The sequence below is a fragment of the Myotis myotis genome, unplaced genomic scaffold (assembly GCF_014108235.1).
Source record: "Myotis myotis isolate mMyoMyo1 unplaced genomic scaffold, mMyoMyo1.p scaffold_m19_p_6, whole genome shotgun sequence".
Lineage (NCBI taxonomy): Eukaryota > Metazoa > Chordata > Mammalia > Chiroptera > Vespertilionidae > Myotis > Myotis myotis.
In genome coordinates this window covers 90,505,748-90,649,018 of record NW_023416368.1, presented here as the reverse complement: position 1 = coordinate 90,649,018, position 143,271 = coordinate 90,505,748, and the positions used below count along the sequence as shown (strand labels likewise).

The window sequence follows — 143,271 nt, the reverse complement described above, 5'->3', positions numbered from 1 at the left end:
AAACAAGATTGGATTTATTTCATGGTGGGAGTGAAGGAAATGAGTCATTGGGAACCCAGGGATTTAATTTCATGAAAATAAAGATGACTCATCCTCTTGTTGGAATCTCAGGAAATTCCTTTCCTTCCGACATTACAAGAATTCTTCTTCCACTGATTGCAGATGGAGACACAAAGGGTATTTGAATGGATAAGAAAACATCACCTTGCCCTAGCTGGTTTGGCTGAGTGGATAGAGCATTGGCCCTCGGACTGAAAGATCCTGGGTTTGATTCTGGTCAAGAGTATATACCTTGGTTGCAGGCGTAACCCCCAGCTTTGGCCAGGGCATGTGTGGGAGGCAACCAATCAATATGGATGTTTCTCTTTCTCTGTTTTTCCTCCTCCCTTCCACTCTCTCTTAAAAAATAAAATAAAATAGCCGAAACCGGTTTGGCTCAGTGGATAGAGCGTCGGCTTGCGGACTGAAAGGTCCCAGGTTCGATTCCGGTCAAGGGCATGTACTTGGGCTGCGGGCACATCCCCAGTGGGGATGTGCAGGAGGCAGCTGATCGATGTTTCTCTCTCATCGATGTTTCTGGCTCTCTATCTCTCTCCCTTCCTCTCTGTAAAAAATCAATAAAATATATTTAAAAAAATAAAATAAAGAAAACATGACCCAAATATATGCTGCCTACATGAGACCCAGCTCAGAACAAAAGAGTCAAACAAGATGAAAGAGGGGAAGGAAAAAAAATTTCCATGCAAATACTTATATCTGACAAAATAGATTTCAAAGCAAAGGTTATAACAAGAGACAAAGAAGGCTAGTACATATTACTAAAGGGATCAATCCAACAAGAGGATATAACCCTGGTAAATATATATGCACCCAACATAGGAGCACCTAAATATATAACAATGCTCTTGGAGGACTTTAAGGGAGAGATTGATGGTAATACAGTCACAGTAGGAGACTTTAACACCCCACTGACATCACTGGATTGATCTTTTAGAAAAAACAAAAAAAACAAAAACTCAACAAGGAAACACCAACCTTAAATGACACACAAGATCATATAGATTTAATTGACATTTACAGAACATTTCACCCCAAAGCTGCAGAATATACATTCCTCTTAAGTGTACATCAGGCATTCTCAAAGATAGACCACATGTTGGGACGCAAAATAAGTTTCAACAAGTTCAAGAAGATTGAAATCATATCAAGTGTTTTCATGACCACAGTGGCATGAAACTAAAAATCAACTATAATAAAAACACTCAAAAATATTCAAACACATGGAGGTTAAATAGCATGTTATTAAACAACAAATGAGTTACAGTGAAATGAAGGAAGAACTAAAAAACTTCCTGGAAACAAACAAAAATGAACACACAAAAACCCAAAATCTATGGGACACAGAGAAAGAGGATCCAGGCCTACCACAAGAAACCAGAAAAATCTCTAATAAACTATCTAACCCTACAATTAAAAGAATTAGAAAGAGAACAACAAGAAAAGCCTAGAATAAGGAAGGAAATAATAAAGAGCAGAGCAGAAATTAATGACATAGAAACTAAAAAACAATACAAAAGATAAATGACACCATAAGCTGGTTCTTTGAAAGGATAAACAAGATTGATGAACCTTTAACCAGACTCACCAAGAAACAAAGAGAGAAGAACCAAATAAATAAAATGAGAAATGAAGGAGGTGAAGTGACAACTGACACCACAGAAATACAAAGAATTATAACAAACGGAACAACCTGGAAGACATGGAAAAATTCCTGGAAACATAGAATCTTCCAAAAGTTAATCAGAAATTAACTTGAACCAGAAAACATGAATAGACCGATAACAACTAAGTAAATAGAAGCAGTAATAAAAAAAAAAAAACAACAACAAAAAACCTCCCAGCAGCCCACCTGACATTGCTCAGTGTTTGAACATTGACCTATGAACCAGGAGGTCACAGTTAGATTCCCAGTCTGGGCACTTGCCTGAGTTGTGGGCTTCATCCCCAGTAGGGGGAGTGCATGAAGCAGCCAATCAATGATTCTTTCTCATCTGCCGGGAGCCGGTCCATGCTTGCTGTTTCAAGGGACCTGGCATATATGGCATACTGTTCTTAATATGTTTGCTCACCTTCTTGGCACTATGTGTTTTAACCAAGGTCTCTGAGAAAGGCTGTTTCCCCAGGTAGGGATTTTCCCCTGAAGTTAGGGAGGGAATAAAACCTCTTAACTAAGTGCCAGGCGGGTAATTAATCACTTTAACTACGAACAATCCTGCTTAAGCTACATAATCTTTATTCCCTGGAATGGAGATAAGAAACGCCCTAACCTTTGTAATAGAGATTGATAGGATTGAATCAACTGGTATAAATACAGATGTAACAAGACAGCAAGACACAGAACTTAGAACACAGAACTTAGAAGACAGAACCTACACAGACAGAAGAACTTCGCTGGAGAGAACATGGCAAAAGATCCTGGACTGAACCTGACTACAGAAATTGGCAAGAGAACCTGACTAGAACCTGCTGACTGAACCTGGCTGGAGAACCTGGACAGAACCTGGCTGAAGAACCTAGCGAGGGAACATGGCTACAGAACCTGGCTGGAGAATCTGGAGAACCTAGCAAGAGAACATGGACACAGAACCTGGCTGGAGATCCAAAGCAGAACCTCTCTGGAGATCCAGACCAGAACTTGGCTGGAGATCCTGGCTAGGCTGCTGATCAACTGAACACTGTCTCCGTGTTCTTCCTTCTTCGCCGACTCCATCTACGCCTTTGGGAACCCCTGGACCTGCTGGGGTTGGACCCCAGCACTCATCATTGATATTTCTCTCTCTCTTTCCCTCTCCCTTCCTCTCTGAAATCAATTAAAATATATTTTAAACACACACACACCCAGCAAATTAAAGTTTTGGGCTGGATGGCTTCACATGGGGAGTTTTAGCAAACATTCAAAGAAGAACTAACACCTATCCTCCTCAGACTATTCCAAGCAATTCAAGAGGAAAGGCTTCCAAGCTCTTGGTAAGAGGTCAGCATTATCCCAATTCCAAAACTAGATAAAGGCACTGCCAAGAAAGAAAATTACAGGCCAATATCCCTGATGAACACTGATGCTAAAGTTTTCAACAAAATATTAGCAAATCTGATCCAACAATACATTAAAAAGATCACACACCATAACCAAGTGGGATTTACCCCAGGGCTGCAAGGCTGGTGCAATGTTAGCAAATCAATAATGGTGTTATATTGTTATGCCCAGATTTCAAGATCCCCCAAAGGACATCACTAGGGAGCACCGAGTCCGATGCAAAAGCATAGAGTCTTTATTCAAGCCCGGGGCTTGGTCCTTCTGCCTCCCCTACCGACGCAGCAATAGGGTGTGAGATAGAGAGCCCCGAGTCCCAAGAGAACAAAGAATTTATAGGGCTTGGGGTCGGGGGGTGGGGGCACACTTGGACCACTGATTTGGCTAATTCTGGTTGGTTGAGTGAGGGCCGGGGGCTAGTGACGCAAGGGCAGGGTGCAGTTAGGGCCTGGTTACACAAAGACAGAGGGGTGTTCAGCATACTTTTGGCCTTGAGTTTGTTTTCCCTTGCATTCCCATTGGCCGAGATAAGGGCAGGCTGAGTAACTGATACATTCTGCAGCTTTTTTCTTGGAAGAGGGGTTAGGGACACAGCTACCAGTCCTGTTCTGTCCTTTCATTCCCCCCTTGTCTTGGAACTTCCAGCTCAATCATGAGACGGACTGAACTATCAACTGAACTACTTCTATACACTCCTTGACAAATTGGACTAGTCTGTTAATAATGCAAGGGCCGAAAGTCAACAGCTTTAGGAGGATTACAAGGGGTCCCGTGAAGTCCGCTGTCACAGAAGGAGCTGGGCTTGTGACCTGGCAGAGACAAACTATAACAAATGGTCTGGTGGAAGGGAAAGAAACCATTTTAGTTTTAACAACCTCTATTGAAATAGGATTTTTCTTCTTAAAAATTCCTCTATGGCTATCAAAAAGCCAAATCAAGACTGATTTATCTACTGTATTCAATTTGGCCTGGTGTTTGCATAAACACAACAAGAATGGTAACTACCTTTGCTGGAATTTTATGATTGAATCTTAATGTGCCCCGTAGGGCCAGGAAGCCAAGCCATCCAGCTGCCTTCAGGTCTGCCTGCAGTATCTGCTGAGTTAGGTGAATCCCTCACCTGTAACAACTCCACCTGAGCCCACGCTCTAGGCTTTAAGCCCATCTCAGTAGCCCTCCTACTCGTTGCGGCCCAGAGTGAGTGGGGGTTCCGCAGGGATGCAGAGGCATCCTTATTGCTCCCCTTCTACTCTGACCAACCGCGAGTGATGGTAGGGCATGGGCCTGACGCTCCAGCGCCAGCCATCTTCAGGGCTCCCAAGCAGGATACCAGGCTTTTCCTGTGGCACTCTTATTGGCTTCAAGTCTTCAGAGCTCAGACAGGTTTCTTTAAAACATGATATTCCAGTCAAAGTTTCCGGTTAATAAAATCACTATTGAAAACCGGTCTTAAGGATTTCATGCAAAGAAATGTATTGCCATGACTTATTAAGCATTGCCAGATTTCAGAGGAATTATATAAGGAGAACAACATACTGATTTGCTCTAAGATCTTCTGATTTTTCTTGTCAGTCCTTTTTCATGGATTTTTCAGAATTTTAACAAAATAGTAACTGTTGGATTTCTTTTATCAGTCCTCCCTAAGTACTTTGGCATAAATATTTACCCTCTGTTTAGGGAGGCAGAATGTAAATTATTTACTCTCTCTGGTTTACTGGCTTGTACCATTTGATTAATTTCCTTTCAACATTTCTCTTCTCCTTCTTATCACATACACAACCTTTATAAATTTTATACTTTCAAACCAGCCTTTAAACCTTCCCTCCATGTCCTTCAAAAAATGCACAACCATGCCTCAGACCTTCCATTCCAAATAGGCCTTTCCCAGCTCTCTACAGCCGAGGTTTGTACCACCCCTGACATGGGCATGGTCACGCAGGCCTGCAAGACAGTACACAGGCTGCCAACTGTCAACTGTCTCTCAATAGAGACCAAAACCTGATGGGTATGCTTCTTTGCCCAGTTGGGCACCTGCCTTCTCAGCAGCTACAGCTACATTCAAACCTGCAAGAGAATCAAAGGTTAATACAACATATTAATACAATATTGGCAGCATGGTCGCTTCAGGAACCAAATCTCATGCTACCAAACATGACGCATGGTAGGGTTATACAAATACCTTTGAGGGAGGGCAACTAAAGTTCACTGTTGACCTTTCCTACACAAAACAAAACTGTCTTTGACTCTCTGGAGCCATGTCCATGAGAAGAAGGCATCAGCCAAGTCCATCACGTAGGGCATTGCTCTAATGCCATACAGGGTGATCCATGCTCTTGGCTGCAACCAGCACCTGGGAATGTAGCAGGGGAGTCATCTTGCTCAGTTCTCTGCAAGCCACAGTTAGGGCTTGTGTGCGGTGGTCATTCTTCTCCTCTCTAGCCGCAAACACAGTCTGAACAATCTCCATAAAATGCATTCTGGCACAGGAGAAAGTTGTTTGCTGCACAGAGGCAGTTAACCTCTACACAACTGGGCTCGGACATCTGCTCAGCAAACTGTAGTCTACAAGTTCAACATGAAGCCTCCAATTCTCCTAACCCAATGAGGTTTTGGCCAGTCTCTGAGCCAGACTCCTCTTCTCTTGGAGAATTTCAAAGTCCTGATGGCTCCCAGGTCCAGGGAGAGTGCCTTTTTGTTAACCCTTAGGGCCCTGCTTTTTTTTTGCCTTTTTACCAGTTCCCTTTGTAGCAGAGCAGCAACCAGTCCTCTTTCAAGGGAGTGCACTAGAAGGGGATATCAGTCCCTCCTGTGAGCCAGCTGCTCTGCCTAGGGTCTCCCAGGGGCCCAGCCAGAGCGTCCCCCAGCAAATCCTGGAAGCCACTGCCCTTTTGCAGTGGTATGGACTCAAGCAGGGGGTTCACTGGATGTAGCCGGCAGCGAAGCGCTCGCTGGCTTCTGCCTGCAGCTGCTAGCGCCCGCAAGCCCTGCCCCGCAGCACACGCCGCACCGTCAGCTCCAGCACCTTGGCGTTCTGCAGCTTAGCCTGCACCTGCGCCGGCGGGGGCACCAGGTGGGGGAGGGAGGTGAGGCCAGGCAATGCCCTGACCCCTGTCCACCTGCTCAGCAACCCCTGGGCACCGGCCCGCCAGCCTCACCTCAGTGCCCACCAGCAGCTGCTGCAGCTCCTGTAGGCTCTCGTTGATCCGCGCGCGCCACTTCTTCTCCACCAGGGGCTTCCGGGCCTTGCAGTTCCCCCGCGCCTCCCAGCAGTCCTTATTCTCTCGGCTTGCACGGTCCCGTCGGGGCATCAGGGGTGACGCCATAACCAGCACCTCCCGAAGCGCAGCGGGCGCACCCAGCGCCCTTAGCTACACTGCTGGCAACAGCCCCTCCTTCTTTGACCTGGCTCTCAGGGGCTGAGTCTGCCTAGCAAAACAGTTCTAAATCACCAGGGCGGCTTCAGACTTCAGCTTTGTTCCTCCTCTGCTTTTCTCCTGGGAGTTTAGTTGTTTTTAAGATATTAGAATTTTTATTCTTAGAAACCTTAATCCTTTAATTATTACCAAAAGTGAACATTCAACAATTTTAGATTAATATTTATGAACACATTTTAAATGTACTTTTACTCTTAAGATATATCTAGACCTTTTGTGACAAAACTAAGAACAGGTATTGGTCTGATTCAGCATTGGAGGGGTTAAAAAGAATAAACCAGGGCAGAGAAAGACTGTGCTTACAGTTACTTTTTGTGACCTTGAAGTTCATTGATAAGACCTGTTAGGTTTGCAGCCAGTAGCATAACTGCCAACACCCCCGCCCCCCTTCTCTCAGCCCAGTTGTTTGTCTCCCTTTAAACAGTGGGAGTTTTGAAGGAAACCACAGACTGCTCCTATAGCAGCCCTCCCTCCTGGAGGCTGGGGTTCGACCTGTGGGGTAATATGACTCTTAGGCGGCCTGGAAAGATAACGGGTGCCTAGGAAGATTTCTTGCAGACAGAAAGCCTGGAGACCATCTGAAATCCAGTTACAGATGCTTTCAGAATCAGGATGAGGGAGGAAGGGAAAGACCAGGTTATGTCCTCTACGAGGATTCTAATAAATAATTGCTACCAAAGAGATAAGAAAACCATAAATAACAAGTTCTTTGAAATTTGCTACCTTGTTAATTTGCTAAGCAAACAGTTAACTTGAAAAGACTTTTCTCTTGCTTTTTATAAGCAATCTCAGAACTAAGCAATCTTGGAATTACAGCGATTTAAACCCAGGCAAGAGCAACTGATAGACAGAAATTTTTGTTAGTGAAGTAGGCTGATTCCTTCTGTAATGGCGAGCAAAAGACTCTGAGAACTGCTAGAGATTCTTGCAGCCCACCACGGTCTAGACCAAATGTTCAGCCAGATGAATTAACAGAAATGCAAAATAAATCAAAGTAGCTTTCACTTCACACAGACCAGTAATGAGCAGCTAAGGCGAACACCCTGTATTTACACTTTCTTAGATTAGCCCAGGCTGGAGCTGTATGTATCCAGTCCCCCTTCTCTGTAGTAAATTGGCTAGTCCCACACAAACAAACTTTGTCCTGACCCCATGATAATCGGTGACGAGAGACAGACAAGGGAGGGGGTGACCTGTTTTCACAGATCCCCACTCAGATGCCCGCCTAACCAAAGTGGAGCCACACAAAGGAGAGGAGAGGGCAGGTCCCCTCCCTCCACACTCACATACTTTCACCAAACATTCATTCAGCAAAGGCATTTAGCTACCACAACACACAGTTTTTCCCAATTCAATCTGAACCTTAAACTTCTAGCAAATATTCAGCATTTCTCAATCAGTAACATTTTTAAGAGTAAACTTCAAAAATGCAAGACATAAGGTTTTTTTTATCATTTGAATTCAGTAAGCTTCAAGGTCCCAAGTTCCCAGCAGTTCTGGAAAACCACACCTGAGGCTGGCAAGCAGGTTTGGCCCAGCCCTTGACTTTAAAATGACCATAATGCTTAAAGGAGTAGTTTGAGTCTGACCCATAACGTCCGTCCAGTAAGTCCACAGAAAACAGGAAAAAAACCCACAAACACAGACAAATACAGTCTTCCAACTCTATGGAAGCAAAACCAAAACAACCTTCCGACTCTGCGGAAGCAAAACTACAGATTAGACAATGGCCATGTGCCAACTGGCAGGAGTGACCCGCCTCATCTCAGATTGAGGGGTTTCTGCGCCCCTCCAGATGGAGGATTGGGGCGTCCCCCAACTCCTCCCGCCCGTGGTCTCCCAGTGCGTCCACCTAGACCGTTGTGGGCACTACAGATTTCAGAAGTGAGCTCACACAGGACAGAACACAACAGACAACACACAGACAATTACCGCGGTCAGTCAGACTCTCCGGATCGGGGTCCCTCGTGAGTCTTGGGGGTCCCACACGAGCCCCCAAATGTTATGCCCAGATTTCAAGATCCCCCAAAGGACATCACTAGGGAGCACCGAGTCTGATGCAAAAGCATAGAGTCTTTATTCAAGCCCGGGGCTTGGTCCCTGTGCCTCCCCTACTGATGCAGCAATAGGGTGTGAGAGAGAGAGAGCCCTGAGTCCCAAGAGAACAAAGAATTTATAGGGCTTGGGGTCGGGGGGTGGGGGCACACTTGGACCACTGATTTGGCTAATTCCGGTTGGTTGAGTGAGGGCCGGGGGCTAGTGACGCAAGGGCAGGGTGCAGTTAGGGCCTGGTTACACAAAGACAGAGGGGTGTTCAGCATACTTTCGGCCTTGAGTTTGTTTTCCCTTGCATTCCCATTGGCCGAGATAAGGGCAGGCTGAGTAACTGATACATTCTGCGGCTTTTTTCTGGAAGAGGGGTTAGGGACACAGCTATTAGTCCTGTTCTGTCCTTTCAATATCACATTAACAGAATGAAGGATAAAAATTACATGATCTTACCAATAGATGCAGAAAAAGCATTTGATGAAATACAGAACTCATTATTATTATTATTATTATTATTGTTATTATTATTATTTTTTTAGTAGAGAAGTCTTTTTTCTTTTTTTAAATATATTTTATTGATTTTTTACAGAGAGGAAGGGAGAGAGATAGAGAGTTAGAAACATCGATGAGAGAGAAACATCGATCAGCTGCCTCCTGCACATCTCCTACTGGGGATATGCCCGCAACCCAGGTACATGCCCTTGACCGGAATCTAACCTGGGACCTTTCAGTCCGCAGGCCGACGCTCTATCCACTGAGCCAAACCGGTTTCGGCAGAACTCATTATTGTATTTGTCTGGGCTTTGCAGGACTTCACAGAAACTGATTTGGTGATTGTTACGTGGCCTAGTTTGTGTAAATGTGTTGGTCTTTCTTCATGTTCATTTGGGGTTTTATTGTTTACAAACTTCTTTGTATTGATAAAAATAGCCAAAGCATCTTTGACAAAAGGTTCTGCACCAGGCAAAAAGTATCTGAAACATAAGCTTGGGAACACCTCTTCTTGAAGTGGTGGTCTTAAACCATCCTTTCTTTTGTTTTCTCTTTCCCTATTTCCTATTTTGGACCAGATCTTCTGTCCTTAAAAACTTGACTCCTACCCTCTTTTATCTGCACCCCAAAAAGCCCATATACCCAAACACATTTAATGTGTAGGGTATCACCCCATCTCTTAAATGATTTGTGCAAAAATCCTGAAGATGTTAAGAATACTCCATCCCTTCTTCCCAATATCCTGAGTGAAGACCATTCCTTGCTATGTGATTCATGCCATCCACTCAGATTGCTATGTTTTAACCTCTAATCCTAGGGTAGAAAGCAGCAATGAGGGGGCCTTTCATTTTGAAAGGGGTGGGAAACCAAGAAAGGGGGGATGAATGTATATCCAGGTACCTGTCTGTTCTTTCCCTGATTCCTTCCCTGATTCGTTTCTAAACTGCAGGGGACTGAGCGCCCGTGGGCTTTGGTGACCTCCATCACTGGGGACTGTTTATTTGATGGTTGATTTTGCTGTGCCGGGTACTTCCACTTGCTATCATTTTGTAAAGCACATGCTGACTTTTCCCCTTCCCCTCTTTTCCCTTGGAAAATAAAATGAATGAACAAAGACTCATTCCTTCTGAAAAAAAAAAGTATGCTGGGGCAAAACCAGAGTTCAGTTCTTTTTCACTTTGTTAAAAGGAGAAAGTTTTTACTATGTTTGTTCTACTCCAGATAAAATATTATGAAAAGTGTTCTTCCAAGAAAGCAAGGATTTTTTTTCTTAATTTAACCACATCCTTAATTACTTAAGAAAACAATTTTCTCAATCTTAAAAACTGAAGTTTTGCTAATCTGTATTTATGTTTGATACCTTTTATTGTCACTTAAGGTATAAGTAATTTCATGTTGTTTTATAATGAAATATGATCTTTTTGGTCAAGTATATTTGACAATTTTCCAAGGGTTCAAACTTTAAAATGATAATTTTTCTTAAGCTGAAAATGGGCCCCTGAAGTCCCTCAAAGACTTGTACTCTCTTTATAAAAGAGAAAGTTTAAACTAATTGGGCCTATTTGATATGCTTACATTGCATGGGAAGCTTTGTCAAATTAAGACATAATAATTATGTTGTATTTGTAGAAAAAACCAAGATGGCGGTATAGGTTAACGCCGGAGATTGCTGCCTCTAACAACCACTTCAGAGATATAACTAAAGGACAGAACAGGCATCATCCAGAGCCACAGGAAGGCTGGCTGAGTGGAAATTCTACAACTAGGAGGAAAGAGAATATCATACTCAGACTTAGAGGAGGCGCAGTGCTGAAGTGAAATACTCAGGTGCAGAGTGCGCGCGCGGAGCGGGCTGGCGGCGGAGGGCGCGGTTGTTGTTTTCAATCGGGAGGGAGTTTCAGACTCTGAGCTCCAGATCCGGGCGAGTCTCTAGAAACCCAGACTCAAACGGGAGAAGCGGGACTGTCTGGCTTCGGTCGGAACTCGAAGGCAGCTTTCTCTCCGAGGTTTGCAGCAGTTGTCGGGACTCTGAGAGGCAGAGCCCCTAGGGACGGAACTGAGAGCAGCCATAACTGCTCGCTCCGCCCACCCTGTAGATCCCCGGGGACCCGCCCCGCTCAAGCCCGGCGCAGAACCATTTGCCAGATAGCCTCAGGCAAAGGCTAGATTAGCACCGCCCTAGAGATCCAGCACAGAAGCTCTCCCACTGCAGACACAGCTGAGTCTCATAGCCAGTTAGCCTGGAGGTCAAATCACCCCTGGTATTACCGACAACAATCAAGGCTTAACTACAAGACTGCGCACAAAGACCACTAGGGGGTGCACCAAGAAAAGATAAAAAAATGCGGAGACAAAGAAACAGAACGCAAATGTCAGAAATGGAAGATATAGAGCTCAAAACCACACTTTTAAGGTCTCTCAAGAACTGTCTAGAAGCTGCCAATAAACTTAGTAAGGCCCTCGAAAAGACTGGTGAGACCGCCGATAAATGTAGTGAGATCCTCAAGAAATCTAATGAGACCCTCGATGTTGTGATAAAGAACCAACTAGAAATTAAGCATACACTGACTGAAATAAAGAATATTATACAGACACCCAACAGCAGACCAGAGGAGCGCAAGAATCAAGTCAAAGATTCAAAACGCGAAGAAGCAAAAAACACCCAACTGGAAAAGCAAAATGAAAAAAGAATCCGAAAATACGAAGATAGTGTAAGGAGCCTCTGGGACAGCTTCAAGCGTACCAACATCAGAATTATAGGGGTGCCAGAAGATGAGAGAGAGCAAGATATTGAAAACCTATTTGAAGAAATAATGGCAGAAAACTTCCCCCACCTGGTGAAAGAAATAGACTTACAGGTCCAGGAAGCGCAGAGAACCCCAAACAAAAGGAATCCAAAGAGGACCACACCAAGACACATCATAATTAAAATGCCAAGAGCAAAAGACAAAGAGAGAATCTTAAAAGCAGCAAGAGAAAGAAACCGAGTTACCTACAAGGGAATACCCATACGACTGTCAGCTGATTTCTCAACAGAAACTTTGCAGGCCAGAAGGGAATGGCAAGAAATATTCAAAGTGATGAATACCAAGAACCTACAACCAAGATTACTTTATCCAGCAAAGCTATCATTCAGAACGGAAGGTCAGATAAAGAGCTTCACAGATAAGGAAAAGCTAAAGTTCATCACCACCAAACCAGTATTATATGAAATGCTGAAAGGTATCCTTTAAGAAGAGGAAGAAGAAGAAAAAGGTAAAGATACAAATTATGAACAACAAATATGCATCTATCAACAAGTGAATCTAAGAATCAAGTGAATAAATAATCTGGTGATCATAATAGAATCAGGGACATAGAAAGGGAATGGACTGACTATTCTTGGGGGGGGGAAGGGGTGTGGGAGATGCGGAAAGAGACTGGACAAAAATCGTGCACCTATGGAAGAGGACGGTGGGGAGTGAGGACGTAGAGTGGGGTGGGAACTGGGAGGAGGGGAGTTAAGGGGGGGGAAAAAGAGGAACAAATGTAATAATCTGAACAATAAAGATTTAATTTAAAAAAAAAGAAAAAAAATAATTATGTTGTATTTGTATACATGTATTATTACTAAACAGGATGTTCTAGAGATTATATAAAAACTCTAAGAGTCAGCAAAGTTCTGATATATGTTTATTTGTAGTTCTAATTGTTAATTTAAAATGTTGTTACAGAAAAGGGCAAATTTTCTTGTCAATTTCATGATAATCAGATCTGTCTTTTTAAGCTTTGTCACTTACAAACAGTCATTATTTGACTCTGATACTTTTACAAATATGTTTTTGTCGTCAGAAAGATCCATGAAGAAAATGAAATTATCCTAAAATATAGGTTTCTGAGAATAAATTTTCAACCCAAACCTTTAAACTGGATGAGGATTTGCAGAACTTTAAGGAATAACAGGATTCATAGAAATGCTGGCAAATGCTTGAGATAAATAAGAATTGCCTGGCTGGCATGGCTCAGTGGTTGAGTGTCGACCTATGAACCAGGAGGTCACAGTTTGATTCCTGGTCAGGGCACATGCCTGGGTTGTGGGCTCATTCCTCAGTGTGGGGTGGCAGAAGGCAGCCAATTAATGATTCTCTCTCATCATTGTTTCTATCTCTCTCTCCCTCTCCCTTTCTCTCTGAAATAAATAAAAATATATTTAAAAAACAAAAATAAACAACAAAAAAATAGATAAACAAGAATTGATTATATGGGACTGAATGAACTGAGGGTGACTATCATTTTTACAAATTTTTGTTTGCAATATTACTGATTTTAAACTCGTTTTTTGTTTTTCAGATATAAGGAAACTTATTTTTTTAGAGCAATTTGATAAATTATACCTTTGTAATTAGTACTGAAACATTTACAATTTTCTACATAGCTGATCCCTCCAGATTTTAGAAACTCCTAATGAGTATCATTCTTTACATGACAATATGTTTGTTTGCATAAATTTAATAAGAATCTGTTCTTTTCATAACAAGACACAATTGGAAACTGGTTTTATTAACTAAGACTTTGACAGGAATGTCATGATTGAGCAACATATGCAAAGACTTAGATGTCACCAGAAAGCTTTAAAGAGTTAAGACGTAGTAGCAGCCTGAGTGCACCTGAACAGATGAAGCCTATTTCAGCCCTACTGTTCTTACTACCACCACCTCTATGGCCAATCTACAGAGAAATCCTGGGCCTGAGAACTCTCACAGCTGAGGGTGGACCCCCTGGCAGGCTGCAGCTATGCTAGTCAGGGTTGGAAACACACTTCCACCTGTACCCACAGCCCCAACTGGCATATGGCCACAGCCATCCCGAATAGGGCTCAGGCTGGGCCCTCTGGGCTGGCTGGGTTCTTAGTAATCCTTAGCCCGCCTGTCCCTCACAAGGAGGAAGCAACACTCCAGCTAATGTTTGTGAGAAGGCAGCTACCCTTTCCTACTCCTAGCCCAGCTTTTTGAGGGGCGGGAGGGCGGGGAGTCTTCTGGCCTGGCCTGCACCCGCCCCCTTCCGCATGTCTGAGGCCACCGGCAGTTGCTGTTCCTGCTCAGATTTGAAAGCCCCTGATTTATAACTTTTATACTTTGTCCAGACCCTGGCGCTTTTCTCATCCTCAGGTCTCACAGGGCAGGGGCTGTTTTTAACATGTCAGTTTGTATTGATGTATTGTTGGGCCCTAAGACCCCCGGAGAGTCCAGCAGAGGAGGCGGCGACCCCAAGTCAAACGCAGAGACCGAGGCTTGATGCAAGAGCAAGAGGATTTTTATTACAAGCGCAGCGCAGGGGCTCTCAGGCAGGCAGGCAACAACACAAAGGAAGTGCTGCTGACTGGAGCCCCGAGCAATTGCAGAACACGGGTTTATAAAGGCAAAAACCACACGCAGGTGGCCGGAAAACAGGGAACTGGGTTACCAGTTAACTCATATTTCATCTTTTACAGGGACAGGTCTTTGTTGTTAGTTGACTCATTTCCTAAGGGGCCAGGGTGGTCTGGTATGCGCAGGCCGATCCCGAGGAGTGATAAGATAACTATGCTATGACCAGATCAGGGCGCCAGAGCTTTACGGGAAAGGTCAGGAGGGGGAAGTTCTCTTTAATCTTTACATTAACCAGAGCTTACTGAAAAAGCTGGTCTAGGGGGAAGGGGGATTTTTCAGCGGCCTTACATTCCCCCCTTTTCTTGTGGGAAGTTCCAATCATGGAACTACAGGCTAACGTTTGAGGGTACAGGCTGATACCGCTGTTGGAGGACCATTACCTGAACTGCACTAATCCGGTCCTGGATGAAGGCGATTAAGCGGTTTACTATGCATGGCCCGAATGTCAAAAGGAGGAGTAAAATGATCAGGGGTCCCACGAGAGAGGATATCAGGGTTGTGAACCACGGTGAGCTGTTAAACCAACTTTCAAACCAGCCTTGCTTGGCCTCTCGCTCTCTTTTGCGAGTTTCTAATCTCTCCCTAAGTTTTGACATGGAATCCTTTATCACCCCTGAATGATCAGCGTAGAAACAGCATTGTTCCCTGAGAGCTGCACACAGCCCTCCCTCCTTTAAGAATAGGAGATCTAGTCCTCTCCTATTTTGTAGGACTACTTCAGACAGAGAGGTTAGAGACTCCTCAAGTTTAGTTATGGAGTGCTCTATATGTTTGAGGTCTTCATCTATAGCAGCTCTGAGCTCCTCAGTATAGGTGGGGCCTTTAATGAGGGCTGTTGTCCCTGTTCCTACTCCTGCCGCGACCCCTAGACCTAGGAGAGCAGCCAAGGTCAGTGAAACAAGTTCCCGTTTATCCCGATGGGAAGGAGAATAGGAGTCAAATTCTTTTTCAAATGCATTAGCTTGATAATACATGATCCTGGGGACTAGTTGGACAAGGATACAATAATCTTGAGAACGGTTAAAGGCCTGGGCTGCTAAACATGGAGTAAGTCCCGTACTACAGGCCCACCATCCCCCTGTTGGGGGCACTAAGTAATAGCTTGCAGAGGAGGGATATGCCAGGTTCTCCTTGCAGAGATGCTGGCGGTCCTTTGGCACTTGTCCTATACATGTGCCTTGCCCTGAGACCTCAGTAAGGGTCAACTTCCCCTGCTGTCCCCACGAACAGTGGTCATGGCTGGTGGTGTTGGTATAGTTTCCCTGGAAGGCTATGCCCTCATAGTAGGGGGGCCCTGTAGTTAGGCAGAGCCAGCAAGACTCAGTTAGGTTAGACTTGGACATGTTTAAAGAACTAAAGGCCCCCTCTACCAAGCCTAATAGCCTCTGACCTGAGTTTGTCTCTAGTTCTATGGGGTTGGCCTGTTCCTCCCTGGAGGCTGGGCTAGTTCCTGCCACGGTGGTGGTGGCAAGAGGCCTTTCTTTCGTGGGGAGCTGCCGGCTGGACAAGACGGTGTTGGGTCCTACTGCAACTGGTGGCCTGTAATCCTGTACATCTAATCTTATCTTAAAAAGGAGGCCATCATCATGTTGGTCCTTATACAGCCGGATCCCCCATGTCACTCCCCAGCGCCACTTGTTTAGGTCGTATGACCGCCCAGCTGAGGTGAAGGAGATATTCAGGGCGTTAACCCAACCCCTATGTCCGGAGGTTTGGCTCTCATTTCTCCGAACCTGGATGAGGTCCCACTCGGGGGGCCCTCTGATCCAATATCCAGTACCAGTTGTCTCACATCCCCATTCTGCACAGAAATACTCTCGTTCAGATCCACAATTCTTTCTATGTCCCTGCCTGTCTTTGGGGCATACATAGAATTGGGTCATCGTAAGACGCTCACGGGCCCCCAGATAACTACAGTGAACTCCAAATTGCAAATCTCTTCCTTTTCCTATGTAAGCTCGGGTCTCTATACCTGCTTTAGTCTCTTCTACTGTTCTCTCAGGGAGGTCCCATAGTCTGTATCCTGCTGCCATAGCGCAGAGGTCTGGCGTTAAGTCTGGCCACCATGTCCCTTTAGGTGCTATATTGGTGACCGACCAGGCCGTCTGTCCGGTGTGGGGGGACATTACCCTCCAAGTTAGTCTCTTTGGGGCATGGGGGTTGCTACTTATCAGCGGCAGGCTCAGCAGGAAGAGGGCGGCGGCAAATCCGTAGCTTGAGAGGGTTGTCTGTCTTCTCCACAGTCCATCCATGATCGGTGTCGTCTGATGGGGGTGCCCGCTTGACGTGGGAGGCGTGGATCCAAGCAGCTACACCGTCTACCTTGACCGCTGTTGGGGTTGTCAGCAATACCAGGTGGGGTCCCTTCCACCTCGGCTCGAGATTAGCGGCCCGATGGCGTCTGATGTACACAAAGTCTCCGACCTGGAACTGGTGGGGGACTTGCAGTTCTCCTGGTTGGTAGAGGGCGGCCAGGGGAGTCCACACCTCCTTCTGGACAGTCTCGAGGGCCTTCAGCCTGGCAAGCAGGGATTGAGGGGTGTGAGTGTCTGTGGGCACGGACCAAGGGTCAGCGGCTAGGGGCGGAGGGGCCCCAAACAAAACCTCGAAAGGTGTCACCCCCAAGGGGCCTGGGGTGTTTCGCGCGCGGAAAAGGGCAAAGGGAAGGAGGACCGTCCAGTCTGCCACGCCAGTCTCTAAGGACAATTTAGTCATAGCCTCTTTTAATGTTCTATTCATTCTTTCTACCTGACCTGAACTCTGGGGCCTGTAAGCACAATGCAATTTCCAATCCGCCCCTAGTATCTTGGCCATTCCCTGACTTACCTGGGCAACGAAAGCTGGACCGTTGTCTGATCCAATTACCTTAGGAATTCCAAACCGTGGAAAGATGTCTTCTAAGATCTTCTTGGCGACCACAGTTGCAGTTTCTCTTTTGGTAGGGAAGGCTTCTACCCAACCTGAGAAGGTATCTATGAAAACTAAAAGATATTTATAACCGTATCGAGCGGGCTTCACTTCTGTAAAATCCACCTCCCAGTAACTCCCGGGCCGGTCTCCCCTGAGTCTGTGTCCGGTCCCGACCTGGGATGAATGTACATTTACCAGCTGACACGCCTTGCATTGCTTAACTACTTCTTCTGAAAGGCGATCGAGTCCTTTGACATAGTGTCCCGTTGCCCGGCTGGTGGAGCTGAGGTGTTTGGCCCCCAGGTGGGTAAGGCGATGCAGTTGTTGGAGGTAGGCAGTGGCTGCCGCCCTTGGTACTACCATTTTTTCCCCTGCAGTTCTCCACACTCCTAGTTTGTCCTTATGGTATTTTTCTGGCCTTTTAAGCAGGTCTTTTTCCTCCTCTAGGGTGTAGTGGAGGGTCTCTGGCTGTGGTGCTGCGGGGCCAACAGCGAGGGCGAGTAGCCGGGGCCCTAGAGCGGCCTGCCTTGCCTCGGCATCCGCTTTCCTGTTTCCTATAGCTGTTTCCGAGGTCCCTTTCTGGTGGCCGGGACAATGGATGATAGCTACCTCCTGGGGGGCATGAATGGCTTCTAGGAGGTCGAGGATTTCCTTTTTATTTTTAATTTCCTTTCCTGCTGAGGTGAGGAGACCTCTCTGACGGTATATAGCCCCGTGCACATGAGCAGTGGCAAAAGCATAACGACTGTCAGTATAAATATTAGCCCGGCTGCTCTCTGCCAGCCTGAGAGCCTGTGTCAGAGCAATTAATTCAGCCTTCTGGGCCGAAGTCCCTTCGGGCAAGCTACTAGCCCAGATAGTCCGGTCCTTGCTGACCACAGCCGCTCCCGCCACCCTCTTACCTTCATAGAGGTAGCTGCTTCCATCCGTGTACCAGGTGAGTTGAGGCTCTGGCAAGGGGGAATCTTTGAGGTCTCTCCTCGGCCCTGTTTCCTCTGCCAGAATGTCACGGCATGAGTGTAGGACTTCTTTGCTCTCAGGATTTACTTCCGGTAGTAAGGTTGCTGGGTTGAGAGCTACCGGAGCCCCGAAGCGGATTCGATCTTCACTTAGCAGGAGACTCTGGTAGTGAGTCATCCGGGCGTTGGATAGCCACCGGTCCGGTGGCTGCCGGATAACACTCTCGAGAGTGTGTGGGGCCACCACAGTTAGTTTCTGCCCCAAGGTAAGTTTGTCCGCATCTCTTACAAGCAGGGCAGTAGCTGCAATTGCTCTTAGACAGCCTGGCCACCCCCTAGCCACTGGGTCTAGTCTCTTGGATAAATAGGCTACCGGCCTCTTCCAGGGGCCTAAGGTTTGAGTTAGGACCCCCCTGGCTACTCCCTTTCTTTCATCTATGAACAGAGTGAAGGGCTTGGCCACATCTGGTAAGGCCAATGCCGGCGCCGAGAGAAGAGCCTTTTTAATGTCGTCAAAGGCTTTCTGATGAGTCTCCCCCCACTCGAAGGGGTTCCCTTGTTTTGTCAGCGGGTATAGGGGCTCCGCTAGGGTTGCAAAACCTGGAATCCAGAGGCGGCAGAATCCAGCTGTTCCCAGGAACTCGCGTACCTGCCGGGGGGTCTGTGGTCTGGGAATCTGGGTGACTGTGCTTTTTCGGGCTTCAGTGAGCCACCTCTTTCCCCCTTCTAGTGCGTATCCTAAATAGGTCACTCTCCGCTGACATATCTGGGCCTTCTTGGCCGAGACCCGGTATCCTAGGCGGGAGAGCTCTAAAAGCAAGGCCCCGGTACCTGTTTCACAGTCCTCCTTAGTAGCTCCGGCGAGGAGAAGGTCATCCACGTACTGGAGAAGGGTGACTTGCGGGTGGTCAGCACGGAAAGCAGCCAGGTCTTGATGAAGAGCCTCATCGAAGATAGTGGGGGAATTTTTGAATCCTTGCGGAAGTCGGGTCCAAGTCAGCTGCCCCGTTATTCCCGAATCTGGGTCTCTCCACTCGAAGGCGAAAATATTCTGGCTGGCAGGATGCAGTCTCAAGCAGAAGAAGGCATCTTTTAAGTCTAGGACTGAATACCACACATGGGACGGAGGGATAGAGCTTAAGAGATTGTAAGGATTGGGGACCGTGGGATGAATATCCTGTACCCTCTTGTTGACTTCTCTTAAATCCTGCACCGGTCGGTAGTCATCAGTTCCGGGCTTTTTTACCGGGAGGAGTGGGGTGTTCCACGGGGAGTGGCACTTAACGAGGACTCCAAGGCGTAGGAGGCGTTGGACATGAACCTTGATCCCCCTCCAGGCTTCTTTTGCCATGGGGTACTGTCGTACTGCAATCGGGGTTGCAGTGGACTTAAGCTCTACTATCACGGGGGGCCGTTCGGTAGCTAAGCCCATCCCCGCGGTTTCAGCCCAAGCTTTGGGGTATTGCTGTAACCATCCCGCTATCCTCTCGTCCTTTCGGACATTACTCTCAAACAGCCGATGCTCGTCTTCGAGCTGGAGTGTCAAGAGAGTAATTGGCTCTCCATGTTGGGTCAGGGTCGGCCCCCGTGGGGTGAAAGTGATCTGAGCCCCCATTTTAGTTAGCAAGTCTCTTCCCAGAAGGGGGGCTGGACACTCGGGTATTACTAAGAAGGAATGAGTCACTCTTCCCGTGCCTAGATCAACTGTCCGGGTGGTGGTCCAGGAATATTGCTCATTTCCCGTTGCCCCTATCACCCAGGAGGTCTTCTGGGAGACTGGTCCTAGTGGTTTCTTAAGAACTGAATATTGGGCCCCTGTGTCTACCAGAAAGTTAACAGGCTTCCCCTCCACCTTAAGAGTTACCCTAGGCTCGGGGAGGGGATCCGAGCCCCGACTTCTTCAATCACTATCTTCCTGGAGTGCCAGCGCCTTCTTTGCTAGTCTCTTTGGGCACTCCCGCTTCCAATGTCCTTCTTCCTTGCAATAAGCACATTGATTCTTCCTTAACGGTGGCCTGTTGCCCAGGGCCCCTGCCTGTCTTCCTTTTCCTCTCTCCTGTGGCTTACTCCCTTCTATTGCTGCGGCCAAGATACGGGTTAGTCTCTGCTCTTCCCTTTTTTCCTTTTTCTCCTCCTTCTCCTCTCTCTCTCTCTCCTTCCGCTGCTCCTTTTCCTCCTCGGTCTCCCTCTTATGGTACACTTTCTCTGCTTCCTTAACTAAATCTTGGAGGGTAAAGTCCTGCAATCCCTCAAGTCTCTGCAGCTTTTTCTTAATATCTAATGCTGACTGCCCTATGAAAGCCATAGCTACTGAGGCCCTCTGCCCCTCCGAGGTGGGGTCAAACGGGGTGTACCGTCTGAACGCCTCCATTAATCGCTCGAGAAAAACAGAAGGCGGTTCAGTGGGCCCCTGTATGACCTCTCTTACCTTAGCCAAATTCGTGGGGCGCCGAGCTGCCCCTCTGAGGCCGGCCACTAGTGTCTGGCGGTAGACCTTCAGGTGCTCCCTACCTTCTGCCGTGTTGAAGTCCCAGTCCGGCCTGGCCAGAGGAAAGGCCGCATCCACCAAATGAGGGAGTAGAGTCGGCCGGCCGTCGGGGCCAGGGGCGTTCTTCCGGGCCTCCAAGAGGATCCGCTCCCTTTCCTCTGTAGTAAAGAGAGTCTGAAGAAGCTGTTGACAATCGTCCCAAGTGGGCTGGTGAGAGAACATAAGGGACTCAACCAGCCCCGTTAGACGCTGGGGATCCTCTGAAAAGGGAGGGTGGTTAGTTTTCCAGTTATAGAGGTCTGCCGAGGAGAAGGGCCAGTATTGGAGTGGCTGGAGCGGAGCCGTTTCATTATCGTCTCCGCGGGGGGGTGGAGGCCCGTATGGTCGGAGAGGGCAGGCTACGGTCGAATCTGGAGACGCGGGATGTCTCCTCTGACTCCGGGTTCCCTGGGCCGGTCCCTCTGCTGGAGGGGCGGGAGGAGGTGCTGAAGGCTCCGGTCTCCCCGGCGGCTCTGGCTGGAGAGGAGAGGGGTAAGGGGGTGGAGAGTCCAAGAGGAGAAGATCGGCTTGAGAATCTGCCAGGGGACGTTTCGTCTGATCTGCGGCGGGAGGAGCCTGGGCCACGAGAACCCGGGAGGTTCCGGACGGCAGCCAGGGTTTCAGCCAAGAGGGAGGGTTCTGGACCAGGTCCTGCCAGACGACAATATACGGCTGCTGGTCTGGATGGCCCGCCGGGCCTGATTGGAACACCTTATTCTTTACTGCAAAAATAATAGACAGGTCAAAAGTCCCGTCCGCTGGCCATCCCACGCCTAGGGCTGGCCAGTCGGATGAACAGAAAGTCTGCCAAGGACCCTTCTTAACACTGACGGAAAGATTGAGTCCCCGACTCCGGACGTCCGTCCAGTGTGCTACTGTAAGAGAAAGAGGGGTGCTGCTTCCGTGGCCCATGTTACCTGGATGGGAGAAGAGGAGTAAAAGACAAAAACAAAGAACAAACAATGACGCGACAAGACACCGGATCCACAAGAATTTACCCAGATACAGAACGGCCGCTGAGGGATGATATCCCTCCCTAATGCTAGTCCGGCCGGACACGCGAGTGCCCGTTGCCGGACAGCCAGAACCTGAAGTGACCAAGACCTCTTGGTCACCGCCCGATCCTGGGGCGTCCCCCAGGGTGACAGTTTTTCTGGCCGAAGCCCCTACGACCAGAGGAGCCGACTCCTTACGGAGCCGACACCCTGTCTTCCTGAAAAACCGAAACTAAGAATGAACAAAGGACAAGACAAACACTGAATGACTCCGGAGTCTGCTTACCTCCAAGACCGATCCCAGCGCTTGAAGGGGGTCGCCTCATCCCGGACGAGCCCCCAAATGTTGGGCCCTAAGACCCCCGGAGAGTCCAGCAGAGGAGGCGGCGACCCCAAGTCAAACGCAGAGACCGAGGCTTGATGCAAGAGCAAGAGGATTTTTATTACAAGCGCAGCGCAGGGGCTCTCAGGCAGGCAGGCAACAACACAAAGGAAGTGCTGCTGACTGGAGCCCCGAGCAATTGCAGAACACGGGTTTATAAAGGCAAAAACCACACGCAGGTGGCCGGAAAACAGGGAACTGGGTTACCAGTTAACTCATATTTCATCTTTTACAGGGACAGGTCTTTGTTGTTAGTTGACTCATTTCCTAAGGGGCCAGGGTGGTCTGGTATGCGCAGGCCGATCCCGAGGAGTGATAAGATAACTATGCTATGACCAGATCAGGGCGCCAGAGCTTTACGGGAAAGGTCAGGAGGGGGAAGTTCTCTTTAATCTTTACATTAACCAGAGCTTACTGAAAAAGCTGGTCTAGGGGGAAGGGGGATTTTTCAGCGGCCTTACAGTATGAACTGGTCAATAAACAATCATTTGCTAAAAGAAAAAAAAACATAGTTTGAAAACCAGTAACAACCCCTTGGGGAAAAAACAGCTTGGTATCTTGCTTACGTAATTCATAGAAGTTTTTCCAGGTAAAGAACAAAGGTTGCTTTTCTGGGAGATGGCAAAGGAAGAACCTCAAGGCAATTTTGGGAACTCCCAAAACCTGAGAAATTTACCCAAATCTATGGCTATTTCAGGTAAAGTCTGATGGCAACTGTGTGGCGTAGCTTCTTAGCCTCAAAAGGCTAATTAAAGTTCAATCTAGAGAGTCCTTATGAAATTCCAGCAAAGCAGATTTAAGAGAGCCTATATGATCAGTTGCTATTCTTATTGTATTTATACAAATCAAATAATCAGGCCAAATTCATTAAACTAGACATATGCAGTAAGTGAATTAATCTTAATTTGGCAATCTTTGGTAAAAATAATGGTGATTTTAGGGAGAGAAACTGAATTTCAATAGAAACTATAATACACAGTTTTGGATATTAGAGTCTAGTCCAGCTGTGGGCAAACTACGGCCCACGGGCCAGATCCGGCCCGTCTGAAATGAATAAAACTAAAAAAAAAAAAAGACTGTACCCTTTTATGTAATGATGTTTACTTTGAATTTATATTAGTTCACACAAACACTCCATCCATGCTTTTGTTCCGGCCCTCCGGTCCAGTTTAAGAACCCATTGTGGCCCTTGAGTCAAAAAGTTTGCCCACCCCTGGCTAGTCAATTGTCTTTAAAGTTATTATTCACCTGTGTAAACTGGACTGGATCCTAATATTTTCTTAAATATTTGGCTACAATTGTTATTGGTGTTTGGGGTCCTTGGTTTCCCCAAAATAGAAATTAAGAGGACCCACCAGAGACATTTCTGGACAAATTTTATTAAGGTTGTGCTCGAGCACAAGGGAGGCAGCACAGAGAAAGGAAATTCGGTTTTTCACAGGAACTCCTGTCTAACCTGTGAAAGGGATCATGCGGGTCGCATGTTCCCCGATGGGAGAGAACCCAAAGGAATGGCAGGACTGAACCACCGGGCGGGTGCAGGTCATAGAGAGAGAAAGATAGAGAACTCTTTGTTTCCTGGGATTACAACCAGGAGCTTTTTCAAATAACCAATCTGCTTCCCAAGTTTTTGTGGGCTTCGATAGGTCCACCCCCCTAGCCAATGATCCCTTTCACAGGTAGACAGATAAGCCTCTGTAGTCAAGCATCTCCCCCTTCATCATTTGACTTCTATTGTGCATGTCCTTACCATCCCGTGTCCTCCCCCAACCCCGAGCTCCAGTACTGGAGTGGGGAAGGGAGAGGTGTTAATTTCCTTGGAGGGACAATGGTGTAATTCCTTGGGGTGTGAATCTGTAGCTTCCTGATGACGCAAACAGCCTTGTGCTTCTCAGCTGACCATGCTTAACAATGTCTGACTTCCCTTGCTCTCCTCCTGTTAATATTTTACTACCTCCGGTAACAAAGTTATAAAAAGGTTTGTTGTTTTGAGTCATGTTAAAATGTGTATACCTATGCAAACCTTAGTCATCAATGGCTAGAGAATGGATTCTTTGATTTAGAAAAGCTTTAATATTTAAGGCCATTTCTAGAGAGTCCTTATTGTCCTATTGGTACTTTTGGAAGGATCAATTTTTTTTTAGAGATATTTTTATTGATTTCAGAGAGGAAGGGAGAGGGAGAGAAAGATAGAAACATCAATGATGACAGAGAATCGTTGATTGGCTGCCTCCTGCACACGCCCTACTGGGGATCGATCCTGCAACTCAGGCATGTGTCCTTGACCAGAATCAAACCTGGGACCCTTCAGTATGCAGGCCGATGCTCTATTCACTGAGACAAACCAGCTAGGGTGGAAGGATCAAATTTTTATAAAAACTTAAAAGGACACAAAATTTTTTATGAGAGTTAACTTAAAATACTTCCTTAATGAAGTTAAAGAGAAGTTACTCAAACCTTAACCTCATTCCCCCCACACTGGGGGCGATAATGGGACTCAGGGGCCCACAAAAACAGCAATGTGAAGCTGAAAAAGAAAAGTGGCTAATTAAAAACAGACTGACTATGTTCTTCCCTCAGATGTGCTTTGGAGATACCCAGACATCTGCATGCTGTCTCCTTAATTCCTTACCCAAATTTTAGTTTCCAATCTCACTAAGATTTTACTATATCAGTGAAGAAGAAGATCTTAAAAGTCTCCTCCACTAATACTGATGGAAAGCCTCATGGTACACACAAAGAAAAAAACCTGTAGCAGACACAAAAAGGATAAAAAGAAAACAATTCAAGTCTATCACTCCAAAAACTCCATCATATCACAAAGGAAGACACATGAGAGAAAGAAAGGAACAAAAGAACTACAAATAGAAAACAATTACAAAATGGCAATGCTATATCATTCCTTCTTAGTCCTTTTGCTGATCCATCTCCCTGGACAGACATCTGCATGTCCCAGTCCTCTGGGCTCAGTTGTATCCTCTGTCTTCAGTTTCCACTGTCTCCACTGTCTCCTCCTAGAGGACCCCTCAGCACTCAGAATCGCGTACCACAGAAGTGCTGATGTCCCAGGATGTGGACCGCTAGCCCTATAGACACCACGCCGTCAGAGGCTCAATTCACATGAGCATTTCAGTTTAGTGCCTCATTCCCCACATACAGCAAAAGAAAGGAAATATTAGAGATTATAGCAGAGATGAACAAATAAGGGAATTGAAAAATAATCAAGGAAACTTGATTTTACTGGAGCAAAAGTAAGTTTATAGTTATGAGTATGCGAAACACAGATTTTATTCCTGTATTATTTATTACTGATTGTATAATTGTCCATATAAGCAACTGTAAACCTACTTTTGCCCTACCCTGTGTTATCCATCAGCAAGTACTAACCACTCACCCTGACTGTGGCCCCAAACCTTCCTAATCTACTCATAGCTCTGCTCACCATCCTGTTCAAGCCTACCCATCTCACTCCCAGACCACACCAAAGGCACCTGAAGTTCTGCATTTACAGTTGTTTTTTAGTGCTTGTTGGGACTGGGTCCTTCTCTCTCCATGTCCTGACACCTGGACAAGCCCACATGTACAGTGTGGACTTGCCCTAATGGAAGGGTACAAAAGCCACTCCTATGATGCACAGTAACAAAGGAAATGGATATTCTTAAAAGGAGTTTAAGAATTCCTGGGTACTACTCTTGACAGCTCTGGATGCCCTTGTTCAGGAGATCAATTCCTAACTCATCCAAGTGGGGAAAGAAGGAAACGTGTGGGGCAAATCCCCCAGTTAACCTCCTACCAGGCGTGGTTCTGTTGCCTTTCCTGTACAGAGAACCATAGGGAACACAGACACCGCTCCAGGTAGAACACCAAGGGCTACTCTTTATAGACATGCCCTGGAGGACCCACCAGGTACTTCCAGTCTTGCACCTGCCCTCCCCCCCCCCCCCCCCCCCCCCCGCCACACACACACCTTTAATCCAAGAATGTGCACCGGAAATACAAATCTGATCCTGTCAGTTCTCTGCCTAAAACTTTTTGGAAATGTCTCTCATTAACAAAATGAAACCCATGCTCCCTACAGTGTCCTGTGTGATCCTCTCCCACCTGCCCTTGTGACCTCTTCACACCTCATTCACACCAGGTGCTCTCTAGCTTTGCTTGAACAAGCCCAGCTCCACCCCCTGAGGCCATAGTTCCTGGGGTGCTCTCTGAGGACTCCTCTACCTGGCTCTCTGCACCAAGGACAGTGGCTCTCTGCATCAAGGACATCTCACTAACACAGTCTCTCTCCCACCTATCACTCAGTATCCTCATGGTTCCTATCTCACCTTATGCCCTCCACTAGCAAGTGTCTGGCACAAAAAATACATCTAATAAATACCTATGGATAAAGAACCAGGAGCTGCAGGAATCAGAGGGCCAAAAGGACCAAGAGACAAGGGTTGGAGACCAGTCTTAGAATATACTTGGTGGACAGCACTTGCTTGAGAAGCTGCCATTCCATTCTTGTTGGGCAACTAGTGGCTGGTGAACTCAGTCCTGCCCTGTGGTCATGGCTGAGGCAGCTAGGACCTGTGTTACAAAGCAGGGACAGCCTGAGTGGCTTCCAGACTCTTACCCTTCCCAGGACTTTTCCCATTTTGTGTAGGTTATCCAATTTGTTGGTATATAATTTTTCACTTTATTCCCTTATAACCTTTAATTTCTATAAGATTGTTTATAATGTGCCCTCTTTCATTTCTTATTTTAGTTATTTGAGTTTTCTTTAGTTTAAAAATTTCATCTTAGAGATTTAATAATTCTGTTTGATCTTTTTGAGGAATGAATTCTTAGTTTCCTTGATTATTTTTCAATTCCCTTATTTGTTCATCTCTGCTATAATCTCTAATATTTCCTTTCTTTTGCTAGATTTCGGTTTAGTTTGTTGTTCTTTTTATAGTTTCTTTAGGTGTAAAATTACCTTGTTGATTTGAGATCTTTTCTGTTTTAAAGTAAGCATTTCAAGCTATAAATTTCCCCTCTGGCACTGCCTTCACTGCATTACATATGTATTGATATACTGTGTTAATTTTTGCTGTCTCAAGAAATATTTTCTTATTTCCCATGTGGTTTCTTCTTTGAGCTATTGTTTAAGAGTTGCTTTATATCCACCATTTCTAGATTTTTCAGTTTTTCTTCAGCTACTGATTTCTACTTGCATTTTATTGTGATTAAAAAATAATTTGTATAATTTTAATCTTTTAAATTTATTAAGACTTGTTTGTGACCTAATATATGGTCTATTTTGGAAACTATTCCATATACACTTGAGAAAAATGAGTATTCTGCTATTGTATGCTAAAGTTTACTGTATATGTCTATGTTTAATTGGCTTATATTTTTGTTCAAGTTCTCTATTTCCTTATTGATCTCTGGTCTGGTTGTTCCATCCATTATTGACAATGGGATATTGAAGTCTCCTGGTGGTACTGGAGATCTTGTTCTTCAATTTTGTGAGTGTTTGCTTTATATATTTAGGAACTCTGATGTTGAGTGCATATCCTATATAATAAAAGGGTAATATGCAAATTGACCCTAACAGCAGAATGACTGGGAATGACTGGTCACTATGACACACACTGACCACCATGGGGCAGATGCTCAATGCAGGAGCTGCCCCCTGGTGGTCAGTGTGCTCCCACAGGGGGAGCTCTGCTCAACCACAAGCCAGGCTGATGGCTGCCAGCACAGCGGTGGTGGCAGGAGCCTCTCCTGTCTCCTCAGCAGCACTAAAGATGTCTGACTACAGCTTAGGTCTGCTCCCTGCTGGTAAGTGGACATCCCCCAAGGGCTGCCGGGCTGCCAGAGGGATGTCAAACTGCCAGCTTGGGCCCGATCCCCCAGGGAGTGGGCCTAAGCCAGCAGGTGGACATTCTCCGAGGGGTCCCAGACTGCAAGAGGGCATAGGCCGGGCTAAGGGACACCCCCCGAGTGCACAAATTCTTGTGCACCGGGCCTCTAGTATGTTGATAATTCTTATATGTTCATGTTATATGTTCATTAGTATAGCCACCCCTGGACACAGAAACCAGAGCAGGAACTTCAGGGCTGCACCAGACTAAATGGAAAGAAGCCATTCTAGGATAACTTGTGCTGGGACTGGCCAGCAGACCCTGAGTGATGGATGAATAGATTACTCTGACACACATTTCTGTGAAAGAGGGGATAAGGGGCTGGTTGGCAGGAGGCACCAAAACAGCTTCAATTGCTTGTCACCTTAGGCTTTTATTGTAACAACAGCTTGAACTAAAATTAACCTCTAGATATAATCAGCAGGGTAAGTATCCTTGAGAAAGCAGATGCGTCTACAAGGTCATGTCTAAAAGATTAAACATGTGACAGCAAAACACCCGGGGGCTCGGACTTGTTTGGAAAAATCAAGGCAGGGGCTGCCGCCTTTGGCAAGGTTGCCCTAAGAGGCCCCTAACCTTTCAGAGAATCCTCCTTACAGACTTTCTAACCAAGTCCTGTGCTTCCTCACAAACTTGTACATTAATCTCACTATTTTTACTCCCACCTTAACTGGCATAATGGCTTTGTTCCTTAAAAAGCTTGCCTAGTCAGAAGTCTCAGTGTTACCTGCAGATCATTTGAGGTACTTTTTACACTTGGAAGTATTTTCCTGCATTCTGCTGTTTTCCTGAAAGTATGGGCTCTGAAGGGCCAGGGGAAACACAGTGTGTCTCATCATTCAGGAATACTTCAGTGCTGTACAGGGGTCCTAAACAGGGGGCCAGTTCACTGTCCCTCAGACCGTTGGAGGGCCGGACTATAGTTTTAAAAAAAACTATGAACAAATTCCTATGCACACTGCACATATCTTATTTTGAAGTAAAAAAGCAAAATGGGAACAAATACAATATTTGTATTTGCATGTGGCCCACGGGCCGTAGTTTGAGGACCCCTGGCTGTAGAAGGACTGAATGCAGGAGAGACGGTTCCAGCTCAGAGCCTCACCCCTCAACAAAAGCACTTGGTTCATCCTCAGAAATTCACATTTCTCACTGCTTCTGACTGTGTGGTAGTCCTGACCCCCAAGGCTCTCCTCTGTGGTCCTATGGATCCCAGGGCCCACCTCCCAGCCAGTCCCTCACCCAGCCAGTCCCTCACCCTCCTTGACACCACAGGACACCCCAGCAAAATGCTCTTCTGCAGGAGCAAAGGACAGATACATAGTCTTACCCTGAGCCACTTTGGAAGCAGAATTTCTTCTTACTGATTCTTTCAAATATGCAAGTACTTTAGTGCCATTGTGAAGCACGAGGTTGGCCTCACTCAGATCAATTTTCATTTCCAATGATAAAGTATCATTTTGTGAATTTACATGTACATCAACCACAGGTTTATTCACCCAGGAAAGTGCATCTGGCAGGTGAGGGCTCTCCTGTGTTCAAAGGCTACACAGTACCTTGTCCGAGTCCTCTCCCTGCACTTTTGTGAGGCAGGTACCCAGAGTCCCTCTCCTACCCCATGCTGTGTTCTCTGATGCAGAGAGCCCAAGGACATGCCTGTCTCAGTCTGTGGAAGGTCTTCAATTGATCTCAGTATGAATCTATTTGAGAATGACTCAGCAGTGACAAGCCACTCATAAAGATTGAGGTCAACTTTACTTATGGATCCAATATTTACAAAGCCCTCCCAGGAAAGCCAGCCTGGAAGGAACCTGGCATACAAGATCCCAGCCCTAGGTGGTCAGGAAGGTCACTTGCTGGCAGGTCAGGAACCTCAGCAAATTTTGGAGTGGACATTGAGTATTATGGAAGACGCAATACATAGAGGTAGGGGAAGTTTAGGCCAAGTAGAAAATGAGCAGCATGCAGGTCAGCCCCTTGCAGAAGACCACATAGGAGTAGGTGGTGGCCAGGCACGAGAGCCAGACAGCCATACCCTACAGATCCGCCACCATGTAGACTCCATCCCGCCACCCACCTGCCAGGCACCCATGGGCCACAAACACAGCCTCCTGGTGCTCTGAAGTCTGCATATAACCTCTCTAGGGCAGAGGTGAGCAACCTTTTTGTGAGTGCGTGCCAAAACCAGCAAAATCTCTGACTCAAAATTCTTCTGTATGCCAACCCTAATTTTTGAGAACATGTTACGCCTACTTGATATCTCTTAAGGTGTATGTATATGAAGAACCTTGAAGAAATAATACAGTTCATTCGAGCGACAGAAACACAGTATATGATAATGAAAAATACATTTATTTTTTAATGTATACATGTACACTGATAGTCTGACAGAAAACTTTATGGCTCCGTTTGATATTATCAGTGGGACTTTTGCTGCTCCATCACCGATGACAGAAATTTTACATCAGATTTATATTTCGTGACCTTCAGAGATATGCACGAGCTACTACTTTCACCCGTGAGGCTACTCCTATTATGAGACTTAACAAAATTCATCACTGAGAACAAAGATTCACAAGTGTATGTGGATGAAACCAAAACACTGGTCGGATCTAGGAAGGCAGGGAGAGTGAAGGCAGATGCATAGAAATTGCTCTTCCCCTCTCTCGTCAATCCATGTCTATGGTCTTTAAGATAACTTGGGCCTCCGCAAGGACCATTGGCCACTGAGCTCGCCGAAGGAGTGACGAGGCAGTGGCCAGGCTGGGTCACATGTGGGAAGCACCTCCGAGGTTATATATTTTTAAAAGTAAAAGGAGATCAGTGACGATTAAGGGGGGGGGGGGGGGAGAGAGATTTGTTGTTCCACGTATTTATACATTCATTAGCTGCTTTTACATGTACCCCCATGAGGGAATGGAACCTGCAACCTTGGCATATTGGGACCGTGTTCCAACCAACTGAGCTACCTGGCCAGGGCATCAACTTTAACTTACTCATTCTTCTCATCTGAGACCATTCAGCTTTTGCTAGATCCTGTAACTATGGTGGAGAAGGTCCTCGAATGTAAATCAGGAGTCCTGGATTCTAATATGATTAAACATCATCCAGCTGTGTGAACTGCGGCTGCCACCTCCCCTCTTGGGTCTCTATGGAAAAGGACAGAAACTCTCATACTGCAGAACTCAACAGCTATGCCACTGTTTATTCATATATGCAGTAAACTGCTCACTTGAGGATTCCACTTCAGCTTTGACAACTGTATACTCATATGTAATCATTACCCAATCAGGACAGAAAGTTTCCACCGCCCCAGGAAATCCCCTTTGCCCCTTCTAGTCAATTCCCATTCATCCCTATAAGAGATAGTCACTTCCTCACAGGCTTTTAATAGAACTCAACAGAGGAATATATATATATATATATATATATATATATATATATATATATATATATATGCACCTTGGAAAATGTAAATTAAGGTCTTTTCCAAGAATATGAAGGTGTTGTGACTAACAATAATGTACCCTATTAGTAGTCTAAATAAAACATCATATAGTCCCAATGAAACTGAAAAGGCATTTAGCAAAATGAAATACCTATTCTCATCATTTCCCATCCCACCCTCATTTTAAACAAGAAGTTTATTTAAATAACAAGATACTTGACTTGAAGGGAAGACTATCTAGGTTTTATTTCTTTTAGAGTAATTTATTCCTATTAAAAGACAGATTATCCTACATATAAGCTACATACAAAAAAGTTGTAACATTGTCCCTAGTTTACAATGATAAAGGAAAAAAACATAACTTGCTGGAATATAAAGATAAGTGTTGAATGAGCATGCCACTAATAGAGAAAGGGGCATTTCCACAGAACCAGTATTTTTCCCCATCCCATCTCTATTTGATGTTGATCAAAACATACCATTGTCCACTTAGTTAAAAAAATGAAAATGCTGTGCACATACATCAGTTATTTTATGTACAGGAAAGGGGAAAAAGGAGGAAGATGAAAAAATAGAACTTGACTGTAGCAGTCAGAACGTGGTGAAACAAAATTGTGGTTTTCTAATTGAGAATGTCTTGGTCTGAAGGATCAGAGTTCCCTTTTCACCAGACACTTCCTGTCTGCTGCTGGAACATTATCAATTCTATCTTCATCCTCCATTTCCAACAGTGCACATGTGTCTGTTTCACTGAATGGTTACCTGTCAAATTGGAATCTGATCTGCCTCATTGACAAACCCTGCCATTCACAACAGGTTTTCATTAGTTTACTAAGTGGTGTCTTGCATGGCACCACAGAACCATCCTGCTCTGCCACCTTCAAATTAATAAGATAGTTGTTCTCAGTTTTGACTCCTTCCTTGGACTTTTGTTGGCCATGGCAAGTGCTAGAGTCTCCTTGACTGTCACTTCACAAAAAAGGTACCAGAGCCATACCAATCAAGCACAGTAGCAGCACCAGGAATGGCAAAAGAAAGAGGTAGCAACACTTATTCTTAAAACAGATCAGAATAGGGGGATGAATATATCATGATAAAATTTTCTGTTGAAAAACAAGAGCCAATGTCATTAGTAATGGTGAAAGGCCTTTAGGCCTTCCCAATGAAACCAAATCAAAACCAAAATGCCTACCTTCTCAAACCATCATTGAACATTGTACTGAAAGTTCTAGCATATGCAATAAGACATGAAACAAAAATAAAAAGCAACTTCCTTCCGGTCAAGATGGCAGTGTAGGTAAATGTGGTACTCGAATCCTCCCACAACCATATCAAAATTACAACTAAACTACAGAACCACCATCATTCAGAACCACCTGAAAACTGGCTGAATAGAAGTTCTAGAACGAGGACATTAAAGAAGCCACCTCAAGACTGGTAGGAGAAGTGCAAATGCTGAACAGGCTGGTTCCACACCCAAGTGTGGGGGATAAAAATTGGGAGGGATTTATCAGCTGCTGAGGTTCCCCATGAGGAGCCATCAACCTGGCTCACACTGCTCTGCCTTGGTGATTCCCTGAGGATCCACTCCACCCAACTTTTGGGTCCACCCGAGCTCCTCTTTCCAGTGGCTTTTCCATATGAATGGCCTGTCTTGGCTCATGCTTCAGATTTTTCCTAAAATTTCCCAAGTAAGCAGCATCTGGCCTCAGTAAGCCCTGTACTTCTTGCTAAGTGGTCCCACGTCTGGCACTAGTGGCAGCCCACTATGGTTCACAGGTTGATTTTACCTGGGCACCTCCAAACCCAGCACAAGTAGCAACCATCTGCAGACTACTTTGTAGCTCATGCTGGGCGGCTGTGGGCAGAACACAAGTGGCAGTTGACCTGGGTCTGCACCTCTCAGGAGGCCTCAGAGTCAGCACATCCAGTGGACAGCTTCAGACCATTTCAAAGCACCACTACCTAACCACCTCCACAAGCAACACACTCAAGGAGCAGACTCAATGGGCACCAGAGCCCCACTGAAGTAAGTCCTGCTCTGTGGGGTGAGCCCCTGCACAGTTGATTCTCCACAGTAGTTGGAGATCAGTGGTCTGTGATCCCAATCTTTGCAGTCAATTGGCTTTGGGGTAAATCAGTCCCATTGACATACCCACAGCAATCAAGACTCAATTACAAGAAGCAGGTGTACAGAGCTCACACAGGTGGTGCACCTCAAGTGCCCAGCTTGTGTGATCAGGGAGGCTGTGCCACTGGCTGTGCATTAGGCCACTCTACCAAGCCTGGCTCTACCTAAGACATAGAAACAAACACAGGGAGGCTGCCAAAATGAAGAGATAAACATGTTCCAAATGAAAGAACAGAACAAAGCTCCAGAAAAAGGATTAAACAAAATGGAGACAAGCAATCTACTAGATGCACAGTTCAAAACATGGCACATGTAAGGATGCACAATTAACTTAGGTGAAGAGTAGATGAACTTAGCGAGAACTTCAACAAAGAGATAGGAAACATAAAAACAGGAAGAAAACATAAAAGAGAACCAGTCAGAAATGAAGGCTACACTAACTGAAATGGAGAATGATTTATAGGGAATCAACAGTGGAGCTGATGAAGCTGAGGATGAAGTCAGAGATTTGGAAGATAAGAAAGCAAAACATACCCAATCAGAACAGCAAAAAGAAAAAAGAATCCAAAATAATGAGGATAGTGTAAGGAGCCTCTGGGACAACTTCAGGCATACCAACATTTGCATCATGGGGATGCTGGAAGAAGAGAGAGAGCAAGTAACTGAAAACCTATTTAAAAAATAACTGTGAAGGAAAATTCCCCTTACCTGGTGAAAGAAATAGGCATACAAGTCCAGGAAGCATAGAGAGTTCCAAATAAGATGAACCCAAAGAAGGCAGGTCAAAGACAAAGATCATCTTAAAAGTAGCCAGAAAAAGCAGTTAGTTACCTACAAGGGAGCTCACATACGACTGTCAGTTGATTTCTCAACAGAAACTTTGCAGGCCAGAGGGATTTTTAAGAAATATTCAGTGATGAAAAGCAAGGACCTACAACTAAGATTACTCTACCCAGCAAAGCTATCATTTAGAATTGAAGGACAAAGAGCTTCCCACACAGAAAACGTTAAAAGAGTTCATCATCAAGCCATCTATACTAATCAAAGGGTAATATGCTAATTAGACTGGGTCGACTGGACATCTTTCAGTCATCCTGCCTTCCTTCCAGACAAAGCCACAGTGGCAGGGGATGAGGAAGAGGTAGTTAGGGGTGATCAGGCTAGCAGGCGAGGGCAGTTAGGGGCAATCAGGCAGGCAGGCAGAGGGGTTAGGGGCGATCAGGCAGGCAGGCAGGTGAGTGGTTAGGAGCCAGCAGACCCAGCTGCGAGAGGGTTGTTCCATTGCCAGTTGGATCGGGCCTAAACCAGCAGTCGGACATCCCCCGAGGGATCCCAGATTGGAGAGGGTGCAGGCCGGGCTGAGGGACACCCCCTGCCATGCATGAATTTCATGCACTGGGCCTCTAGTTATTAAATGAAATGTTAAAGGATCTTCTTTAAGCAGCAGAAGAAAAAGAAAAGATAAAAATATGAACAATAAAATGTCAATAAATACATATGTACCAACTACTGAATCTAAAAACCAAATAAATGAACAAGTAGTATTGAAACAGACTCATAGATACAGAGAACATTTTGATAGTTGCCAGATGGGAGAGGGGTTGGGAAGATGAGGGAAAGGATCATGGGATTAAGGAGTACAAATTGTTACAGAATAGTCATGGGATGTAAAGTATAGATTAGGGAATATAGTCAATAATATTCTAATAACTATGTATGGTGTAAGATTTATTGGGATGATGATTTAATAAATTATATAATGACTAATCCCTGGGCTGTACACCTGAAACTAGCATCATAATGTATGTCAACTGTAATTGAAAAATAAAAAAATGATTATAAATAAATAATATTTAAGATATTTCATAAAATGCAGAATCTGCATTTAAGAAGATCGCAGACTAAAAACAAACAAACAAAAAACCCAAAGCCCTAGCTGGTTTGGCTCAGTGGATAGAGCATTGGCCTGTGGACTAAAGCAGGGGTGGGCAAACTTTTTGACTCGAGGGCCACAATGGGTTCTTAAACTGGACCGGAGGGCCGGAACAAAAGCATGGATGGAGTGTTTGTGTGAACTAATATAAATTCAAAGTAAACATCATTACATAAAAGGGTACGGTCGTTTTTTTTTTTTTTAGTTTTATTCATTTCAAACGGGCCGGATCCGGCCCGCGGGCCGTAGTTTGCCCACGGCTGGACTAAAGGGTCCCAGGTTGATTCTGGTTAAAGGCACATTCCTGGATTTTGGGCTCGATCCTCAACAGAGGTGTGCAGGAGGCAGCCAGTCGATGATTCTCTTTCATCATTGTTTCTATCTCTCTTTCCCTCTCTCTTCCTCTCTGAAATTAATAATAATAAAAAAAGAGGGTCCCAGACTAACTGCAATGTGGCCTCTAAAACAGAAAAAAAATTAGAGAAAAACGGGTGGAATAGCATTAATAATAATAGTAATAATAATAGTAGTAAAATAACAACAATAAAGGAAAACTAATTATATTGATGTTAATATCTTAGTTTTGGCAATGTTCCATGGCAATTATGTAAGATGTTAATATTGGCAGGAGCTAGGTGAAAAGTATAGGTGAATCCTCTGTACTGTCTTTTCAACTGTTTAAAATTTTAAATTACTCCAAAATTAAAAAATATTTGAAAAATAAACTAAAAGGCAAGACTCTTGGAAGGGAGATAGTAAAATAATCACAATTTTTTCCTCTAATATGATTGCATAGTTTAAAAATCCTAAGGTTTAAACTACAATAAATAAAATAAATTTATGTCTGGATAATTAGAAACCCTTAGCAGAAACAGCCAGTTAAAAATGCATTTACTAGAGGATCTAATTCATCAGGGTTACAGTACAAAGAATTCACCTTGATAAGAAATACAAATAATTTATTTGAAGAAAAATCACACCTTTTAATTGAATTGTAATAAAATGCTTGGATTGATATCTTCTTTGATAAGAAAAATATTGAAAAAAAACCTCTCAATTCTTCCTATCTGTTTGATAGTAATGAAACTGCTCCTCATTGGTACTGTTGGGCAAAGACCTTTGCTCTTGTTAATCTAAATGTAAGATTCTCCTAGAACAGTGATGGTGAACCTATGACACACGTGTCAAAGGTGACATGCGAACTCATTTTTTTGTTGATTTTTCTTTGTTAAATGGCATTTAAATATATAAAATAAATATCAAAAATATAAATCTTTGTTTTACTATGGTTGCAAATATCAAAAAATTTCTGTATGTGACATGGCACCAGAGTTAAGTTAGGGTTTTTCAAAATGCTGACACGCTGAGCTCAAAAGGTTCACCATCACTGTCCTAAAACAATATCAGATAGAAGCATGATGGGAGAGGGATTCTTATAGGAACGCCCAGGAAGTGGAGAATGGACAAAAGGGATGAACTTTCCCTCTTGGCCACACCTGACTTGTACCAGGTAGACAATCCTTTTTGCCCTGCCTTGTACAATGGTGCTGCAACAGACAGGAATTGAGGGATTTGGAAAATCCAGAGCTGGCTTTTTTTATTGCCACCTCCCTGACCAGCTACCTTACATGGAGAGCCACAGCCTGAGGACCTGCTGTCGGGGCATCTGGATGGAGCAGGACAGCTCTGTCCTCACGGGCAAAGGGAGCTCTCAATATTCCCAGTGACAGTGGGTAGCATTCAGGACCCTCCGTGGCACCGTGTGCATGTTCTGAGCAATGTGATCCTTCTTTCATTCATTCACTTGAACAGCCAACATTTACCAAGCACATGGTTTGTCAGGCACTGGGCAAGATTCTTTCCTTGGAACCTTGAATAAAGAAATGAAACAAGGTGGGACCCCTCCCACACAGAGGCGATAATGTTCTATGCAAAAGTGTGCAGCCTGGGCCCCATTGTCTGGGTGAGCTTTTCAGTGACTTACCACAGTGGAAAGAAAAAGCAGAATCTAGAATAAGAAGAGCTGGAGTTTGATTATTGAAAGGTAGGAATCTCACCTGAGCAAGTGTCATTATCTTTCAGGGCCTCAGCTTTCTGAGTCTGCAATAATGGGCTGCTAATACCTCCTCACAGAACTGGCAGAGGCATCCAATAAGACAGTGGATGTAAAGCATCTACATCAGGGTCAGGTAAATATTAGGTGTCCAGTAATATTCCTTACTGGATTCCTTTTGTCTACGGCGAGTACTGTTTGCCGTCATCATACCTTTAGTCATGGATATTTTGAACATGCCTAAGAATCATGCACACGGTGCCATGGAGGGTCCTGAATGCTACCCTCTGTCACTGGGAATACTGAGAGCTCCCTTTGCCCATGAGGACAGAGCTGTCCTGCTCCATCCAGACGCCCCAACAGCAGGTCCTCAGGCTGTGGCTCTCCATGTAAGATAGCTAGCTGGTCCGGGAGGTGGCAATAAAAGAGCCAACTCTGGATTTTCCAAATCCCTCAATTCCTGTCTGTTGCAGCACCATTGTACAAGATAAGGCGAAAGGATTTCTACCTGGTACAAGTCAGGTGTGGCCAAGAGGAAAAGGCTCTGGGCAGCCCTCCTTAACCCTCCTTTGGGCAGCCAGGTTCCCAGGAAAGAGAGAGCTCAGAATTAGCCATTCAATGATCAAAGACTTTTCTTGGACAGGATGAAAAAGGTTGGGGGAACTTCGAATATAAGTAATGTCAAATGTCTCACTTTTTGTGCATGGCAAATATTTAAATACAAATGGCCTAAAACAGGAAGCAGCAGAAGAAAATAGATTCAGAGTAAAACACAAGCAGGAAGTTGACAATTCTGGCAATCTTGCCTAGCCCTTGCCTCCCATTTGCAGCCCCCAACTCGGGCAACCTTCATCAAGGGCCTTCATAATTAGAAATAACAGCCACTTGGGAAGCCTAAATGGATCTAGTGATGAAAAAACACATTGGGACAAACTTATGTCTCCATAAGATCAAGATTTATAAAAAAAAATTATTGAGAACACTCTTTGTATTAAAAACCAAAAAGAGAGCCCTGCCCAGTTTTCTCAGTGGTTAGAGCATTGGCCCACACACAAAAGGGTCGAAGGTTTGATTCCCAATCAAAGGCATGTACCCCAGTTATGGGCTTGATCCCTGGCCAGGGCAGGGGCACATGCGGGAGGCAACTAATCAATGTTTCTCCCTTCTCTCCCTCTCTCTCTCTACACCTCCCTTCCACTCTATCTAAAAGCAATGGAAAAATATCCTTGGGTGACGACCAAAATAAAAAATAGAAACAAAAAGACATATGAAGTCAAAAAACAAACAAACAAAAAACTGGGGTGAAGGTGGGTTAAGAATGTTAACAGAATTATCCAGTCTGCAAAACATATACAGTCTGTAAAGGAAAAAATGGAAATAGAAAGCAATAAATGTTTGTGTCAAGTGACTAGTATATTTCCAAGGAAGGACAAAACTTTGGGGATGAGATGGACTGAAGGAAAAACTCTAATGTAATTGCAATAAGGATGGTAGAGAAGATAAAAGAGGACACTCCCTTCAAGGTGAGGCCTGGGCCACAAGGGATGAGCCCAAAATAGCAGCCACTGGCTGGATTGGAGGTCAGGGAGAGAAAGGAGAATAAAAGATAAGGATGGAGAGGCTGGTAAAGGTGAGGCTATAGGAGGCGAAGACCAGAAAGTGAAGGCTTTCCTCTGTTGTAATATAAACAATAATGTGTTAGAAATATGTAACGTACTTCATAGTCTTAAACTCTCTTTCCATGTGTTGCTACCTTTGAGCAAGAAACCATTCCTGTGTGTCTCCTGAAACCAGAGATGCAACCACTAGAAAAGAATTTGCTACAGGGAGGAAAATGTGGTTGACAAAATTTGGGGGGGGGGCCCTTGACTGCATTTGTAATTATTTTATTTTATGTTTTAGGCAAAATTATTAAGACATTAAAGTCCACTGCATTATTTTCTATAGCTGTTGGTATATCTAAAAAAATTTACAACATAAAAGAAAGATAGGAAGAAAGGGAGGAAGGAAACAAAGAAGGAAGAAAGAAAGGAAAAGAGAGGGTATAGTCACCTTATCACTGCAGACAGTTGACAAGATGTCTCAGATTCCATCCTTCATACCAACAGGGGTTTGGATCTGTGTGGTTATCGTCTTGATGGACCTTTAATAAACCAGTACCCCTGCAATAAGCCAGTCTGAAGGAAGAGGTGAGGCTATGGAATAGCCATCAAGACTCCTGGAAATGTGGGCACAGCTCTCAGGGAAGACAGCTAGAACCTTCAACAGCCCCGTGTTCCATTTATGGCAGAGCTACTCCTACTCTACGACTGAAACAGTGTACATGTCTGAAGGCTGTGACTGTGTCTCTTTACAATAGGAAAACTGAGGGTCGGGGAGACCAAAAGTTGTCCCTGACTGCTCATCTTCAGGTTTTACTGTCTCTAATCACTTGTCCTCTCTCTCCTCCATCCCTGTGGACACACCACTCCTCTCCCTGCCCAGTTATTGTAAAAGATCTGCCCTTTAACAGCTGTCCCTCTCCTCCACACGTTGGACCCAGGACTCCAGAATTGCCCATTTAGTGTGTTTCAGTGCCTCTGGCTGAGGGCCATTACCAACCACCAGTCCTCTGAACTAGACTCATCTACTAGCAGATTATTTTTTTCCAGTGAAGGACAGTTTACAATAAGGGTTCTTTTACCTTTCTTTTTATTTTGTACACCAAATCTGAAATGTGCTGTCGCAGACATTCTTTTTTTTTTTTTTAATATATTTTATTGATTTTTTACAGAGAGGAAGGGAGAGGGATAGAGAGTTAGAAACAGATGAGAGAGAAACATCGATCAGCTGCCTCCTGCACACTCCCTACTGGGTATGTGCCCGCAACCAAGGTACATGCACTTGACCGGAATCGAACCTGGGACCCTTGAGTCCGCAGGCCAACGCTCTATCCATTAAGCCAAACCAGTTAGGGCCTTTTTTTTTTTTTAATGAAGTTGAATGTTTTATTATTAAGCCTTCTTGTTTTCCTGCAAGGCTGTTGCTTCACTATTAAAATAACACCTTCAAACTCAGTATTTTGCAAAATTAAGATGGCATTATTTGTCATCGGACATTTGTTAACAACGAACAAAAACTTTTCTCCACTGCCAAATCCAGAGATGGATATAAATAAGTTATAGTATGATATCAGGCTTAATAGGTAACAATGTTATCCTTGAATTACATAGTGGGATTAGAGGGAGCATATCTCAACATAATAAAGACCATATATGACAAACCTACAGCCAACATCATATTCAATAGACAAAAACTAAAACCACTTCCCTTAAGAACAGGAACAAGAAGGATGTCCACTTTTATCACTCTTATTCAACACTAGAGTCCTGGTGGATGGATGCGTGCACATTGAAAGGAAATTAATTAGAAGAAATATTTTAATATCCCTATTCACCCTTTCTCTATAAGTGTTAACCAAATTCATGATTGATAATGACAGATCAAATCATATGCATGCGATTGGTGCCAGCGAGAGCTTTATATGTATCGTGTATGTGCGAGTTAATTTAGCCTTTTATAGATACAGAATCAACTTGCTTAATTACACCTGCTTTCTGATTTAGCTAAACTTTTTCCAGCCCAGTGAAGCACTCCAACTTCTCTTTCAGGTAATTGTCAGCAACACAGCAGTAAATATCAACACGAAGTAGGTTATTATTGTAGATCATGCAGGGATAACAAAGGGTAAAATATTTAACTGTAGTAGTGTTTGACTATAATTCTGCACAGTGTGAAAACCTGAAGTCATTTTCAAAGTCGACCATTTGTTACTTCTTTTCAGTTGGGTCAAGTTTCTAAACTTTCTAAATCTCCGTTTTTCTGGCTAATGAAAAGAAAATAGGATTCTTCCAAGTCTCCTGTCTACCTACTCTGGGACTTCTGTGAGGATCAAATGAGATGAGGCACGGGAAAATGCTTCACAAACATTTGGTTAAACTGTAAAATGTTGCACCTGGCTCTAAAGCAAGTCAGGTTCCTGGGCTGAAGAAACTCTAAGGAGGCTAGTTGCTAGGGAGAGGAAGCCGGGCGTTGCTACGTGACATCATTACCCGGTTCCCACAGCCTCCGTTTCCCGGCTAGGCTGGGCTGTGGACCGCATTTTGTGGCATGGGGTCTTGGCAGCATTGGCTTCAATTTGGTGGAGTGTTGGGGAGAAACCAATATGGCGGCATAGGTAAACATCTGAAATTGCTACCTCTCACAACCACTTCAAAAATACAACTAAAAGACAAAACGGACATCATTAAGAACCACAGAAAGGCTGGCTGAGTGGAAATTCTACAACTAGAAGGAAAGAGAAAAGCACACTGAGACTCAGAGGAGGTGCGAAAGTGCAGAGGTACGGAGGCGCACGCGGCAAGGGCTGGCAACTGAGGACGCGGCTGTCTTTTTGAATTGGGAGGGATTCACAAGCCCCCGACTGCTCTAAACTCCAGTTCTGGGTGAGTCTCTGGGGACCTAGACTCATACGGGGAGAAACTGGACTGTCTGGCAGCGGGCAGAACTCGGAACTCGAGGGCGGCTTTCCCTCAAAGGTGCTTGTAGCGATTACCAGGACACTGAGACGCGGGGCCCCTTAGGGCAGGGCTGAGGATCAGCCATAGCTGCTTTCTCCGCCCTGTTGATTCCCTGAGACCCCGCCCCACTCAAGCTGCCGCAAAGGCTTTTGCATATGAATGCCCTGGCCCTTTGCAATCTGAAAATTACCTAACAAACTGCAGCTGGGCCAGACAGACCCAGAACTTCGAAGAGAAGGCCCAAGGCCCCGCAGCAGCTTACATTGCTTCACAGCTGGGCCTCATTTGGGCACCTCCAAACCCCAAACAAGGAAGGGGAATCTGAAGATCTTCTTGTAGCTCCTGCTGGGTAGCCTTAGGCAAAGGCTAAATTAGCACCTCCTTAGATCCAAGAGCCAGTGTACCCAGTGGTCAGAGTGGGACAATTCAATTACAACTCCTCAAATCCATAAGGGACACACTCAGGGGGCAGACTCAGTGAGCACCAAAGCTCCACTGAAGCAAGTCTTGCCTCATAAGGGTGTCTTCAGCACAGAAGTTCTTCCACCGTAGACACAGCTGATTCTCACAGCCAGTTGGCCTGGAGGTCAATTCCTCCCAGTGATACCTACAACAATCAAGGCATAACTACAACAAGACTGTGCACAAAGCCCCCAAAGGGGTGCACCAAGAGTATCCACCTCAGGTAATTGGGGAGGTTGAGCCACTGGGCCCTATAGGACATCTAGCACACAAAGCCACTCTACCAACACAGGGAAGCATAAAAAATGCGGAGACAAAGAAATGGTCACAAATGACAGAAATGGAGGAAAGCAAATGACTGGATATAGAGTTAAAAACGACACTTTTAAGGTTTTTCAAGAACTTTCTAGAAACCGCCAATAAATTTAGTAAGACCCTCAAAAAGACTGGTGAGACCGCTGATAAATATAGTGAGACTCTCAAGAAATCTAGTGAGACCCTAGAGGTTATGAAAAAGGACCAACTAGAAATTAAGCGTACACTGACTGAAATAAAGGATATTATGCAGAGTTCCAACAGCAGACTAGAGGATCGCAAGAATCAAGTCAAAGATTAGAAATATGAAGAAGCAAAAAACACCCAACTGGAAAAACAAAAATAAAAAAGAATCCAAAAATATGAAGATAGTGTAAGGAGCCTATGGGACAACTTCAAGCGAACCAACATCCGAATTATGGGGGTGCCAGAAGAAGAGAGAGAGCAAGATATTGAAAACCTATTTGAAGAAATAATGACAGAAAACTTCCCCTACCTGGGGAAAGAAATAGACTTACAAGTCCAGGAAGCGCAGAGAACCCCAAACAAAAGGAATCCAAAGAGGACCACACCAAGACACATCATAATTAAAATGCCAAGAGCAAAAGACAAAGAGAGAATCTTAAAAGCAGCAAGAGAAAGACAGTTACCTACAAGGGAGTACCCATACAACTATCAGCTGATTTCTCAACAGAAGTTATGCAGGCCAGAAGGGAGTGGCAAGAAATATTCAAAGTGATGAATAGCAAGAACCTACAACCTAGCTTACTTTACCCAGCAAAGCTCTCCAGAATTGAAGGTCAGATATAGAGCTTCACAGATAAGGAATAGCTAAAGGATTTCATGACCACTGAACCAGTATTATATGAGATGCTGAAAGGTATTCTTTAAGAAGAGGAAGAAGAAGAAAAAGGTAAAGATACAAATTATGAACAACAAATACACATCTATCAACAAGTGAATCTAAAACTCAAGTGAATAAATAATCTGATGAACACAATAAACTGGTGAATATAATAGAATCAGGGGCATATAAAGGGAGTGGACTGACTATTCTCAGGGGGGATAGGGGTGTGGGGGTGTGGGAAGAGACTGGACAAAAATTGTACACCTATGGATGAGAACAGTGGGTGGCGGGGATAGGCCAGAGGGTGGGGTGGGAACGGGGTGGAGGGGAGCTTGGCGGGGGAAAAAAGAGGAACAACTGTAATAATCTGAACAATAAAGATTTAATTAAAAAAAAAAATTTGGTGGAGTGTCGCTCCGGGGTGGTGGCAAGGCCTATGTCCCACTTGGAGGAAGCTGAGTGTTGGTTTGTCAGCGCCGTGTCCATGGTGCTGTTTATTTTAAAATGGTCAGTGGGCATCATGGCAGCTCCTGCATTGAGGATCTGCCCCCTGGTGGTCAGTATGTGTCATAGCCACTGGTTGGATGTACAGACACTTACACTTAGCTTTTTCGCCTTTTATATATACTGGTAGTACTGGAAGTCATAGCCACAGCCATCAGACAAGAAGAAGAAATAAAAGGCGCCCTTATTAGCTGCACCAGTCTGCACCAGAGAGATGCAAATTAAAACAACAACTAGGTATCACCTCACACTTGTCACAAACAACATGATATTGTACCTAGAAAACCCTAAAGATGCCACCAAAAAACTACTAGATTTAATAAATTAATTGAGGAATATAGCAGGATACAAAAATCAACACCCATAAATCGATGGCTTTTTTATGCACCAATATTGAATTCTCAGAAAGAGAAACTAAACAAACAATCTCATTTACCATTGCAACAAAAAATTAAGATACTTAGGAATAAAGTTAACTAAGGAGGTAAAAGACTTGTACTCAGAAAACTACAGGATGTTGGAAAAAAGAGATAGAGGAAGATATAAACAAGGGAAAAAATATACTATGTCCAAGGATTGGTAGAATCAACGTCATTAAAATATCCATATTACCCAAAGCAATCTCTAGATTCAATGCAACCCCTATTAAAATACAAACAGCATATTTCACAGATCTAGAATAAATACTTTAAAAATTTATATGGAACTAAAACTAAAAAGACCCCAAATATCCCCAGCAATTTTGAGAAAGAAGAATAATGTTGAAGGAATCACAATACCAGATATCAAGTTATGCTACAAAGCCACTGTAATCAAAACAGCCTGGTACTGGCATAAGAACAGGCATATACATGAATGGAAGAGAATGGAGAATACAGAAATCGACGCAAGCTCAATTAATATTTGACAAAGGAGGCAAGAGCATACAATGGAGTCAAGACAGTCTCTCCAATAAATGGTGTTGGGGAAAATTTGACAGGTACATGCAAAAGAATGAAAGTAGACCACCAACTTACACCATACACAAGAATAAACTCAAAATGGATAAAAGACTTAAGTGTAAATCGTGAAACCATAAAATTCCTAGAAGAAACCATAGGCAGCAAATTCTCAGACATCTCTCATAGCAATATGTTTATGGATAAATCTCTTATGGCAAAGGACACTAAGGAGAAAATAAACAAATGGGACTACCTCAAAATAAAAAGCTTCTGCACAGCAAAAGAAACTACCAATAAAACGAAAAGGGAGCCCACTGCATGGAAGAACATATTTGGCAATGATACATCTGATAAATGGTTAATGTCCAAAACATGTAAGGAACTCATACAACTTAACAAAAGGAAGACAAACAATCCAATTAAAAAATGGGCAAACTGCCCAAGCCGGTTTGGGTCAGTGGATAGAGCATTAGCCTATGGACTGAAGGGTCCCAGGTTTGATTCTGGTCAAGGGCACATACCTCGGTTGCAGGCTCCTCCTTGGCCATGGCCCTGGTCAGGGCTCGTGCAGGAGGCAACCAATCAATATGTCTCTCTCACAGTGATGTTTCAGTCTCTCCCTCTCTCTTCCACTCTTCCTAAAAATCAATGGTAAAATATCCTCAGGTGAGGATTAACAACAACAACAAAAGAAACCCCCACACAAACAAAACAAAACAAACAAAATGGGCAAAGGACCTAGACACTTCTCCAAAGTGGAATACAGGTAGCCAAGAGACATATGAAAAAATGCTCATGGTCATTGATCACCAGAGATGCAAATTAAAATCACAATTAGGTATCACATTACACCTATCAGAATGGCTACTATCAACAAAGCAACAAATGACAAGTGCTGGTGAGGATGTGGAGAAAAGGGAACTCTAGTACACTGCTGGCAGGAATGCAGACTGGTGCAGCCATTATGGAAACAGTATGGAGTTTCCTCAAAAAATTAAATATGGAACTGCCATTTGACCCAGTGATTCAGCTTCTCGGAATATACCCTAAGAAACCCTGAAACACCATCAGAAAGAATGTTTGCACCCCTATATTCATAGCAGCACAATTTACAGTAGCTAAGATCTGGAAACAGGCCATGTGCCCATCAGTAGATGAATGGATTAGAAAACTGTGGTACATTTACACCATGGGATACTAAGCAGCAGTAAAAAAGAAGGATCTCTTGCCCTTTGAGTCAGCCTGGGAGGGACCTAGAGAGCATTATGGTAATTGAAATAAGCCAGTAAGAGAAGGACAAGTATCACATGATCTAAGTTATATGTGGAATCTAATGAACAAAATAAACTGATGGACAAAATAGAACCAGAGACACAAGCATGGAACAGACTGCAAGGGAAGGTGGGAAGGAATCAAAAAAAGACACAGACAATAGGGTGGTGAAGGCAGGGGAGGGGGGAGGGACATATGTAATACTTTCAACAATAAAGATTAAAAAAAAAAAAGAATCTAAGAGGAAAAGGAAATCCAGAAGAGAGGCTGCAGTGGGTTCCTCCAGCTTGCCCGGCAGCAGGAGGGAACAGTGGGGTTGAGATGAGAGAGCATGAGAACCTGAGACCACAAGCCACAGGATGGACCTGGTGTTACCAGGACAGGTGAGGTTGTGATGGGGGAGGTGTGGAAGCCTCCTGGTGACCTGAAATCAGACCCACTGGTCCTGACCTCTGTGTCCTTCATTCTACCCACCCTTGTTCACTGGGGTTTTGCTCTGAGCCAGGCACCTGGCTACTGAGATGCTAAGATCAAGCCCCTGACCCAGAAACCTCCTGCCTTACTGAGCTGCTCTGGGTGGGTGATGTCTGAGTGTTACAGAGAACCGGAATACATCAAGCAATGCTCAGAGAGTTTGGAATCACACTTTATTATTATGCACAGGGGCACAGAGAAAAATGCCTTTCAAATTCAGGGCAACGCTACAAGCAGAACTTCCCTTTTTTACTAAAGAGCCAGCCCTACGTGTGCTTAGTGGTTATCTCGCCGGTGGCCTTGAGAACAACACGGTTCTGTCCAATTAAAAAATGCACCTGGCATGGCATTGAGAGCATGGGCGTATCTAGTCTCTGGGATACAAGGTCAGACAGCTAAGTTTATCTTCCTCATCATTCAAGCAGGCTAAAGCAGGCTAGAAAGCAAAGTTACTATTTTATTCTTATTTTTTAACATATTTGATTTTTTTTTTTACTGAGAGGAAGGGAGAGGGATAGAGAGTTAGAAACATCCATCAGCTGCCTCCTGCACACCCCCCACCAGGGATGTGCCTGCAACCAAGGTACATGCCCTTGACCGGAATCGAACCTGGGATCCTTGGGTCCTCAGGCCAACGCTCTATCCACCAAGCCAAACCGGTCAGGCATAAAGTCATTATTTTTTTTAGAATAAGAGGCCGTCTAAAAAATGGCAGAGAATTCCAAACAGTAGTTTTACAAAATGAGGGTTACCTTCTCACAAGTACCCGTCCATGAGCCGGGGAAGGGAAGGCGGGAGTAGAAGCTGGGAGTGGGCAGAAGGCCACAGTAGGGAAGATGGGGGGGCATTAGCCCAGGGATCCTGGATTCTTTTGGTTACAGGCCCAGAATCTGGAAGGGCGTGGACTTCTTCCCCCCGCCCCCCTGAAGTGAAAGTCAGCCTAGGTGAGTCATTCATTGCCTTCTCCTCGGTCTCCCCCATCTTGAGCTCAGTCCGGGGAGCCTTTTGCAAGCAGAGCACCCCGCACCCGGCAGGCTGAGGGAGTCGCCCCCTCCCCTGAAACACACGGAAGACCCGCGTCGGGTCTGCCGCGGGGACCAGGAGCGCTCACGACCGCACGTGGCCACGGGGAGTCCGAGCGCAGATGGCCTCTCGCCGCGCAGTGGGGCGCGCCGCCACCCTGAAGGCACAAGGGGGAGCGGGGCCTCGGCCCTGGGCCCCCCGCACCCTGATCCTTTTCCTGGTGCTGGTGAGTGCCCGCCGCCCCTCCTGGAGGGCGGGTGGGGGGCGGGGGGCAAGGAGACCAAACGGGGTTCTTGAGGGGCATGCCCGGGCCTGTGCCGGACCAACCTGAGCACATTCTGGAGAAGGGGGAGCGGGGAGTGTCGGCCCCGCGAAAGCAGAGACAGGGAACCCGCGCTGCTCCCGGTCCCCGGAAGGACCAGTCATTTCAGGGGGAAATCCACAAGGAAACTCGCGGAGCTTCCTTTCCCTTTTTCATTCTTGTTCAGCTTGTAAGACTTGGCTGTGGCCGGTCGGTGGGCCGACAGCCGGCCAAATGCCGCTTTTCTTCGCATTTGACCGCATTTTAAATCCCGACTCTCCACTTGCTTCCAGTCCCCGCGCAGTGCGGGCGCGCAGCCAGAGGTGTAAGGGCGGCTCGAAAAACGCCGCCCCAGGGCACGTCCAGTTCATTCTGTTCAAAAAAGTAACACTAACGCCAAACCGTGTATCACAGCTATCACGAAAGTTTAGTTCTTATTTTAAAAAGGAATCCAAGATTCAGAGAAGCGATATCTATAATCACAAAGTAACTTGTGTTTCCCGGTGCATGTGGGCGCAACCTGTGTCGACCAAGTAAAAACATCTGAAGGAGGCGGCGGGGGGAGTGGAGCCCGAGGCGTCTGGCACCCCAAGCTCCTTTCCTGCTCCCTCTCAGGCTTGGCCTGTTGTTGCGCTTTTATGTTGTGAAGCTCCTGGGGAAGGATCGCTTGTTATGCTGGGAAGCTCGCGGGGAGTCCCGGTTAGAGGTCCGTGCCTCCATGCAGACTTCTGCTCCGTGTAGCACCAGCACAGCCTTTATTGTGGGTAAAGCAGACGCGGGGGAACCAGTGCAATTTGCTCTTGACTCTTATGACTATCTCTTTAGATAGGTGGTTCTCAACCTTCCTAATGCCGCCACCCTTTAATACAGTTCCTCATGGTGTGGTGACCCCCAACCATAAAATTATTTTCGTTGCTACTTCATAACTGTCATTTTGCTACTGTTATGAATTGTAATATATTTAAATATCTGATATGCAGGATGTATTTTTATTGTTACAAATTGAACATAATTAAAGCATAGTGATTAATTACAAAAACAATATGTAATTATATATGTGTTTTCCGATGGTCTTAGGCGACCCTTGTGAAAGGGTCATTCGAACCCCAATGGGGTTGCGACCCACAGGTTGAGAACCACTGCTTTAGATGATACCTGGTGTTATAATAATCATTATGGTACTTAATGTTAGGACCTTAGAATGTAAGATTTAAAGCATATAACCGGCCAAATGCTGCTTAAAGCATGTAACCCATGCTTTAAGTCTTACATTCTAAGGTCCTAACATTAAGTACCATAATGATTACTATAATACCCTGTTTATGATTTTGCTAATTCCAACAGCATGGTGTTAGCTTGCTGGCCCGTTGTCTGGCCCGCATGTCCCTGTGTATGGCACAAATCCTCAGAAGTGAACTTGCTTTGTCAGGGGGTTAATTTTATATTTTCATTTAGGTAATGACAGGTTGTTCTCCAGAAGGGCTGATACATTTTTCACTTAAACCAAGAGTCCACAGTTTTTCTGTTTCCCTACAGCCTTGCCACACTGAATTTTAATTCTTTGTAGAAAACGGAATACCATTTTGTTGTGTGTGTGTTTTGTATTTTTCTTTCATAATTGAGATTTTAGCTTGTTTTAGGATAAGTATACAGATATTTCAATTCATACACAATTCTTAACATACGTACCACAAATGTAAAGTCATGTCGTTGTGCTTCTTTTCTGAAGTTATTCCAGTGACTTCCAGCTTCAAATGTGGGGCTATTTCTTAGTAGAGTATCAAGTACCAAGATCTTCAAATGTTGATACCCTGTTATATCCGTCCCATCAATTCACAACGTAATGTCATATATGCTAAATAATCAAATTTTCAGTCTTTCACTGCCCATAAAGTTACTAGGAAAACTGGATTACCACACCAACAATGTCACAGATGCACAAAATTCTGACAGGGAGAGCCAAGATCAAGGAGTGGTTTTCTTTAGGAAACACTTCTACCAATAACATGGGAACAGAAGTGATTGAAAATGTTCAGGACATAGTAAATGCACGACTGGCTCCAAATTGCCATTTAGTATGCTTTGTATTATCTAATCTAATAATGGACAAACATGGTAATTAACCATACCTCCGCTACCCTTCCCATTGGCTAATCAGCAGGATATGCAAATTAACCCAACCAAGATGGTGGCCGGCAGCCATGCAGCTGAAGCGAGCAGGAGGTTTGCTTGCTCCAGTGATGGAGGAAGCCAAGCTTCCTCCCTGCTGCGGCCGGGCTCTGAGCTCCACTCTAAGCAACAAAGTTACAATTATAGAAGCTAAACAAACCCCAGATGCCTGCTTTCAGCAGGCCATGGCCTGGGAGTTGGAACGGCAACAAAGTTTCAATTATAGAAGGTAAATAAATCCCAGAATATAAAAAAAAAAAAAAAAAGGAGAGGCTGGGAGCTTCAGTCGCCAGCTTGGCCAGACTGAAAATAGCCCTCAGCCCCTTATCTAGACTGGCCAGGCACCCCAATGGGGACCCCCACCCTAAAGGGGGTGTGGACAGCCTGAAAATAGCCATCAGCCCCTCATCCAGGTTGGCCAGGCACCCCAGTGGGGACCCCCACCCTGAAGGGGGTGTGACCAGCTGCAAACAGCCATCAGCCCCTCACCCAAGCTGGCCAGGCACCCAAGTGGGACTCTCACCCTGATCCGGGACACCCTTCAGGGCAAACCAGCTGGCCCCCACCCGTGCACCAGGCCTCTATCCTATATAGTAAAAGGATAATATGCAAACTGACCCTAACAGCAGAAAGACTGGGAATGACTGGTCACTATGACACACACTGACCACCAGGGGGCAGACGCTCTATGCAGGAGCTGCCCTCTGTTGGTCAGTGAGCTCCCACATGGAGGAGCTCTGCTCAGACACAAGCCAGGCTGATGGCTGCCATTACAGAGGTGGTGGTGGGAGCCTCTCCCACCTCCTCAGCAGCGCTAAGGATGTCCGACTGCAGCTTAGGTCTGCTCCCCGCTGGCAAGTGGACATCCCTCGAGGGCTACTGGGCTGCCAGAGGAATTTCTGATTGCCAGCTTAGGCCCAATCCCCCCGAGGAGCAGGCCTAAGCCAGCAGGTGGTCATCCCCCGAGGGGTCCCAGACTGTGAGAGGGTACAGGCCAGGCTGAGGAACCCCCCACCTCGAGTGCACAAATTTTTGTGCACTGGGCCTCTAGTAGGATATAAAAACAACCCCATCTATGGCATGTTAAGCTGACATGCAGAACAACCAACGTTCTGCAACCAACATGCAGAATAGTCAACATCCCACTATTTTCTGGTTATACCAAAAAATTAAACAACCAGCAAGTGATTTCACCTCTTTAACAAAAAAAGAAAAAAGGATTTCCACTTTTCCATAAGAAAAATGGGATGAGGTGGAATTCCCTCATTCCTAAAAAAATCTCTAGAGCAGTGGTTCTCAACCTTCTGGCCCTTTAAATACAGTTCCTCATGTTGTGACCCAACCATAAGATTATTTTCGTTGCTACTTCATAACTGTAATGTTGCTACTGTTATGAATCATAATGTAAATATCTGATATGCAGGATGGTCTTAGGCGACCGCTGTGAAAGTGTCGTTTGACCGCCAAAGGGGTCGCGACCCAGAGGTTGAGAACCGCTGTTCTAGAACGACTAAAAAGCTTGCATTTACAAAATGGATGATAAAAACATTCTTCTGGATTGTACAAGCAGGGAGGCAGGGACCACGGATAGACATGACATTTGACATTAATCAGACTTGGCCTCTCTTTCTCCTGCCTCCTCTGAAGCTGGACCCTCCTTGTTTCCGCAGGTAGATATTTAGGTTCCTGGTGGCCCCCTTCGGCCTGTTTTATGTTTGCGTCCCCTTTCCCTTCTGTTTGCACTTTTGTCTGCAGATTTAGGAGCTGGTGAGGCTGACAACCTCCCCAACCTCTTGGGCTCCTCCTTCGCAGCCCCCTGGGCAGAGCTGGCCTTCCTCTTGGGCATTATGGTGGTGGTGGTGGGGGCATAGGAGGGCGTGTGTGTGTGTGTGTGTGTGTGTGTGTGTGGACAGGGGGGATAGGAGGAGGTGGGCGCTTGCTGGGGCTCAGGGGATTGGCTTGTGGGTGCCTGAGCCTGCAGCTTGCCTGGAGCCTGGGCTTCCGGGCCTGATGCCGCTTCTCCCGCCACCCAAGCTGCTTGGACCCACCTGTGGTGGTTTTTGCTTCCTCGTGGCTAGTAGAGATTTCCAAGGATCCAGGAGACATCTGAGCCTAGGAATGACAACCAGGAGACCCAGATTACACAGCAGGGGAGGGTGGCAGGGGGACTGGAATCCCAGCTGTGCACTTGAACTATGTCACCTGGGGCCAGTTATGCTCCCAGCCCTGCCTGTAGTGGGATGAGCCCATGTCCTTGGTCTGTTGGAAGGATGACATCAGATGAGGCCCAGTGCTGAGCGCTTCCCTGCCTCCAGGTCCTTGCTCTGCACTCGCTGGAATGGCCACCTTTCTGTGGGAGACTGTGGGAGCTCAAACCACGTCCTCAGGGTTGGTGTCGGTGTTCTGGTGCTGGGGGGGCCAGAGGGCACATGGTTTCCACCCAGCAGTGGCTGCACCTGTTTGCGTGGGACCGTGGAATCAGCTCCTTGAGGAGGGAGGTGTGCAGAGGGGCCAGACGTCCAGTGATGCAGTGGTGGCGCTGCAGGGGCACAGGTGCGTCCAAATGCTTTCAGCCGTCCCTCTGGGGGAACACCGAGGCCTCAGTCCCCATCTTGGACCACATTCCCCTTGCCAGGGCTGGCAGAGAAGCCTGGCAACACCTTCCAGGTAAGGGTGGGGAGTGGGCGGCAGGAATGTGCACTGAGTAGCTTTGGGCATCTTGGGTGCTGCACTCAGCTGGGCACTGTGCTGCCATTATTCCCTATCATTTTTCTAACAACCTGGGAGATAGGGATGGTTTCCCCTACTGTACACAGGAAGAAAGTGAGTCAGAAGGAAACAATTTTATTATTCTTTTGCCTGATTTCCTTTATAATAGCAGCCACCTTGGACCTTTACTTTTTGGGGAATATTTGCTTTTGTTGTGTTCTAGTCACAGTTAAACGAACTGCTAAATAATATGATCTCCTGATATTTGCTTTTAAATTTTATGCCTGGGCTACCTACATTTGCCTTATTTGAGAGTTAGATTCATTAACTACTTACGACTAGGCATATTTTGAAAAACATGAAATGGCCGCAAGCACACACTGGCTTGTGCTAAGATGGCAAACGGAAGTTAAGGGAAAGGGAAGTGAGAACTGTAGAGCGCTGTTAATATAGTTTTTTTACAGTACGGTCCCCGCCTCCTCTCATGATTACTGTAGAGTGTGAGAACTTTCATAAGCCCTAGCTCCTCCCTAGACATATCGGACTGATTAGGCTTTCTTTAAGGTTCCAGTCAGATTTTATCAGTTCCCCCATGTTGATCGAGAACATTCTCTGAAAGCATTGCTGATTAACAGTCACGTCTTCCAACTTAAGCAGTTTTTTTTTGCCCGTCAATGTCAGGAAGGACCTCTCCTGGGTGTGGCCTCTTCCGTCAGAGAGGAAGTGCGTGGGTTCAGTCCAGGGGTAACAGGGAACAGGTGCAGAGCATAATAACAAACAAGAAGAATTCAAAAGAGAATTAGGACAGCATAACAACAGAGTCTACATCAATTTAAACTAGGAGCTCAAACCTGCAGATAATGAAACACAGACCATTATTATCTTGGATTGATCAAAGTTCTTTTTTTTTTTTAATTGATTTTTAGAGAGAAAAGAAGGGAGAGAGAGAAACATCCATCTGGAAGAAAAACATCGATTTCTTGCCACCTGCTCATGTCTGACTGGGAATCAAACCCACCATCTTTTGGTATAAAGGACGGCTGCCTCCTGTACACCCCACACCGGGGGTGGAGCCCACAACCTCCTGGTTCATAGGTCAGCGCTCAACCACTGAGCCATCAACCACTGAGCCATCAATCACTGAGCCATCAACCACTGAGCCATCAACCACTGAGCCATCAATCACTGAGCCATCCCATCAACCACTGAGCCATCAATCACTGAGCCATCAACCACTGAGCCCTCAACCACTGAGCCATCAATCACTGAGCCCTCAATCACTGAGCCATCAACCACTGAGCCATCAATCACTGAGCCATCAACCACTGAGCCATCAACCACTGAGCCATCAATCACTGAGCCATCAATCACTGAGCCATCAACCACTGAGCCATCAATCACTGAGCCATCAATCACTGAGCCATCAACCACTGAGCCATCAACCACTGAGCCATCAATCACTGAGCCATCAACCACTGAGCCATCAATCACTGAGCCATCAACCACTGAGCCATCAATCACTGAGCCATCAATCACTGAGCCATCAATCACTGAGCCATCAACCACTGAGCCATCAATCACTGAGCCAAGCCGCTGGGTCTTTTTTTCCTTTAATCCCCCCCTCCTTTCCACAATAGCATAGGAAATAGAAACAAGGACATGTTCCTTCCAAGGAAAAGAGAAAAGAGAAATGTTTAGTAAGAATTAATAGTAAGAAAAGCAGATTCAGTTTTTCTGGTAATATGTTTCCTTCAGAAGTCACCTGCGTTAATTTTTGACAGCTGCAGTTTCCGGTCATCAGACTGAGGGACGTTCCTGTCAGGGTCTGCTGCCTTCTGTAGGTATGAATCCTGTACCCACTCTACTTCCTGGAGTTTAGCAGCACACAGCTTAGTCAGCAGTACTTGGTAAGGGCCCTTTCAGTAAGGCTGGAGGGAATCTTTTATGAGATGTCTTTTTCAGTAAAAAAAAAAAAAAAATCTCCAGGTTGTAGAGTGTGGATTTTGAGTTGTTCATTCCCTTGGAGGGACTGTGAAAAGATTGTCCTCCAAGGAAATGATTATTTTCAATAGAAGCAATTAAGCCTTTACAATATTGAAATATGTTTCCTTTATATTGAAATAGGTTTCCTTTATATTGAAATATATTTCCTTTACCAACTGTGGATCCAAAGAAGCAGCAGCCAAACGCATGGAACGTCCTGTAATTATCTTGAAAGGAGAAAGCTTATGAGTCCCAAAAGGGGTGGACCCGAGATTTAAAATGACTAGTGGCAATGCTTTCGGCTAAGGTATTTGAAGAGTTTCTGCAAGTTCTGCCAATTGAATCTTTTTTTTTGTTTTTAAAGATAGGATTTTTTCTTTTTTAATGAGGATTGAGCCTACAACCTGGGCATGTGCGCTGATCTCGAATTGAATCCGCGATCTCTCAGTGTATGGGATGACACTCAACCAACTGAGCCACACCTTCAGGGCTGCCAATTGAATCGTAATAATGTCATTAGTACGTTCAACTAAACCTGAGAATTGAGGATGGTAATCACAGTGAAAATGTTGTGGAACCAGCCAAAGAGCACAGACTTGTTGTAGCACTTGACCAATGAAATGGGTTCTTTGTTCATTGAAGTTCAAGAGGAGTCCCCCAAGCAGGAACCCTCTTCTCTAACAGGACTTGAGCCACTGCAAAGGCATTTGCTTGTCTACAAGGGAAAGCTTCAGTCCAGTGATAAAACATATGTATCATGACTAAAACTCATTTATATTCATGAGATGGGGAAGCTGTATGAAATCTATTTGCCAAACCACAAAAGATCCAGTAGGCAAATTTAATAGGCTTCCCTGGGCTGTGTTTGAGGTGGGTACTTTTTGCGGCCTTGTTAATATCTCCCCACCAATATTTATTCATGAAGCTATCATTTTGTCAGTGGACCAGTGGTTTAATGCATGGAGAGTGGTCAGGAGCAAACATTTTAGAGTTCTTGGCAGGACTGGGTTGTTATTTGGCTTGAACCAGAGCTTTCTCTTCTTGTTAAACCAGAAATTGTTGGATTTCCAATCTTGTTTTACTTCTTTTTGAAGCCAGTTGTTGGGATTCTCTGGCCAGTTTTTCTAAGTTTTCAACTGGGGAATCATCTCTTTGGACCATGACAGAGGTTTGACTGCTGCTGACACCTTTAAGGGCATTCTTAGCAGAAATGTCAGCAGGGTGGTTTCGTTTACCTTCCAGAACGTCAAGTCTAGAATGCCATAGAATCTTAATAATACGGTTTCCCTGAGCCATTGGAGCCATACTATAGTCACTGCTGACTATATAGTATCCTCGGGGACTATGGTGACCCCCATGTTTTTGAGTGAGAAACCCAAGGGTATCCCCATCCTTCTCATGCACGAAAGTGATAAGGGGCCCTGTCTGGGTTGCTTAGTTGGTTGGAGCATGGTTCCATGCACCAAAAAAGGTTATGGGTTCGATTCCTCGTCAGGGCACATACCTGGGTTGTAGGTTCGATCCCTAACTGGTGCACGTACAGGAGGCAACTGATTGATGCTTCCCTCTCACATGGATGTTTCTCATTTCTCTCTCTCTCTCTCTCTCTCTCTATACCTCCCTTCCACTCTATCTAAAAGCAATGGAAAAATATCCTTGGGTGACGACCAAAATAAAAAAATAAAAACAAAAAGACATATGAAGTCAAAAAACAAACAAACACAAAACTGGGGTGAGGGTGGGTTAAGAATGTTAACAGAATTGTCTAGTCTGCAAAACATATACAGTTTGTAAAGGAAAAAATGGAAATAGAAAGCAATAAATGTTTGTGTCAAGTGACTATTTTATTGCCACGGAAGGACAAAACTTTGGGGATGAGATGGACTGAAGGAAAAACTCTAATGTAATTGCAATAAGGATGGTAGAGAAGATAAAAGAGGACACTCCCTTCAAGGTGAGGCCTGGGCACAAGGAATGAGCCCAAAATAGCAGCCACTGGCTGGATTGGAGGTCTAGGAGAGAAAGAGTCTTCATATGAAAGGAGAGTAAAAGGTAAGGATGGAGAGGCTGGTAGAGGTGAGGCTATAGGAGGCAAAGACCAGAAAGTGAAGGCTTTCCTCTGTTGTAATATAAACAACAATGTGTTAGAAATACGTAATGTACTTCATAGTTTTAAACTCTCTTTCCATGTGTTGCTACCTTTGAGCAAGAAACCATTCCTGTGTGTCTGCTGAAACTAGAGGTGCAACCACTAGAAAAGAATTTGCTACCAGGAGGAAAAGATGGTTGACAAAATTTGGGGGGCCCTTGACTACATTTGTTATTATTTTATTTTATGTTTTAGGCAAAATTATTAAGACATTAAAGTCCACTGCATTATTTTCTACCTCTTTTGGTATGTCTAAAAAAATTTACAACATAAAACAAATATAGGAAGAAAGGGAGGAAACGAGGGAGGAAGGAAACAAAGAAGGAAGAAATTAAAGGAGAGGGTACAGTTCCCTTATCACTGCAGACAGTTGACAAGATGTCTCAGATTCCATCCTTCATACCAACAGGGGTTTGGATCTGTGTGGTTATTGTCTTGACGAACCTTTAATAAACCAGTACCCCTGCAATAAGCCAGTCTGAAGGAAGAGGTGAGGCTATGGAATAGCCATCAAGACTCCTGGAAATGTGGGCACAGCTCTCAGGGAAGACAGCTAGAACCTTCAACAGCCCAGTGTTCCATTTATGGCAGAGCTACTCCTACCCTACGACTGAAACAGTGTACATGTCTGAAGGCTGTGACTGTGTCCCTTTACAATAGGAAAACTGAGGGTCAGGAAGACCAAAAGTTGTCCCTGACTGTCCGTGCTCATCTTCAGGTTTTACCATCTCTCATCACGCGTGCTCTTGCTCCTCCATCCCTGTGGACACACCACTCCCCTCCCTGCCCAGTTATTGTAAAAGGTCTGCCCTTTGACAGCTGTCCCTCTCCTCCACACATTGGACCCAGGACTCCAGAATTGCCCATTTAGTGTGTTTCAGTGCCTCTGGCTGAGGGCCATTACCAACCACCAATCCTCTGAACCAGGCTCATCTACTAGCAGATTATTTTCCAGTGGAGGAGGGTTGATAATAAGGGTTCTTTTACCTTTCTTTTTATTTTGTACATCAAATCTGAAATGTGCTGTAACAGACATTCTTTTTTTCTTTTTTTAATGAAGAAGTTGAATGTTTTATTATTAAGCCTTCTTGTTTTCCTGCAAGGCTGTTGCTTCACTATAAAAATAACACCAGCAAACTCTGTATTTTGCAAAATTAAGATGGCATTATTTGTCATCAGACATTTGTTAACAATGAAGAAAAACTTTTCTCCACTGCCAAATCCAGAGATGGATGTCAACAAGTTACAATATGATATAAGGTTTAATAGATAACAATGTTATCCTTGAATTACATAGTGGGATTAGAGGGAGCATATCTCAACATAATAAAGACCATATATGACAAACCTACAGCCAACATCATATTCAATAGACAAAAGCTAAAACCACTTCCCTTAAGAACAGGAACAAGAAGGGTGTCCACTTTTATTACTCTTATTCAACACTAGAGTCCTGGTGGATGGATGCGTGCACATTGAAAGGAAATTAATTAGAAGAAACATTTTAATATCCCTATTTACCCTTTCTCTATAACTGTCAACCAAATTCATGATTGATAATGACAGATCAAACCACATGCATGCGATTGGTGCCAGTGAGAGCTTCATATGTATCGTGTATGTGCGAGTCAACTTAGCCTTTTATAGATATAGGGTAAACTTGTTTAATTACACCTGCTTTCTGATTTAGCTAAACTTTTTCCAGCCCTGTGAAGCACCCCAACTTTTCTTTCAGGTAACTGTCAGCAACACAGCAGTAAATATCAACACGAAGTAAGTTATGATTGTAGATCCCGCAGGGAAAACAAAGAATAAAATATTTAACTGTAGCAGTGTTTGACTATAATTCTGCACAGTGTGAAAACCTGAAGTCATTTTCAAAGTCGACCATTTGTTACTTCTTTTCAGTTGGGTCAAGTTTCTAAACTTTCTAAATCTCCGTTTTTCTGGCTAATGAAAAGAAAATAGGATTCTTCCAAGTCTCCTATCTTACCTACTCTGGGACTTCTGTGAGGATCAAATGAGATGAGGCACGGGAAAATGCTTCACAAACATTTGGTTAAACTGTAAAATGTTGCACCTGGCTCTAAAGCAGGTCATGTTCCTGGGCTGAAGAAACTCTAAAGAGGCTAGTTGCTAGGGAGAGGAAGCTGGGCGTTGCTACGTGATGTTATTACCCAGTGCCCACAGCCTCCGTTTCCGGGCTGGGCTGGGCTGTGAGCTGTATTTTGTGCCATGGGATCTTGGCAGCATTGGCTTCAATCTGGTAGAGTGTCGCTCCGGGGTGGTGGCAGGGCCTATGGCCCACTTGGGGGAAGTCGAGTGTTGGTTTGTCAGCCAGGTGTTGGTTTGTCCATGGTGCCGTTTATTTTAAAATAGCCAGTGCACATCAAGGCAGCTCCTGCCCCCCGGTGGTCAGTGTGTGTCATAGCTACTGGTCGGATGGACAGACACTTAGCTTTTTCGCCTTTTATATATACTGATAGTACTGGAAATCCTAGCCACAGCGATCAGGCAAGAAGAAATAAAAGGCATCCACATTGGCTGCACCACTCTGCACCTGAGAGATGCAAATTAAAACGACAATTAGGTATCACCTCACACTTGTCACAAACAACATGATATTGTACCTAGAAAACACTAAAGATGCCACCAAAAACTACTAGATTTAATAAATTAATTCAGGAATATAGCAGGATACAAAAATCAACACCCATAAATCGATGGCTTTTTTGTGCACCAATATTGAATTCTCAGAAAGAGAAACTAAACAATCTCATTTACCATTGCAACAAAAAATTAAGATACTTAGGAATAAAGTTAACTAAGGAGGTAAAAGACTTGTACTCAGAAAACTACAGGATGTTGGAAAAAAGAGATAGAGGAAGATATAAACAAGGGGAAAAATATACTGTGTTCAAGGATTTTGGTAGAATCAACATCATTAAAATATCCATATTACCCAAAGCAATCTCTAGATTCAATGCAACCCCTATTAAAATACAAACAGCAGCCGTAACCGGTTTGGCTCAGTGGATAGAGCGTCGGCCTGCAGACTGAAAGGTCCCAGGTTCGATTCCGGTCAAGGGCATGTACCTTGGTTGCGGGCACATCCCCAGTCGGGGGTGTGCAGGAGGCAGCTGGTTGATATTTCTCTCTCATCGATGTTTCTGACTCTCTATCCCTCTCCTTTCTTCTCTGTAAAAAATCAGTAAAATATAAAAAAAAAATACAAACAGCATATTTCACAGATCTAGAATAAATATTTTAAAAATTTATATGGACCTAAAACTAAAAAAAAGACCCTGAATATCCCCAGCAATTTTGAGAAAGAAGAACAAAGTTGAAGGAATCACAACACCAGATATCAAGTTATGCTACAAAGCCACTGTAATCAAAACAGCCTGGTACTGGCATAAGAACAGGCATATGGATGAATGGAACAGAATGGAGGACACAGAAATCAACGCAAGCCATTACGCTCAATTAATATTTGACAAAGGTGGCAGGAGCATACAATGAGTCAAGACAGTCTCTCCAATAAATGGTGTTGGGGAAAATTTGACAGGTACATGCAAAAGAATGAAAGTAGACCACCAACTTACACCATACACAAGAATAAACTCAAAATGGATAAAAGACTTAAGTGTAAATCGTGAAACCATAAAATTCCTAGAAGAAACCATAGGCAGCAAAATCTCAGCCATCTCTCATAGCAATTTGTTTATGGATATATCTCCTGTGGCAAAGGACACTAAGGAGAAAATAAACAAATGGGACTACATCAAAATAAAAAGCTTCTGCACAGCAAAAGAAACCATCAACAAAACAAAAAGGGAGCCCACAGCATGGGAGAACATATTTTGCAATGATACATCTGATAAACGGTTAATGTCCAAAACATATAAGGAACTCATACAACTTAACAAAAGGAAGACAAACAATCCAATTAAAAAAATGGTAAACTGCCCAAGCCGGTTTGGGTCAATGGATAGAGCATCGGCCTATAGACTGAAGGGTCCCAGGTTTGCTTCTGGTCAAGGGCACATACCTCGGTTGCAGGCTCCTCCCTGGCCTGGGCCCTGGTCAAGGCTCCAGCTGGAGGCAACCAATCAATGTGTCTCTCTGACATTGATGTTTCTGTCTCTCCCTCTCTCTTCCACTCTTCCTAAAAATCAATGGTAAAATATCCTCAGGTGAGGATTAACAAAACAAACAAACAAAAAAAAATGGGCAAAGGACCTAAATAGACACTTCTCCAAAGTGGAATACAGGTAGCCAAGAGACATATGAAAAAATGCTCAAAGTCATTGATCACCAGAGAGATGCAAATTAAAATGACAATTAGGTATTACCTCACACCTGTCAGAATGGCAACTATCAACAAATCAACAAATGACAGGTGCTGGTGAGGATGTGGAGAAAATGGAACCCTAGTACACTGCTGGCAGGAATGCAGACTGGTGCAGCCATTATGGAAAACAGTATGGTTTCCTCAAAAAATTAAATATGGAACTGCCATTTGACCCAGTGATTTTGCTTCTAGGAATATATCCTAAGAAACACTGAAACACCATCAGAAAGAATGTTTGCACCCCTATGTTCATAGCAGCACAATTTATAATAGCTAAAATCTGGAAACAGCCCACGTGCCCATCAGTAGATGAGTGGATAAAAAAGCTGTGGTACATCTACACCATGGGATACTAAGCAGCAGTAAAAAAGAAGGATCTCTTGCCCTTTGAGCCAGCCTGGGAGGGATCTAGAGAGCATTATGCTAACTGAAATAAGCAATTAAGAGAAAGACAAGTATCACATGATCTAAGTCATACACTGAGTGGCCAGATTATTAAGAATACCCCATCAGTACTTTGTTGGGCCACCTTTTGCCTTCAATACTGCAGTGATTCTTCTTGGTATTGACTCCACGAAATATTGAAAGGTGATGGGAGGAATCTGACACCATGCCTGTTGAATAGCACTGTCCAGTTCTGTGAGATTTGATGGTTGTGGAACCAGCTGACTGATAGCTCTTTTATCTTCGTTCCACAAATGCTCAATTGGATTGAGATCTGTGACTTTACCTAAGCAAGGTAAAGTCTCCCTCATGTTCTTGAAACCACTCCTGCACAATACGAGCACCGTGGCATGGCCCATTGGAAGAAGCCATCTCCATTGGGATACGCCATCAACATGATAGGATGAACTTGATCAGTAATGATACTTAGGTATCTTGTGCTATTTAGACGTTGTTCCACACGAATTAAAGGGCCCAAATCATGCCAGGAAAACATGCCCCAAACCATAACACTGCCCCCACCAGCTTGAAGGGTTGTACTCATGCGTGTGAGGTGCATGCTTTCATGCTGTTTCTGCCGATGCAACTGGAAACGTGATTCATTGGACCACATGCCTTTTTTCCAATGCTGGACTGTCCAATCCTTCTGTTCCTGTGGGAATTGGAGACGTTTTATCTTGGTAACTGCAGACAGCAAAGGTGTTCGAAGAGACAGACCTTCAGCTTCCATATCCCATATGATGAAGTGTGCGGCTAATTTGCCTACAAATGTCAGGTGATCATAATAACCTGGTCACTCAGTGTATGTGGAATCTAATGAACAAACTAAACTGATGGACAAAATAGACCCAGAGACATAGAAGCATCAAACAGACTGCAGGGGAAGGTGGGAAGGGATCAAAAAAGACACTAACAATAGGGTGGTGAGGGCCTGGAAGGAGGGCAGGCGAGGGAAATATGTAATACTTTCAACAATAAAGATTTAAAAAAAAAAAAGAATCTAAGAGGAAAAGAAAATCCAGAAGAGAGTCTGCAGTGGGTTCCTCCAACTTGCCCGGCAGCAGGAGGGAACAGTAGGGCTGAGATGAGAGAGCATGAGAACCTGAGACCACAAGCCACAGGATGGACCTGGAGTTACCAGGACAGGTGAGGTTGTGATGGGGGAGGTGTGGAAGCCTCCTGGTGACCTGAAATCAGACCCACTGGTCCTGACCTCTGTGTCCTTCATTCTATCCACCCTTGTTCACTGGGGTTTTGCTCTGAGCCAGGCACCTGGCTACTGAGATGCTAAGATCAAGCCCCTGACCCAGAAACCTCCTGCCTTACTGAGCTGCAAAGTGACTCTGGGTGGGTGATGCCCGAGTGTTACAGAGAACCGGAATACATCAAGCAATGCTCGGAGAGTTTGGAGTCACACTTTATTATTACGCACGGGGGCACAGAGAAAAATGCCTTTCAAATTCAGGGCCACACTACAAGCAGAACTTCCCTTTTTTACTAAAGAGCCAGCCCTACGTGTGCTTAGTGGTTATTTCGCCAGTAGCCTTGAGAACAACACGGTTCTGTCCAATTAAAAAATGCACCTGGCATGGCATTGAGAGTACAGGCGTGTCTAGTCTCTGGCCGACAAGATCAGACAGCTAAGTTCATCTCCCTCATCATTCAAGCAGGCTAAAGCAGGCTAGAAAGCAAAGTTACTATTTTATTCTTATTTTTTAACATATTTTATTGATTTTTTTTTTTTTTACTGAGAGGAAGGGAGAGGGATAGAGAGTTAGAAACATGGATCAGCTGCCTCCTGCACCCCCCACCCCCTTACCGGGCTGTGCCTGCAACCAAGGTACGTGCGCTTATGGGAATGGAACCTGGGACCCTTCAGTCCTCAGAACAACTCTCTATACACTGAGCCAAACTAGTTAGGCCATAAAATTATTATTTTTTTTAGAATAAGAGGCCATCTAAAAAATTGCAGAGAATTCCAAACATAGTTTTGCAAAATCGGGGTTACCTTCCTAGGAGTACCGGTCCATGAGCCCAGTACCCGTCCATGAGCCGGGGGAAGACAGGAGTAGAAGCTGGGAGTGGGCAGAAGGCCAAAGTGGGAAGATGGGGGCATTAGTCCTGGGATCCTGGATTCTTGTTGAAAGGCGATACCTTGGTTACCCGCCCAGGATCAGGAAGGAGGAGGGAGTGGACTTCACCCCGGTCCCCCCCCCCCCCCCCCCCCGCCCCGCCCCGCGACATGTAAGTCAGTCTAGGTCTAGGAAGTGAGTCATTCATTGCCTTCTCCTCAGTCTCCCCCATCTTGAGCTCAGTCCGGGGAGCCTTTTGCAAGCAGAGCACCCCGCACCCGGCAGGCTGAGGGAGTCGCCCCCTCCCCTGAAATACACGGAAAACCCGCGAAGCCTCTGCCGCGGGGACCAGGAGCGCTCACGACCGCACGTGGCCGCGGGGAGTCCGAGCGAGATGGCCTCCCGCCGCGCGGTGGGGCGCGCAGCTGCCCTGAAGGCACAGGGGGGAGCCGGGCCCCGGCCCTGGGCCCCCCGCACCCTGATCCTTTTCCTGGTGCTGGTGAGTGCCCGCCGCCCCTCCTGGAGGGCGGGTGGGGGGCGGGGGGCATGGAGACCAAACGGGGTTTTTGAGGGGCACGCCCGGGCCTGTGCCGGCCGGACCAACCTGAGCACATTCTGGAGAAGTGGGGCGGGGGGTGTCGGCCCCGCGAAAGCGGAGACGGGGACCCGCGCTGCTCCCCGTCGCCCGGAAGGACCAGTCATTTCGGGGGCAAATCCACAAGGAAACTCCCGGAGCTTCCTTTCCCTTTTTCATTCTTGTTCAGCTTCTAAGACTTGGCTGTGGCCGGTCTGTGGGCCGACAGCCGACCAAATGCCGCTTTTCTTCGCACTTGACCGCATTTTAAATCCCGACTCTCCACTTGCTTCCAGTCCCCGCGCGGCGCGGTGAGGGCGCAAAGCCAGAGGTGCAAGCGCGGCGGAAAAACTCCGCCCCAGGGCACGTGCCTACATTCCTGCTGTTAAAAATAGAAACACTAACGCCAAACCGTGTATCACAGCTATCGCGAAAGTTTAATTTTTATTTTAAAAAGGAATCCAAAATTCAGAGAAGCGATATCTATAATCACAAAGTAACTTGTGTTTCCCGGTTCATGTGGGCGCAACCTGTGTCGACCAAGTAAAAAATTTGAAGGAGATGGTGTGGGGAGTGGAGCCCGAGGCCTCTGGCACCCCAGGCTCCTTTCCTGCTCCCTCTCAGGCTTGGCCTGTTGCGCTTTTATGTTGTGAAGCTCCTGGGGAAGGATCGCTTGTTATGCTGGGAAGCTCGCGGGGAGTCCCGGTTAGAGGTCCGTGCCTCCATGCAGACTTCTGCTCCGTGTAGCACCAGCACAGCCTTTATTGTGGGTAAAGCAGACGCGGGGGGACCAGTGCAATTAGCTCTTGACTCTTATGACTATCTCTTTAGATAGGTGGTTCTCAACCTTCCTAATGCCGCCACCCTTTAGTACAGTTCCTCATGTTGTGGTGACCCCCAACCATAAAATTATTTTCGTTGCTACTTCATAACTGTCATTTTGCTACTGTTACGAATTGTAATGTATTTAAATATCTGATATGCAGGATGTGTTTTTATTGTTACAAATTGAATATAATTAAAGCATAGTGATTACTCACAAAAACAATATGTAATTATATGTGTTTTCCGATGGTCTTAGGCGACCCCTGTGAAAGGGTCATTCGAACCCCAAAGGGGTCGCGACCCACAGGTTGAGAACCGCTGCTTTAGATGATACCCTGTGTTATAATAATCATTATGGTACTTAATTTTAGGACCTTAGAATGTGCGTGGATTCAGTCCAGGGGTAACAGGCAACAGGTGCAGAGCGTAATAACAAGAAGAATTCAAAAGAGAATTAGGACAGCATAACAACAGAGTCTACATGAATTTAAACTAGGAGCTCAAACGTGCAGATAATGAAACACACACCATTATTATCTTAGGTTGATCAAAGTTCTTTTTCTTTTTAATTGATTTTTAGAGAGAAAGGAAGGGAGAGAGAGAAACATCCATCTGGAAGAAAAACATCGATTCCTTGCCTCCCATTCATGTCCGACTGGGAATCAAACCCACCAGCGTTTGGTATAAAGGACGGCTGCCTCCTGTACACCCCACACCGGGGATGGAGCCCACAACCTCCTGATTCATAGGTCAACGCTCAACCACTGAGCCATCAACCACTGAGCCATCAACCACTGAGCCAAGCCGCTGGGTCTTTTTTCTTTAATCCCCCTTCCTTTCCACAATAGCATAGGAAATGGGAACAAGGACATGTTCCTTCCAAGGAAAAGAGATAAGAGAAACATTTAGTAAGAATTAATAATAAGAAAAGCATTGTCTAGGCCAGATTCAGTCCTTCTGGTAATATGTTTCCTTCAGAAGTCACCTGCGTTAATTTTTGACAGCTGCAGTTTCTGGTCATCAGACTGAGGGACGTTCCCGTCAGGGTCTGGTGCCTTCTGTAGGTGTCACTCCTATACCTACTCTACTTCCTGGAGTTTAGCAGCAGACAGCTTAGTTAACAGTACTTAGTTAACAGCCCTTTCAGCAAGGCTGGAGGGAATCTTTTATGAGATGTCTTTTTCAGTAAAAAAAAAGAAATAATAATAAGTCTCCAGGTTGTAGAGTGTGGATTTTGAGTTGTTCATTCCCTAGGAGGGACTGTGAAAAGATTGTCCTCCAAGGAAATGATTATTTTCAATAGAAGCAATTAAGCCTTTACAATATTGAAATACGTTTCCTTTATATTGGAATAGGTTTCCTTTATATTGAAATATACTTCCTTTACCAACTGTGGATCCAAAGAAGCAGCAGCCAAAGGCATGGCATGTCCTGTAATTATCTTGAAAGGAGAAAGCTTATGAGTCCCAAAAAGGGTGGACCCAAGATTTAAAATGACTAGCAGCAATGCTTTTGGCTAAGGTAAGGGTAGGCAACCTTTTTGTGAGTGCGTGCCAAAACCAGCAAAATCTCTGACTCAAAATTCTTCTGCGTGCCAACCTTAATTTTTTGAGAACATGTTACGCCTACTTGATATCTCTTAAGGTGTATGTATGTGAAGAACCTTGAAGAAATAATAAAATTCATTTGAGCGACAAAAACACCGTATATGATGATGAAAAATAGATTTATTTTTTAATGCATACATGTACACTGATAGTTTGACAGAAAACTTTATGACTCCGTTTGATATTATCAGTGGGACTTTTGCTGCTGCATCACGGATGACAGAGATTTTACATCAGGTTTATATTTCGTGACCTTCAGAGATATGCACGAGCTACTACTTTCATCCGTCAGGCTGAAAGTCCAGTGAGAAAACATATGTTTCAAGACTAAAACTCATTTATATTCATGAGATGGGAAAGCTGTATGAAATCTATTTGCCAAACCACAAAAGATCCAGTAGGCAAATTTAATAGGCTTCCCTGGGCTGTGTTTGACACTTAAGGTGGGCACTTTTTGTGGCCTTGTTAATATCTCCCCACCAATATTTATTCATGAATGCTATCATTTTGTCAGCGGACCAGTGGTTTAATGCATGGAGAGTAGTTAGGAGCAGACATTTTAGAGTTCCTGGTAGGACTTGGTTGTTATTTGGCTTGAACCAGAGCTTTCTCTCCCTATTAAACCACAAATTGTTGGGTTGCCAATCTTGTTTTACTTTTTTTGAAACCAGTTGTTGGGATTCTCTGGCCAGTTTTTCTAAGTTTTCAACTGGGGAATCATCTCTTTGGACCATACCCTCAGCTCAACTGCTGTGTTTAAAATACACATTTTAAATCTTTACAGACACTAAAGTAAAAAAAATACAACTTTCTGGGTTGTAAACATGGTAGTACCAGAGTATTGTATAGTCACCGTTAAATAAAAGCCAAAACTGGAATGTGCAGAAAATAGGATTTGGTTAATTTGGGGACTCATTTTTATTTGTCTTAAACTTTTTAAAAAGGATTCCTGGAGTAGATTGGTATATTCTGTTAAAGACTTACAGTGATCCATTTTGCTCACACTGTTGCATCACAAGGGACTCACCCAGGGACCATGACCTCCGGTGTGTGTATATATTTACAAAGACAAAACAAACCACCCATTGGGATAGAAGGTAGCAATCACAAACTAAAGACCGTGGCTTGTTTAGGTGCAATACCCTGATTTCCAAAGTTAGTTGCAGTGGGTCTTACTGTTTTGTGACAGGATTTATTCAGACTGCTGTACTCTTCATTTGATGTAACAAAATGCTATTAATCTGAATATTTGTAAATAAAGTACCTGTATCCAGATTAAATTTAAAAAAAAAAGAAAGAAAGTAAGGGCAGCATTCTTAGCAGAAATGTCAGCAGGTGGTTTCATTTAGCTTCCAGAACATCAAGTCTAGAATGCCGTAGAATCTTAATAATACGGTTTCCCTGAGCCACTGGGGCCATACTATAGTCACTGCTGACTATACAGTATCCTCGGGGTCTGTGGTGACCCCCATGTTTTTGAGTGAGTAACCCAAGGGTATCCCCATCCTTCTCATCCACAAAAATGGTAAGGGGCCCTGGCTGGGTAGCTTAGTTGGTTGGAGCATGGTCCCATGCACCAAAAAAGGTTATGGGTTCGATTCCTGGTCAGGGCACATACTTGGGTTGTAGGTTCGATTCCCCAATCGGTGCACGTACAGGAGGCCACTAATTGATGTTTCTCTCTCTCTCTCTCTCTCCCCCCGCCCCTTTCTTTCCCTTTCCCTAAAAATCAATAAAAATATATCCTGGGATGAGGATTTTAAAAAAAAAATGAAAAAGGGAATCTGATAGTTAGGATGCCCAAGAGCAGGGGGGCTTATTAAACTCTCCTTTAAGCCTTTAAAGGCTATGTCACCTTGTTTCTCCCATAAAATTGGATCAGGATTGTCGTTCTTTGGTAAGACATTTAGAGGTTTTGTCATGAGAGAGAGATGTGGGATCTGATTTCAGCAACAGCTTACTAGCCCAAGAAAACCTTGCAATTGACACTTAATTTGGGGCCTTGGGAAACTTGGTGTATGTAGTGCATTTGACAGCTGCAGTTTCAGGTCATCAGACTGAGGGACGTTCCCGTCAGGGTCCGGTGCCTTCTGTAGGAGTGAACGTAATAAATGGTGGTCAGTGTTTTCCTTCCAGATTGATGTTTCTAGAGATTGATGTTCCCTTCCTTTCTCTCTGAAAATCAATTTAAAAAAAAAAAAAGAACTCTGATCAATCCAAGATAATAATGGTCTTTGTTTCATTATCTGCAAGTTTGAGCTCCTAGTTTAAATTCATGTAGACTTGGTTGTTATGTTGCCCTAATTCTCTTTTGAATTCTTCTTGTTATTATGTTCTGCACCTGTTAAAGGTGGGCCATGCCCCACTTTAGAGATGTTTAGATGGGGCATGGCCAAAAAAAAGGTTGGGAATCACTGGTTTACAGCAAAGAAAGTAAGGGTTTATTTTCAGGAAATGGCCCTCACCTGGAGACACAGATGAGCTATTGTTCAAAGATCTGGCTCTCCAATGGCTTCCAGGAGAGCCAGATGTCTCAAATATTGAACCTGAATTGGGATGAATTGTAATTTTTTCTTAGAGACCTTATGTTCCTTTAGGCCAGAAGTTCTAACAGATGGATGCTATCTTCCTGTGAGGAGACCTGAGAAGAGGAGCAAACAAGTAAATCATTCACAAATTGCAATAAGATGAAACCTTTAGGGAAAATGATATAATTTAAATCAGTCTTCAGAATTTATGACAATAAGAAGGGCTATCAGGAAAACCCCGAGGCAAGACTGTCCAGGTGGAGTGTTTTCCTTCCCAAGTGAAGGCAGGAAGGTATTGGCCACCTTCATCAGCTGGCATAGTAAAGAATGCACTACGCACATCAATTGTGAAGAATTTGGTTCCAGTTGGGATAGACGCTAGCAGCAGATGAGGGTCAAGAACAACAGGGTGTCAAGGGATAACAATGTGGTTTATTGCTCAGAGGTCCTGGACAAATGTCGACCCTCATCCCTTTGGCTTTCTCACAGGTCAGATAGGAATGTTACAAGGACTAGTGCACAGAATAATCATGCTACCAAACGGGGAGCAGGCCTCCGGCGCTGGTAGTGTGTGGGTTCTTGACTTAGTGCAGGGAAGATTTCACAAATTGAGTCCAGCTGATTTGGGGAGTACATTGATTGCAGCTGGGGACAGTGAAACGAAGGAAGGGCTGAGGATAGAAGAAGCAACCGGAGAGAGCCTAGGTGGGGCTGCTTTGTCTTTTTAGAAACGTTACAGGGAAAAAGTGGGCCACACTAGGCTGTATGAACTCACCAGGAAGTAAAAAATCACAGACAGAGTGAGTCAGCGTGGGGCTTACTGTAAGTTGTCAGAGGTTTGTGGGAGGCACATCTCACACAAGAGCGTGAACCACCCAATCATCACGCTTACGGACTACAAAAGGATCAACAATGAGAGCCTCTTACCGGACAGAAACAAAAGGAATAGGTTCGGAGATATGAGCCTGTTGAGTTTATTTGAAATCTCCACTATTTGAACCGTTTTAGTGCTTCAAGGCAGGGCGTTTTATGACAGTGGGTTGAGCAACAAGTGCAGCACCAGTGCCAATTTGCAGAGAAATCTCTCCAAGCCGATTAAGAGGAAGGATTGGGAAAGTCCCTGTTGTACCTCAGAGCCCCATCGCCGGGGGGATCTTGAAAAGGCTGGTTATGTTACCGCATTAAAGGGGTCTACTTGCCTGCATGCATCAAAGCCCAACGAGACACGAACAAGAGTTTCCAGCAGTGGTTCCCAGCATGGGGCACATGCCTCACAGGAGGGCAATTTGATTTTTAAGGGGGGCAATTCGAGAATGAGTTATTAACTGATTTTTTTACATTTCTTATGGTTCTAGGGGGCCTCATATACAGTATATAAATATATATTGTGACATATTTATGCATTTCAGTTCCCTAGTATATGTTTTGAAACTTTCTTTGCTATTTTTTCATATCCCTTCATATTATTATTATTTTTAAACAATTTCTTAGTGATTTCTTCCTCAGTACTTCAACTGTCCTTTCGTTGTGTTATTTTTCTCTTTCATGGATGCCATGTTCTTTGGAAGCTTGTTTAGGCCAAGTTAATGGCCTTTTAGGCTTCCTCCACATGAATAGGAGTTCACTTTTTGGATAATAAGAATTATATGTCAAAGGGGGGCATCGGGATTTTAGAGATGCTTAGGTGGGGCATGGCCAAAAAAAAGGTTGGTAACCACTGGTTTACAGCAAAGAAGTAAGGGTTTATTTTCAGGAAGTGGCCCTCACCTGGAGACACAGATGAGCTAATGTTCAAAGACCTGGCTGGCTCTCTAGTGGCTTCCAGGGGATGGTTGTATAGGGGGAAATCATTAGTCACGGTGACTAACGGAGTTGGGGGTCCTGGTGTCTACTAACTGATTGGTGCAGGGGAGGCGGTCGTTGATCAGTGCATCTGGTCCTGATGTCAGCCATGACGTTGCTTCATCTGGTTTTGCTGCTTTTCTGGGCCTGGAGGTGAAACACAACTGAGGCCTCGATGTTATCTCTAGTTTGAAGGAAACTCTGTCTCTGGGGTGCACAGACCTGAGGCTTTGTTCCTAAGATTATTTCATGCTGATCAGAACCTCATTGTCCTGAGAACTTAATGATTTAGGCAGTAGACATGCAAGGGAGAAGGAGGCAGGTGATTTAGGATGCTGGTGAGTCAAAAAGAAGAAGAGGAGGGGGAGAAAGAGAGAAACATCAATTTGAGAGAGAGAGAGAGAGAGAGAGAGAGAGAGAGAGAGAGAGAGAGAGATTGGTTGACTCCTGCATGCATTGTGACCAGGGCATGGGATAAGCCTGTAACTGAGGTATGTGCCCTTGACCAAGAATTGAACCCAAGATCCTTCGGTCCCTGAGCTGATGCTATAACCACTTAGCAAACTGGCCAGGGCAAACCAACACTTTTAAAGATAATTGTTTCCCCAAGGGAATGTGGACTATACGTATGAGCTCAGACAGACATGGCCTGAGCAGCATTTAGCATGTGTAATTCGGTTGCATCACTCTGAAATAGGAAAGTGGTAAGATTGCATTAGATTGCATCAGCCTGACAGAGGAAAGTGTGGCTCTGAGGATCACAGTAACACTGCTGGCAGATGATTAGATGGGCTTGGTGGTAAGTGGAAGGAAAGGCATTTAATGTGAAGTCTAGGTTTCCTAACCTGAGAGCTAGCAGTCATTAAACAAAATCAAAGAGTAAGTGGGGAGAAGAGAGCTTACCATTTAGGAAATAAACAAGACTCCATCCTCCCTAACCAAAGGCACTTAGGAGCAGACAGTTTACATCTGTCCAAACCGAAAGCCAGTAGCTTAAATTACCCTGGTCAGGGAGTTAGATAACAGAGACCCAGTTGGTGCTATTAGTGCCAGGCAAACCCAAGAATGGACAAAGTCGCCTTAGATGGTTTCGCTCAGTGGATATAGCGTTGGCCTAGAGACTGAAGAGTCCTGGGTTCAATTCCAGTCAAAGGTACATGCCCAGGTTGTGGGCTTAATATCCAGTAGGGGGCGTATAGGAGGCAGCCGATCGATGATTCTCTCTCATCATTGATGTTTCTCTCTCTCCTTCTCCCTTCCTCTCTGAAATCAATAAAATATATATTAAAAAAAAAAAAAAGAATGAACAAAGTCAGGGGAATAAATAATAAAGAAAAACAATTAGAGCCAGAAAAATCCAAGATAGAGGTGAAGCTGACCAGAAAATGATCCCAAACCCCACTATAAGCTCATTTTGACTTATCAACATACTAGAGGCCTGGTGCATGAATTTGTGCACCAGTGGGCTCCTTTGGCCTGGCCTGCGGCGATCTGGCTGAAACTGGGTCTCTGGCATCACCTGAGGGGTCCCGGATTGTGAGAGGGCTCAGGCCAGGCCAAGGGACCCTACTGGTGCATGATCAGAGCCAGGGAGGAGGGACGCAGGAGGTTGGCCAGCCGGGGAGGGGCCATGGATGGCTCCAGGGTGTGTCTGGCCCGTCTAGCTCAGTCCCGATCTGCCAGACCCCAGCAGCAAGCTAACCTACTGGTCAGAGCATCTGCCCCCTGGTGGTCAGTGCACATCATAGCAGCTGGTCAAGTGGTAGACTGCCCTCTGGTGGTCAGTGCATGTCATAGCGATCAGTTGAGTGGCCTTAGCATATTATTAGCATATTATGCTTTGATTGGTTGAACGGACAACTGGACACTTAGCATTTTAGGCTTTTATTATATAGGATTAAAAGACATACCTGAAAAACTGATGAATATTCTGATTGAGACCTCCCCTAAAATTCCCACCTGTAGAAAACAGATAAAAATCCTTAGGACAAAGGCCCCAGTGTGTGCTCTCCTGTGAGCAGCCCCGCACCCCCCTTTCCTTGAGCACCTGCTTTTACTTTCTCATAAGCTCTGAGTGCCCTCCTCTTGTCTGACGTTTCTAAAGAGACAAAGCAGCTCCACCTAGGTTCAATCCTATTCCTGTGCTTTTGCTTCCTCTATGCTAAACATTTCCTTTGTCTTACTGTCCCAAGCTTTAATAAACATACTCTCAAATTCACCCCGACTCATGTCTTGAATTCTTTCCTGCACAAAGTCAAGAACCCACACATTCCAAGATGTGTGGTCCCTGCCTGATCCCTTTCCAGTGACAAGTAGACCTGGACTATACAAAATGCTAAATGAAGATTTCAAGATGAAGACCATAGAAACATGGATTTTTTTAAAAAAAATATTTTATTGATTTTTTACAGAGAGGAAGGGAGAGAGATAGAGAGTTAGAAACATCGATCAGCTGCCTCCTGCACATCTCCTACTGGGGATGTGCCCGCAACCAAGGTACATGCCCTTTACCGGAATCGAACCTGGGACCTTTCAGTCCACAGGCCAATGCTCTATCCACTGAGCCAAACCGGCTTCGGCAGAAACATGGATCTTAAGAGAGAAGAAAGATCATTGGAAATATAAAAAAATGTGGCCAGTATAAAGGATTGTTATTTCCCCTTAGTTTTATGAAATTGTACACTATAAAAAATTATACATCATTTGGGAGGTTTATAAACTATATCCATGTTAATCCTAGGACATATTAACCCAATAGCAACAAGAATGGTGGGATGGCGTTGAATGTACTTATGTTGTAAGTCTCCAAAATTTTTGAAGTTTTTTTTTTAGATTTTTAAATTGATTTTTACTTTCATCCATGTGAAAGTAAAACATCAATCAGCTGTCTCTCCTGTACATCCCATACTGGGGATCAAGCCTGCAGCCGGGCATCTGTCCTGACTGGGAATCAAACCAGCAACCTTTCAGTGCATAGGCTGATGCCCAATCAAATGAGCCACACCAGCTAGGGCTTGAAGATTTTTAAAAAATAATTATTTTTATTTTTAATTGATTTGAGAGTGAGAGCGAGAGAGAGATTTGCTGCCCCGTCATCCATGTATTTGTTGGTTGATTCTTGTATGTGCTTCTCTTGTATGTGATTCTCATCATTGATGTTTCTATCTCTCCCTCCCCCTTCCTCTCTGAAACCAATAAAATATATTAAAGAAAAACACACACTTCTCCAGCTATCTTAATAGGACAAAGAATATTGCCAGAGATAGACTTTTTGTAGTGTTTAAGGATTAATTTATTAAGAAGTCAGAATAATTATCAATGTGTATATACCTAATAATAGAACTTCAAAATAAATGAAGCAAAAATCTACAGGATTTAATGGAAATTATAACAAACCTTCCTCAATAGTTGATAAAAACTATTAGATGAATACAACAACTCAGTAAAGGTATAATCTGAACACTATCAACCACTTTGACTTAATTGTCATTCACAGAAAAGGCTCAACATTTACTGAAGCTCAATCCATACTGGAAAAAATGATCAACTCTTGGGAAGGTGTTGCAGATTAGGATTACCTAGGAAAAGGCCCGAGGGGGTGTTCTGTGGGCCTGCTATGTTCTGTAATATAGAAAGAGGATTTGGGTTACACACATGTACCAATTAATAAATTCATTGAACTGTACACTTAAGAAATACGCATTTCATTGTGGGTGTTCACTGTACACGTCTGTAAATTTTACTGCGTGTGTAAACATTTTCATAATAAAATGACAAGGGAAAGAATTGATGAGAGACAGAGCCAGTAAACACAGGAGGGCATAGCACTGAGAGCAGAGAAAGGAGCCTGCACCAGGGAAGGCGGGGCCTGGGAAAGGAAGGGCCAAGGGACACAGGTGAGCTTACCTGTCATCAAACACGTGACAGGCTTTTCTGCGAAGAGGGCTGCATTCTATCTTGTTGAGATACAGTCGGTAGAGCTGAGCTCAACAATCCACAATAGCTTTTATTCTGACTTTCTTAACTTTATATTCTAAAAGACTCTCAAAATCACAGAAAAGTTGCAAAAACTATACAAAAATCTTCCGGAACCATCTGAAAGCCAGTTGCTAACTGTATGCTCTCTGCAAACAAGAACATGCTCCCCCATAACACAAACAATCTTCAAATCAGAACATTAACATCAATAATGTACTACTCATTTGCAAATTCCATTCAAATTCCTTCAATTCTTGTGTCATTTATAGCTCAGAAATTGTGATGCAAGTCGCAACATGGTCACTTTTCTAGGACTTTGGTATTTAGTGGGACTTTGACAGGTTCCTTTAAGGACAGCTTGTGAGGCACATTTACTTTTTTGAAAATTGCGGTAAAATATATAACACCTAACATACACCATCTTAACTATTTTTATTGCATAATTAAGTAGTGTTAACTACATTCACATTGCTGTGAAACCAATCTCAAGAACTACTTTCTTTTTTTTTTTTTTAATATATTTTTATTGATTTTTTACAGAGAGGAAGGGAGAGAGATAGAGAGTTAGAAACATCAGTGAGAGAGAAACATCGATCAGCCGCCTTCTGCACATCTCCTACTGGGGATGTGCCCGCAACCAAGGTACATGCCCTTGACCGGAATCGAACCTGGGACCTTTCAGTCCGCAGGCCGACGCTCTATCCACTGAGCCAAACCGGTTTCGGCAGAACTACTTTCATTTTACAAAACTGAAACTCTATATCCATTAAACAACTTTCAGTTCCCTCCTCTCAGCCCAGCATTCTTTTGTTTATATACCCTGAAGTGGAATTGCTGGGTCATATGGTAATCTTATTTTTTTTTTAATCTTTAAATTCTTTATTAGTTAAGGAATTACAAATGTGTCCTCATCCCCCCCTCCCCATTAACCCCCATCCGCCCGCCCCCCCCTCACTAATACTTTCACCCCCCTGTTGTCCATGTCCATTGGTTTGGCTTATATGCATGCATACAAGTCCTTTGGTTGATCTCTTCCCCTTACCCCCACCCTCCCCTACTTTCCCTCTGGGGATTAATAGCCTGATTGTTGTTTCTCTGTCTTTGGATCTGTCCCTGTTCATCAGTCTATGTTGTTCTCTATATTCCACAAATGAGTGAGATCATGTGGTATTTATCTTTCTCTGACTGGCTTATTTCACTTAGCATAATGCTCTCCAGTTCCATCCATGCCATTGCAAATGGTAAGAGTCCTTCTATTTTACAGCAGCATAGTATTCCATCGTGTAGATGTACCACAGTTTTCTAATCCATTCATCTACTGATGGGCACTTAGGCTGTTTCCAGATCTTAGCTATGGTGAATTGTGCTGCTATGAACATAGGGGTGCATATATCCTTTCTGATTGGTGTTTCTGTTTTCTTGGGATATATTCCTAGAAGTGGGATCATGGGGTCAAATGGGAGTTCCATTTTTAGTTTTTTGAGGAAACTCCATACTGTCTTTCATAGTGGCTGCACCAGTCTGCATTCCCATCAGCAGTGCACAAGTGTTCCTTTTTCTCCACATCCTCTCCAGCACTTGTCGTTTGTTGATTTGTTGATGATAGCCATTCTGACAGGTGTGAGATGGTACCTCATTGTTGTTTTGATTTGCATCTCTCGGATGATTAGTGACTTTGAGCATGTTTTCATATGTCTCTTGTCTTTCTGAATGTCCTCTTTTGAAAGGTGTCTATTTAGATCCTTTGCCCATTTTTTGATTGGATTGTTTATTTTCCTTTTGTTAAGTTGTATGAGTTCCCTGTAAATGTTGGAAATTAAACCCTTATTGGTGATAACATTGGCAAATATGTTCTCCCATGCAATGGGCTTTCTTGTTGTTTTGTTGATGGTTTCTTTTGCTGTGCAGAAGCTTTTTATTTTGATGTAGTCCCATTTGTTTATTTTCTCTTTAGTATCCAATGCCCTAGGAGCTGTATCGGTGAAGAAATTGCTTCGGCATATGTCTGAGATTCTGTTGCCTTTGGATTCTTCTAGTATTTTTATGGTTTCCCGTAGTACATTTAAGTCCTTTATCCATTTTGAGTTTATTTTTTAAATTTTTTAAAATATATTTATTGATTTTTTACAGAGAGGAAGGGAGAGGGATAGAGAGTTAGAAGCATCGATGAGAGAGAAACATCGATCAGCTGCCTCCTGCACACCCCCTACTGGGGATGTGCCCGAAACCAAGGTACATGCCCTTGATCAGAATCGAACCTGGGACCCTTCAGTCCTCAGGCCGATGCTCTATCCACTGAGCCAGACCGGCTACGGCTTGAGTTTATTTTTGTGTATGGTGTAAGTTGGTGGTCTAGTTTCATTTTTTTGCATGTATCTGTCCAATTTTCCCCAACACCATTTATTGAAGAGACTGTCTTGACTCCATTGTATGTTCTTGCCTCCGTTGTCAAATATTAATTGAGCATATTGGTTCAGGTTGATTTCTGGGTTTTCTATTCTATTCCATTGATCTATATGTCTGTTCTTGTGCCAGTACCAGGCAGTTTTGAGAACAGTGGCTTTGCTTCTTGGTGAGCCTGGCTAGAGGTTCATCAATCTTGTTTATCCTTTCAAATAACCAGCTCTTGGTTTCATTGATTTTCTGTATTGTTTCTTTGGTCTCAATGTCATTTATTTCTTCTCTAATCTTTATTATCTCCTTCCTTCTGCTCACCCTGGGCTTTTCTTGTTGCTCTCTTTCTAATTCTTTGAGATGTAGAGTTAGATGATTTACTATCAGTTTTTCTTGTTTTTTGAGATATGCCTGTAGAGCTATAAACTTCCCTCTCAGGACTGTTTTCATTGTGTTCCATAGGTTTTGGATTGTTGTGTTTTCATTGTCATTAGTTTCCAGGATGTTTTTAATTTCTTCTTTGATCTCATTGGTAATATTTTATCAATATTTAATAACATGCTATTCAGTTTCCAAGTGTTAGAATATTTTGGGTTGTTTTTATTGTAGTTTATTTCTAAAATTATGCCCTTGTGGTCTAAGAAGATGCTTGGTATGATTTCAATCTTCTTGAATTTGGGGAGACTTTGTTTGTGACCCAATATGTGGTCTATTTTTGAAAATGTCCTATGAGCACTTGAGAAGAAGGTATATTCCATGGCTTTGCAGTGAAATGTTCTGAAGATGTCAATTAAGTCCGTCTGATCTAGTGAGTCATTTAGGATTGCTGTTTCTTTGCTGATTGTTTGTCTAGAGGATTTATCCAGTGATGTCAGTGGTGTATTAAAGTCCCCTACTATGATTGTATTGTTGTCAATCTCTCCCTTGATATCTTCCAGGAGTTTTTTTTATGTATTTGGGTGCTCCTGCATTGGGTGCACATATGTTTATCAGGGTTATATCCTCTTGTTGTATTGATCCCTTTAGTATTATGAAGTGGCCTTCCTTATCTCTTGTTATGGCCTTCACTTTGAGGTCTGTTTTGTCTGATATAAGTATTGCTACCCCAGCTTTTTTTTTTTTCATTTCCATTTGCCTGAAAGATATTTTTCCATCCCTTCACTTTCAGTCTGTGTGAGTCCCTTATTCTGAGGTGGGTCTCTTGTAGACAGCAAAGATATGGGTCATGTTTTTTTATCCATTCAGCCACTTGATGTCTTTTTTTTTTTAAATATATTTTATTGATTTTTTACAGAGAGGAAGGGAGAGAGATAGAGAGCTAGAAACATCGATGAGAGAGAAACATCGATCAGCCACCTCCTGCACATCTCCCACTGGGTATGTGCCTGCAACCCAGGTACATGCCCTTGATTGGAATCGAACCTAGGACCCTTCAGTCCACAGGCCGACGCTCTATCCACTGAGCCAAACCGGTTTCGGCTCGATGTCTTTTGATTGGAGCATTTAGTCCATTTACGTTTAAAGTTATTATTGAAAGGTACTTGTTTGTAGCCATTTCTGTTTTTTTGTGGCCGTTTTCTTTCTGAGCTTTTTATTTCTCTTTTTACACCAGTCCCTTTAGCATTTCTTGCATTGCTGGCTTGGTGGTGATAAACTCCCTTAGCCTTTTTTTTGTCTGTGAAGCTTCTTATTTCTCCTTCAATTTTGAATGATAGCCTTGCTGGATAGAGTATTCTTGGATTCAGTCCTTTGCTTTGCATCACTTTATAAATTTCTGTCCATTCTTTTCTGGCCTGATGTGTTTCTGTTGAGAAATCATTTGATAATCGAATGGGAGATCCCTTGTATGTAACTTTCTGTCTCTCTCTTGCAGCCTTTCAGATTCTCTCTTTGTCCTGAGCATTTGCCATGGTAATTATGATGTGTCTTGGTGTGGGTCTTTTCGGGTTCACCTTGTTTGGAACTCTCTGTGCTTGTGTGACTTTTTTCTTCCCCACCTCAGGGAAGTTTTCTGATATTATTTCTTCAAATAGGTTTTCTAACCCTTGTTCCTCTTTCTGTTGTTCTGGCACCCCTATTATTCGTATGTTGTTTCATTTCATGTTGTCCCATAGCTCCCTTAGGCTAGCCGCCTGTCTTTTAATTTTTTTCTCCAGTTCAGTTTGGGTTAGTTTTGCTTCCCTGTCTTCTAATTCACTAATTCGGTCTTCCGCTTCTCCTAGTCTACTGTTGAAACTTTCATTGGTGTTTTTTATTGCAGCTATATCACTCTTCATTTCTTCTTGTTTCTTACATAAGTTATTGATTTTTTCATCTGTTTCTTTTTTATTCTTACATAAGTTATTGATTTTTTCATCTGTTTCTTCTTGATTCTTGCATAAGTTGTTGATTTTTTCCTCCATCCGGTTTATGCATTCTAGGACCCTTAATCTGAATTCTTTTTCTGTCATACGGCATGCCTCTGTTTCACTTAGCTGCTTTTCTGGCAAGTCCTCCTTCTCTTTCCTTTGGGGGTTTCTTTGTCTACCCATGTTTGATCTCACCAACATATCTAGATGTTGAGTCTTTCAGGGGGTGCTCCTTGGGTGGCAGTGGCTCCTTGGGCTGTGGTTGCTCCTCGGGCAGTTGTGGTAGCAGCTGCTCCTCAGTTGGCAGCAGCTTCTCTGGTGGGTGCTGTTTACAGCTGTGGTGGCTCCTCTGGCTGGTGGGGGGAGGCTTAAAACACAGCTGCTGTTCCTCAGCCAGAGGGTGTGCTGATCACGAGGCTGCTGTTCCTTGGAAGGGGTGGGCTACACACGCAGCTGCTACTCCTTGAACTGGGGTGGACTGCTCATGTGGCTGCTGATCCTTGAATGGCGGCTGGCTGCACGCTGCTGTTGTTCCTCTGCAGTGGTGGGCTGCTTGTGGGGCTACTGCCCTTTGGACGGGGGTGAGCTGCACACGTGGCTGCTCCTCCTCAGACGGGGACGTGCCACTCACCTGGCTGCTGCTCCTCGGACAGGTGCAGGCTGTTGTGGCTCTGCTCCTTGGACCGGTGCGTGCTGCATAGGGCTGCCGCTCCTTGAATGTAGGTGGTCTGCTCGTGTGGCTGCTGTTCCTCAGACTGGGGTGGGCTCCTGCTGCGCCTCGAATGGGGCCGGGCCGTTCACAGAACTGCTGCTCCTCGGATGGGGGCAGGCTGCACACACAGCTACTGTTCCTCGGATTGGGCAGGCTGCTCGTGTGGCTGCTGCTGCTTGGGCAAGGCCAAGATGCTTGTGCAGCTGCTGCTCCTCAGACTAGTGCAGGGTGCGGGCTGTGCACAGCTGCTGCTCCTCGGATGGGGGCGGGCTGTGCAGTGCTGCCGCTCCTCAGATGTAGGAAGACTGCTCGTGCAGCTCCTGCTCCTCAGACAGGTCGGACTGCTCGTGTGGTTGCTGCTCCTCGGACAGGGAAGTGGGCCGCTCACACAGCTGCTGCTCCTTGGACAGGGGCAGGCCACATGAGGCTGCTGCTCTTAGGCTTGAGGCAGGCTGCTCACGGGGCTGATGCTCGCTGGACAAGAGTGTGCCGCTCATGTGTCTGTGGTTGGTCCTCGGGCAGTTGTGGTAGCAGATGCTCCTCAGTTGGCAGCAGCTCACGTGGTTGAAAAAATAATGTGAAAAGAAGTAGATAATAAAGGAACAAACAAACAAAAAAAGGAAAACAAAGAAAAAAGCAAAAAAAAAAAGCTAACAAAATAATAATAAAAAATAAAAATGAAAAATTGAAATGTCATGCCTTTGACTGGCTTAAGATCCCAGTTTTCTGGAATGTCTGTGATTTTTTGTTGTTGTTCTCATTGTGGTTTTAATTACATTGGAGGCCTTTGTAGCTGTTGTTATTGATTTCCAATGTATTATTATCAAGATCAGAGAATATACATGATACTAGAGGCCTGGTGCACAAAATTTGTGCACAGGTAGGGTCCCTAGGACTGGTTGGCGATCAGGGCCATTTGGGACCTTCCTTCTGGCTGCCGGCTGGGGCCTTCCTTCGTTCTGTGCCACCCCCTAGTGGTCAGCGCACGTCATAGTAATCAATTAAACTCCCCAGAGCACAATTTTCATATTAGGCTTTTATATATATAGACTAGAGGCCTGGTGCACAAAAATTTGTGCACTCGGGGGTGGGGGGTTCCCTCAGCCCAGCCTGTGCCCTCTCGCAGTCTGGGACCCCTTGGGAGATAACGACCTGCTGGCTTAGGCCTGCTCCCGGGTGGCAGAGGGCAGGCCCAATCCCTAGGTGCAGCCCCTGGTTGGGCTCAGAGCAGGGCCAATTGGGGAGTTGGGGCGCCGCCCCCTGTCATGCACAGAGCAGGGCGGATCGGGAGGTTGCGATGCCACCCTCAGTCATGCTCAGGGTAGGGCCGATTGGGGGGTTGGGGCACCGCCCCCTGTCACACTCAAGGCAGAGTCGATGGGGAGGTTGTGGCGCCACCCCGTCACGCACAGAGCAGGGCCCATCAGGGGGTTGAGGAGCTCCCCCCTGTCACTCACAGAGTAGGGCCGATAGGGGAGTTGGCACACCGCCCCCTGTCACCCACAGAGCAGGGCCGATCAGGGGGTTGGGGCGCCACACCCTGTCACGAACAGAGCAGGGTGGATAGGGAGGTTGTGGCCCTGCCCCCTGTCACACACAGAGCCGCAGGGCGATCAGGGGGTTTGGGCGCTGCCCCCTGTCACACTGATCCCGGTGCTGGGAGGCCTCGTGGCTCCACTGATCCCAGTGCTGGGAGGCATATTACCCTTTTACTATATAGAATAGAGGCCTGGTGCATGGGTGGGGCTGGCTGGTTTGCCCTGAAGGGTGTCCTGGATCAGGGTGGGGGTCCCCACTGGGGTGCCTGGCCAGTCTGGATGAGGGGCTGAGGGCTGTTTTCAGGCTGGGACTGAAGCTCCCAACTGGTCCTTTCTTTTTTTTTTATTCTGGGCCAGCTTTAGCTCTGAGGCTCCAGCTCTTAGGCCTCCGCTCCTGAAAGCAGGTATCTGCTTTGTTTCGGTTCTCGAAACTCTGTATCAACTCCAGCTCTGAGATCCCAGCCGGCTGAAAGCTGGTTTCTGGAGTTTTGTTTAGCTTCTATATTTGTTATAATGTTTGAAACTGCAGGCTCAGAGGCCTGCAGCCGCAGGCGGGGAACGTTGGAGTCCTCCGTCACTGAAGTAAGCAAGCCTCATGTTAGTTTCAAGCTGCCTGGTTGCCGGCCGCCATCTTGGCTGACAGTTAATTTGCATATCTCCCTGATTAGCCAATGGGAAGGGTAGCGGTCGTATGCCAATTACCATGTTTCTCTTTTATTAGTGTAGATAATTTCACTTCTTTTAAGTTTATTTGAAGTCAAAAAGTACCATGTTCACCAGAAAAGGATGTGTCTTCTGTAGATGCTGCACATCTGTTATGTGAATGTCAATTAAGTCAAGGTGATTGACAGTGTTCAAATCTCTCTTGACTTTACTGTTTTCATCAGATCATTCCATTAGCTGCTGAGAAAAGGGTGTTATACATTCATTTTAACTCTTTCCATTTTTGCTTCATGTGTTTTGAAGCTTTTTTGTTGGGCACATATACATTTATAATTATTATGACTCTCTGAGGAATTAACCCTTTCACACAACAAAAGGTCCTTCTTTACCTGTGGTAATGCTATTTGTCTTAAACCAACTTCATCTGATATTAAGACAGCACAGCAGTTTTCTTAGGCTTACTATTTGTATGTTATATATCTTTTTTCCATCCCTTTGCATTCAATATATCTGTGTCCTGCTTTCTTAAATGGCATCTCTAATAGACAGTATGTATTTGGGTCTTGTTCTTCATCCATTCTAACCATTTTTATCATTGAAGTGTTTTGAGGATTTACTAATGTAGTTGCAATGGTGCTTACCATTTATGATTAACTTTGTACATGTGGAATAAATATATTTTGTTTTAGTATAAGTTAGAAGAATACTGGAAACTCTTTCAGGCGTGAGTTACTTGCTAGTCCCAAAGGCTAAGGGACAAACATGAAATGAGGATAGAGCTGGAAGAAAGGTCCCAGTTCTTTTTGCTTTAGGTAGTTGGGGTGACGAGAATGTGAGAGGGGTCTGGGGCGGGAGGAGAGTCAGGAAGCCACTGATACCTATCCCTGCTTTGTCCCCACAGATCCCAGTTGCCTCATGCCCAATCACAGAGCCGGACAGAATTCACCAGCAACCAGCTGCCCCACAAGGATTGCATGCCAGCCTCCCAGAGGAGTGTCCGCCAGGTACATTCTAACACTGATCTCAAGCCCTTACCCGCCTTGTCTCCAGGTGTTCCCAGCCCTCTGATTTCCGAAGTTCCTGGTTCTTTATCTACGGGTATTTATTTATTAAACGGCTCCTGAGTGCCTGGCACTGTACTGATGGAGGGCAGGAGGCCCCTGCCCTCCTGGAGCTGTTCTTCTGAGATGGACTCAGACAGACAGTTGAAGGTGACAGAGAGACGAGATAGGAACCATGAGGATAATTGAGTGATGGGTGGGACAGAGACTGGGTTGGTGAGGTGTCTGAGGATGTGACCTTGACGCAGAGAGCAACTGTCTTTAGTGCAGAGCGCCACGCACAGTGGTCCGGAGAGGGCCCCCCAGGAGCTATGGTCCCAGGGGCAGGGGGAGAGCTTGTTTGAGCAAAGCTGGGGGGCAGCTGGGGTGAGTGTAGGGTGAGTTTGGGGTAAAGAAGTCACAAGGGCAGGCGAGAGCAGACCACAAACCCTGGACACTCTGGAGGGAGCATAGATTTCACTTTTTGAGTGAGGTATTCAAGAAAGTAAACTATCCCAATATGTTGTATTGATTAAATGTTGAATTGATACTATGTTGAATGTTAGGTCAAAAAATACATAGTTAAATGAATTGGCCCTCTTTCTCTTTTTTTTCCTTTTTTATTAAATTTATCGAGGTGACATTGGTTAATACGATCATACAGATTTCAGGTGTGGGTTTCTATGTTACAAGATCCATATATTGCACTATGGGCCCATCACCCAAAGTCAAATCATCTCCTGTCACCTTATATTAGGACCCCTTTCACCCCTAACCCCCTTTCCCTCTGGAAACTTCTGCACTGCTGTTTGTGTTCAGGAGTTTCAATTTTATATTCCACATATGAGTGAAATCATGTGGTTTTTAGCTTTTTCTGACTGACTTATTTCACTTAGCCAAATATTCTCAAGGTCCATCCATGTTGTTGCAAATGGCAGTATTTCATTCTTTCTTACATCCATTGTTCAGATGTACCACATCTTCTTTACCAGTCCACTGTCTTGGGACACTGGTTCTTTCTATGTCTTGGCCTTTGTGAATAATGCTACAATGAACATACGGGTGCATATACCTTTGCGAATACATGTTTTCGAGTTTCGGGGTATATACCCAGAAGAGGCGTTGCTGGGTCATATGGTAGCTCTATTTTTAATTTTTTGAGGACTTGCCAGATGGCTTTCCATAATGGTTGTACCAGACTGCATTCCCACTAGCAGTGAATGAGGGTTTCCTTTACATCACATCCTCTCCAGCACTTGTTATTGCTTGTCTTGTTGCTAATGGACACTCTTCTTTTTTTTAAAAAAAATATATTTTATTGATTCTTTACAGAGAGGAAGGGAGGAGGGATAGAGAGTTATAAACATCGATGAGAGAAACATCGATCAGCTGCCTCCTGCACACTCCCCACTGGGTATCTGCCCACAACCAAGGTACATACCCTTGACCGGAATCGAACCTGGAACCCCTGAGTCCGCAGGCCAACGCTCTATCCACTGAGCCAAACCAGTTAGGGCGCTAATGGACACTCTTAACAGGTGTGAGGGGGTATCTCATTGCAGTTTTGATCGTATTTCCCTAATTGCCAGTGAGGTTGAACATCTTTTCATATATCTATTAGCTATTTGTATGTATTCTGGGGGAGGTGTATTTTCAGGTCTTCTGCCCACTTTTTGATTGGGTTGTTTGTTTGGTGTTGCATTTTATGAGTTCTTTATATATTTTGGAAATTAAACCTATGTCGGAGCTATTGTTTGCAAATATCGTCTCCCATCTGGATGGTTGCCTCTTTGTTTTGCTGCCAGTTTCTTTTGCTGTGCAGAACTGTTTAGTTTGATACAGTTCCATTCATTTATTTTTGCCTTTACTTCCTTTGCCTTCGAGGTCAAGTTCATAAAGTTTTCTCTATGACCAAAGTCCCTAAGTTTGGTACTTATATTTTCTTCTATGTCACTTATTGTTTCAGGTCTTATATTTAGGTCTTTGATACATTTTGAATTAATTGTTGCACAGGGGGAGAAACTGTAATCCAGTTTCATTCTTTTGCATGTGGTTTTCCAGTTTTCCCAGCACCATTTACTGAAGAGACTATCTTTACTCCATTGTGTATTTCTGGCTCCTTTGCAAAAATTATCTGTCCATATTCATATGGTTTTATGGCTGGGCTCTCTATTCTGTTCCATTGATCTGTGTGTCTGTTTCTCTGCCAATATCATGCTGTTTTGATTATCATAGCTCTGCAGTATAATTTGAGTCAGGTAGCAAAATATCTCCAGCCTTATTTTTTTTTCTCCTCAGGATTGCTTTGGCTATTCGGGGCCCCCTTTCTTTTTACTCCTTTTTGAAAAAATATATTTTTTATTGATTTCAGAGAAGAAGGGAGAGGGAGAGAGAAACATCAATGATGACTGAAGGGTCCTGGGTTTGATTCCAGTCAAGGGCACATGTCCAGGTTGTGGGCTTGATCCCCAGTAGGGGGCGTGCAGGAGGCAGCCAATCAATGATTCTCTCTCATTATTGATATTTCTATCTCTCTCTTCCTCTCTGAAATCAATAAAAATATTTTAAAAATACAAAACATCCACATAGAAATTGATCTGTGACCTCCTGGTTTATAGGTTGACCATCAACCACTGAGCCACGTTGGCCAGGCATTTACATATTTTTTAAAAGAGCGAAATTCTCCAGTGTTGCAGAAAATGGTATCCCAAAGTGATTTCAGTCAAGAAAAAACAGCAGTTGGCACTATGCTGCCTTTTCTCCCATTTCAGGATACACATGGGAGAAAACCATTTCCCTTCTTAAAAAAATAAAACACAACAGAACCCTTTCTCCTCCGGTTCAACTTCCACTGCTTATTCCTAGAAACACCCAGAAAACAATATAAACAAGACCCCGCCCACCTCACCTGGCTCACAGCAAGGGCTGTTCCTTAGGAATTTTCTCCTCTGCTATAAACAGGAAACTGACCCCTAATTTCTGGGAACTGGCAAAAAAAAAAAAAAAAAAAAAAAATCCCATTTCCTTCCAGGAGGGGCCTGAGGGCTCTGTAAAGGACCAAAGGGCATGGACCTGGCTCATGTGCAAAGGGGGCTTTTCTATATAAAAACACCCAACACCTTATAACCTAACATTTAACCTACAGGTAAAAGCGAGCAGCTGACTCAGATACTAAAAAGGTGTGTGTCTCACCATCTTTAACCAGAAAAGAAACAGAGGGGAGCAGAGTCCAGAGAATTTGATTTCCTCTCCTTTCCAAAAACTTTGACGCGTATTCTAGGCGAGAGCCAAGTCGCAAAGACAGACACGTTCTCGCAGAATACAGTCTCTGCCGGATAACGCTGCCACTCCTGGGCGGCCTGGCGCGTGGCCACTTGACTGAAACTCTCTCCCTGGTGTGCCCCGTGCTTAACCATCACCCGGACAATTATTTTCTCAATTCGACTTTGTCACTGACAAATACTTCAATGGCAGCTTCTAGAAACGGCCCAGAGGACCCCCTCCCACCCAGTTCAGGGCCACAGATCCTTTCAGTTGATGGGCTCCTTGCCAGACTTTTGCAGCAGTTCGTCAGTTTCTAGCAATGTCTGCACCCAAAGAACCCTCTGTGCACAGACAAAGGGGAGGGAGGGGCGGTCTGCAGCGCGCGGTGGCGCTTCCTATCGATGGCGTGGACCTTCCTTGAGCATAGGAGCCCCAGAGCAAGAAGGCGAGGCCACTCGAGTTCTGATTTGGCCAGGACACAACCGCGTCGGTGCATTGCTCCCAGCCCTTCTCCTTATGAGAATTGGCCTGATGCACCCGACCTCGAGGACAGCGTTGAGTAGAACACCTTGCTTGGCCCACCCAGATACATCTCCAAGGCCAGGATGCACAAAACCATGTGTCTGTAGACAGCTCTTTGTACATGTCTTCCACACTGGGCAGAAGTGGAACAGCCCATGAGCTTGCTTGGGTCCATGGTATGGATCCTGTCCCAGGATGACAACCTCCACGTCTCTTGTGTTGCACATTTGGGTCCACGTGAAGACTTGGTGTGGGGGTGGATACACAGTGTAATGTCTTCCTTCTTCTGCGACAAATCCCATTAGCTTTATAAAGGGTGTCCCAGAATTCACGCAAGATTTGAATTTTGCATGAGCATTAACAACAACAAAAAATAAAAGCCTAATTTTACTTGGTTTATTGAATCAGATTCTAATATCTGTTGCCCTTTGATTTCAATCCCTTCAATTTGATAAGCATTACCAAGTACCAATTATGGCCCAGGAGCAGGGACAATGAAGGCCAATGAAGACCACGGCTTTGCGTATGTGCCAGCAAAGCCGTGGAGGCCATTTACCCGATGTGCTATTCCGTACATAACCCTATACTGTATACTTTATGAATCGATAAAAAATTTGCAATTTTTAATTATAACCCTGTGTTTTCTATCAAAATGACTTCTTGCGTGAATTTTGGGACACCCTTTAAAATACTCACCGGCAGATTGGGAGCCGCGAGTCTAAGCAGGGCCCCGGCCTTCTTCTTCTGGATGCGGACCAGCTGCTCGGGGCTCAGCGGCGCTGAGGCGATGCGTGTGCCAGGCTCTTCCTGCCCTGCCGGGGCCTTCTTGGCGGGGCTCACCGCTGCATCCCCGCTCTCCTCCGCCTCGCCGGCGCTGGGGGAGGAGAAGGAGTACAGTGTCTTCTGGCTGATCATCCTGAAGCCGCCCGGTGCCCCACGGGGCTGGCACAGGCTGTGGCGGTTCCCAATTGGTGCCAAGCCGCGCACATGCTCCCACCGAGGGGGTGGGCTCCACTATGTATTTTTTAACCTAAAATACCCACACTGGGAATCGAGCCCGCAACCCAGGCATGTACCCTCACTAGGAATGCAACCATGACCTCTTGGTTCATAGCTCAACGCTCAAACACTGAGCCATATCGACGAGGCTCTTTTTACCCTTTCAACATGGCAACTATGAATTTGAATTTCTTGTGTGGCTTATAATACATTTCTGTTGGCAGTGAGGGTCTAAGGAAGTGGTTGGCAAACTCATTAGTCAACAGAGTCAAATATCAACAGTACAACAATTGAAATTTCTTTTGAGAGACAAATTTTTTAAACTTAAACTATATAGGTAGGTACATTGTTATTAACTTAATTAGGGTCCTCCTAAGGCTTAGGAAGAGCCACACTCAAGGGGCCAAAGAGCCGCAGTTTGCCGACCACGGGTCTAAGGGATGTGAGTGGATTTTCCTGTTTGGATTCCACTGATGGCCGAAAGAGGCCTCCCTTAGCCATCACTGCCAGCCTCCAGGAGCCCTGTGGTCATTCACTCACCAGATTCTCTCTCTTTTCCCAGGATTCTATCTGTCAGAACAGAGCGGAGAGTGTACACCATGCACTGAAAAACAGAGTTTCACCCGTCATCCCAACCGCCTCTCTTCTTGCCACCCCTGCTCTAACTGCCCTGCAGGTAGAGATGTAGACCTCGTGCCTACAGTTAGGGTGCCGGGCAATGAGTTGATAATTGTATCGAATGGGGGATCAGAAACCTAATTGCCAGCCCAGCGTGGTCTTCATCATACCCTTTTCATGATATGACTTAGGCCAATAAAATAAAATGAAAACAGAAATTATTTTTATAATGCATGCCACACAGGAGGGACGTCTTTTAAAACATCAGAGGGAAGTGGTGGGAGAATAACCTGTCCCTTGAAGGGAGGACTCAGTGGCCACATCATGGAAGGGGTGGCCGAGTGGAAAAGTGCTGGTTTGGAGCTAGGATGTGGGGCTTGTCCTGGCCAGACCCCTCCTGGCCCTGTGCTTCCTGGCAGGCGCTCCGCCTTCCTCAGCCTGCATGGCCTAAGGCCCCTCTGCAGGGTTAAGTTAGCGGAACTCACCCAGGGGTTCCTCCCCACCTAGGGTCTCTCAGGTTATACCCGACCCTTCTTAATCATCCCACAAACCAGTAGATATTTCCCTCCAAATCCTGATGTAATACATAAAGAATCATGGCCTTTTTAATGTACACGGTTATTGCGGACAGGTGAATAGTGCTGTCCTTCTTGCACCTCACAGACATTGCTGCAGAAACTAACCCTCAAATCTGTGTCGAACTGAGTGAAGCTGAGTGTGTGTGTGTGTGTGTGTGTGTGTGTGTGTGTGTTTGGGGGCGGGCGGGTAGGGGGCGGTTGAGTGGTGAAAAATGGTTTGAGGGACACATGATGGAAATGTATCCCCCGAATCCTATCCTTTATCTTCAGGTAAAGTACAAATAGCTCCATGCACCAGGACGAGTGACACCCAGTGTCAGTGCAAGAAGGGCACTTACCAGGATAAGGATTCTCCTGAGTACTGCCAACCGTGCAGCCCAAGGTAAGACACGAGAGCCCGCCGTGGCCGTCTGCGTGTCTTCACGCTCCGGCTGCAGCACCCCCTTCCCACCCCTCCTCAGCTCGGTCTCCCTTTGGCCAGGCTGACCTTCCCACTGGGCACAGTGGCCGCTAATCAGGGCCTATGAGCCTGTCAGTGGCCCATGCAAAGCTATAGGTTTTCTTAATATCAGAAGGAAGGGATTGTGTACAATGCAGCCATACTTGGAGTCATCTTTATAGCAATTCAATCACAAAATGGTTTTTGTTTTTTGGGTTTTTGTTTTGTTTTGTTTTGTTTTTGTTTTGGTGCCGGCATGAGCCCATGAACACATAAGTGTCCACAGTCAAGTCATAATGACCCGAGCCTGTAGCTCCTTCAGGGGTTCCTCAAACCCCTGCACCAGCTCCGCCACCTTCCCCCAGGGCCCTGCTCCCTCAATAAGACTGTGCTTTCCCTGTTATTGGGATTTAGGGGCCAATAGTAATTTGGTCTTTTACAGTGTGGCTGTGCTTGGTGGGGACAGTCAACGGGTGGAGGACAAGAGGGTCCTTGTATTGAGGGTTGACTGCAGCGGTTCTCAACCTGTGGGTTGCGACTCCTTTGGGAGTCGAACGACCCTTTCACAGGGGTCGCCTAAGACCATCGGAAAACACATATATTATTACATATTGTTTTTGTGATTAACCACTATGCTTTAATTATGTTCAATTTGTAACAATGAAATTGGGGGTCACCACAACATGAGGAACTGTATTAAAGGGTCGTGGCATCAGGAAGGTTGAGAACCACTGGACTAGAGAATGAGGCTCAGCTTGTGGCTGGAGTGAGCTACTTCCTCACTCGTGCTCCCCCTGCAGGTCAGGGAAGCTCAGTGCAGGCCTTATAGAGAAGGCCCAGCTCCTGTGGGTACAGCTCTGAATACTTAACTGGAGCCCCTGGGGCTGAAGGTGGCATCGGGTCCCCCCTGAACCCGGCAAGGGGGTGAGAGGGCCCGTCGGGCAGACAGGAGAAGGCTGTCCTTTTCCACTCTCCCACCAGGGGACACTGGGTGGGTGTTGCTCCCTCTTTCTCTTCCTCTTACCCCTTCACATCCTCCCTGTGTTTGAACCTAGGTGCCCTGATGGCAAGGTCAAGGTCAGGGACTGTGGCCCCTCCAACGACATCGAGTGTGTGGACCAAAAATCAGGTATCCAGGACCATGGGGAGGCCCCAGTTCCTGGAGAGCCAGTGACCACCAGCCTGGAGGCTTCCACTGCTCCCTCTCTCTCCTCAGGCACACCATGGTGGGTGATCGTGCTTGCCTGCATCTTTGGGCTTGGAGGCCTTGCCCTGCTGGGCACATTTCTATATCAGTGCTACAGGAGCCGTAACCTTCCATGTGAGTTTGGCGGGCGCGATGGGCGGGCACTGGCACTCTCTGCTGCTTCCCTCACTTCCTGCTTCAGACAGAAAGGCCCACCCCTCCGTCTCCCAAATCTCCAGGTCTTTCTGGCCTGGCTGTGATCTTGTTCCCTGGGATCACCCCTACCCCCCACCTCACTTGCACCTGTGGAGGGCCGGGGTCCTATCAGTCCCCCTGTCTTGGGGCTGATGGTCACCTCCTCTCCTGCCAAGTCGGGGAGGGCAGGCCAGTTCTTCACATCTGCAGGGCCCTCAGCCAAGGCAGAGGGTGGTCAGTGCCTCAACTGGGTGACAAGAGTCAGGAGGAGAAGGTCGGGAGGGGGCGTGGTTTACAGCTTTGGTCAGAGCAGAACCCAACAGAGATTTGATATGTGCTTCCTTTTACTTCTTTCCCCTCTTTCTTCCCCTTCCTGAGGGTGTCCCAGACTTGGATTGCCCTTCCCTGTCACCAGGCCCAAGACACCTTGTCAGTGTCTGAGCCCCAGCCCATGCCCTTCCCAGCAGGGAGACCCTGCGGAGGGGGCCTCCCACGCTAAGGCAGACACCCTTCTCTTCTAGGTTCTGGAGCGGCCACCAAGAGCGGGAGCAGAGTGAGTGGGTTTCTCCGGGACCTGTGGCGTCAGGTGGTGAGGAACTGCTTCCTGCCCAGAATAGGGCCCTGGGTGGGCGTGGCCCCAGTTTGTCCTGTGCTGCTCCCCCCGGCTCTCTAAAGTGGCCCTGTCCTTCCCACTGTTTGTGACACCCAGACCACAGCCCTGCACTCTGGGCTGTGGGGGTGTCAGGCAGGTGTGCTGAACCCCCTTAGCACAGCACCAGGGTCCTGGTGCTAACAGCAAAGTCCTGGATGTGCTGAGCCTCTGCCAACCTGAGCGGAGGGAAACCTGGGCGGGGCGGGGCAGCAGAACCTACGTGTCCCCTGCGACCCTTTAGGGAGCCTGGGTGTGGACTCCTGAGTCAGCTCTTTTCCTTCCCAAGGGCTGGTTTGGTGGCTTACGAACCCCAGGAGAGGCTGAGGCTCTGGACAATGCCCGCAACCTGGCCAGGAGCGACAGAGACTCATTGTCCTCTGAGCAGGAGCAGGAAGAGCTGGCAGGTGGCCTGGCGCAGCCCACAGGAGAAGCACAGCTTCTACTGGTGAGTGGGAGCGGCCATGCCAGGTCCTGGCCTTTGTGCTGGCCCAGGACTGTGTCAGAAGCAGGGAAAGGCCAGTGCTGGTCAGGACTGCTGTCCTGGGGAAGGATGGTACAAGGAGATCAGGACCTGAAGGGGACGGGGCTGCACTGCAGGGAGCTGTTAGCTCTGTGGAATGCCTGGGTCTTCTTATCTGTCTAGATGTCACAATATCCCAGAGTCCGGAACAGGCAGGCACAGGATGGCGCCCTCACCTTTGTTGTGGCTGAATGAGGGCTGCAGATAGTCCACTGTGTAGTTGTAAAATAATTTAGTAAGCCATTCCTCGCAACAATAGGAATATCAGACTTACTACAAAATTCTTATTACATTGAACCTATCTCTATAAAAGCCTATGCGATTGGTCGCTATGACATGAACTGACCACCAGGGGGAAAACACTCAATGCACAGGAAGAAAGACTGCAGGAGGCTTCTACCACTCCCTGAGAGGATGGGGCCTGGGGGATCGGGCTGAAACCGCCTCTCTGACATCCCCCAAGGGGTCCCGGATTGGGAGAGGGCGCAGACCAGGCCGCGGGACCCCACTGGTGCACGATCCATGCACTGGGCCTCTAGTATGATAATAAATCTTAGTCTAGATACCTAATCCTATTTGTAGGGTGGCATTTAGCAGTAGAATTTCTGGGCACACACACACGTGCATACCGTTTTGGTTCATATCAGTTCATGAGTTTTAGTATGACATTGAGTGGTAAACCTGTAGAAATATTTAATTTTTATTCCTCAGAAGCTTAGAAAGTCATTCCCCTTAACATAAGATGAAATTCACTAATTTTTTAGAGTTTTTAAATTTACAATGATTTTTAGCATCTAGCGTTGTTATCCAGATGGAATTGACTTTGTGACCTGATGTGACATGAGGAGTCTGACTTGTTCTGAGTCACTGTCTCTTTCCTCCAACCCCATTTCACAATGGATCCTCTCATTCCCTGGCTTTTGGCTCCTCCTTTATCAGGTGTGAAATGTTTACAGACTTTCCTGTTTCCTTTGTTTCTTTCCTGCATCTACGGTGTGCTCTTTTTAACACGTGTTTGTTTGTTTTTAATTGATTTTCGAGAGAGGAAGGGAGAGGTATAGACAGAAATATCAGTGATGAGAGAAACATTGATAGGTTGCCCTCTTGCATGTCCCCTAGTGGGGATCAAGTTCACAACCCCGGGCATGTGCCCTGACCAGGAATACATCACGTGATCTCTTGGTTCATGGATCAGCGCTCAACCGCTGAGCCACACCAGCCCGGCTACAGTATGCTCTTTTAAGATAAAGTATAAAAGGAAACAAAACAAAAAGGACAATAATCCCTCAATCGTGATTAATCACTTTTCACATTTTTTAAAGTAGTGCTTATCCACGGTGAGAAAAAGTAAATAGTACAGAAAGGTTCTCAGGGAGTGGTAGAAGCCTCCTGCAGTCTTTCTTCAGCCCCCCCACTTTTTTATTTCAGGTAATTATGAGAGACGATTCTTTTTGTAAAAATGATTTTATTTTATTTTTAAACTTTTACTATTTTTTTAATTTAAATTTTTTATTGTTTAAAGTATTGCATATGTCTCCTTTTCCCCCCATTGACCTCTCCCTGGACACTCCCATCCCCGACTCATGCGCTCACCACCCCCACTACTGTCTGTGTCCATGGGTTATGCTTATATGCATGCATACAAGTCCTTTGGTTGATCACCTAACCCCCCTCCCCCGCTCCCTCTGAGGTTGGACGGTTTGTTTGAGCTTCTAAGTCTCTGGATTTATTTTTGTCCATCAGCTTATGTTGTTCATTATATTCCACAAATGAGTTTGATCATGTGATATTTATCTTTCTCCAACTGGCGAGAGAATTCTTTGCTGAAATCTTTGTGCATATGCCATCTATATACAATACTCTACCAAATGAAACTTTTTAATATCTGAGAGTGCACATACCTTGCCAAAATATATTGTTTCTATGCATATAAAATTTAGAATTATTTATAAGATTTTCTCCACCCCACCTCCACAAAAGTCATTGGAACATTTTTTAAATATATTGCCTTGCCTTAATCCAAGAAGAATTGAGATCTTTCAACATTCAATATTTTTCTTATCAAGGAAGACAGCATTTCAGATCAGGAGTTTTATTATGACTCAGTTAAGATTTGTGTTTTTCTTCCGATTAATTCCTGTTTCTACTAAAAGCTGTTTCTTTGTATTTTATGTGTTTTGCGACCCTTACTGGTTGGATCCTGTTGTAATTCTGTTTTTTAATTTATTGTTTCTAGTATGTTTATTAACATTCACCAAGATATGCATTTATTTATTTATTTATTTATTTATTTATTTATTTATTTATATTTCAGAGAGGAAGGGAGAGGGAGAGATAGAAACATCAATGATGAGAGAGAATCATTGATCGGCTGCCTCCTGGAAGCCCTCCATTGTGGATTGAGCCTGCAATCCGGGCATGTGTCATGACTGGGCATCGAACTGTGACCTCCTGGTTCATAGGTCGATGCTCAACCAATGAGCCATGCTAGCGGGACACATTTATTTTTAAGTATTGTAGCTTATACCTTAGGGTTTTAAAAATTTATAATCATGTCTAAAATAATGATTGTTTCTGCCCTTTCCACAAGTCCTGCCTCCTTTGTTTCCAGAACTGACAATGTTCACAGGTGCTTAGAGAAGGCGCGCGTTCGATCTTGACTGGATTTCACTGGGAAGCCCTTCAATACTTCACCTAAAGGAATGATGCTGACTCTTGTGTTCATATAGAAAATCTTATCGTTATGGATGCAGCCCCTATTTTTGAGGTGTTTTTAAAAAATCAGAATTCATGTTTAATTTTACAAAATGCCTTTTCAGTCTCCATGGAGACAATCTAATAGTTTCATTTCCTTATTTAGATTATCAGTGTGGTACAGTATTAGTGATCAGTGCACCTCCAGCTTTGTGGAAGAAGTCTTACTTAGATTTTGCAAAGTGCCCTCATATATATTCTTTATTTGAGTCCCATACATGCCTGGGAGGGAGTGATTGTCTCCTGATGGGGTGGGTGGGAATGGACTAGAAAGGGCAGGAGGCAGCTGTGCAGGGCGGTGAGAATGTTCCATGTCTTGATTGGGTGATGGCTACTCAGGTGTGTCCAGTTGTCAGCGCTGGAACTGACAGGGAGTGAGCATTACTCTAGGAAACGTGGCCCTCCGTGAGCACACAAGGACACAGTCTGAGAGGCACAGCAGGGAGGTTCCTCTTTGTCTCGATGGAGACTGGGAGGGAGGTGGCTGCCCTAGGTCACACAGCTGGCTGATGGTCAGGCTCACTTCTGGAATCCAGGACTCCCGACTTGAACCCAGGGGGTTTTCCGCTCTATTTTACAGGGACCGACAGGCACAGACGGGTCTCAGATGAGAAGGAAGCTGCTGGTTCCAGCGAACAACGAGAACCCCATAGAAAGTGAGTGATTTGTTGGGGGCAGTGGAGCAGTGTCCTAACTGCTGTCCGCATAGCTGTTAGGGCAGTACAGAGTCAGGGATGCTGGAAACCGGGGGCCTAGGCTGATGGTCACTGGACCGTTAGGACAGTAAATCCCTTCCCCTCCTCTCTCCCTCTACCCGCTCCTCCCACTGCACACCATCCCATCTGTCACAACAATGTTCTGTACTGCCCTGTCCTTCTCTCCACCACCTTCCCCCTTCCCTGGCTGCTCAGGGCCGGGCTCACCACACTGTGGGCACCTAAGGGGCTGGTGCTGTCCAGCAGGCCACCACCAGCCCAGGAGACTCCCGAGCACCTGACCTCTGGCTAGGCCAAATTTAAAGAGCTGTAATGATAAGCTACAGATCAGATTTTAAATATTAGTACAGAAAAGGAATATAAAATATTCCATTGGTAACTTTTTGTTTATTGATTGCCTGTAAATATAATATTTTGTAAGTATTGAATTAGTACCAGATAGTATTAAAATGAATATTACCTGTTCCTTTTTATCTTCTTTAATTCAGCTATTAGAAAAATATAAATAAGTGGTCCTGGCTCACCTTATATTTCTGTGGGTCAGTGATGTGCAGTGCATTCCACACACATCTCATTGAATCCTCAGTACAATCCCATGAAATGGGTGGGGTTTGCTTCCGGGTTAAATTCTTGCTCAGAGTCTGTTTGTGCCCGTCCCACTCTGCCAGTTTGGGGGGTGGGGCCAAGCTGGGTGTGGAGCCAGAGATCGTCCCCCTCTAGCCCTCGGGCTGTGCACAGGTGCGGATGTGGCAGCCCCCGACCTTACCCTCAGGATAAGTGCAGGCTCCCTCCTCTGAGGGCCTGTTGCCCTACAGTCTGTCCCACGCTCTGTCTCCTACCACATACTCCTCGCTCGCTCGATCCATGACGTCCATCTCCCCTCCCATGTGGCTATCAGCCTTCCCTTAAAGCAGAATTCTCTGTTGATCTTGACTCTCCGAAGTGCCATGGGCACAAGCGAGGCCCAGACTGGCCTGATTCTAGTCCGGTATGCTGATGGGAAGCAGGTAAGGGATAACGAGCAGCAGGTAACCACCAGGGGGCGCTCCAGTATACAGCTGCCCTTTTTGTTGTTAATCCTCATCCGAGGATATTTTTCCCATTGATTTTAGAGAGATGGAAGGAAGGGGAAAGACAGAGAGAGAAACACTGATGTGAGAGAGACTATCAATTGGCTGCCTCCCACATGTGCCCTGACCAGGGCCTGGGATTAAGCCTGCAACCGAGGTATGTGTCCTTGACTGTAATCGCACCCAAGGCCCTTCACTTTGTGGGCCGACACTCTAACCACCAAGCCAAACTGGCTAGGTCTGCATCTGCCCTTTTTGCAGGGTTTCCTCCACCTCACCTGACTGTCTCTGTGGCTTTTTCCCATCTAGCCCTGAGGGAGTGCTTCTACGAGTTCTCAAGGATCGTGCCCTTTACTCGCTGGGAGCCGTTCATGAGGTTGGTGGGCCTCCCGGAAAATGATATCTGCATAGCCAAAGCACAAGTGTCGAACCAGCGGGATGCCTTGTATCTCATGCTGACCACCTGGATCAACATCAAGGGGAAGGCTGCCTCAGTCAACACCCTACTGGACAGCTTGGACACACTGGGGGAAACGAAAGCAAAGGAGGAGATGCAGGACTACCTGCTGGCGTCCGGAAAGTATGTCTATGAAGTGGGTGAAGCAGGTTCTGCTGTTTCCCAGTGAAAAGAATCTCTTTTAGAGACCAGACCTTTCCTAGTTTATCTTTTCTCCTGAAAGGGAAATAAGACTGGACACTACATGCCTGGCCAGTGCGGCTCAGTAGTTGAGCATCAACCTGTGAATCAGAAGGTCATGGATCTACTCCCTGTCAGGGCACATGCCCAGATTGCAGGCTGGATCCCCAGCAGGGGCTGTGTGGGAGGCAGCTGCTTGATGATTCTCTCTTACCATTGATGTTTCTATCCCTCTCCCTCTCCCTTCCTCTCTGAAATCAATAAGCTTGGAGAAATTTCTCTTCAAATTGGTTCATAGGCCAATGCTTAACCTCTGAGCCACACCAGCCAGGCCTGGCACTTTTTTATTCTAATAGATTTCTACTTTTTACTTGTTATTTAATGTTTTGTATAATCCATCTGTGTTGTTATGTGTCCAGGTATTTATGTCTAACTATGATAGGGCTCTTTTTATTTTTATACTTGGAAGTTCGTTCTTGTATTATTATTGTTTATCATTGTACTAGAAGCCCAGTGCACGAATTCGTGCATGGGCAGGATCCAGCTGCCCACCCAGATGGGCCAGGCTCAGGGGCGGGGAAGGGGCCATGGTCGGTTGGGAGGTGCCAATCGGCCCCGATCGGGCTGGTTGGCTGCCACAGTGCGTGCCATAACAACTGGTCATTCCGGTAGCTTGGTTTTTATACATATAGATTATTTTCTGCAAACTTATTTTTGCCCCACCCTGTATATATTTGTATGTTTATGAAAAACTTTTTGGAAATGTATTTAATAGGTAGATCGCATTTAGGTTACCTAAATGAGAGAAGTTAACAAAATTGCAAAGGAATCACTGCACCTCTGGGGGTGGTGCTAGTGAGTTCCAGCTCCCTCAGGTGCAGTTTGAGTTTGTCCAGCATTAGAGGACCGGCCACTTTTTCCACAGGGGCGGGAAATGTCTGGCCCTCGGGCCCTGTAAGGCCAACAGAACCATTACATGACAGGACAGACATGTATGTTTCTCGTCAGCTGCCCGTGGCCTACCTGCCAGTATTGAGGTGACTCCGAGGACAGGCAGCTACGGGCTGCCTGGGAGTGTGCAGGCTGTGAAAGTGTTAACACACTGTGGCAAAACTACTGCGATCCCATGATGATGAGATGAGGTGCGATGAGATGATTCCTCGTGACGTGGATGACCTTGCCTCCAATAATTGACAACGATGTTGTCGACTTCTTTGCTGACAGATAACTCCAATCCACCCTTTATCCATACGCCCACGATCAACAATTCTCAAAAAACCTGAATATCAGGTAAATATTAAGGACATTACGGTACAAAGAAAAGACCTCTAGAGCCAATGATACAAATGTTGGATATGTTTCAAATCCAAGATGCAAGATTGGAACGATCAAAGCAAAATAATTGCGTTGCTGGTGACACACCCACTGGATAGTTATTAAAACTTAAGGGTGTGACACCCTACAAATGGCGACTACAAAGAAAAGAAAAGTTAATGCAGAGTGTCAGTCTTTCCAAGAGAAATGGACAAACCATTGTTTTTTGTTGTTGAAGTAAAAGGCAAACCCGTGTGCGTTAGCAGTAATGACAAAGCCAATCTGGAGCATCATTATAGCTCAAAACATGCTAACCTCGCCCTAGCTGGTTTGGCTTGGCGGATAGTGTCGGCCCTCGGATTGAAGGGTCCCAGTTTGATTGCAGTCAAGGGCACATACCTCGGTTGCAGGCTCCATCCCTGACCCTGGTCAAGGCCAGTGAGGGAGCGGCAACCAATGTGTGTCTCTCACATCGATGTCTCTCTCTCTCCACTCTCTAAAAAACCGAAGCAAAAAACATACTAAACTCGATGAGTTGGGAGACCAAATGCATCTGGATAAAATCAGTGCTCAGGATAAAATCAATGAAGCACAGACAGGCCTCAGCCAATCTGAAGAGCCGGTTGGGTGGGGGCCCGAAAAGCCGTATACCGCGCCCCCCCCCCCCCCCCCCCCCCCGCCCCATCTGTAGGTCTCAGAATTCCTCTGGTGACTATTTCGGTGCAGATTCATTCCAAAGGCCCCTTTTCACTTTGTTGGGGCCTTCCCAGAATTCATGAGCAGCACCTGGCAACTTGATCTTGCCCAGCCTTGAGACTGCTGCCTTCTCTGCTCAGGGAGTAAAACTGCCCTTTTTTCTTTCCTCTTCCCCCCTCCCTTTCTGCATTCTCTGGTTAGGGAAGGTTTTTTAACCATTTGCTCTCCTGTCCTTGGCTGGGGAAGATAATGGTTTGTTAGTTACAAGCTGCAAATTGCCCACACTGTTTGGCCTTGTTTTAACTTTCCTGTCTCAGTTTCCCTATTCCTCTGCCCTGGAATCCTGTAAAAGTTCTTTTCAAAACTTACCATCGCCCAGAGTCGACTGCACTCCAGACTGACCGACGGAAACCTGAAAAGGCAGTTGCGAGTAGTAACATCATCAATACCAGCTACACACCTCACCAAATACATCACACACCTCACCAAAGAGAAGCAGGGAGCTTAGTTAAATGATCAAATATAGCGGGCCGGTTTTCAAGTTGTTAATTTTGTATGGCTCACGAATGATGTTATAAATATCCACATGGCCCTTGGCAGTAAAAGGTCCCCCACCCCGGCTCTACAGGGACAACTCTCCCATGTGATTGTTGTGTTTGAATATTTATAGAGGGATTTTAACAAGTGAGAAGTGGTGCGGCCCTGGGTCGGCTGTTCCCGACCTGGGCATCCATGCCTGGGTCTCCTTTCCCTCATCTTTGGATGTGTGTGAGGAGGGTGGGAGATGTGCCAGGTACCTGCTAGGTCATGTGCCACTTCCAGTCATACTGGTGACGTCCGGCCCAAGCTGGCTCTGGGGCTGCACGTCAGGGGTCAGGGTTCTGCTCCCGCTGTCTGCCCTGGTCTCGAAGAGAAGTGGACGGTGCTAATATTTGATAACTTAGCATTAACAAGACTCTCTCCCTTCTCCCTCCCCCTATTTGGTTATTTATTCAGGCCTTTATTAGTCTGTAAACATGAACTGCACCCGTAATTTCATCCTTGGTGCTATGAGACAGGCCAGGTACTTCCTGCCTTTGCTGTACTGTGAGACGCTCTGCCCACGCATCGTCAGGTGTGAATGACTTTTTTTCAGTCAGGTTCCAGCTTGGTTGTCTCTTTCTTAGTTGCCTGGTTGTCTTGTTTATTTATTTAAAAGGTCATGAGACCATGAAGTTGTCTCTTTTGTTTTATGTCCAGTTCACATAGCACCTCGCACTTAATTCGCACTCAGTATGTCCTTAGCGATTGGGTATTTTTTCATGCTTCTCTCCAGTGAAAAGTGCACCTTTGAAGTTTGTTGGAAATATCAATAACAATACAAGGAAAGCCATTAGGTACAAAATATTCATGTATTTATGAATCCATGACCAAATTAAATATGAAACCTCATATAAAAAGAGTGTGGGTTTGTTGTTTTCTCCGCGTCCGTCCTCCATCCTCTGGAACAGCTCCGAGTGACATGAGTCCTGGGCTGTCCGTTCTCGCTGTGGGACGCCCTCCTCCCTTTCCCCGGATGCTTTCATACTCGCCCCACATGGCCGGGCTCCTGCTCTGACTGAATTTCCAAGTGTCAGGGCCCCGGGGGACTGGAATCATAGCCCCGCCTTCCCTCTCCTCCATGCCCTTCCCTCGGAGAGGGACCCCCAGGCCCGGCCTGCCCCCTCCCCCACAAGTGGTGTCTCTGGGTTACACCTGCGCCTCCTGGGCCACCCTCACTTTCTCCCCCCACTGGCCAGGGCTCTGCCCTGCAAACTCATAGACTCCCACTTCCCCTCCTCGTGGACTTCAGGCCTTGGCTCCTCCTCTCACCTACAGCTCCTGGGAGACCGTGGCTCCTCGTGTTTCCTTCCCCAGAGCAAAGGTGCTGCCGGGGGCAGAGCTGTTCCCCCATACACTGCCCGCCCTGCCCTGCCCCTCCCATTGCTCCTCAGCCTCCCGAGGCCACAGACCGGCCAGCAGAGGGCAGCACGCGACCGGCATGCCCAGCAGCCACCCTGCAGGACTTGGAGGGGAGGCACCAGGGCCTTGGGCTCCGACAGCACGGGTCACAGCCACTCAGCCACCTCCTGCTGCTTCTTTTGAAGAAGACTTAACCTGAAATCTCTAGGTCTTGGCACCACGGGGTTGTTACAAAGGTTTCCTTGGTTGCAAGTTTGTTCCCTCCCAGACCTGAAGCCTGGCTGTGGTGGGACCCACCCCGGGGCCTGGCCCTAAAGCCAGTCCCTCCTCCGGCCAGGCGGCTCCGCAGCTCGGAGCCCGGAGCTCAGTGTCCCTCCGGCTCCACCCTCCCCAGAGGGACTCTGTCTTCTGCCTAGAAAGGATGTGGGAGTGAAATAGGACCATCGCGGCCCAGCTTCTCCCCGTGGGGCTGCAAGTGCTCTCCTCATCCTCCTCTTCTCTGGACGACCCTGGAGCTGCCCCGGCTCCACCCTCCCTTCCTCGTCCCCTTTTATCCCAGACCAGCACTAAGGGAGGGCCTGTCCTAGGAGCCTGCATCGCCGAGATTCCTATTCCCCAGTCAGTGACCTTTTTCCTGGCCCTTGACCCCTCCCCCAACCCGCCCTCCAAACACATCCTGTGGGGTCACCTCTGAAGGCGAGGAGGGTAACCTGCCTCTCATGATGGGCAACAGTAATCACCCAAGGCCACAGTCCACCCCCGAGGCCAGCTTCCCTCCCACCCCGCCCCGGGCCCTCAGCGCCCGCAGGCTGGAGGCCTGGGACTGCTGCTGCCCCAGAGCCTCCGGCAGCCGGGCACCCCTCACTGCAGGCGGCAGCCCTCTCCTCACAGGGCTCGAAACACTTCTATAGTCTAAACCTCTGTCTCATCAGTGCGGGGGCCTGTTTGGTTTTATAAAATGTAAGCCATACAGGGTCTTTCTCTGGCCTTTCTTTGAGGGAATAGAGGCTAGAGTGTTTCTGTTGGTGGTGGTTTTGTTTGTTGCTTTTTCTTTTTTTGCTAATTTTGCCCCACCCCGTAAGAAGCCATGCGAACTAGAGGAGCCCCGAGGAGCCCAGGATTGCTGCGTCCAGACCCCCTCCGCCCGCTTCCTTCTTTCCCTGTTCTGTTTCCTTTGGATCCCATCTCGGAGTGTGAAGGAGAGTGGAGGGAGAAGTTTCTCACTGCACCAGGAGACCCTGCTTCTAGGCCTGGAGCTCTGAACAACTCCACTTCCCTTGACCAGGCCTGGCTGCTGGCAGCCCCAGAGGCACCCAGGAGGTGTGGCCTCCGGCAGCTGCACCCAGGAAGTGGAAGCCTTGGGCGGGGCCCTGAAGGCTTATCTACCCTGACTTCTCCGGTGAGGATTTGAGTAGGCTCCGCGTGGAAATGCCCACAAAACATTTGCAACCCCCAAGCCCACTGGTGGAAAACTATGGCCCATAGAGGCAGGACCTCCCTGTGCACTGCGCTCCCGGGAGGGGGCTGCCTCCACAGACCACAGCTCTCATGGCTGGAAGTTCCCCCCCTGACTCTAGGGTTGTCCAGCCCAGAGACAGGATGTCAGCACTCTCAGGAGCTGTCCCCTGCTCCCACCTCCCAGGAACTGTCCCCCGCCCTGTTTCAGAACTGGGGGCCTCCGAAGGGGGTCCCTGTTCTGACCCATGAGGCCTGGCTCCTCTCTGGATGAGCTGTTGGCTGGTGAGAACAGCCCCGCCCTTCGGGTCCTGGTTAGGTGGGTCCCCTTGTCCCTGGGAGGTGGAGGGGGCGATGCAGAGAGCGGAGGGGCAAGGGCAGGTGGGCACAAGAGCAGCAGAGTCAGAAGAGGGCGGCAGCATCTCAGACCAAGGCCGAGGAGGAAGATGGGGACGCCGAGGAGGCCGCGGGGGAGGACGGGGAGGAGGGACTGTTCCAGAACAGCCACCGCCGCTTGGGCTGCCGCTTCAGGTGGAGATAGTCCTCCTTCTCCCGCTCCTTCCGGGCCCGCTGGTAGTGATCCTCCTCCTTCAGGTACCACACGGGCGGCCAGCGGTGCTTCTCAAAATACTCCTGGTTTTCTGGAGAGAATGCAGTGGGGCTCGGTTAGAAGGAAGGCAGAAGGGGTGAGAGGAGCCCTGGGATGTGAAGGGAGTCCAGGGACCCCCACCCCACCCGGATGCCTCGGGGACCTGTCAGCCAGGAGCACATCCCAGGCCCTGGGCCGCAAGGGGAAGCCCCTGCCTTCACAGAGCCCCCACCTGGCTGCAGAGCTCCCTAGAGAAGGTCCCATGGGAAGGCCCCAAGGGGTGCGTCCTGTGTACTGGGAATAAAACGGGGCGAAGAATGAGGCAGGGAGCAGGTGCGGCACCTGCTGAGGTAGCAGCATCCGGCAGAGCTGAGGTTCTGAGCTGAAGGGGGCGTGGGCTGCAGGAGGGTCAGACCGGGAAGGCGAGGCTGAGGGGTAAGGACTGATTCTGAGAGGCGTAGGGGGCCACGGGAAGTTTGGAATCAGGGGAGTGATGTGATTGGGGCTGGGCTTTAGAAAGAAAACGCTCCAAGGGTGAAAGGGAGAGAAGGGGGTGAGAGAAGGGCAGGGTGCAGAGACAACCTGGGAGCAGGGAGGAGGGCCCAGCAGAGTGAGGTTGCCCAGTGCGGACCTCAAGGACACCGAGTGGCAGGAACTCGGGGAGGCCAGGGACACCTCTCCCAGGTGCCCGTGCAGTTCCTGTTGGGCCCCAGGACCTGGCACATTCGTGACGCAGAGGCAGAGTGCCAGGGCCTCAGAGGCTATCCGGACCTGTGTTGCCCGAGCTGTGGCTTGTGGCCATTCCTACCTTGGGAAACCAGTGTAGTATCATGAGCAGAATTACGAACATTTTACGTCTTTCTATATGGGTCCTGGGTCACCATGTAAAATGTAGTTCTTACTGTGGAGTCCTGTCCAGGAAGTCTGAGAAAATACCTCTAGTCCTACACCCTCTTTATACGTGTGAGACACAGAAGCCCAGATAGGTGGAGTGAGCTGCCACCGGTCCCCAGCTGTGCTGCCCACCAGGCCGGCGCAACTGCTTGGCCGGATGCAACTTTGCAGGCTACTTCCCTCCTGCAAGGTCAAGTTAGGCCCAACCCAAGGACCTGTGGCAGCTTCCGGGTGCCCTGGGGTCCAGTCGGAGATCTGGACCAGGGTGGAGGCCCCTTCAGCATGAAGCGGGGGATCAGCAGGTCCTGCCGGGGATGCTCACCTGGGGACATGGCCTTCATGTCTCGGGGGAACTTGCGGCACACGTTGTTGTAGTTGGTGCAGATGTGGTGGAGACACCAGTCTGCCAACTGGTACGCACAGTGGAACTGGGGAAACACAGAAGGGCGCCGTGCTGAGACCCAGGGCGGGGTCAGCTCGGGCAGCTCCGGTTGCTGTCAGAGCAGAACCTTCGGTGCAGGTGGCGAAGGCTGTGCAGTGAGTGGGAAGGCCCACCTGGAGAGGCACAGCCACACACGCTCTTGGCACCACCACCACCATGACCACCACCAGCACCACCAGCACCACCACCTGGCCTCTGTCCTGTGCCAGCATCTGTGGAAATCCCAGGCCTTACGTTGTGGCTTCCTACTGTGTCTGCCTCCTCAGATCTTACTCCGGGCGCTGTTCTTCTCTTCCCCGGCCACAGCCAAAGCAGTCTACACTAAGGTGTTGATGACTAGGCTTAGAGCTAACTTTCCCAGGTGTGTCTGCAAGCCTCGAATCTGGCATGCTTTAACTCCAGAACTGATCTTTAGTGCTAGAAGGGCCAGTGTGGGGGATTCTGCTAATTTGTATGGGAATAAGGAGGTGGGCATTTAATTTTAGTCCTGCGTGTCCCTTAATTGACCTCAGGCAGACAGCAGCCATGTCTACACAGGAGGCTGGGGTTTGCCCCCCTACTCTATGGCTGCCTGAAGTCTCAGCCCCACACTCCCACACCAGCTCTCCTCTTGGCAGGTCAGGGTGCATCCTCTGGCCAGGAGGAGGAGAAGGACTCTCCCAGTCAGGGAACTGCGTCTGACAATGGGTTCCCTTCCTACCCACCACCTCCCAGCCCCTTCCCTTTCACTGCCAATGGGCAGACAGAGCCCAGAGTTGAACCTGTTGGAGAGAGCCCTTCCCTGGCCACCATACCTGAGCCAGTTCCAGAAACACAAGGACGTCCCCATCGATGTCCACCATCATCTGAGTTGCTTCCATCAGCCCGGTCACGGTGTACTGCTCTGTGACACACACAGCCAGGAATCAGCTGAAGGAGCACATGAGTGGCCATGTGCTCACTTATACCCCCCAGCAGGGGCCCTACTGCAGGGCAGACAGAGAACAAGGCCAAGGGCAAGTCCCAGCAGGCCCAGGAAAGGCCACAGGCGATTAGAGTCGGCTCCCACCAGCAAGGTAACCGCAATTAGAGCAAGACTACCCCAATGGAGCGGGGTGGGAACGGAAGGAGAATGTTAGTATTGTCTAAGAGGATTTTTTCAAGCCACATATACTGCTCCAAATAGTCTGATACACGTAGGATGAAAGCCCCTGATGGAATCAACCACTGCAACTGCCAGGGGGAGGGTATGAAGTCAGGTTTGCTGAGAACTATGAGTTAGAACTCCAGATTAAACCTAGCTGCTGGTATTAACTTAAATTTTAGAACGAATCGTGTACTAATGTTGCTTTTTAAGTTAGTGTTTATACTGAAGAAGTAAACACTTTTAGTCCTGAATTTTAACAGTATCAGTATAAACTCCTGAGGTATTTTATCTTTAAAAATGTATTTCCCAGCTCAGTCCTAGCGACATGGAAACGACCTAGCGACAACAGCCCTCGCAGCAGAAGGAGCATTCCTGGTGCTCAGGCTGCAGCCCTGAATGCCATTTCCGGCTCTCGGGCACCAGGATCTCATAGAGAAAGGGCTAATTCCAGGTCTGCGTCAGGAAATGAACACAAGGATCCTGAAACACCTCATTCCATAGAACCACTTTGTTACTAATATTGTGGCCCCACCCCATAACAAAGGAACAGAATTTCCGGAGGATGAGGTCCAGAAATCAAGATTTTAAAAAGATTCCCAGGTGATTCTAATGTGCAGCCAAGGTTGAGAGGCACTGATCTAAGGGTTCACAATAATACTTAAAAAAACAAACAAAACCTAATTGGTCACCCTCAAAGGCTGAAAGGATAGGAAACAAATTTATCTTGAAATCTGGATAAAAGGAAAGAATCAAGCAGTCACCTGCCTCTCCTATTTGAATTATGCCACTGGTTAACCAAACAGTAGGTGAGGAGTTTTTCTCTTTCTGGAAATATTCCAACAGATAAACAAAGGAAGAATGACTGAATTGGAGCACTACCATTTCACAGCTAATAAATTAATGGATCCAGGCAATGATGCTCAATGGCTGATAACATCACGACAAGAGAAAAAGCACAGAAACAACCTATGAAGTTGTCTTGCCCAAAGAAAACGGAATGTGAATGTGATCTAGCCTCTATGTCTAATTACTAGTCTATGGGAAGTATGGTGCTACATAGAAATACAATCAACTAAAAATATCTAAATTTTCTAGATCATTGGGTGCTTTGCAAGGGGAAATTTTCTGCTTTCTCTCTTTTTTATATCCTCACCTGAGGATATGTTTTTGTTGATTTTAGAGAGAAAGGAAGGGAGAGGGGGAAAAGAGAGAAACATCGATGTGAGAAACATCAATAGGTTGCCTCCCATGCAACCTGCCCGGGGAAGGAACCTGCAACCTGAGTATGTGCTTTCACTGGAAATCGAACCTGTGGCACGGAACGACGCTCCAACCAACTGAGCCACACCGGCCAAGGCGGGAAAATTGTTTTTTGTTTTTTGTTGTTTTTTTTTTAATGAACAAGGTACCTATAGATCAGCAGTTCTCAACCTGTGGGTCGCGACCCCTTTGGGGGTCGAACGACCCTTTCACAGGGGTCGCCTAAGACCATCGGAAAACACATATATAATTACATATTGTTTTTGTGATTAATCACTATGCTTTAATTATGTTCAATTTGTAACAATGAAATTGGGGGTCACCACAACATGAGGAACTGTATTGAAGGGTCGCGGCTTTAGGAAGGTTGAGAACCACTGCTATAGATGAAAAAAAACTTTAAAAGTATATCAAAAATAAAACCATGCTAACGTGATTAAGGATGTAAAAACAGGTTTATCATTTGGATGATAAAACTATGAAGAAGACCAAGGAAGTGAGGCCATAAAAAGCACCTCCCAAAAGAGTAATAGGCAAAGAGGTAACTCCTGGGGAGGAGGGAAGGACTGTGATTGGGAGGGACGGGTGGAAGACGACTGTGTGGCTGGAAGGTTCTAGCTCCTGATATGGGTCATTTTGCTTTATAATAATTCATTAAGCTGAACATATGTGTATTGTGTTATATTTAATAAAAATGTTTTAAGCTTGAATTTATAACTTCAGAGAAAGCATACCTCACAAAACATAAAGCATCACCAGCTCTACCATACCCGGCATTTTCTGCTGATCCTTGATAAGGTATACACAATACATTTTTGTACATGATTTCTAGCGTGCATAGACCCTTTCATGGGGAAAGTCATTCAAGATTATTTTCTATGAGCCTTTTCGCGCATCACTGCCATTTAACATTTGTAATGGCTACCTCGTGAAAATTACCCATGTGTGCTCAACCAGTAGTGCCTATTTGACTTGTCTCTGATTGCCCGCCATGATGAAACAAACTTACAGAAGCATCTTTATATACTTTTTTCCTTTGAGTCATTTCTTTGGAGATTGTCTTTCTAAAGTTGAATTACTTGCCCAGCTTGTGTGGCTTGGTGGTTGAGCGTTGACCTATGAACCAGGAGGTCATGGGTCTATTCCTGGTCAGGGCACACGCCTGGGTTGCAGGCTCGATCCCCAGTAGGGGGTGTGCAGGAGGCAGCCGATCAATGATTCTCCCTTGTCATTGATGTTTTTATCTCTCTCTCCCTCTCCCTTCTTCTCTGCAATAAATAAATAAAATAAAGTTGAATTACTTGGCCCAAGGATGTGGACAGCTTATGTGCTCTGGGAAGCCTGCACCACTTTTCATGGACAGTGCGGATGCCATGCTGTCCCAGCTGTGATCTTCAGAAGCCTCCCTCTTGCTCCCTGCCCTTACACCCTGTGTCCCCAGCTGGGGCCCCTGGACTCCCTTTGCAGGCTCAGCCCTTACCCTTCCGGTTCTGATCAATGATTTCTGCCGTCTTCCTATGACCAAGCCCTACCTTATGACCATTTCTCATCATAAGATTGATGCTTCCCTTATATCTGAGTCCCAGATTTGATTGTCTGCCCAGGGCCCCAGCAGCTCTGACACGAGGGCCTTCCCTGAACCTCGACCCAATGTCAGAGGCCCTGCTCTCTGCCCGCCCGCCGACCAGCCAAGACTATAACCCCGATATCGCCACCAGTCTAGGTATCAATGCCAACACCAATGCCACACAGATTCCAGTTCCAACACCACCAGGAGCTGTCTGTCTGCCTGCATTGCTGGCCCCGACTCTCATGGTCTGCCACTTGGCTTCCCTCTTGCCTCAGTCCCTGTTCCACCTGAGGGCCCTCTAAGGCTGGTGCCTTCCAAAAGCTGAGCTCCAGCCCTGGCTGGGTGGCTCATTTGGTTGGAGTGTCTTCCCATACACCAAAAGGTTGCAAGTTTGATTCCCGGTCAGGGCACATACCTGGGGTGTGCGTTTGATCCAGTTAGGGAGAATATGGGAGGCAACCAACTGATGTTTCTCTTTCTCTCTCTTTAAAATTAGTAAAAAATAAAAAATAAAAAATTATTGGGTGAGGGTTAAATAATAAATAAAAATAAAATAAAATAAAACAAAAGCTGAGCTCCGCTCTCACAATCTTTTCAGTGAAATAGAGAAATGGCAGGTCAATGCTCATTGTCTGTTTCTGGAAGAAGAAAGAGAAAATAAAGGTGGAAGAGAAAAGGAGGAGAAAAGGGAGGAGAAGGAAAAGGAAAGAATACAGAATAAAGCAGATTTATGTGACCAAACGAGACAAAGGAGGGGGAGGAGGAGGAGGACCAAAGGCTGGAAACGGGGAGCTGCGTCCTATTCTCTCTGACCCCTCAGGCAAGCCACGCTGAGAGGAGCACCAGGCACTGGCATCTACTGGAGACCCTTTTGTTGAGCGGGAGTCACCTTTGGATACGACCTACTGGTGACTCCATCGAGCATCCTTCTCACACACACTTCATCACATCTGTGTCCTCACCCAATGCCCCATACACGTCAACATGCTTCCTGTAGGTCAGCGGGTCCCTCGGTGCTAGCGGTGTATCCCCAGGGAGGTGCTAGTGGTATATCCCCAGCACTGCTGGCGGGTCCCCTGCCTCCTCCCCCAGGGAGGTCTGCGCACTCGTTAGTCACCTGTGAGGGCGACCAGGTGCGGCAGGCAGAGGCGGTTGGCCAGGATGATGAGCTTCATGTCGTCCAGGTCGGGGCTGGAGGTGAACATGCCGGTGTACAGGTACTCCAGCACCGCCCGCATGCAGCTCCTGCTCGTGTGCGGAAACACAACCTGGGGCAGGAGGAGGCAGGCAGTGAGGTCACTCACTCTGAGAAACTCAGAAGGCCCAGCCCCACACAGCCGGTCTCCCCCAAACAGGGAGCCACCCCTGTGCAGCCCCTGTACCTGCTGAGGGGCCCCCAAAGGCCTGCCTCCCAGAGAGACAGCCTGTGCTCAGTCCATCTGCTGGCTGCCCCAGGGAGCAGGGCTCTAACGGCTTTTTAAAGGACCCGGTTCTCACTGGCACCCTTCCGAGGCACCCTGGCTTAGAGGATGCGGGCAGCAGTCCTCAGGTCACCTGCACCCACACCCTGGCTCCTCCCAGCCCCGCAGGCAGCAGAGCAAGTGGGGTGTGGACAAGTAAGCCAACATCAGCTGGCTTCTCGAAGCTGCTCCTGTGGGCCTCCGAGATCTGCTCAGAGCAGCGCTGCTTCAACAACTGCTTTCTCATGAGACGGAGTCGTAGGCTGCGCTGGGACCCGGCTGGAGCTTCGCAGCCGCTTCTATGGTACTGAGAAGTGCTCAGGGCTGGCTGGCCCTGGGGCTGCAGAGTCCCTAGTCTCTCACTTAGCAAATCCCAACCCCACGCCCACTTCAAGGATCAGAGACCCACTCAAATCTCAACCTCCGCTTAGTTCTCTTCCGAAAGGACTTCTTCCTGGAAATCCTAGGAAATTCCTGTTCCCCGTCGCAGGGACTGTGCTGCGTTGTTCAGTCCAGTTTTCCCTCCAGGTACTTGGCGAGCACTCACGAAGGGGCGGCGCTGGCTGAGGGGCGCCTGGCCGAAGTAAGGACCCAGCCCCTGCACGCAAGACATCCCAGACCAGCTGGGAACCCGCGTGTGCACTCTCAGCACTTTAAGCAGCTGCACAAAGTCGTACTTTGTTAACAGCAAGGCTGAGTTAATGAATAATTAATGTAATAGAAGTTCAGAGAAGATGGAGAATACCAAGGCAGCGGCCTAGGCCACTCTGCTGAGCTGGGAGAATGCGAAGATCAGACTTGAGAGAGTGTTTCTAAGGACACACTGATAGGCCCCTTCCAGCTCTGCTGACACTCTCTGTCCTAAGGTGAGTTGGAGTGGCCATGATCAAAGGGATCAAAAGGTGACGATGTGAAGCATTTTTTATTTTCTGTATTTTTTTATTATTCCCATCCTTTTTATTTTATCTTTTATTTTTAATTTCTTTCTAAATTAAGGTATTCCATATGTGATGCTGTGGCACCAGGAGCCGAGGGCCTGCCCCTCCCAGGGCTAGCCAGCTCCAACAAACAGTAAAGGAATCCCTTTTGTATGCAAATCCAGAATCCACACCCCCACCACCTCCTTGATCAGCTCACACCCTTAGCCACTGTCCACCTGCCCTAATCACCCCAGAGCCAGGCACCAGATGACTAGGACAGCCCCTATGCCCCAGGCCTGCTACATGAAGCAAGCCAGCCCATCTGAGAGCTTACCCTGCCTCTCCCTGTCCTTTCTTCCCAGGAAACCACAATAAAGGCCACTGCCCACAGCTCCCCTTGCTCTCTGTCTCCTGGCCAACCCTGGTGCCTCCACATGTGCTCCACCCCTCAGCCCCCATGCGCGTGCGTCCTCTTACTAGATCTGTGAGTGTAAAATGTATCTTTTCAATGGCAGTCTCATCCTGATCTGTTATGTTCACCATGCCTCGATTAATAAAACTTACACTTGAAAACAGTGACGGGTTCAGCCGGGGACACACTGAACTTTTTTCTAGTTGTTTCAGGGAGAAAGCAAGGTACAGAGGTTCCAAGTTCCAGTTCTAGCCTCTCCTTTCTACTTAGACAACTTTGCACAAGTCATTAACCTCTCAGGCCCTCGCTTCCCTCGTGTATAAAGTGGGAATGCTAAGCCATGTCCGAGAGGCTGGGGGAGACGAGCTGAGATAATGTATTGAAAGTGCTTTCTAAACTACAGAGTCAAGATGCTACTATAAGTCCATCCTGATGTACTGTGAATCCTTGGCTATGGGAACCACCTCATAAGCTTCCCTCAGGCCCATCTCCTCGTAAATGCTGAGGAAAGCACCATTAAATGACACATCTCAGAGGCAAAGAAGCCTTACCTCCCGGGTGGAACTCTCCACAAACGGCCCCCCAAACATGGCAGCCATCCAGTCGCAGCTGGAAATCAACAGGGGCTTGTGGGCGCTGATGGTGCCGTCATCCAGGATGAAGGTCACATCTGCCCAGGAGGAGACGAAGCATCACGTGAGGATGCGGTGAAAGAATGTGGGGCAATCAACCCCAAGGGTCGACCCCGCACCCAGACAACATGCTTCCTTCTGAAGCCACAGCTGGGACGCGCCACCTGGCCACACGCTCAGGCCCCAGGCGGAGCCAGCACCTCGCAGGGCTTCAGCAGCCGAGCGCTAATCGGAGCCCGGGCTCTTCAGAAGGCCACTGGGAGGGCACCCCTCTGCCTTCTGGCTACAAGTTCCTAAGCACATTCCCTACCTGAGAAGGTGCCCTTTGCCAAGCACTCCTTCACCCGGTTGGTCCGGCGGACGTGGAAGGCCTTGGTGATCTCCTGGTTCATGAAGGCCTCGTTGTTGAGAATGTTGGCCACCATCATGCGCAGATCAAAGACCTCAAGCAGCTCGGCGATGTGGGCGATGTGCATGAGGTCCCGCTCCTTCTCGTCCAGCTCCCCCGTGTACAGGTACTTGAGGACCGCCCGGAAAGGCCCTGGCTGGATGGAACTGTCCATTTTCACCACCACCATCAGCCTGGATTTGTAGGTCAGTGGGTCCTCTGCCATCTCCTCCTGGATGCTCAAAAAAGCTCGGCTCCAGGAAGACAGCACGCGGCCTCTCCCAGGCAGGTACCCTGTTCCGTTGCCCCGTAAGATCCCGTCGCTGGTGGAGGCCCGGAGCCCAGCGGGGCCCGAGCCTGCACCGTCCTCCACGCTCTCGCACACGTCAAAGCTGGCGGCCCGGAGCAGGAAGTCCCGGCCGTGGTGGTGGTGATGGTGGTGGTGTGGGTCAGGGTGAGCCCGGTGGTCCTCTGGGCGGGGGCCCCCTGGCCCCGAGGGGCCCCCCAGCTCCCCGTCACTCAGGTCCATGAGGAACAGGTCGTAGAACTTGGAGGAGGACGTGGAGAGGTAGATCTTGTGGGCAAAGATGCGCACCCGCTCCTGCAGCACCAGAATGACGTCCGCGCACAGCGGGTCCTCCAGGAGGTGGGCGGGGCACTCCTCACTGCTGGAGGGGGGGTCGGGCACCACGATGATGGGGGGAGGGGGCTTGGGGGGCAGGAAGGGTGCCTGCAGCAGAGGCCGCTGCACGTTGCGGAGGTGGGACTTCCAGAACTGCAGGTGGCGGCGAGAGATGAGGGCTGCGCGGATGGCGTTGTCGAAGACGTCCTTGATGCCGAACTGGGCCACCACGCTGGTCTCATAGTAGGGGATGCCCAGCTCCTTGGCCACCTCCCTTCCCTTCTCGGGGGGAAGAATCTCATTGGGCTTGATGGGCCTGGACGTTCAAGAGGGCAAAGCAAAGTCATGTTGGGGAGGGTGGCGGACAGGGGGAGGCAGGTCCCTAGGGCCTGCCTGTTCTTCACCAGGCTTGGGGGGGCGGGGGAGCCTCTCCCTGGCCTCACCCCTGCCCTCCTCAATCCTAATGAATCTCTGCCTTTCTCCTTTCTCCGACCAAATCCTGCCGGCCCTCAAGGCCTACCTCCAGTCCCCTCTTCTTCCAGGGAGCCTTCCGCACCTGTCAGGCCCCGGTGATTTCCCGCCCAAAGTAATGTTAGCACTACTTCCCCCTTTGGCAGGCAGCATGCAATTTTTTACACTAGTTTTTAACATGTTCTCATATTAACACATTGCAGGCCAGTAGTTTTATTGCTAGCTTTACCCAGTGGCCAGATAAGTTTCTATTGAATGAGTGCAAAAAACGTTTTACATAAATGTTAACGGCACGCTTTCAAATTAAATACCCAATGCATTTTGAAGTTATTTGTTACATGTTCTTACAAGCTACTATCTTTTTAAAGAATGCTCTTGATTGGCCACAAGCCTTAGAACAGAAAACATGAGAATTCTCGTGATCCGTCCGCAATGTGTTAAGTTCATCTCCCAGCAAGATGATAGGCTCCTTTCATGCAAAACTGCTTCTCTCCTTCTCTCCTCGCGCTGCTCAGTATTGCAAACACAGTGTGTAAGAGATGAAGGAATAGATGAGTGAATGAAAGACGGAGCACTCTTGGCTTCCTACACAGACTTGCTTTAAATGAAGGGAGAGATGTAAGGCTAAGTGGGTTCCCTCGGGGCTCAGCAGGGAGCCATGGAGACACCCCCTCCCTCTGTCTTCCTCAGTGCCCCCTCCTAGGCACCCGCGTCCCTACCGAGCCAAGGGTCGCCGGGCCCTATTGACGGCCTCCAGGTCGGCGTAGCGCAGGTCCAGCTGGCAGCCCACCAAGATGACAGGTGCCCGGGGGCAGAAGTGCTTGATCTCGGGGTACCACATGGTCTTGACATGGTGAAGGGAGTTGGGGTTGGCGATGGAGAAGCACAGAACCACCACGTCGGACCTGGGGGTGGGAGTGCGAGGTTTGTGGCAGAGAAAGCTAGCAGAGTATCTGCCCCTGGAACCAGGGAGAACAGCATACCCACCCAGCCCGACACGCAGTCCCTCCTGTCATGTGGCCTGTGCACATGATCTTACCCAAAATGTATTAATAATAGTACCTCTAACTTATGTAGCTCTAATTTAGTGTTTTGGAGCTTTTGTTTTGACCTCCTGCCTCTCTTTTTACCACCTAGAGACTGAGAAAAACCATCTCCGAACAGCTCCCCTAATTGCCCAAAGTCACAGAGCTAGTCGGCAGCAGGGCCGGGGCTAAAACCAGGCCTCCTGACTCCAAACCCGCTCCTCACACCTCCCGCTGCTCCCCGTGAGGCCCGCCAGGCCTGTCCGCTCTACTCCTTCCTCCCAGTTTGACTTTCTCAGTGCGGCTCTGCTTTGGGGGGAGATAGGGAAGCCCACCCTGGGCTCCCTCAGGCAGCAGAGGCTTCCTACCTCCCATAAGCAAAGCGCCGGTCTTTGTGGTGGTCTCCAAAGGTGTCCCAGAGGCGCAGGGAGACGCTGACGTCGTCTACCACATCTCGGGAGCGTTCCAGAACCTGTGGGGGAGGGAGAGTGCGGTGGGAGTCAAGGGCAGGAGTTCTTGGGGCCCACATGTCAGCTCAGGGTGGTCCCAGCTCACCCCGGGGGGGTCCTGGGCAGCCTGGGAGGTGAAGGGCAGAGTTAGCACCGCCCCATGTGCCTCACACAGCCTTTCTATCCTTCTCTACAGACTCAGTAACAGGGGCACCCTCCATGCCGCCCAGGAGGAAAGAGGGTCTAAGCGGGCAGAGGGTCATGGGGGTTCCCAGCGTCACCCGCAGGTCACCTGTCTACCAGCCTCTGACCTTCTGGTATCAGCCAGCAGTTTCCTTCTCTCAGCTCTCATCGCTGCAAACCCCACCCCACCCCATCCCCTGGGGCTCCCCATTACTGGGGCTGGGATTGCACAAGGCACTGTGCCCCAGCATCAGCTCAGCCATGCTAACCGCAAATGGTGGAGGACCACCCACACTGGGGTAGGCTCCCCCAGCCCTCTCCCCAGGGCTCCTTCCTCTTCAGCTGCCCCACCCTAACCCCCCAGGGCTTCCGTGAGCTCAGCACCGGCCAGGGTTGGAGATGCCAAGCAATGGCTTGGGCAGAAGCCCGGAGGCCTGGTGTGGACCCCTGCCCAGCGGCCTTGCAGCCTTACCTCCTGGCACACCCGATACTGGTCGATGGCCCAAACCGTGGGCACATGGGTGGCAAGCAGCTGGTACTGGGTGAGGGTGGCATTGCAGGCCCGGGCACAGATTAGCCTGGTCTTGCCCACGGCGTTGTCCCCCACCACCACGCACTTGATGGTCTCTACGTTTGGCCTTTCATAATCCATGTCAGAATCCATTAACTGGGACCTGAGCGGGAGGAGAGGAGCGGTCGAGACGGCTTCGCACACCCAGTCCCCACGGGGCCGGGCCAGCAGCTCTCCTTGGCTGGCCGGGGCGCCCCTCTTCCAGCAGGCGAGCAGAGAGGAGGAAGGAGTAGACAGCTTTCTGGGCAGCAGAGCCCACTCAGGCTGAGAGGAGCCTTGCTGCCGGATGAACCACCTGTCTCCCTCTGGTGGCCGCCATCCTCCACCTGGGCTTCTGGATGGAGGAGGCCTGGAGAGAACCCAGGTGGAGCTGTCCCCTCTCCCAGAGGGAGGGGAGCCTGCCCGGGAAGCTCACTCATCACCTCTCTCCTCCGCCAGCAGAGCAACAAACAGCTGAGAGAAGCGGAGTCAGGGCCAGGTCCCACCCCTTCCCAGCAGGCCTAAGGGCAGGGCCACTTTAAAATTTAATGGACTTGTCAGAGCTGGGAGGCAGCTCTCCTGGCCTCCACCCTCTTCTCTCTCCTTTTCCGGTCGTGGATTTCCAAGCCCCCAGCTCCCTTTATGGAGGTGCCAGAGTTCCGCCCCAATCCGTCTGGGTGGGAGGCTTCTGGATGCACCTGAGCAGCCCACAGGCCTCCCATCCCTCCTGTGGGTCTGTCACGTGGCCTGTGTGGCTGGCTCACTCAGCGGCAGGCTCAGTTTTGACATGGAGGTAATGGGTAACCATGGGTCAATGACGATACACTCCACGGCCAGTGGGCCTTATCATCCGCTATCCAGGCCTGCCCTACAACATCCTCCAGCCAGCCTCTGAAAGGAGGTACCCCCTTTTGTACCTCCCATTCTTAAGGAGAGAGATTCTCAGGCTAGGAGACCACCACCCCCCAACAGACACCTGACACTCTTAGGAGACTCCCTAAATTAGCTGCAAGGGTGACGGGGCTGCTGCGGGGAGGGAGCCCAGGGTCAGAAAGGGGCCTGAGTTTCTGGGCAAATGCTTGCTTCAGTTCCCTTCTGTGTAGGACAGAGAGGGAGAGGTTTGTCCACCCTCAGAAGGAGATGGTTCAACTTAACAAGCAGGAGGACCTTCTATAATCAACACGTCATGTCGGTGTTTACAAGTTGCCACCAGAAGGGGCCCTGGGCTGGAGGGGGCTTTCGCTGGCAGCCTCCCTGCTGGCACCGCCCTCTCAGAAGCCGGGGCGTTATTATCAGGCCTTTCTTTGGCCAGTGTCATTGGTCTGCCCCTGCTCACGTGCCCTGTGTGAATGAAGTCGCTGGGGGCTGGGGCAGCTTGGAGGAAACCTTCCGAGGCCCAGGAAGGCTGAGCTCAGAGGAGTGTGGAGGCTGTCGAGGTGCCCTCACTGCTGAGCCACCCAGTCCGAGCGCCAGGCCACCAGCCGTCGCCCAGGAGTGCCATTCCTGCCGGGCTGTAACTGGATGCCAGCATGCAGGCATGCGGAGTCAAAATACCCAAGTAACGATGGCAACTGGGATTTGCGCAAGTGGAAGCATCTCAGCAACCTAAGCAGAAAGCGCAGCAAGGACTTCTCAATGAGACAAGTGCCTCCTCCCTGGAATTTTACAGGATCTGGACCCGGAACAGCAAGGGTCTCCATGCAGGTCCCTCCCCAGGGTCAGGGTAACAGCATCATTCCTCTCCCTTCTCCACCCCACCCTCACCGTCCCCGTGGGCAACCTTTATTGTAACCACCATGCTGCCTCCTCCCTGCTCTCCCTTCTGAGCTGAGGGCCAGGGACCTTAGTTTGACAGTTCCGGGACTCAAGCAGGCTGCAGGGAGGGTGTGTTGGCGCTGGGAGGAATCATCTGGGTTGCGGTTTCTGTTTTATCAATTGAAGAACAAAACAGATAGAGCCCCAAATACAAATACAGACACAGCTGTAGGAGAAAAAGAAAAACATACTAGCCAGTAGAACTTCTTTCTCACATTTAGATTCTGGCGCAGGCGGGAGGGGGCGGGGGGCGCGGGGGGGGGGATTGTGAGGAGGCACGGAGAAGGAGGGTCAGCTCTTAGCTCTTGATGGCAGGGAGGATGCCAGCACAGCAGAGCAGTGCTGGTCCAAGATCAGCAAGTTTATGATAAAGCGCTCATGCTCAAGTGCATAGACAAGGCGGTCTGGTTTCCTAAGGAGGTGGTACTGAGGCTGTGGCTACCCGCTCCCATCCCCGCAGGTCATCTTCCTGCTGTCTGTCCAAACGTTCTATCAATCCCTCAAGCCCTGGTTTCCCTTTTCAGACCGCCACGACCATGAAGAGCCTCACCATTTGTGATGGAAAAGTAGTGTGCTCTGTACAGAACGGGAATTGCGAGGCAGAAACACTTGAGTTTAAACTGCCTTATGCATACGGGGTTACGTGGGGACAGCCATCCGAGTAGGAGAGCGACACGCACTGTGCTGTGAGTTTAGACACCAGGCCTGATGGCTGCTGCTCGGACTGGACGGCCCCTCCCCATCCTTCCCCTGCTCCTCCTTCGCTTCCTCCCTATTTCCATCATTCTCACCCCCCTCCACCCCTGTCCCAGTGGCCTGACTGGTAAACTTCTTTGTCGTATCCAGGAAAGGGCAAATCACTTCACTTCTCTGGGTGTCAGCCTGCCCTTCTGGAAAATGGGTATGAGGGCTTTGGGAGAAAGTCTCCTGGATCTTGGTGAATTTGTGCCAGTAGAGGCTGGGCTGAAAGGAGGTCTTTGCCTTCTTATGTAATGTGGGATTATATAATGCTAGATTACATATCTATATGTGTAATTATATCGCTCTTTAAGATGCAGCCTGGCCCGACTGAGCCAGCAGAGCTCTTAGTTTCATCGGGCCTGCCTTAAACAAAGATCCTACTGCACTGCAGCTAGCGCGCCACCAGCGATAATGTGACTTTTGCTCTAAAATATTGCTACTTTACTGTATCATTGATGATGTGTGGTGATATAACCCACTCCATGAGCTTCTCAACTTCCCACTTCCTTCTGGCACTCTCTCCTTCAATGACGCTTGACTTTTCTGCACAAATGCCTCATCCCCATGCCTTCCGAGACTCCTGAATAACCTCCGTGAACGACAGCTTCCATGCCACCCCGGCCTGGCATCACAACACACAATTCACTCCTCTCTCCGTGATCCCAGAGTCACCTAGAGGCTCCCTCCCACCCGGTCCCGTGATCCCTTTCCAGAAACAGCCTCTTGCCCCCTGCTCTCCAGCTCTGTGTACACAGGGCAGACCCAAAGGCAAGGTGCACTCAGATTACCTACAGCCCTCACTGGCTCCCAATCCCACCCCCTCACCCCCACAAACACACAGAAAAGGCCCCTTCCCCTTCCACAGCTGATAGGAGGCTTGTTCATCTGTGGCTGCCCTAGTCTGGTTGTCAAGGAAACTACAGAATCTCCCTGGGAGCCTGGCTTGTCTCCTAGCAACCAATATCCCACACCTCGCATCTTACAAAATGGGTAAGGGAGGACTATCTTAAAAATGAAGGTAAAAATAAAAGAGGATGGATGGATGGATGGATGGATGGATGGATGGATGGGAGGGATGGATTGGGAAGAGATGAGCAGAGAGGGTGGCCTTCAAATGAAAGGCGGCTCCGACCAGAGTCTCTGACATTGTAACATGAAGGAAAATAGAGAGATGAGCCTCCTGGAAGATCCAGTGGTCAGCAAGGCCCAAAGGGATCTTGAATGAGCATATTAACATAAATGCAAGCCTAACACAGCCTAAGCCTTCTCAGACACCGACGACCAGTGCTGAAGGTTTCTCCCAGCAGTTTGCCAGAACTCAGATGCACAGACTGCAATGTGTTGGGTTGAAAAAACACACACACACACATATCTGGAACGACAAGCAAAGCACCCAAATTCCATTGGTTTTTAACGGAAACATTTCCACCACTCTGGACCTTTTTTCCTGACACACACACACAAAATAAAAATAAAATAAATTTAAAGAGGGGAGAGGGCCTCCACACACCAAGGCAATCAAGTCATCTTCGTTTCCCTAGAGAAACCCGGAAAAGGTAAGTCCCCTGCCACCTGAGACCCCAGCAGCTGCAACTAGCGCCCAGGGAGGAGTGGGAGCCGAGGGGAAGTCAGGAGGGGCGCAGACAGGGCCCGGCGGGCGCAGCGGCGCGTTCCCAGAAGCTGTTTGCAACGCGGCCATAAGAGAAATTAATCATTTACTTACACCACTACATGTGACGGGGTGATTTCTAGTGTAAGGAACACATCTCTTCCTGCTAAGCACGCTCATTTTAGGGAAATGTCTGGGGTCACTCCGCGCGTGCAAGTTAGGACGATGCCGGCGCCGCCGAGCTGCTGCTGCTGCTGCTGCTGCTGCTGCTGCTGCTCCTGCTACAGGCCCGGGCCCTGGCGCGTCAGATCAGAAACTCCGCCCGAGCAGCCGGGGCAGGACGGCGGGCCGGGAGCGGCCGCGCGCGCCGCTGCAGCCATCGCCTCTTCCGGATCAGCATCTCCCCGCGCCCCGGGCGCCCAATGTCATGGAGGCGCGCCGGGGCCGGGGCTGCGCGCGGCCGCTCCGACCTCGGGCTGCCGGGCCGCGCCGCCGCCGCCGGTCCTCGGGCTGCGCGCGGGAGCGGAGATGGGGCGAGGCCGCCGCTGCTCCGCCCGGCCCGCTCCGAAGGCGCGGCCGCCTGGACGCCTAGCGCGTTTGCAGTCCCCGGGACCGCTCGCGACCTCCTCCTTTCATTCACAAAAAAAAGGAAAGGGGAAAAAAGAGAGAGACTGGGGAGAAAAAAACCGGGGAGGGGGGGATGAATTGCACCAGAAGGCTGGTGACCGGCACCGCCCACCACAGCGCGCGGTTGGTGGAAAGGGATTGGGGGGCGGGGAAGGGGCGGGGGAAGAAGGGGATTGGGAGCCCGGCGGCTCCGCCCACGGCGCCGCTCCTCCCTCCCCCCCTTCCTCCCTCCCCCTCCCCTTGTCTCCCCTCTGGGAGTGGCAGGGAGCAGGTAGGCTTGGCTTGCGCCCAGTGCCAGCTTGCGTCCCTCTAAGTCAGTGGTTCTCAACCTTCTGGCCCTTTAAATACAGTTCCTCTTGTTGTGACCCAACCATAAAATTATTTTCGTTGCTGTTTCATAACTGTAATGTTGCTACTGTTATGAATCGTAATGTAAATATCTGATATGCAGGATGGTCTTAGGCGACCCCTGTGAAAGGGTCGTTCGACCGCCAAAGGGGTCGCGACCCACAGGTTGAGAACCGCTGCTCTAAGTCTACCTGGTGAAGCGCAAAACCTCCCTGGACTCCCAAGGGATTTGCCCCTTCCCTCCCGAAAGCTGAGAAAGAATTCCAGGAGGCATCCTCGTGAGTCCTAGAAGAGATGGGAATTAGAGGAGAACTCGACATTGTTTCCCTGTCCTTTACACCCAGCCCTCCACTGCTTGCCCATGAGGCGATGGAGACAGCGTTTCTGCCGACGTGGAAATTTTCCCAGCGCCCAGTGTCTTCTCTCCATCACCACCCCTGCAGCGGCAGCCTGTGCCTCGGACTGGGTGGTGCCATTTGCACCTGTTTCCCACCTAAACTGTCTCCCCCTCCCTCTCCTCCAGCCGTTTCCACTTCCATCCTACCCCCAGACGATTGCCGCCTGGAGTTCACCAGTATCTTTTGACCTCTGAAAAAAATACCATGAAGACACTAGTCCTGGAGGTGGTGCCGAAGACACCTCTGGGCTCTGCATCAATGTACTCCTCTGTAACACAGAGGTTAGAAGAGATGACATCTGTAATATGAGTGGTCCTCAAAGGAAGCTTCCGTGTTCAAGGCTAGTTTGACTATAAGGATGCTGACTGCTAGTAATTACAGTAGTTAGCTCAGTCTGGTTTTATCCATCTTGTCATTTACCTCTGGACACTTTTTAAAGCCCAGAGTGGCAGGCCTTTCACTTAACCCCCTCCATCACACCTCCAACTTGTGCTCCAAAAATGCAAATCCACTCTAATACTAGTTTATGCAAAATATGATTAGGAAGAGAAATCCATTGCCCCCCTCCCCCCCAAAAAAACCCCAGCCAAACTTAAAAAGGAATTTTGCATTGTCTGAAGCATGTTCCCCAATGGGTAGAATTGGAAGTTGCCCATCAAGGTGTTCATGATAAACATGCTTTCCCCGCCTCCTTTGGAATCTACCTAGAGCTGAAGAAGAAATTGAGGATGAGGGAGGGTGAGCTACCTCACACCTGTGCCTTGGACTCACTTTCCATAAGATGGAAAATAGAGTCTTGAATGCATGCTTAGGAGAGAAACAACCATCTACAGGTGTGTTCTTCCCACTTGTTCGGTGTTGAAGAGCCTCAACCCATCATCTCTGGGTGCTAGAAGTCACTTCTTGGTGCTACCACGTGTGAGTGTGTGTGTGAGGGGAGGGGAAATTGGCAGAGCCTTTTCCACCAACACCCTGTTCCCCTCACCAGTTCCAGAGTGCCAGCCTATTGCCTTCACCTTTCGCACGTCCAGGCAGCAGGCACAGCCCGTAGAGCACAGAGCAGGAAAACAGACACCCTTTACCCAAAGTCATGGGGCTACTGGGCCTGCCAAGGCCCCCCCCCCCCCCATAGAAAAAGCCAGCTCAGCCTGGGAACCAAAGTGCCTTGGGAACCACAAGGTGGTTCCCAGGGTCATTTGATCTAGCCCTGGGGAGAGGGCTGGGGGTAACCTGTCTGGGCAGAGCCAGGTGCTCTGCTGGGGAGGGGGAGTCACCTTGATTCCCAGCCCTGCTTTCTGCCCACAATCCCCTTTCAGTTTTTCTTCAAAACAACGTCCTTCAGGACTATATCACCTCTCAGGCACTCCCAGTCACAGCCCCACTCAGCCAGCCCTCTCCCAGCGTCATAGTCCCTCCAAGTCCCCTGCTCCTCAAAAACCAATTCTCTCCCTCCACCCCCATGATCCTCCGGTCTTTTTCTCTGTGAATCATCACATCCGCGGTCCACCCTGGTCTGTCTGGGGGCCTCTGTGCACCTCCCTCAGGCCAGTCTACGAAGACCCCGCCTGTCGTTTCTCACTCCCAGCTCGTGACTGGCTCTCCAGGCACCCGCTCCCAGCATTTTCCTCACACCAGGGCAATGGAAGATTCTGGATGTGAGGGGCAGATCTCCAGCTAGCTCCAGCCTCAGCCTCTGCCTCATTTGTGGCTGATGCCAGGTCTCCCAACCCAGCCCTGGCCTTCAACTATCTGACCCCTCCTGCCTATTGAAGACAGACTCAGGACCTTGGCTTCCGGGCCAAGCATCTGCCTACCACATTTGCTGCATCTTTGTCCAGCCCTCCAATGCCAGAGTCCTGGAAAACAAGGACATTCCCCGAGGCTGGGTCCCTCACCAGCAACCAAGGAGTTATCAGAGCCCTGTCCCAGTCCCCAGCTCCCAGCCTTCAGCAGTGGCTCATAGCACAGGTGGCTCCCTCTCGCCCTCCCCCACCCCGCCCATCCCACCCCAGCTTCAGTGTCCATTTTCCTTGCTTCAGGTTACTTCTCAAGTCAGGCCTGGTGGGAGGCTTTTTCAGTCTCCTGGCCTCTTTCTCTGCCTCCTCTCATCTCTGTTATGCATGCACACACACCCCCACACACCAGCCTCCTTGCCCATTTCTTTGGAGCGCTTCACAATCAGCTGTTGATTCTGCCACTAGCTAGCTGGGCTTCTGCACTGTCCTTGCACTGGCGGGCCTGGGCAATGCTCTCCCATGGCCTGGCTTACTCACCCCAGGGTGGGAACAGGAGGGGGGACGATGTGTGGCTGCAGCCTGGGGGGCTATTGGCAGCCTGGAAGCAGGATTCCAGTCGCCCACCTCCCCTCCATCTCTTCCCTCACCAAAGCCCTCTTGTGATGCCTCATTCCCAGTGAACCTGTCCCCACATTTGCTTCATCTTTGCCCAGCCCTCCAAAGCCAGATAGCTAGGTCACCATCTATCTCCAGCTCCATAACCACCCTCCTCGGGACATCACATGGCTGCCATTTTCCTGAAGCTGGAGGCCTCGTCTGGGGAAAGAACTCTCCATCCTGGTTCTCAGAAAGGCCCACACAGTGGGCTCTCAGCACCAAGCCCTCCTGTCCCTGTGTCGCTGCAGAACCTTCCCCAGTGCCAAGCTCCCTGTGTCCCCCTCCAACCTGCCTGTTCCATTTGCTTCACAGGCAGCTCCAGCCCTTCACCTACTTGCAGGCTCCTAACCTCTTTTCTCTCCACTCCTCTCCAGGATGAAGCCTATGCCGCAGGCTTTGCGACGTGAGCTCTATCCCCGCCCCCAGTGTGCAGAGCCTGGGGCATGTGGCATTGCCACCCTGTGCTTGGGGCGAAGTTCAGAACCAGCTGAGAGCAAAAGCAGAGGATCTCAACATGCTGAGACCCAGCAGGAGGCACGCGTCAAATCAAAAGCTGGGAGTCTCTCAGCCCCCATGCCCAGGGCTCAGGGGCACGGCCAGGTCTCCGCAAGGGGATGGCCCCTCCTGGACCTTTGCTCAAACAGTTCCCTCAGCCTGAATACTCTTCTTCCCACCTCCTGTGCCTGGATAATGCTTAGTCATCCTTCAAGTCTCAGCTGAGATGTCACTTCCTCTAGAAAGCCTTCATACCCCCTATAAAGTCTGGGTTCCCTACTCTTTCTCTTGTCCCCTGATAATACCAGTCTCACTACTCTATCACCCTTCTCTAGGGTCTTCCCCCCACCCCCGCCCCCCCGCAGTCCTCCCCCCACTCTTTCAGTACTGAGAACTCTTTAGGAAGAAACTATGCTTATTCAAAAGGCTGATCTGGCAGCAAGCACTCGGTAGGTGCTCAGTAAAGCCTGATGGCTGAATGAATGAGATGGGAGAACTTGATGGGGAGGGAGTTCACACCGCCCAGTGGCTACTCACATGTTGTCCGGAGGGGTCTTCCACAGACTGTACTGGCCTTTTCTTCGGGTTGTCATTGCTCTGTGCTCCCTCTAGGCTCCTGGTTGGCCTGGGCTGAAGCGGATGGGACAGGGCAGGGGAAGACAGGGAGAAGGAATGAGTCCCCTGTGAATCACCCAAAGAGGCACAACCAGGTTGGTCAGCCAAATGGAGGGTCTTACTCAGAGAGAGAGCATGGCTCCTGCTGTCCAGGCCCAGTGGGCTGAGACACGCACCTGGGGGCGAAGACAAAGATCACCCCAGGGCGTCAAGGGCTACTCCAGGGACAAGAACTGGGGTCATGGTCCATGCCATGCTGTGGAGCATTTACATATTCTGAACTGGCTTGGTAATTTGGAAAGAGTGGTCCATTGTCCATCAGGAGGCCTGGATTCTGTCCTCATGCAGCTGTGTGATGTCCGACAATTCCCTCTCCTCTCTGGGCCTTTCTCATATACAAGGTCAGGTGACCTCCAAGATTCATTCCAGCGCTGACACCCAATATAGGTTCCTAGCATGGAAGCCCTCTATTTTTTTAGAAAATATATATTTTATTGATTTTTTACAGAGAGGAAGGGAGAGGGATAGAGAGTTAGAAACATCGATGAGAGAGAAGCATCGACCAGCTGCCTCCTGCACACCTCCTACAGGGGATGTGCCCGCAACCAAGGTACATGCCCTTGACCAGAATCGAACCTGGGACCCTTCAGTCCCCAGGCCGACGCTCTATCCAGTGAGCCAAACCAGCTAGGGCGGATGCCCTCTATTTTATCAGCCATTCTTTTTATTAGAGCAGATCCTGACCCAAATTGGGACTCAGCAAAATATCAGCTGATGGCTACCAAGGCTGAGAATGGAAGAAGGAAGTATTGGGGGGAGGAGAGATGGACAGAAAGAGAATCTGATTTTGCAATCATCCCTACTTTCAGTTTCCTTAAATGATCACTCACAATATTGGGACTAGTTCAGCCAAAGAAAATTCTAGAATTTCAGGAGAGATCAGGAATAATCAAGGATAGGCTTGGAGAGGCTGGCCCGACACCTCTGGAGCAGTTGACACTGGGTTGTTAAAGGGTGATGAGAGGGCATCTCTGTCACAACCCCCAAGGAGCAGGACGGTGACAAGACAGAAGAAAGCCAAGGGAACAAGAGTCCCCAAATGTGGGCAGAAATGTGGGCAATAGCAACTCTTCTAGTCTCTACTCCACCAGGAATTGGCTGTGCGATTTTGGGCAACAAACCTTGCCTCTCTGATCTTCCATTGGGGATAACAACATTACTTGCCCAAAGCCAGGGGGTGACTAAATGATCTTCTCATGGCACCTCCCAGGGCTGAGATCAGAGACTGTGCGATCCTTCCAACTCTTCTTTTGCTCCTGCCTGCTCCTCCCCGCACAGACCTATGCTTAGTACCCCCCCGTATAAAGCGGGACCCAACCCCATTTGTGTCTATGCCACCTGGGCTGCCTATGGGGAGCAGATGGCACAGAAGACATAGGCAAAACTGGGGTGGGAATTTCCGAGTGTCTAACTAAGCGGGGTTGGAAAATCTATGCCGACTTTGGCCCAGATCTCCTGAAAAAGTAAACAAACAGGGTGAGGCAGTAAAAGGAACACAAGTGAGAATTCTGCTTGTGATCCTCAAAGCCCAGCCGGCCCCGTGCACACTTCCTACGGCCAAGGCCACACTGAGGGCTGGCAAGGCTGCTCAAGACAGGAATTGAAGAATCCACTCCCAATCTGGTCTGGCCAGAGCCTTCCTTGGCAGACATATGAGCGTGCAGACCTCCCTGCCCACTCACCCACGATCCTCTACCCTGGCCTTGCCTCCCGGGAGCCACAGCTGGCTGAGGCCTCCATATACTGCAGCTTTGAAGCAGAAAAACGTGAGCACTTGGTTTATGTCTTTAAAGAGCTGAAATGCCACCATCATTAGTGCCATGGGGAATACAGGGCCCACCCCAGTCTCCTGGGATGTTAATTTCTTAGGACACGACACTTTGGAAACCACCACCAGGTAGGTCTACAGCAGAAAGAAGCTAGATGGTGTTCCTACTTCTGCCCTCTTTTATAAGCAGAAACGTCACAAGAGGGGGGCAAAAATGCACTCCTAGCCACAGTGTGTCCAGGACTAAACCTCCACTTCATGCAAGCTGCAGACCGAAAAGGCAGGCCATTCCTGGAGCCATGCAGAGCTTCGAGGAGAAGCTCTGAGGAGCTGATCACCCCAAAATAGACTTGTTTTTTTTTCTCTCTCACAACTTTTTCATGAGGCATTGGCATCTTGCGGCATGGAAAAAAAAATTAGCCTGAACTGTCAACAAATAAAGATTATAAAAAGCCCCAACTGTTACCCATGAGTTTCCATGTGGCTGTGGTGCTCTAGAGGCTGGGAGGAGGGCGGGGGAGGAGGCAGAGGAGGTATGTGTCCAGGAGTTCCCAGTCCCCTCTCTTCCGCCCCCTCTGCCCCTCAGAAGCTGGTTCCACTGCAGCTCACAGGGCTAACGATCGATGTTAGGGGTGCGAAGGTTTATGTTGACCCCCAGAGGTGGTGGGCGGTGAGTGTGGATTGCTGTTTACTGCTTCAGGTAAAGGAATGCGCGGCACAGAATGGACCGTCTTAAAGACAAGTCCAGTGGCAACGAGGCTGCTTGAAATAAGGCTGCTCCACTGGGTGGACACAGTTTGTTTAGTAAATACTTAGAGGGCTCAGTGCTCTTGTCAAGGTCAGCTTACCCTGAACTTGAGCCTCCCCTTGGGCATTGCTGCGAGTCAGTAACTAGAGATAAGTTGGGGGTTGCAGCTGCTTTTAATCCAGATGAAAGGCTGTTGTGGGGGATTCCAGGAAGGGACCTGGTCCTCACCTGCACCCTGACTTTTCCTTGCTGGACTCCAGGCCAGACCCATCCCTGCACCCTTTGCCCCAGCCCCGGAGCCTTCCGGTACTGGGACTCCAACAACACATGAAAGAGAACGTAAAAGATGCTGGAGTGGAGTCTGAAACCGGGTTCCTGGCCCCTCGGGGTCCTCAGTAAAGTCAGGAGGTTGACCTGGAGGACATCTGAGGAGGACCTGGCTTTTATAACCAGAGGAGAAGGATGCCCCCCAGCTCCCCAGACTGTGCTCCCCAGAAAGTATGGGATCCGTCAGGGACCCACTCCACCCAACTTTACAGGCCCCCTGTCTTGTCTCCTTTCCTCTTCACCTCTCCTCCTCCCCTGTTTGTCTCTCCTAGTCTCTCCTCTCCCTTCCCTTCCCTCCTAGGCAGAGATTGCTATGAAAGCATACGCATGTGGCTCTGGCTTGTTACAGAGAGGAGGGAGGCAAGCAGGCAGGCAGCCAGGAAAGTGGGGACGCTGATGCGTGTTAGGCAGCCCTAGATGGGTAGGCCGTTGGAGGATGCTGGCCAGACATTTGCTAAGGTGGTGGCAGTGGTGAGGGACCAACAGGGCAACTGCATTGTCTGGCTTCTCTGACCTGAAAGCTCTCTCAGGCTCCAGCCAGCGACCCCAGAAAAATGGCAGCCCCTCCCGGGGTCATGGCTGAGAAGAGGGAAGGGCTGTGCAGAGGGTCCATGTCCCTGTCCCAGCTGAGGCTTTGCTCTGCAGGGCATGGCCATTTGCAGTTTCCCGGGCCCTGTGGCGAGGCACGAAGTGAGTTAGGGAGAAGCCGGGACAACCAGACCCCGGGAGCTGCCACAGGGACACAGAGGGTAAGGGAGCTGGTGCTCAGGGTTGGAAGCTTCTGAGGAACAGGTCAGCCCATTCCACCGCCTGTGGCGCAGGTTCCTGGGCGAGTGGCAGGGGTGGTGGGTTGCTGCTACCCAGCTTCTTGGAAACACAGTCAGGGCTCCACCAAGGCCTCAACTTAGTCTGGGAGCCTGGGCCTACCACCGGCTCTGAAAGTTCCTGGTCACCCTACCTTTCTCCCAACCGACCCTTTCCTTCTTCCCAGGGGGCGCCCGAGAGCTCTCTGGGACCTGAGCAGTGGGTGGAAACCACGGCTGGAGGCAGCCCCACCAGGAGACTCTTGTGCTATCAGCTCTGCACCCCACAGGGTAGCCATGGGGTGGCCAAGTGGCTCCGCATCCCCAATCGCTTTGTGCTGTCACGGGTGAAAGGCTCCAGCCACCAGGTACACGTGCCTCGCTGAGGACCTGGGCCAAGGGACATGGAGGTTTCAGTCCAATTTTGTTCCTCCTTCTAGTCAGACCTGGCCAAGCACTGTCAGGTTGTCAGTCCTGACCGCACTCTGCTCCTGGGCCTGCTGTGAGTGCAGCGGGCAGAGGGGGCGTGGCCCACTGACAGCCCTGCCAGGCGACCCAAGTCAGATCACTTGTCCTGGGCCTCTGGGAAAAAATGAGACTCTTTTGCTCATTCATTCATTTATCTTTTCTTCCATTTATCACATGCCTGTTAACACACTGCAGACGGATCATGAGAATTCTCCCTTCATATTACACAGTGTTTTGCAAAGTGTCATACTTTAAAAAGATATTAGCTTGTAAGAACATCTATATATACAAAACTCTAATATGCAAATAGACTGAACAACCGGTAGCTATGACGTGTGCTGACCACCAGGGGGCACGCGTGGAACATGGTAAGCGTGGGCAGCAGGCCACAAAGCACGGAATATGGCAGGCATTGGCAATGGCGGGATGGTGGAGCAGGTGAGCGGGGGGTGCCAGACCAAGGTGGGGTGCCAGTCGCTGTCATTGGGGCAAGCCTCTGGTGGTTACTGAAAATTCTTTGCTCCTGCACACCATGGTCCCGCCCAGTGCTTGCACCTGCTGCCGGTGCCTGGCGCTGGCCCTGATCGCTCAGTGCTGTCAGTGGGTGCGAATGGCGGCTGCCAGCCCCGACCGTCCCTGAGGGCTTCTCCACCTCCCCCTGCTCCTGAGGGGTGATTGGGGCAGCAGCTGCCACTCACACCCACTGACAGCGCTGACCCCGCTTGCACCTGCTGCTGGCATTGGCCCCAATCGCTCTGTGCTGTCACGGGTGCAAGCAGGGCCTGTGCTGTCAGTGCCTGGGAGCAGCGGAGGCAGGAGCAGGGTTGCCAGCAGACAGGGGACTGGAGGCAGTGGCGGGAGGGGCCGGACGGGGGCATGGAGTATGGGCCGAGACCCGTCCCTGTGCCCACCACAACCTCACAGCCCACAGTTCCTGTCAAGGCGCACGAATTCATGCACTGGGCCCCTAGTGTAATAAATAACTTCAAAATGCAATGGGTATTTAATTTTAATGCTTGCTTTTAACATTTATGTAAAACGTTTTTTGTATTCATTCAATAGAAACTTATCTGGCCACTGGGTAAAGCTAGCAATAAAACTACTGGTCCGCAATGTGTTAAGTTCCAACTCATGCCAGACACTGTGCTAGAGACCAGTCATCAAGGAGCTTAAGTTTAATAATAATGATGATTATTATGATTATTAGAATAATCGTTATTATTTATGGAGAGTTTATTACATGCCCAGTATTGGGTGATACATACCACTGCATTTAAAGTTCCTACCATCCTATGCCGAGGTCCTATCCCCACTTGGTAGATGAGGACATTGGAGCTTCACGAAGTGATGTGAGTCACCAGGCTTGCAAAGTGGGCAGCCACACGGCCAGGTTCTAATCTGGCAGCTGGCTCAGAGCCTCCCAGAGGAAACCAATGAGTCTGATTTTAAAGCATTAACATGTTGTTCATAATTAATATAATAATAGCCCTCCTTCCTTACAGATGAGAAACCTGAGGCCCAGAGCAGAAAACAGCCAGGCAGTCACACAGGAAGTGTATGGCTATGTCAGGCCCAGTGCCCAGGCCCCCTGCCAGACTTCCTCTCTGGGTTTGTTTTCTCTTGTGTGAAACTAGCGGGTTCTATGGGATGATTCCCCACAGTTTTGAAATTCTGACTGTGTGATGCTATCACCTGATGCCATAGTCTGCCTTCAGGGAGGGTCAACAGGAGACTCATGGCTGTAGGGACACAGAGAGCAGAGAAACAGGAATGGACCAACTGAGACTTGTCTCAAAGCCCTGTCCCAGCCCACACCCACCACAATCCTTGCTCCATAGGGAATCAAGAATGTGGAAATGTTTTCATGCCTCAAAGCATGGGCTTCTAACTCAGTTGATAGAATATCTAATCATAATAATAAAAGGCTAATATGCAAATGGTCATCACGCCATGACATTGATCAGCAGGGATCTGAGGTTGTGTGGTGCTAGGCTGGGCCAAGGGACCTGAGGCCACGCCCCCCGCTGGTGGGGCTTGATGGGGGACCTGCCAGGGGCTTGACAGGGGTGGGGCTGGCCGGGGCTGGGTCTCGCCCAATGGGGTTGGGGCTGGCCGGGTCTTGGTCTGGCGCAATTTCGAGGCATGTGCAGGTGGGCAGGGACTTGACTCTTGGTCCCACAGCGTGCCCCAGACTCTGACAGGAGGGAGATTTTCATATACATTTTACTAATTTTCTTTCATCTCTGATACTTCTATTATAGAGAAAGGGCAAATAGCAATATTAAAATATTTCCTCTAATTAATTCCCTTTTAATGTGCATGATTTTGTGCACTGGGCTACTAGTCTATAATAATAAAAATGTAATATGCTAATTAGACCAGACGTCCTTCTGGACGACCTTCCAGATGACCTTCCGATGAAGCCAGGGCTGTGAGGGAAGCCCGGGTCCCAGATGCCAGAGGGAAGCCGGTGCCAGCAGTGGAGGAAGGAAGGCCTACTCTTGCATGAATTTTGTGCATCGGGCCTCTCGTACATATATAATATGTATACATGTGCATATGTTATATATAATATGAATATCTATCTATCTATCTATCTATCTATCCCTAACTGACAGTCTTAAAGCTGGAGATGAGAACATATGCCTTATAGGCAGGGGCACAGGGAGAAGACATAAAATTACTGTAACTTAGAGTCCAGGCAAAGGTTAACTGTAAACATGGTCAGCTGAATCCTCAAGTGGTCACCTCACACAGTCCCTTTCAGCCAGGCTGACACTTCTGGGAGGGCTACGCCCTTCTCTCCCTTTGCCAAGGCCCAGGATGCCACCTCTTAGCCTCAGCCTCTGGTCTGACTTACTCCAGCCTAGCAGGGACACCCTCAGGCCCTAATCAGTCTTGGTCTCAGCCTGGCCCCTCCCTAAAACAAAGGGAGCCCCTCACTTAGCTCCTCCTTTGCAAGGGGGTGACAGCAGGCTGGCAGGGATCTCTGTGGCCCTGGAGGAATTCCTAGAGCAAGCCTGACAGTTCTTGGCAGGTGTGACTAGAAAGAGGGACAAATTGGGTGGGCGGGGACAAGAGAGGGCAAGTATCAGGGCTCAGTTTCTTTTTGGAGAAATAGATCCCACTGCCTGAAGGACAGGGGCGCTCCAGAGTGGGGAGGAGCTATTAAGGGGCACAAAGGCCAGATGAGGATAACGGAAGAGTGGAGGTCCCTGGTATTGGCAGCTGCCCTTCAGGTTGGGGAGGGGCTGAAGCTAGAGTGGGCATGAGGGCCCAGGTGGCCCAGAATTACAGGCCCTCCATCCTGGCCAGTGGCCACTTGGATTGAAAAGGATGAAATGGGCTGAGAGATGGGGTGCTTCCTCCCCCTGCGTCCCCCTCTCTCTGGCCAGGTTCTGAAGGAAAGAGTAGAAGCCAGGACTGCGGCTGGTACAGGGCACCTGTAGACACCTGCCTGACACTCCCACTTCAGGTGGAATCCCCTCTTCCTATCCCGGGACTGGCTGCAGTCTTGGGGCTGCTGCTCCTTCGTGGCTAAGACACCTGATTCCTTAACCTAGTCACCCCTTGTTTTGCCTTCACATCTCCCTCCTTCCAAGGAGATCGCATTCTGCCAACTGCCCACTGTACTTGCTGAATGCTGGGAGTGACCAGCGGAGGACAGGGGGGCAGCTGAGGGGCTCAGAGAATCCTCTCTTTACCTAGCACAGAGAAAAGGCTGGGGGTGATCTCGGGTCTAGTGGGGCATGAGTCGTTCACTTTTGCTACCTCTCCTTTGGGACCAGCTGGCCTGTCATGATCCCCTGTCCAGAAACAGTGTCCTGGGCCAGGTCAGTGGGAGTGAATGCTTGAGGAAACCACACGCGGATTTTAGGGGTTGGGATCCAAAGCCAGCCTATGGGGAGCCAGCTGAGGGACATGGTTACTGTATCCAGGAGTGGGACGCACAGGCTGGCCTCCTGGCTCCTGGTCACTTCCCTCTCCATCCAAGGCTGTGCACAGCCCAGAGATAAGCCGCCTGGAGGCCATATTATCATCCTTGGACAGGTGCTCATTCTTGGAAGGGCCCCGCCCCTGGTCCCCCGGGTCACACTTCGGTCTGGCCTCAGGCTCTCAGTCTGACTTCTGCCCTGGCCTCTCTGGCCCTGGCCACTCACAGGACTCACAGGGCTTTGGAATTTCAAGCAGGGCTCTTCTGAGGCACATCTTGAAAACATGGCCTGGAGCCAGGGAACAGACTGTTGCTTCAACCCCACGGTGACTGGGGCTGGCCCCCTGAGCGAGGGGCTCCCTAGGGCTGCGGAGAGGGAAAGCAGGCTGAGCCAGCAAGGCTGGGGTGCTGGGGCTGCTGCTGGACAGGAAGGCATTCTTCCTGCTTCTGCTCACCTGCAGCAGGCAGAAAGCAGGTGGGAAAGCCATGGCTTGCAGGAAAACCATGACGATTGAGCAGCTGAGTTCAAAATCAAGAGAGGCCCTTATGCTTTTTAGAATGGACTTCTGGACTTCAGTGTACCCTTTTGTGAGTTTTAAAGGTTTGCTGGCCCCTAATTTTGAATGTTAAGAATGACAGCCTCATTACTGGGCTGATGAAGTTTCTATATCACTCCCATCAGCTTGAGCCCTGTATCTCTCCCTTTTGAATATTAGCGAGGGGCTGGCCCCAGGTGAGGTTGTGGAGGAGAGGGAGGGTAGTCGTGACGATGCACTGGCCTGGAACTGAAGACCTGGATTTACTTCACCCCAATTTCTCCCCATCAGGTACCTCAGCAGTGAAAGGGGAGCAGATGCCCGCAGCCTGACAGCACTCACCTCCCGCAGGTAGCTCGAAGAGGCCCCCTGGTCTGTGTGTTTCTCCTACCTCCACTCCTCCAGAAGGCGACTGCTCTTTCCTCCCCTTCACCAGAGTGTCCTTGACCTCTTACCTCCCCACACTGCCCAGGGCTCAGGACCCACAGCTCACCCTGCCCCTCCCAGCTGCTTGGCTGAGAAGTAAAAGGCTGCACGCCAGTTGCCAGTGGGCTAGACTGACCCCTGCCAGTGCACAAACGGGGCAGGGCCAAGGGAGATCCTCAGTGGATTCTGGAAGCAAAGTCCTCACTCCACTGTCCAGCCCCAAAGAGTGACTTCAGTGAGAGGACCCATCAGCCAGGTCAGGGAGTGGGCCTGTCAGTGGAGATGACGCCCTGAGGTCTGGCCGCTACCCTCCTCTTTGGGAGGGAGATCTGGTGCGAGGGGCGCTAGGGAGGCATGCTTTCAGCACTCATCTCACCTCCCTCCCTCCCACCCACATGTGGGGACCAGGATCATTTAGGAAGATGTAGAGGAGTAAAGGGTGAGGGTAAGGAAATGAGTCTGTACCTTGAGACCCACACCAATGATCATAATATATATATTTTTTCAAATTAAAAGCATCTTTAATAAGACAACACTACATCATGACCAGATAGGCTTAGGAGTTTGGAATCCCAAGTCAGACTGTCTGAGTTCAAGTCAAAGGGATTCCACTTAACAGGCTTGGATAGGCTGCATGTTTCCTTTTGTAGTCATTGATGTTTTTAATAATGTGCTATATGTTACATTGAAATATTACCTATATCTAACTTATAAAACATAAGGACCCAAACAAATGTGACCCCCTTATTCAACTTAAAAAGTATATTATAACCAAGACACTACGTGGTTGAAGCAACGCGTGTGTAGTTCCCCATCCCCACCTCCTGCCTCTCCAACAGAGGGGCCCCTATGCTGCATCCTGTTTATTTCCTTGATGATTTAATATATTCTATGTCTCCACCTGTAATTGATTTTTTATCAATGGGGGGGTTTTTGCTTATTTTTGTGTTTAAGAAAAAATAGTATTTTCCTTTCGGAATATTTCCCTGGTTCTACAATTCACAGATGTTCATTAATAAGTATTATTAATAACTGCAGCAAACTTGGAAAATATGAAAAAATTAAAAACAACTACAATTTTCATCACCAGTAGATAGAGATCACTAAAATATATAATCGTTATTTTATGTGTATACCACTATAGATATATAGCATTCTATTCCTTTTTTTATATCTTATTTCTTCTGATCATTTAGGTTCATAGTAGAACATTTAGACAGTAGAATGTAAATAAAGAAAAAATATGTGTTTCACACTGCTCTGAATGTTCAGTGTGCCTCCCAACATTACAACTGGTTATTCAGGAGAAAACTTCTCCACAGGTAAGAAGATTCCAGATCATGTCCATCACCCAGGCCAGTGGAAAGGCTTTCTGGCCATATCTTTGTCAGGAAGAGACCTGTATACACCTGCTGGAATAAGCATACCACGGGAGGGCTACTGTCAACAACCGTCAACAATGCAACCTAGTTCCAAATGACCCCATTCAACTTCCAGAAAAAAAAAAGTGTGCTCTTGAATATTTAGTGGAACCATCCAAGGGACGTCAAATCAGTTAAATGATAAATAAGTCATGTCTCTACCCAAAACCTTGTTCCCTTAGATCAAAACCAAGCTGCTTCCCCCCACATTACGTTCATGCTCTTCTGTGGCTCAACCATCAACCTCAGAGTTTCAGTTCTTTTTAGCAAAACTAACAGATTTAAACTCTGTTTCACTGGATTGGTGTACAAGTTGTCTACATATTGGTGCAAACGTCTGCTCGTTGTCTATATTCCCATCCATGCATGTGGCAGGCAGAGCCGAAAACCATCCCCACTCCTCTAAACGGAGGCCGGAAGGCACCTCACAATCCGCAGGCCAGTGTCCGTACCAGTGGATTGGAGTTTGCACAAAATCAAAAGTCTAGCTTGTTAGGTAGTTCAACCTGGTACATAAGAAGGACTTGAGAATCAGGGAGTGAGAGGAAGGGCCAAGGCCGGCTCAGGGAGAAGTTTTAAAACAGACATTGCCATCTTGGCCAGGGTCCCTTGGCCTGCATGCCAGAACAGAGATGATGGGCAAGCAGGTGGCCTCTGACCTTCCTGCACCAGGTTAGGTGGGATGATGAGAGGACAGGACCAGAGGTCACTGGGAGCACTGGGAGGCTTCTCTCCTCCAGCTCTACAGACGAAGTAAATGCCTGGCCGGGCCCCAGTTCTTAGCCTCTCCATTGACAGACATCCCCATTTATAGACCAGGGCCTCTGAAAGCAGTGGGGAGGCTTGGGTTGCGGGAATGGGCAGAGGGGCCGCGCCCTGAGTGGAAAAGGTGGGGTAATGGCCGCCTGGGCTGAGCAGCTTGGTGCCGCTGCGGCTGGAGCTCAGCTGACTGGGCTCAGGGCCAAGCTTAGGCCTGGCCTCCTCTGGAAAAGCTGGCACTTCTCTGTGAGGCTGTGCCAGCCGGGGCGGGCGCTGCTCATTCTGCAGCCTCTGTGAAGCAGATGGAGTTGCTCGAGGGGCAGGTAGGAGGAGGCAGGAGCTATGGATGGGACCTACCTGCTGTCCCTTACACCCTTGCCCTCCCCTCCCCCACCCAAATTCTGGAAGGTGGAGCCTGCATCAGCCGCAGCTGTGAATTCCTGGCAGAGACTGCAGTGGTGACTTATTCAAATGAATCTGGTTAGGGAAAGACTCAGCTCTCAACACCAGCCGACTAGGACCGATCTCCAGGGGTCTGCCCCAGTGAGGAGAGCATCTCGGCTCCATCTAAATGAAGAAGAGTGGGGGGGCCGGGGGGGGGGAGGGATGTCTATTGGCCATCTTATGTCCTCTTTGGGGGTCACTGCAGTCTTAGAGGCTCCTGTGCTGAGGGTCGCTCCTCCAGACTTGCCCCAGGCTCTGCCTCAGTCATCTCAGCCATAAACCTCAGCACAGGCTGAAAAACAGCGGTCACACAGAGTTAAATGACGTTTCACTTATACCAGCGGGTGAATCAACTCCAGTCAACAAACACTCATTGAACTAGTTATGGCCTGCACTGTGCCAGGCATATTTTACAAGAGGAAGTAGGATTATAAGGAAAAAATATATTCTGGCAAGCAGACCTTTTATATATCCTGCAGTAGAATTCGGGAAAATGCTTATAAATCTCAGAGGAAAATCAGTAAGTCGTTTAAAATCGGAAAAGTGGTGGACAACTTCCTTTGCTTTAATCTCTACAAACAGATGATGTGTCACACTTGAAAGAAGGAGCAGCTTAAGGCCATTGAGTGGGTTCTTTTTATTGGCTATGGTGAAAAGAGGTTAAATACAGGAGATTTGAACAATTTTTTAAAATGTTGTTTTGGGGTCATAGCTATGGAGTGAGATGCACTTAATGTAATTAAGTTCAAATACAAAGTTGCAATTTGGAATTTCTAAAGTATTTGAGACTTCACACAAATGTGTTAGAAGATGAGACTCCTTGGAATTTAGGGGTCTAATTTTCAATATCCACAGAGTTTGTTTTTTAAGAAAACTTGGTGTTGGACATTAGTTCAAACTTTTACTTTGAAGATAGCTAGGATAACAATCAAAATTGTCCTGATTAAATGAGTTCTTATTTATCTTCTCACTGGTAAGATAAATACACAATTTTTCACTGTCCTAAAAAATATTCTAATGTAGCAAGTGACTACTTAAAATCTGAAGGACTTTAATTTACAAGTAATTTTTTTAGCAAATAAAAATAGGCAAAGAACATGCAAATATTAACTTTAGAAAACAAAATACATATGGAAACAAACTTTTTAAAATTTCTTTTTCAATTACAGTTGACATACAATATTATTTTAGTTTCAGGTGTATGACATAGTGATTAGACATTTATATACCTTACTAGGTGATCACCCCAATAAGTCTAATACCCATCTGATACCATATACAGTTATTACAATATTATTGACTATATTTCTGATTCTGTACTTTATATCCCCGAGATTGTTTTCATAACTGACAATTTGTACTTAACCCCTTTGATGTTTTTCACCCATCCTCTCAACTCCCCACCCATCTGGTGACCATTAATTTGTTCCCTTTGTTTGTTTTGTTTCTGCTTATTTATTTATTTTTTTAACTTGTACATACAAGCAAAATCCTATGGTATTTGTCTTTCCCTGTCTGACTTATTTCACTTAGCATACTATGCTCTAGGTCAGGGGTGGGCAAACTTTTTGACTCGAGGGCCACAATGGGTTCTTAAACTGGACCGGAGGGCCGGAACAAAAGCATGGATGGAGTGTTTGTGTGAACTAATATAAATTCAAAGTAAACATCATTACAATAGTTTTATTCATTTCAAACAGGCCGGATCCGGCCCGCGGGCCGTAGTTTGCCCAAGACTGCTCTAGGTCCATCATGTCACAAATTACAAGATTTCATTTTTTTAAATGGCGGAGTAATATTCCGTTGTATAAATGCACACGTCTTCTTTCTCCAGTCATCTATTGATGCACGCTTAGGTTGCTTCCCTGTCTTGGCCAGTGAAAATAATGCTGCCGTGAACAGAGGGGCACATGTGTCTTTTTGAATTAGTGTTTTAGATTTCTTCAAATAAACACCCAGAAGTAGAATTGCTTTTGTTCTATTAATTTTTCGAGGGAAATCCACACTGTTTTCCATAGTGGCTGCATAAATTTACAATCCCACCAACAGTGTACGAGAGTTCCCTTTTCTCTACATTGTTGCCAACATTTATTTTTTATTGATTATTGATATACTAGAGGCCCCATGCACGAAAATTTGTGCAAGAGTAGGCCTTCCTTCCCCCGGCTGCTTCCCTCTGGCACCTGGGACCTGGACTGGCTTCCCTCCAGCCCTGGCTTTGTCAGGAGGGACTCTGGAAGATGTCTGGAAGACGTCTGGTCTAATTAGCATATTACCCTTTTATTATTATAGATTGATGACTGCCATAATATCAGGTGTCAGGTGATATCTCATTGTGGTTTTAACTTGTATTTCCTTGATGATTAGTGATGTTGAGCATTTTTTCAGGTCTATTGGCCATCTTATGTCCTCTTTGGAAAAATGTTTATTCAGGTCTTCTGTCCATTTTTTAAAAATATATATTTTATTGATTTTTTTACAGAGAGGAAGGGAGAAGGATAGAGAGTTAGAAGCATCAATGAGAGAGAAACATCGATCAGCTGCCTCCTGCACACCCGTTACTGGGGATATGCCTGCAACCAAGGTACATGCCCTTGACCGGAATCGAACCTGGGACTCTTCAGTCCACAGGCTGACGCTCTAGCCATTGAGCCAAACTGGTCAGGGCTTCTGCCCATTTTTTAATCAAAATTTTTTTATGTTGTTGTATGAGTCTTTTATATATTTTGAATATTAACCCCTTATTGGTTGTGTCACTGGTGAACATCTCCTATTTGGTAGGTTATCTTTTGTTTTGTTGATGTGGCAATTATTTTTAGTTCTTCTGTTCCCATGTTATATGCTTTTAATACTTTTTTTTTTTACTTTTTTATTTATCGACCAGAGGCTCGGTGCATGAAATCATGCATGAGTGGGGTACTTCGCCCTGGCTGGCGATCAGGGCCAATCGGGGCCAGCTGGCCAAGGGGAGGGACCACGAGAGGTTGGCCGGCCATGGGAGGTTGGCTGTGGGAGTGCACTGACCACCAGGGGGCAGCTCCTACATTGAGCATCTGCTCCCTGGTGGTGAGTGCATATCATAGCAACCGGTCAACTGGTCATTTGGTTGACCGGTCGTAATGGTTGCTTAGGCATATATATATCTATATATCTATAGGTATGTATATAGATATATAGATATATAGATATGTAGACATATAGATATAGATATTAAAAGACGTATTTTCTTTTGTTTCTTCTAGCCTCATGTTGTATGATATATATATTTTTAATCTTTTTATTGCAAATATTTCCAAACATACAGAAAAATTGAACAGAAAAGTTCAATAAATACTCATATTCCCATTATCTCAATTAACAATTGTTAGCATTTTTCTTATATGCTTTTTTTTCTTTGCCAGAACTTTTCAAAATAACTTGTAGACATCCTGACACTTTACAACTAGGTATTTTAGTATGCATTTCCTCAAAAAAGACATTTTTCTACATACCACAAAAACATTATCACACTTAAGTAAATTAATAAAAATTCCCTAATGTCATTTACTACCCAGTTGTTTTTCATATTTCCTGAGTTTTCCCCAAATATCTTTTATAGCTATTTGCTTATTCATACTATTCATTCATTCAATTGCTTAACAATTGCCTAACATTACCAACAGTGGGTATTTCATGGAGTTAACCAATTTTCCTAGCATCAGCCTACAGTTTGCTTCTTTCTTTGCAAATTTGTTCTTTCAACTAGTGTTTATTGAGCACCTACTAGTACTATGTTCCAGCAAAGTGCTGAGTACTGAGATTATGGGGTGAAAGTCATTTTCCTATGACAATATCTCCTTTATTGAGATTTTCCCCATTCTTTTTATTTATTTATTTTTTAAACATATATTGTTTTATTGATTTCAGAGAGAGGAAAGGAGAGGGAGAGAGATAGAAACATCAGTAATGAGAGAGAATCATTGATTGGCTGCCTCCTGCATACCACACAGGATTGAGCCTGCAACCCAGGCATGTGACCTGACCAGGAATCGAACCTTGACCTCCTGGTTCAAAAGTCAATGCACAACCACTGAGCCACACCGGCTGGGCTCCATTATTTTTCTTTTTGGCATCTCATTGGGTAGAAAATTATATTGCATTTTCTTTATTTCTTGATGAAGCAAAATGGATTTTTCTTCCCAAATCCTTCAATTGTCTCTGTTTGACTTTGCTTCCATGATCCTTTCCTTTGGTTCTTTTGGGCTGGCTTCTTTTTTTTTTAAATATATTTTATTGATTTTTTTTATAGAGAGGAAGGGAGAGGGATAGAGAGTTAGAAACATCGATGAGAGAGGAACATCGATCAGCTGCCTCCTGCACACTCCCTACTGGGGATGTGCCCACAGCCCAGGTACATGCCCTTGACCGGAATCGAACCTGGGACCCTTGAGTCTGCAGGCCAACGCTCTATCCACTGAGCCAAACCGGTTAGGGCTGTGCTGGCTTCTTTACTCCTGAGCATTCCCGCCCCTGGGGAGAGGAGGCCCTACTCAAGTATTTACTGCCTGGGTGCCCTGGGAGACAGTGTGCTCAAAGACTGGGAGGCGAGCTGGGTTGTTGACAGCCCTCTGTCTACGGCGGCCTCAGTCTTCGTCCATGGTGTTTTACAACTTCTACTGGGGGAGATGGGACATCCAAGATTTGTCATGTCACAGACAATGGGAAGAAACAAGAGACAAGAGCAAGGAAACGCTCACCCAGCTGGAATGACACGTTGGAATTCAAGCCTCCTCATGCTGTTTCACCTTCTTGTCCTAAACCACCCTTTGCTGTAGTCCCAGATCATCCCACATACCCTGTGCCTCATCCGCTGGTGCTCCTTCTCAGAGCTGTGTCCCTGCCTGGAATGTGCTATCCATTCTTTCCTCCATCCTCATTTTGCCACCCCTCAAGGCCGATCTCAAGTTTTTAAATTTCCTCTCACTTAGCTGACACCCCCTTGTCCAGCTCTCCTCATCCTCTGTAGCCCGCAACTCTCTGTCCCTCTCCCTCCTCACCAATGACAGCTACCACCACCAGCCACCAGCTCTCCCAGGGCACCCCGTCCCTGCTGCTTTAGGTGCTTCCAGCCAGCTCTGGTGGGAGGCACGTGATGTGTGGGGGAAGCTCAGCATCTCGAGGGGAGTCCTCCACCAACTTGATTACAGGGTTTTTGGCAGCAGGAACCCGGCTGTCCGCTGCACGGCACAAAGCCATGACTCTTTTCCAGCAGTTCTAAGGGGTTGCAACATCAGCATCTTCCCAGCTGGCTAGAGGAGTCTCCACCCTGGTCCGTTCTACCCTAAGGTCGCAATAGCATGGGGCTCGTGGAAGCGCCAGGCCAGCAGCTGTATCCACGGGGAGGGGCTGGTTTGGGTGTGGAGCAGGCATGCAGTTCTGCTCTGAAGTGTTTGTGCCGTCTCAGTGGGACAGCTGTTTGGAGACAGGGACTTGGACTCTCAGGAGAGGGGAGGCACCAGAGATGTAGGTTTTGGGGTCAGCAGCATTGGGCAAAGGTTTAGACTCTGAAGTCAGACCTCTACTGCCTGGGAGACAATTAGAAGAGGCTCAGGAGAGAACACTGTGCTCCAGGAGACACCCCCATTGAAGAGGGACAAGTGGGGTGCTGAGTGGGTAATTTC

General features: G+C 47.3%; 2 protein-coding genes, 1 non-coding gene and 2 pseudogenes across 8 annotated transcripts; 1 reads left to right on the top strand and 4 right to left on the bottom strand.

Annotated features, from left to right (window-relative positions):
* Positions 1-5,874: 5,874 nt before the first annotated feature.
* Positions 5,875-6,414, bottom strand: LOC118658565 (annotated as a pseudogene).
* A 41,612-nt stretch (positions 6,415-48,026) lies between these two features.
* TNFRSF10B (TNF receptor superfamily member 10b) lies at positions 48,027-101,926 on the top strand. 5 transcript variants are annotated; one of them, XM_036314713.1, is made up of 10 exons: positions 64,474-64,777; positions 84,189-84,291; positions 89,675-89,788; positions 90,579-90,690; positions 91,803-91,876; positions 91,964-92,068; positions 92,650-92,717; positions 93,067-93,225; positions 96,635-96,710; positions 98,150-101,926. In XM_036314713.1, the coding sequence occupies exons 1-10, from the start codon at positions 64,673-64,675 to the stop codon at positions 98,464-98,466; spliced, it is 1,233 nt and encodes a 410-aa protein (XP_036170606.1). In that variant the 5' UTR covers positions 64,474-64,672; the 3' UTR covers positions 98,467-101,926. The 5 variants fall into 5 exon arrangements, with proteins under 5 accessions (XP_036170603.1, XP_036170606.1, XP_036170604.1 ...); XM_036314711.1 differs by having other exon boundaries at positions 91,803-92,068; positions 98,150-98,420; positions 99,486-101,926; XM_036314710.1 differs by lacking the exon at positions 64,474-64,777 and adding an exon at positions 48,027-48,323 and having other exon boundaries at positions 91,803-92,068.
* Positions 70,616-70,719, bottom strand: LOC118659524. Its single transcript, XR_004968625.1, has one exon. It is a non-coding gene; the product is annotated as a small nucleolar RNA U13 (small nucleolar RNA).
* On the bottom strand, positions 87,840-89,028 carry LOC118657815 (annotated as a pseudogene).
* RHOBTB2 (Rho related BTB domain containing 2) lies at positions 101,860-121,707 on the bottom strand. 2 transcript variants are annotated; one of them, XM_036314704.1, is made up of 10 exons: positions 121,156-121,707; positions 116,799-117,000; positions 116,063-116,166; positions 115,389-115,574; positions 113,499-114,514; positions 113,108-113,226; positions 110,882-111,032; positions 106,603-106,691; positions 105,689-105,794; positions 104,307-104,524 (listed from the first exon to the last, which is right to left on the bottom strand). In XM_036314704.1, the coding sequence occupies exons 2-10, from the start codon at positions 116,988-116,990 to the stop codon at positions 104,307-104,309; spliced, it is 2,181 nt and encodes a 726-aa protein (XP_036170597.1). In that variant the 5' UTR covers positions 116,991-117,000; positions 121,156-121,707. The 2 variants fall into 2 exon arrangements, with proteins under 2 accessions (XP_036170598.1, XP_036170597.1); XM_036314705.1 differs by lacking the exon at positions 121,156-121,707 and having other exon boundaries at positions 101,860-104,524; positions 116,799-116,990.
* Between the last annotated feature and the right edge of the window lie 21,564 nt (positions 121,708-143,271).

Bases quoted from the DNA above. Each gene is read 5' to 3' on its own strand.
- TNFRSF10B (XM_036314710.1), top strand. From the start codon at position 48,219: ATGGCCTCTCGCCGCGCAGTGGGGCGCGCCGCCACCCTGAAGGCACAA. The intron at 84,292-89,674 runs GTACATTCTAAC...CTCTTTTCCCAG, and splicing joins CCCAGAGGAGTGTCCGCCAG to GATTCTATCTGTCAGAACAG. The intron at 89,789-90,578 runs GTAGAGATGTAG...CTTTATCTTCAG, and splicing joins CTGCTCTAACTGCCCTGCAG to GTAAAGTACAAATAGCTCCA.
- RHOBTB2 (XM_036314704.1), bottom strand. From the start codon at position 116,990: ATGGATTCTGACATGGATTATGAAAGGCCAAACGTAGAGACCATCAAG. The intron at 114,515-115,388 runs GTAGGGACGCGG...TTGAACGTCCAG, and splicing joins GCCCGGCGACCCTTGGCTCG to GCCCATCAAGCCCAATGAGA. The intron at 111,033-113,107 runs GTAAGGCTTCTT...CTCCTGCCCCAG, and splicing joins TGGAGAGTTCCACCCGGGAG to GTTGTGTTTCCGCACACGAG.